Source organism: Mangifera indica, chromosome 3 (assembly GCF_011075055.1).
Source record: "Mangifera indica cultivar Alphonso chromosome 3, CATAS_Mindica_2.1, whole genome shotgun sequence".
Classification (NCBI taxonomy): Eukaryota; Viridiplantae; Streptophyta; class Magnoliopsida; order Sapindales; family Anacardiaceae; genus Mangifera; species Mangifera indica.
In genome coordinates, this window is record NC_058139.1 from 11,921,784 (window position 1) to 12,040,525 (window position 118,742).

At 33.1% G+C, this 118,742-nt stretch overlaps 9 protein-coding genes, 1 non-coding gene and 1 pseudogene across 16 annotated transcripts; 6 read left to right on the top strand and 5 right to left on the bottom strand.

Moving 5' to 3' along the window:
- Positions 1 to 6,246: 6,246 nt before the first annotated feature.
- LOC123211139 (UDP-glycosyltransferase 83A1-like) lies at positions 6,247 to 8,064 on the bottom strand. The gene is made up of 2 exons (XM_044629681.1): positions 7,444 to 8,064; positions 6,247 to 7,239 (listed from the first exon to the last, which is right to left on the bottom strand). The coding sequence occupies exons 1-2, from the start codon at positions 7,994 to 7,996 to the stop codon at positions 6,368 to 6,370; spliced, it is 1,425 nt and encodes a 474-aa protein (XP_044485616.1). The 5' UTR covers positions 7,997 to 8,064; the 3' UTR covers positions 6,247 to 6,367.
- Positions 8,065 to 11,977: 3,913 nt separating this feature from the next.
- On the top strand, positions 11,978 to 16,234 carry LOC123209958. Of its 2 annotated transcripts, XM_044628070.1 has the most exons (8): positions 11,979 to 12,301; positions 12,686 to 12,770; positions 13,044 to 13,085; positions 13,992 to 14,160; positions 14,494 to 14,546; positions 14,671 to 14,892; positions 15,560 to 15,606; positions 15,796 to 16,234. In XM_044628070.1, exons 1-8 carry the CDS (start codon positions 12,045 to 12,047, stop codon positions 15,848 to 15,850), a joined length of 930 nt encoding a protein of 309 aa, XP_044484005.1. In that variant the 5' UTR covers positions 11,979 to 12,044; the 3' UTR covers positions 15,851 to 16,234. The 2 variants fall into 2 exon arrangements, with proteins under 2 accessions (XP_044484006.1, XP_044484005.1); XM_044628071.1 differs by lacking the exon at positions 13,044 to 13,085 and having other exon boundaries at positions 11,978 to 12,301.
- A 2,804-nt stretch (positions 16,235 to 19,038) lies between these two features.
- Positions 19,039 to 31,581, bottom strand: LOC123210342. The gene is given in 10 exon segments (XM_044628638.1): positions 19,039 to 19,925; positions 21,645 to 21,752; positions 21,861 to 22,108; positions 22,210 to 22,258; positions 22,636 to 23,689; positions 23,692 to 24,569; positions 24,819 to 24,961; positions 25,114 to 27,737; positions 27,928 to 28,178; positions 28,271 to 31,581. Coding segments are annotated over 9 exon segments (5,526 nt in total). The 5' UTR covers positions 28,121 to 28,178; positions 28,271 to 31,581; the 3' UTR covers positions 19,039 to 19,696.
- A 9,738-nt stretch (positions 31,582 to 41,319) lies between these two features.
- LOC123211274 (protein LEO1 homolog) lies at positions 41,320 to 49,802 on the top strand. 3 transcript variants are annotated; one of them, XM_044629894.1, is made up of 12 exons: positions 41,320 to 41,534; positions 43,000 to 43,349; positions 43,801 to 43,936; positions 44,043 to 44,228; positions 44,710 to 44,886; positions 45,556 to 45,687; positions 46,926 to 47,105; positions 47,191 to 47,322; positions 47,474 to 47,578; positions 47,677 to 47,910; positions 48,355 to 48,509; positions 49,784 to 49,802. In XM_044629894.1, the coding sequence occupies exons 1-11, from the start codon at positions 41,415 to 41,417 to the stop codon at positions 48,475 to 48,477; spliced, it is 1,875 nt and encodes a 624-aa protein (XP_044485829.1). In that variant the 5' UTR covers positions 41,320 to 41,414; the 3' UTR covers positions 48,478 to 48,509; positions 49,784 to 49,802. The 3 variants fall into 3 exon arrangements, with proteins under 3 accessions (XP_044485829.1, XP_044485828.1, XP_044485830.1); XM_044629893.1 differs by lacking the exon at positions 49,784 to 49,802 and having other exon boundaries at positions 41,321 to 41,534; positions 48,355 to 48,705; XM_044629895.1 differs by lacking the exon at positions 49,784 to 49,802 and having other exon boundaries at positions 41,325 to 41,534; positions 43,804 to 43,936; positions 48,355 to 48,705.
- A 3,313-nt stretch (positions 49,803 to 53,115) lies between these two features.
- LOC123211276 lies at positions 53,116 to 59,245 on the top strand (annotated as a pseudogene).
- Positions 59,246 to 62,514: 3,269 nt separating this feature from the next.
- On the top strand, positions 62,515 to 89,991 carry LOC123211383 (DNA mismatch repair protein MSH1, mitochondrial). Of its 3 annotated transcripts, XM_044630073.1 has the most exons (22): positions 62,516 to 62,809; positions 63,227 to 63,368; positions 63,732 to 63,829; positions 66,099 to 66,174; positions 66,433 to 66,552; positions 67,283 to 67,330; positions 68,603 to 68,667; positions 68,926 to 69,011; positions 69,517 to 69,681; positions 76,536 to 76,645; positions 76,904 to 77,009; positions 77,103 to 77,178; positions 82,961 to 83,019; positions 83,134 to 83,201; positions 83,871 to 84,044; positions 85,298 to 85,504; positions 86,406 to 86,662; positions 86,766 to 86,909; positions 87,302 to 87,359; positions 87,764 to 88,063; positions 88,669 to 89,400; positions 89,553 to 89,991. In XM_044630073.1, the coding sequence occupies exons 1-22, from the start codon at positions 62,691 to 62,693 to the stop codon at positions 89,778 to 89,780; spliced, it is 3,438 nt and encodes a 1,145-aa protein (XP_044486008.1). In that variant the 5' UTR covers positions 62,516 to 62,690; the 3' UTR covers positions 89,781 to 89,991. The 3 variants fall into 3 exon arrangements, with proteins under 3 accessions (XP_044486006.1, XP_044486007.1, XP_044486008.1); XM_044630071.1 differs by having other exon boundaries at positions 62,515 to 62,809; positions 82,961 to 83,201; XM_044630072.1 differs by having other exon boundaries at positions 62,515 to 62,809; positions 63,230 to 63,368; positions 82,961 to 83,201.
- A 1,986-nt stretch (positions 89,992 to 91,977) lies between these two features.
- LOC123212600 lies at positions 91,978 to 93,080 on the bottom strand. Its single transcript, XM_044631779.1, has 2 exons — positions 92,422 to 93,080; positions 91,978 to 92,284 (listed from the first exon to the last, which is right to left on the bottom strand). Exons 1-2 carry the CDS (start codon positions 92,868 to 92,870, stop codon positions 92,074 to 92,076), a joined length of 660 nt encoding a protein of 219 aa, XP_044487714.1. The 5' UTR covers positions 92,871 to 93,080; the 3' UTR covers positions 91,978 to 92,073.
- A 686-nt stretch (positions 93,081 to 93,766) lies between these two features.
- On the bottom strand, positions 93,767 to 99,165 carry LOC123210034 (glutamyl-tRNA(Gln) amidotransferase subunit B, chloroplastic/mitochondrial). Its single transcript, XM_044628192.1, has 9 exons — positions 99,017 to 99,165; positions 98,199 to 98,895; positions 97,632 to 97,841; positions 96,563 to 96,703; positions 96,255 to 96,458; positions 95,679 to 95,876; positions 94,924 to 94,992; positions 94,441 to 94,557; positions 93,767 to 94,282 (listed from the first exon to the last, which is right to left on the bottom strand). Exons 2-9 carry the CDS (start codon positions 98,838 to 98,840, stop codon positions 94,202 to 94,204), a joined length of 1,662 nt encoding a protein of 553 aa, XP_044484127.1. The 5' UTR covers positions 98,841 to 98,895; positions 99,017 to 99,165; the 3' UTR covers positions 93,767 to 94,201.
- A 50-nt stretch (positions 99,166 to 99,215) lies between these two features.
- TRNAS-AGA lies at positions 99,216 to 99,297 on the top strand. Its single transcript has one exon. It is a non-coding gene; the product is annotated as a tRNA-Ser (tRNA).
- A 4,733-nt stretch (positions 99,298 to 104,030) lies between these two features.
- Positions 104,031 to 107,332, top strand: LOC123211199. Its single transcript, XM_044629770.1, has 4 exons — positions 104,031 to 104,348; positions 106,428 to 106,498; positions 106,775 to 106,910; positions 107,032 to 107,332. The coding sequence occupies exons 1-4, from the start codon at positions 104,201 to 104,203 to the stop codon at positions 107,115 to 107,117; spliced, it is 441 nt and encodes a 146-aa protein (XP_044485705.1). The 5' UTR covers positions 104,031 to 104,200; the 3' UTR covers positions 107,118 to 107,332.
- On the bottom strand, positions 107,322 to 115,179 carry LOC123211198 (histone-lysine N-methyltransferase family member SUVH9-like). Of its 2 annotated transcripts, none has more exons than XM_044629768.1 (2): positions 112,914 to 115,178; positions 107,322 to 108,249 (listed from the first exon to the last, which is right to left on the bottom strand). In XM_044629768.1, exon 1 carries the CDS (start codon positions 114,963 to 114,965, stop codon positions 112,980 to 112,982), a length of 1,986 nt encoding a protein of 661 aa, XP_044485703.1. In that variant the 5' UTR covers positions 114,966 to 115,178; the 3' UTR covers positions 107,322 to 108,249; positions 112,914 to 112,979. The 2 variants fall into 2 exon arrangements, with proteins under 2 accessions (XP_044485703.1, XP_044485704.1); XM_044629769.1 differs by lacking the exon at positions 107,322 to 108,249 and adding an exon at positions 108,948 to 109,911 and having other exon boundaries at positions 112,914 to 115,179.
- Between the last annotated feature and the right edge of the window lie 3,563 nt (positions 115,180 to 118,742).

A 118,742-nucleotide genomic window follows, 5' to 3' on the forward strand; every position in this document is an offset into this window, starting at 1 on the left:
ATCACCAAATAATCCTTAACCTTAAAGTTCAAATCAACTCTTATGTACAAGTGACTCATAAGCTCTCTATCAAACTAACAGTGTATAGATTCAGATTGAATCTGAATACAAACCAAGATTAACTTCTAGCAATGCATAATGATCACCGAACTAACAAAATGTCAATGTACAACTCTAAGCCTTGTTAACCACATGGTTACATACAATTTGACCCCCTTCATTAATTAGGTCAAACACTTGAACTAGGTTTTGACCTAATTCCATTGTGGTCATATATTCGAGTGGTTATGATATCTTTTAGTGTTTTCATGTGAAATATCATCTTTTGTGCTCAGTGACTAATGAATCTTCTAGTGATCCTCCATAGTTTCCATATAGATCTCAATATGGTCAATCATTATATTTATGGTTATCTAGTTACAATGGTACATTAAATAGTGTCAAACTATATCAATCTTTATACAAGACGATCTGGTGACCTCAAGTCTAAGGACCATAAATACCCGTGAGTTAGAAGATTTATTTCATAGATACAAGAACAACCATCCATTTGGAAATCCTCTTGTTGGGTTTATTTAGTGAACACAACTATATAATGCACCCATGTATTGTACCAAACTGTCAACTAACCACTCCAACACATGAGAATTATCATCACCTTTGTCTAGGGTAGCTCAACATTATAATAATCATATCACTATTACTAGTGCCTTTGATCATAATAATATCAAGATTACAAATGATCGGTCATCTAATCCTCTTATCACGATTCTTACATTCTAAAGACATATTATTCGTAGAAATATATTATGTTAAACATTAACATGCATAAATAACATAATACATTTTTATTAATAAATAAATAAATTACATCATTACAAATGTACAAGTCGATTGGCTCTAAAGTGTTACTCTAACAAGAAGATCACTACTTGCCTCTAATATGATGAAGAAGCAATTCCTTGGCCTTGATCTGCTCTCTAATTCATCCTTGGAAGGTTGTTATGAAGGTTAGGGTCGTTGGGTTTTAATGAAATCATGCTAACTCAATTGGATAATGCTTTCTTTTTATAGAATTCTTTTTCAGATAACATTGAAACAAGTGTTCCACACTTCAAAATGGTCCCTCAAATTACTTATTGACAGTCATTTCCTGAGTCATTAACCCATCCAATATTGAACAAGCATTCCAACCTCTAGAACAATTGTTCAACCCTTCTTTTCTCTCATATTTTAACTAAGACTTAATATTCAAACATATAATATTATTCATTTAATAAATAAATTATATAAATGACTCAAATAACCTTAATATGCACCTATGGGTATTACACGCAACCTAATTTCTTATGCTACTAAGAAGCAAGTTGTTGAGTCCAAAACTAGTGCATAGTTTGGGTATTGTCCCCTTGCTTCTATTGTTGTTGATATTTGGTAGTGTTGTTATCTTTTGCTTGAGCTTAACATTCCTTTCAACTCCTCTTTTTAACTACTTTGTGACAATTACTCCATTCTCCACATGATCGCCAATCATGTCTTCCATGGTCACACTAAGCAATATCGATATTGATCTTCACTTCATTCATGAGTTAGTTGCTAAAGGGGCTTTTTATCTTCAATATATTCCTACAATCTCTGAACTTGTAGATATTTTCACTAAGGGAATGTCTCATGAGTAATTTCATTCATTGTGTCTCCAATCGTAACTTTGTGAACTCTTATTATAATTGTGGGGAGTGTTAAATAATTATTCAATTCCTTATCTACTAATATTTGTTTTTCTGAATTGAAAATATATACTTTCCTTATTTGATTGTAATCCATGTATCCTTTTTTAATAGAATTGAGATTATGTATTGCATTGTATTGTATTTTATATAAATTGTACCATCTTGCATTAATAATTTATGCAATCTTTTTACCATTATTCAAATATTACTTTTTTGTAATCCAATTATTTTACAAATTCTATAGTTTTCAGCCATGTTATTTTTACAATAAAACTATATATATTGATTTTGAATACACAAATATATATAAACTTATATATGTCATTATATTATTTGATGATTTTAAATTAAAAATAAAGTAACACCTCATTATATAATAACACATATAAGTGTGTGCATAATTATATACCCAAAATAGGCACACATAGTATTGCTCTTATTTCTAATGATGTAATTGAACCTGGACTCTTCATAAATCTTATAGAAAGTACAACTTCGAAGACGTTTCGCTCACCAGGTTTTTCTTGACGAGTATTGATAATAACAATCATAAGATCCATTTTGCATATTAACAAAACACAAGAATGGCATAGTTTTGATCTTTACTAGTATTTGATTTAACAATTTTCACCCAGAAAACATTGACAATAACCAAACTAATCAGTTCATATTTAAAATGTTAGCTGCTTTATGAAGATCTCAAAATTCATTAAAGATCCACCTTCACTGCAACTGTTTTTGGCCATTTCTTTCAATTGTCACATTTGCTATTACACCACACAATGCAATTAAACCAACTTCCTTCTTATTTCATTCCTTGAAATGATACCATTTTTATCTGTATTCAATCCTAAATTCACTTTCCAAACATCACAAATGTAGCTCTTGATGAGGAACTGATCAGCAAAATAAGGCCGACACAGAAAGGGAACCCCATATTAATTCCATCCATTACGAAACAAGCAATCGAAGGATGGGCTAAAACCGTATCCTGTGGTGCCCATTCTGTTATTTTGCTGCAACACGTTTACTCCATTTAAAAACCTTTCAGGGTATTTTATGATAAAACCATCCATAAAATCTTATCTAACGACCCACAAGAATGGCTGACTGGCAAGTTCAAGCCCTGCGCCAATTCTTCAATTTTGTGTTGGTTGAAAATTGTTATGTTATTGGATTTAATAATAGGTTGTAATGTTAATAGAAGTTAAATACTACATTGAAATCAAAAGGGATGTTCTATGTATGAAGGATTAAAGTTTGAAATGGGCATTCCAATTTTGGAACAGGTCAATTTAGAGGGGAACGACTTGAAACCTTTTGAAACGGTTTAGTAGAACGAGTTTATACTCAAGTTTTTAAATATGAAACGGGTGTTACATATACGGAATAGGAATTCCATGAACTCTGCAACACTATATTCTAAAGAATTTCTTTAAGAAATATTTTGGTCAAGTGAATAATCATTGGCTAATCAAGCTTTGATTTATAGCACACTTGACAAACTCACTCAACATTATATTCTAAAGAATTTCTTTAGAATATAAATTTGTAGACTGCATAGCTCTAGAGCTTTGTTGATCCTAAAATAAATTTGCACTATCCCAAAAACTGCAAATAGGGAGCAAATATCGCTTTGAGAAAATTGTTTACACACCTCAAAGCCTATCCACTTTCTTCTTGTTTAGCCACCCACTCCCTATATTTCCCAACGTATGTTTATAAAGGCAATTTATGTAACTGATTGAGTAGGCTGCAAATAGGGAGTAAATATCACTTCAAGAAAATTGTTTACACACCTCAAAGCCTGTTCACTTTCTTCTTATTTCTCCAGTCACTCCCTATATTTCCCAGCATATATTACCAAAGGCAACATATATAATATAACTGATTGAGCAAGTTGTTCTTCAGGCCAATGTAAACAAGTTGAGTTCTGAGGCCAAAAGTTTCCAGTCAATTTTCTAGGATGACTTATCTAAAGTAGTGGACTGATAGGTAAGATTTGGAATCAAGTCACATATCAAATAGTCAATGTTAGGATTCCAATGGCAAGGCATAGGATTGGATCTCACATCAAAAAGCATAGGTTTCTAATATCGGGTTTATATAGCTTTGGACTCTATAATCTCAACGGATAATTTTTTTAGGTGTGATTCTCTCAAGATTTGTATCATATAGTATCCAAGTCATGACTCTAAAATGGCAATGTTGGTATTGCAGTGGTCGCCCGCCTCTAGCAGGGCATAGGTGTTTGAGATGACGTTGCCATTGTAAGATATAGGACTTGGATCCCACATAACAAAATATGGGCTTCTGGTCCCCAAGGTTCACATCAGTCTAGTTCATAAAATGAGTTACAAAGAAATATTGTGGAATATCCCACACCCTTATCGGCATATTTAAGTTATCCGAAAGTGATCTTTTGCCTGATTGGATGACTTGACGACTCCATAAAAATTTAGAAGGGATCATGGCTGGCAACTTGGGAGAAATCTGGATTATTTCATTTGCCAATGGAGTTCCTGCAGAAAAATTCAAAAATTCCCTACAGAACAAGCCATTTAGAGAATGTGGCAAAGAAGATTATGTTGTACCCCTATGATCAATAATTTTGGCTTCAGTAAACTCTTGAATACGAAGACTCAATGCAAATCCTCCCGCAGCGCTAGTGCTAAAACATTGCCCTCTTGATGCCATCTTCTCAGCAATATCTACTGCCCATGCAGTGGTAGCATCAGCAATGACACAACTGATTTATTCATCACTTGATAAATTTATCTTCTGAATAAGAATCTCCAAGTAGCCAGACATGACATCACCATACTTCACTAAGTTTAATCTTATCTTTTCGCCCATCCTGACTATCAATGCCATCCAGGATCACCACCATTTCAACCTTGCAATCTTCTTCTTTACCCTTTTCTGACAATGCCGCCAAGACTCCGAGCATCTACGAATTTATGTGTGGTCAGAAATTTGATGACAGAGATTCATCAACGCCCCTATATGGCCTTGTGCAGGATATGCAATTGCTAGCATATGTGATCGCTTGCCCATTATGACAATTACAAAGGATTAAGGTCTCAGTTGCTTCTTGCTAGTTGCTTTCGCGTGCATTTACGTAGGCAATCCGTTTGGTTTTTGGTGTCATTTTGATGGGCAAGTCTTGTTTTGCAGTGCTTCAGCATTTAATGCCATGAAATTTGTACAACTATTTGTCCGTCCGCATAATTTTCCTTTGTCTATTCCTCCCAATTTGGCTCAAGCTGTATCTGTTAGCCCATATATTTAGTTACAGAGGTAAAATTGTGTCCATTTCTTGTATATACTCTTGCTCAATATGAGGAGCTAAAAGTCCAAGTTATACTTTGCATTTGTCACATCCATGTACAGTTCCCTAGTGGGACTCAAAAAGTTATTTTCTAATGGCCAAATAACCATTTCCCACCCAAGGTGTGATGCAAATCCAACTTTTCACCTGATAACTATTAAAACTTTAAATATTCACCTATCTGTTAAATTCATTATTATTGTCAGAGGTAAAATTATCATTTATTAAAATATTTTAAACAACTAAAAATTCATCACATTTTCATCCCAGGTTTAAAAACTAACAAATTCTCTCCACCCAAAGTTTGAAAAACCTATATTTCCTCCCTAAGATTTTTCCAGCACACTTCTGGCAGCCGGAGACAACGAAAACAGCTGTGTTTTCCCTCTCCCTCCCGACTTCTTTGTCAATCCCATTTCATTCCCAACCAACCTTGACCAACAAAAGCTGGAGACGAATTTTTTTGTCTCCCACCAAAGATGACGAATTGTCGTCATCTTAGAGATGACGAAGACGTTTCATCTTCATCTGTAGACAAAGAATGGTCTTCATTGGTCAGTTTTTTTTTTATCAATGATGGTCTAAAATGGAGTGGGAGTGAGAGAGAAGTTGGGATGATGGGAGAACGCTATCGTCGTCACAGTCTCCAGCTGCCGATAGTGGTGGCTAGAAAAACCCTAAAAAAAAATGTTGATTTTTCACACCTTGGGTGGGAGAAAATTTGTTAAATTTTTAAACTTTTGGGGGGAGGGGGGGGGGGGAGAAGAAAATGTGATAAATTTTTACTTTTTTTTAATATTTTAATAAATAACAATTTTACCTTTGATAGTAACAGTAAAATTTAATAAACAGGTGGGTATTTGAATTTTCGATAATTAACGGATGAAAAGTTGGGTTTGCATCAAACATTGGTTGGGAAATGGTCATTTGGCCTTTTCCAATTATTTGTTCTATCCATATTTTGTGGTAGGGTTCAAATTTGAATCATACCTAAGGGTTTTTCAAAATTAAGTCTAAATATGGGAAAATTGAATATATATTTGGTGTTTCAATTTGTTTTATTTTTATTATGAAAATTATGTATTATTATTCACTTATAATTTTAGTTTCTAAAGACTAGAAAATAGAAAATTATGGAATCACATAATTCAGTATATAACTAAAAGATTGAAACTGCACTAAACGTAAAATAATTATTTTTCTTTTATTTACTTGTAGTATTGTTGCATTTTACCAAAGCAACTTTAGTTGTGTTCTTATTAATGCTTAAAGTTCTAAAATTAATGCCATAATGCACCTTCTTCCCTTAAACAATCTGTTTGACAAATTCTTCCAAATTTCTTGAAGAAGATCCTCCTGCTCTGCCACTCTTTTCAGCCAATTCCTTCATCTTCAAAACGTTTTCTCTTATAACAACACTGGAAAGCAATTCATCCACCTTCTTCTTCATCTCTTGCCTACTCACAATTCCTTTTTCATCACCCTTTAACCACAAACCAATCTTCCAACCTTCACATATGCAAGTCTTGTTGTAAAACTGATCACCAAAATAAGGCCAACATAACAAGGGTACCCCCATGCTTAATCCTTCCATCGTCGAGTTCCATCCACAATGTGTCAAGTAACAGGCCACTGAAGGATGAGCCAACACCTGTTCTTGCGGTGCCCATTCAACTATCTTTCCACGATTCGCTACTCTCTCTGTAAACCCTTCTGGGAACTCAGCAAAGTTGCCATCGATAAGATCTGGCCTAACAACCCATAAAAATGGTTTACCGGTAAGTTCCAGACCTAGCGCTAGCTCGTTGAGCTGGTGCTGGCTGAACATCGATGAGCTTCCAAAGGCTGCATAAATGACTGATTTAGGAGTTTGTCTGTCCAACCAGCTTAAGCAACTAAAGTCCTCCAACCAAAAGTTTCCACTGGGTTTCCCGTTTGCCAGAATGGGACCGATTGTTACAATATTTGGGAGTAAATCAGTGACTGAGGGTTCAAGTTCATTAAACCAGTTGCACAGCACCCACTTGCATGATTTCAAGATTTGGTAAATAGTAGGTACAAATGCAAACATCCTATTTTGTAAAGACGGGTTTCCAGGACAGTTCCAGAAAAGTTCAGCAGGGCTCAAAGGAGGAAGATTTGCTGACAGCTCAATATTCTCATTCCTTCTTGGAGTACCTGCAGATTTCACCAAATAATATGCAATTTTAACAGGTTATTTTTAGCATTTCTTTCATACAGAAAGAAGGAGCTTGTTGCTGTTGACAGAAGTTCTCAGTAAGAAGTAATTGCTCTATTTGCAATCTTTCATTAGTTCAGTTATGCTCCGATCATAAAGAGAAAACAATGTGAGGTGAATTTGAAAATTTTAGAAGACTTAACCATCGGTATTGATGATGCCAGACTCCAAAAATTTCGAAATTTGGAGTGTCATGGGCAGAATTCCTGGTGATGCTGTAAAGAAAACTGCTCCCTTTAGTCCCAACTTGGCAGCGATTTCCAGAGCCCATCCGCAACTTACATCAGCAACAACACAAGCGATCTTCTGATTACCCTCCTGTTGATTGACCGTCTTAATCAAGTCCTCCAGATAACCCGGCATGACTCTGTAGATACTCTGGCTCATCGCAGCTGCATCTCTGCGAACATCATCCGGTTCTAGTCCATCAGGGAAAGGGATTATTCTCACTAACTGCTGCTCTTCACCCATCTCTGGCAAAGTTTGCATGCCTGCAACAAATGTCGGTTTCATCGACTTCATCATTCGTGCATATATGAACTCTGTTGTCACTAATGTAACCTTGACTTGACAATCAGCAAGGCGATAAGCTAGTTTCATAAATGGTGCAACATGTCCTTGAGCTGGGTGTGGTACAAGAAGCAAATGACTAATGGCTTCACTTGACCTGGTAGGATCAGAGTATCCAGTTTCCATCTTTTCTTTTTAATCTCTCCTCTCCCTACTGTTCCAAAAGAAGTCTATGATTGTTCAGATTGGCCCTTGGTTCCAAGTTCTGTGATTGATAAACTAATAAATAAGCAGACCCGTCAATAAATTGCGGGAATGCTTTTGGGTTCATTTTTCTAGGACCGTATTCAATTTCCACATGTCATGCTTCATTCATCAAGCATTGCCATCTTTTTAGGAGGTATTATATTTTAATGAATCGTTTTACTTTCTTGCTACTCCTGAGACCAGTAACATTTTAGTCATTCAGAACTCATGCTTAAAGACCTTCATTGCTCACGCAACAAACTCGATAACAACCGCAATGCCATTTATCTTCATTTCTACCTCATCTTATTTCTTCTTAACTCCTATTTGAAATTGTTGATGAGATTTATCGTCACCAAATAGAGTACAGTAACAACTATGAAGATTCATCAATGAATTTTGATATCCAGTATTGGGATGTGGAATAAATGCAAATTAAGAGAGTTAAACACAGAGTATTTTTTAACGTGATTTGGTCCATTGTTCAAAAACTTACATCCACAGCTATCAATTACAAGAGAAGTATCCTGAAAGGGATTCAGTTTTGGACGAAAGTCTTAGAGAGAGTTACTGGTTTCCATGAGCAGATCAAGGCACAGTTTGTTGTTTCTACAGTAATAACACAAAGAGTATGGCTATTATACACTGGCATCAAGGAAGTGTTGGCAAGTTTTTGCAATGCACCATCTAATTACCTTTTGAACAACTTATTATTTACTTCACAAACATGTTAGGGCACATTTGGTTCGAAATAATTTTTGATTACACCGATAATCTATATTTTATTATACTGATGTTCGGTTTGTTAGATAATAAAATATTTAGATAATCTTAATGATGTACTTATCAAAAAAAAGTGTAGTTAACCTAATAAGTAATATAAGGAATAATATGATTATCACATCCATTGTAGGTATCAAAAGATTATCAAAATAATATTAATTTTGTTACAATTTTATTTTAATTAAATTTTAAGATAAAAATACCTTCGCTTTCGATTAAAATAATATGTAACATATAAAATATTTTTAAAAAAAATATATTGATAATAAAATGACAAGTTAAAAAAATAATATAATTTGACAAGGTGAGAAAATCCTAATATATTATTAACATTAAAAAAATATACAAAGTAAATATTTTAATTTTAATCAAATAAAATAACAATTTATAATTAATGATATTTTAAGGATAAATAAATAAAAATAATATTAGGTATACATTTATTTATATTTATATTTTATTAAACATAATAATAATTTATACCTAATAATTATTTAAATAATTTATAGTAATTTTTCATATAATTTAAAATAAAATATTAAATTATTTGGGCATCATCATCCAGACAATAATCTTCTAGATTTCTAGATGAAAAAATTCAATTCGTGGCCGAAGAGGAAAGGAAGAGAGACCAAGAGGGAGAGATAAGGCAGGAGGAAGGACGATCGATGGTCGGAGACAATGTATCATCGTTAGAGAAAAGAAGAAAAAAATCTTAAAGAGAAATTATCATTTTTCAAACTTTAGGTAGGGTGAAATTACAAGATTTTTAAACTGAAAAAGAAAAATGTGATAAAATTTTAATTTTTTAAATTTTTTTAGTAAATGATGTTTTTACTCTTAACCTAACTGAGATTTTTAATAGAAATTATCTTATAGGTGGGTATTTAGGTTTTTGAAAATTAGAGGATGAAATTTTGAGATTTCACTATACCTTGAGTGGGAATAAGTCTTTTGGCCTCAAATGAAAAAACAAAAGAGGGATAGGATCTTTTCATGAACAAGACAGGGGAGAACATAAAATTAAAAAAGTAGCATGTGGAGAAAAATGATAAATAAAAAATTAATTAAGATAAAAATATAATTTTGTTATAATATTACACACACACACACACACATATATATATATGTATGTATTGTTTAGAGCAATATTATGTATATTCACTTTAAGTATACAATAATGCATACACTTATACGTTTCATTATATGAGTGGGTGTTGTTTTATCTTTAATTTAAAATTACCCAATCACATAATGACATATATAAGTGTATAAATATTTGTGTATCTAAAATGGGTAAATATAGTTTTATTGTATTGTTTAAGGTCAAAGGACTATTTCCCACTCAAGTTTTGATGCGTTCTCAAAATTATATCTGCAGGATTTGAAAAACCCAAAGTCCCACTTATGAGCCAATTTTCTTTTAAAATCTTAGTTAGAGTTATGGTTAAAACTGTCATTTAATAAAAAAATATCATTACATTTGTCTCTTTCAATTTGAAAACTCACAATTCCCCCGCTCCCTGCAAGATTTGAAATATCAATATTTTCTTCCTATAGTTTGCAAACCGTCATCAAAGACGGTAAAGTTTATTGTCTCCAATCGCGTTAACTCTCCCTCCTAACTTATCTTTCCCTGTCGATTAAATCTCAACTATCGGTGAAACCAATTTTCTCTAGCGAAGACAAAACCATCCTTCATTAGAGTGTTTTCGTCCAAGACAAAGATGACCATTAGAGGTCTCAAACGATCAAGTCATCTTCGTCTAAGGCCTTCGACGGCCATCTCTGACGAAGACAATTTTCTCTTCATCAGAGAAAATCAGCTTCATAGGTGGTTAGGATTTAATCAATAGGGAGAGCCAATGCGACTGAAGAGAGCAAATTTCACTGTCTCCGACGATAATTTGCAAACCCTAAAGGAAAAATGTTGATTTTCAAACTTTAGATAGAGAGAATTATAAGATTTTCAAACTGAATGGAGCAAATATTACTAAACTTTAGTTTTTTAAATTTTATTGTTAAATAATAATTTTATCTCTAATTCTAATTAAGATTTTAAATAAAAATTAGCTTATAAATAGGATTTTAGATTTTTCAAATGCTACAATTGTGACTTTAAAAACTCATCAAAGAAATAGTACTTTGGCTCATTGTTTAAAGTGTCTTTTCACTATTAAATCGTATAAGGCGATAATTCATCTCTTTTATACATTTACCCAGCTTTAGGGATGAATTCGAGTCTAATCGAGCTCGGCTCGACTTAATAATAATATAGAGCTCGGGCTCGTTGAGCTCGTTATGCTTGAGCTCGAACTCGACTCGAGTTTGGTTTGGCTTGTTTCGAATTAGAGTATTCGTTATTAAAACAACGTCGTTTTGTATCAAAAATTTTAATTTACAAACTTTGATAATTAAGCTCGAGCTCGAGCTCACTCAAGCCAACTTAAGGCTGGCTCGTTTCGAGCTCGTTTGAGTCGAGCTCAAACTCGAACTCGAATGAGCTTAGCTCGAATCTAGCCCTACTCAACTTTTAGTATTTTATCCTGATTTTCCTGCTTAAATATGTACATTTTTATGAGACGAAGTGTATGTTTTTTTTTTTTTAAAAGATAATATAAAATTTAAGTTTTTCTGTTATTATATAAAAAATTTTAAAATAGAGTTTGAATAAGAAATCAAGATGTTTGATGATATAACACCCGAACTCTCGTTTAACTATGGAAAATTTTCTATCAATAAAATCGTACAGATATATTTTTTATATATAATTTAAGTATATAGATAATATATTATTATATAATTAGATAATTTTATTTATATAAATTAGATAAATTAATAGAATAATATATTATTTATATACTTAAATTATATACTAAAAATATATACATATAATATTATTTATTTATTATTTGGTCCTTTTTATTAAGAGTAATAATATATATACATAATTTATATATATAAATAATGTATCATTATATAATTTAATATTATTTTATTAATAATTTAAAATTATTTAATTATATAATAATATATTATCTATACCAAAATTATATATTGTTTTATTAATTTCCCTTACACTAAATGTAATTTTTTTAATTATTATATGAAAAATAATGAGCCTATTCTTATGCCGTTTATAAAATAACTCCACACGCCATTGTTGTTACATTGTTTTGTAGCCAACCAACTTCGATTTTCAAAAATGGAAACCCTAGAGCCTCGTTCTGTGTCGCAATCGACTTCAAATTCAAACTCTAATTTAGGAAACCTTAGCTCTAGCTCTGTTCCTTCGCCGCAGACACCGCCGTCATCGGTGTTGAGGCTGTGGAGACCAGCCGCTCAGCGAAACTTGAGGAACCAGTGGTCCAAAATGGCGTCGTATCGTCAACAGTGGCTCTCCGCTTCTTCTAGTGGCAGATTGCACGCTACTTCTCTCGTCAACTCTTATTTATCTCAAAGGTTTCTATCTTCATCACCTTCACTCGTAATTTTTCAGCTGCTTTTTTTATTTGTTGGTTCTGAGAAAATGTGGGAAAAGAAATAAAATTTGATTTTTTGGAGCGATTTTTATTTGGTTGATATCTATTAACAGAATGAAAGATTGAACATTAAAATAAACTGATTGAAATAAATCATTTCATGATAACACAATTGTGCCAAATTAGTATTGTAATACAGTTTGTGTACTTGGTGTTGTGGGGCTAAAACTTGGCCAGCAAAATAAAAAGCAAATTATTATTATCTGTTTTTGTCACAAAAATTAGAAGGATTACCAGTAGGGTTGTATTTTGTATTTACAGGTATTTGTTGTTTATATTTTGGTTATAAGGATATTTGATTTAGGTACATTCCTTCGATGGAATTAGGTGCTTTGAGTGATATGCCCGATATTCGAAAGAAGGCATCCTATAAATTGTTTAAGCAGCAGGTAATTTTCCTTTGGGTCAATCAATTTTCTTGTTTCAAATGACATGCCATTTAGTGTATGGAAACATTTTGCATGCTACATTGTAATACTTCTATGTTATTGTAGCATTTCTCTTCTCATGTATGATGTGACTTGGCTTGTTTTTGACATAGACATGCATTTTCTTTCACTAGATTATTTAATTCTGATGTAATACCTGGTAGACTAAAATATCTGTTGTACCTATAATCCACATTAATACATATAAATACTACTTACATAAACTTGTTTCAGGAGCACTATCGGAGCAAACTTTTATCATCTTATAAGGACATGGTATGTACCTTATCAGATGCTCTTTAATCCATGATAATTCCAAACATATCATTAACTAACAATCTCACATTGATGAAACCATCATGCACTGCCTATCAAGCTGCTGACCTAGAAATCCATGTTCTTCTTCATTTCATATATATCTGGACTCTGCCATATTTACCTGATGAAAAGGTGTTGTGAGATGTATATTTAAAAATGAGTTTATTTAGAATGCCTTTGGAGTTGGATCAGCTGTTTATGGAATACACATTAAATGATGTCGAGATTCAAGGGTGATCTTTAGTTTTGTCAGTGACATGAAACTGTAGTTAGTACAAGCTAAAAGTATGGCTGATATAGGTTTCAAATTTAGTTATGGTTTATAATATCTTCACCATACAAAGTGCGAGCTAAGAGAATAGATAGAGAAACTTAGAGAGGTAACCGCTGATAGTGGCCGACTCATCTCTGTATTTCCCCAATGTTATATGGATACTTGAAGAGAAAATAAAGATTACAGTATTACAAATTCTAATAACTATAATAAATTGATTGGGTGTCACAATCGAGCTACACTATGACTTTGTTTATGCACTCTCAATTTTTTAGGCATAGCATAAGAGGTTCAAATATAGGTACAGAGGACATGATGTCTCTGTTCCTATTATTATCTGATGCACTTTTGGTAGAATCTTCCATTTATCCAAGGATGGGATTTTTGTTGCTGATTCCATGTTTAAATAGATTATTTAGAGTATTTTAGATTCTACAGTTGTTGACAATTAAATCCAGAATGAAAATTTGCATTCAAAACTAGAAATTTGACAACCTTTATTATTTTTGCTGTCATATAATGACTGGAGAATTTATGTAATTAATTGGTAGAAATTTTATATTTTTGTTTGTTAATAATGTTTTTTTCAGGTGGCTATTACAAATTACATGATCAGCACTAGCAGATCCATGAGAAGTTTTCTCAAAGGTCCTAGTAGTAGTCCACTTGTGCAATTTTCTAGTTATTCTGAGGATACAAATGATACTGGTGATGGTGGTGGAACACCAGTCTTTGCGCTCTTATCAATTACTGTTTATGGTATTTCCCTATCTGGCATCTTCTATGCTTTGTCTACTGTTTTTGGAGTTTCTAAGGCATCAAATTGTAATATTTGGGGCTTCAATTTTGATTTGTTTATAAGTGAAAAAGTGTTTTAAATGTTCTTCCATGGCCCAATATTCCTATATTTGAAGCTTTAATGACTGCTGTTGTTCAGTTGTTTATCATTCTTTTAAGTGTAATTAGATATTTTTATAGATAAAACAACTTTATTAGCAGAAATAAAAGTAAGTTTGTACCTTTTTGTAAATCTTTTTATTCTTTAGGTTTTATATAATGTTAGTGATGATTCTTACTGTTGAATGATCTCAGAGAAATTAGCTATGGAACTTGTACAGATGTTCAAATTAGAACTGATTTTGAAGGTAGAAGGCCTTATTTTTTTTCTCACACATTGGAAGTTTTAAACAAATTCATTCTAGCTTTAGATCAGTTTCTTTTCTTGTGGCTCTTCTCTTTATTCTCCTTTGTCATGCTTGATCTGTGCAGCGATTGCTGGTGGTAGAGTTACTGTCTATTGGTTCTGAAACTAATCAAGTCAATGAGCTTTCCTGGTCAGATGAGCTTTATCTAGGGGAATTCGATGATTTGAGATTGTGTGATTTGTATTCAAATGAAACTTGTGAGCCAGTTAGCCCAAAATTGAAGGACTGGAACTCTGACAAAACTGCTGTACAATGTAACTGTCAGCCAAGCCAGGAGATATTGCAGGTGCTGGGTTCATTCTGTCAAGCAGTACAGGTTTAATCATATAAATTGAGTCTCATTCCTTGTGCGATAAAAAAAATGGACTACTTTATTGTTCCCAACCATGTGTCGCACAGTGGTCTTTTATGACTTATTTAGGATAGGACATGATCCGCCCACTAACATCAGTATGTATCGAAATGTAGATCCTATTCCCACTATCACTCAGTAATAGTTTGTGAGCTAAATCACTTACTGTAGCATAAAAAATGTTTCTGTTATCAGTTTATACCCAGTTGATGCTGAAACATGCCCCATTTGGACTTTACTTCATGAAATATTCGGAGTACACTGTATGCATAGGCCCAGACTAATTGAATGTCCCACCTGGTTTTATTCATAAGAAATGATGGAATTTTTACTATATTTTTGAATGGATTGGAAACTTTTTCATATGTGACTTTGAAATAACAATGGAGTGTTAGATTAAATCTGCTCCCTCAGGTTGAATTCTAATTTCCCCAAATCCCCATATCCGTCCGCACCGCCAGAGATGAAATGAATCTTTGCATATAGTTAGATGTTGCAATTCTAAATTAGTATATTTTAGTGCTTAGTTTTCGAACATTCTTTTTGTGTAAAACATTCTAGTACAAGACTTACCTAATTGGTTTGTTGTCTTATGTTGCAGGTTGCTTTAACAACTTGGCTTGCAGAGGTGAACATAGATACTCAGAGGTAAAAACAGAACCAGGAAAGATCAAAAACACATGGTTATAAATCTGTTTTAGATTAACCTTGCTATAATGGATACCCAGTCTCAGAAATGACTGAAATCTTTGCCATTAATTCAAATATTTAAAAAAACTGCACCTAGAGTGAAGTTAATCGATCAGAGATTCTGATAGCTGGTTGCTTTGTCTACAGAGTGAACGAAATATTCACAGTAGTTGGAGAGGAAATGCATGTGAACATTCTTTGAGCACATTTCCATTGTGGAGGCTATGTTGTTTACACCAATCATCCAGCAGAAGCCACTCTGCCTCAACAAGGACTATGACTTTTTAGGTTGACCTAAGCTTTATCAGGTTAGTATTTGGACTCAGATGTCAGAGGTAACCGAAGATTCAAACCTAGGTAGCAATGGCATCCATAGGTGAATGTTTGCAATTAAATTGATGTTTTACATCTATATGGCTTTGGTTCATTTAATTGCATAATGGTTAACTTGGTGTTTTGTTTATGTCGAATCCATTACAGCCCCGGTATTACTAGCTTTCATTCCGTACTCCTAGAACGAATCTTAACTATACTTGTTTGAATTTGATGTGTACTTTGTACAGATCATGAGGGCATTTTTATTGCACATCAATCTTGAATTTGTTAATTCGTATTTACATAGACAAAGAGATAATCTTCAAGTGTCTTTTGAGTCTGTTTAGCTGCAGGAATGGAATTGCCTTCTTAGACTAATATTAATAAACAAATTTTGAATATCAATTTTGTAATTTTTTGTGGTATTTATTGAGACAGCGCATACACTTTTTTTTCCATTTATAAAATAATTCCACATAATCGTAGCGATTCGGTGAAATGAAAATCCCCGTTTACTTCACAAGCCATAATTATATCGTTAATCCACCATGTGAGATTGCCAATGAACAGTTACAAAGACAAACATATCCTAATCATGTAGTTGCCGTCTGTGCTAACTTCTCATGCTTGAAGGAGATATAAATTGTATATACATATTTTTAATACATAAACAAATATACATAAATATATTATTATATGATTAAATGATTTTAAATTAATAATAAAATAATATTCAATTATATAATGATATTTATGTATACATATTTGTATACAAAAATGTATGTACATATAACATTGTTTATTTATTTTTATTTGTAGTTAATTACGCCTATGTAAACTATTGTGTTGGTTTACAGAAGTGAAGCACCAGTGAAACAACAATAATACCAAATATCAAATTGTAGATGCAGCTATCCTGTTTGCTTTCATATGGGTTTTAAATTAAATCCCTTCTAAACGAACACAAAATTCCAATTGCCTAATTGGAATGAAAACGACTAAAAGCATAGAAAAAGAACACAGGGCATAAAAAGGACATTACACCTACAGCGTTACTAGGCTTTTACGTCCCAAACCAAAAAAGAAAGAAAGAAAATAACACAAAATCAACTCAACATAAGTTATTTAGTTGACACAATACTGATCGATGAATGCTGATCATCAAGAAGTAAAACAAAACATGCAAAGTCTAATTTTCATTTAAGTGGTATGCATTATGTTGAGACAAAAGACAAAAGTCACTGTTTAGATTCAACTAAGAGGCCAAAGAAGCACATTTTCGTAAGTTACAGCCGAACAAAAATTTTTTAAAAAAAAGGTGAGAATGGAGAGGTTTACTAATGGCCAGTCCGAAGTAGGCAGAGGTCATTGCAACTTTGGAAGTATAACAAAAAATTAAACCATACAAAAACTTATCAACACATTTCAAGCCACATTAACTTCAGAGATTTTCTATTTATACGAATACTAAATGCTGCCTGCTTTATTTCAAACGGAGATAACAAAGAACCCCAGCAGTTTAAGAAAAGAGTTACAAAAGCCTTGCCTTACAATTAGCTGAATTCAATTTCATGCAAAAATATTTATATTGTATGCATAATGGTAGGAGTTAAACCAATATCTTCTTAAATTTGAGAACAAAAGCTGGTAGCACTGCAAATTTAATATGCAATTAGAAAATCTGCTCCTCCGAGAGCAAAAATGGATGTTTCAAAGTTCAGCCCACAATGAAGTCTAACTCAACCTCTAATTAATTGAGATATTGGAAAGAAATAAACAAAGCATACTAGGCCGACAATATTCAGAAAAATAAACTCATTAAACGTCCATTAACAAATATTTTCCAACAAAGGGGGAACAAAAATGAAAGGCCCATGGGAATAACAGCACTAAAAACAGCATGGCTCATATGAGCTCCTCTAATACTACAATGAAAAAGCTGTACCATAAGGGTTGCACCAGTTCCGGAATTATAACAAGGGTTGCCAAAAGACTCATACATAAACAGGCAGAATTTACGTCAGAAAGGTATCCAATTTAAGAGTTCAAAAGCATGTCATAATTATGGCAAATATAATTGTATTGAGACCTTTTCACTTCAATTTTTCACTTAAATATAGGTTAAATTTTCACCTATTCATTATCTTAATCTAAGGGTAATTGTCAACAATAACTGTGACTTTTTGACTAATGACTGAATGCATAACATTAGAATGAGACTGCAACCATGGCATCAGAAGCCTTAATAGTACATACATATTACAGTACCTCTAATAGAAAAAAGACTGTTTCAAACCCGGAATACTCACATTTTTCATCCACAAGCAAAACCCAGGTATGGAACAAAGGGCCAGACATAGGATGAAAAACCAAAATAGACCTGGTATAAATAATCATAACAATTTGCTCTACACATGGTAAGATATCTGCAAAACCCAGAAGAAGAAATTCTATACATCAATTAAAAAGAGGGACCTAAAGAATTAATGATTCTGGACCAATATAGAATATTAGGGGTTACTGAAACCTGAATTTAAGACTTTAAATAAAAAAAGAGAAAAATGAAGAATTGCCCACCTTGATCCACTCTGTACACTTAATGGAAATAATTATCAAATAAGCCAATGATCATGAAGAATACAGTTTCCAAACACCCTAGGTGTTTTCTAGAGCCAATTCATGTCCCAAGTGCATTGTTATCAAACTTGGGCAAATTTCAGTATCTCCAAAATATTGTCCACAGTATCTGAGTATCCAGCCTAAGCTAGCCACGTTTTTTTTTTTTCTCTCTCTCTCTGATGCCTAGGCTACACTCCCTTCGCTTAAACCCCACTGCAGTCCATGCCTATCATTCACTTGATATACCTCACTTTTTCAAGAAGGTATGCCACAAGTTCAAAAGGCAATTGGGTTTTAGTGACCATGAATTAAAAACCATTTATCTACACAGGGAAACGATGCATTGTTCAAAGGCCACCACATATCTCAGTCTATTGCATCCACTATGAAGAAAATGATTATCATTTTGTAAGGAGACTCTCAACAAAATCCAAAACAGATCAAGATAAAGGTACATAATTAGAAACAAGTTTGTGAACTATTAATTGAATTTTGTTAATTGATGTTTGTCTATTTCGGCTAAAATTCCGACCAAAATGGTTACAAGCTTTTGTAAGAGTTCAAACAAACAATGCCAAATAATAACATGAAAAGAATAGCCTAATTCTTGCTGTAAAATGGCAATACAAGTTTCCATGCCATCATTGCACCTCCCCCTCCATCCCGACCCCAAAAGGAGAAATCAATGAAAAAGGAAGAAACATGAAACCCTTAATCCATAAATTGAACCCCATGATTCAAAGCATCAATGATGAGAATACACATAATTTGCCCGGAACTTAAGCTATGTATGGACACCTTTGAAAAAAACAGAACAAGCTCCTATTCTCCCCATTTACTTAAGAAAAAATCATAGGGGCAGCATCTAGTTTCTCTCTAGACGTCCAAAGAAGTATACAAAGACCAATTTATAATTCTGAAGAATGACATCAATGGCCTAGACAAAATCTAACAGTCTCCGCAGAGTTTAAGGAGACTTTCTTCTACATTCCCATTTCTGTGGTTCAATTATGAGCAAGTGCTGAGTATATAATTTGGAAGAAGATAGATAAAAGAAGCATGAGGGATGTGACGAGAATTGGCCAAGAAAGGGAAAAAAACAATTAATTGAAGATCAAAGTGAAAGACATTGTACCCTATCAGGGAGATTCCTGGGCATTGGAAGTGCAGTAACATATCTCTGAGGGAATAATTTCTGAGCATTTGTACCGGAAGACAATGAGGTCTCAGCCCCCTCGGCTTGCAACCGGCCATGGAACTTTGCAAAGCGATTGATGATAGAGAATTTCTCTAGATCCTGGCATTCCACTATCAAGTCTAAGATGGACACTCTCTTGTCTAGTCTGCATGCAGTACCAAACGTGAGGAAGGTACACAATTTACAACACAATATGAAGCTAAGCCACTGCTAATTGTGTAACAAAAGTATAAACAGAATAAATCTAGAAAGAGGGCCAAAAAAAAAAAAAATGAAATGGTATATAATGTAATGGGTATTTAAGTAAGATAAGCTTAAGTCAATTTAACAATTGGAACCAAAAACATGTTAAAGCCCATAATTAATAAAGATGTTGAACCACACTCCAGGTTTAAAGAGCCCAATATATCTTACATGGTATCAGAGTCTCTTAATCCAAGACCAATTTATGTATGGTGAGATGAGTTGAAAGAAGTGAGACCCTTGGGTTAAAACCTAGGTGGACCCATGAGGTAGCCAAGAAGAGTCAGACCCAAGTTTAGATGGATCAGCCCATGTATGACAACTGCCAATAGGTAGCCCAGTTTCAATTGAGAGGGAGTGTTGGAATATATAAATCCCATATTGGGAAGATAAATAAAAGTAAAAAAGTATATAATGTAATGGGTATCCAAATTAGATAAGCTTGAGTCATTTTAACAATTGGAACTCAACATTTTAAAACACAGAATTCATAAAAATGTTAAACCACACTCCAAGTTTAAAAGGCCCAAGATATCTAACAAAGGGAAAAAAACAATGTTTATCTTCATGAGCCCAAATAAAATAAATTAGGGCTGAGCTGATTGGTACTATAAAAGGATAAATATATCTCTTTATCAGGGAGAAGGCATTTTCAGCACCCTAGAAAGTTTCAATGAAAAACCCACAAAAACCAATAGGAAAGTTCAAGATCCAAGATCTAAGAGCAATTTGGAGAAGATCTACTCTATCAAGCTTGAAGACCCAAGAGTTTCCTCTATCTTTTTCTTCTTGATAACTGTTTTCTTCTCTGATTTGAGCATTATGAATATTTGTTTAATTGATTTTTGTAGATTTATCATAATGGCTATAAGTAGCTAAATTTTCTATTTAGAATTTATGATAGATCTATGAATCTTGTGATTGTTAATGGATTTTTTATCTTTGATTTAATGATTGTGAGTTTATTTCTTGCTGAATGTGTTAAGCCCAACATCTAGCTTGTTTGTAGGTGGTTTTATGTTATTGAAAAATAGATAATCAATTAATTTATGCAATTACTAAACTTAGAATTTTGATTTAGAAATAGATCTAGGTTCCTTGTGGATTATATGATCATTATTGAGAAATTTAATGGGTTTTGATTAATAATTGACCACGAAAGTAGGTATTTTCTTAATCTTTACACACTTAATCAATCTCGAAAGAGGAGTTAAGTAATTTAGGATGATTACCCATCAAATTCTCATCAATTTATTACTTTAAATCTGATCCGTTATCAATTATGAGTGATTCATAGTGAAATCTTAAATTCTAGACAAATTTGTCTGATAACTAGTTTTCTAATTTTCTGTTTGGTTAATTACTTTGCTTAATTTTAATTAATTTGCTGCATTTTACTCATTTTTTTTGGATTAAATATTTGGTCTCTCTAGTTAATTTGAATTACAAAACGAACTAATACTTAATAACTAATTTCTATGAGACCGACATCATTCTATATTACTTAATTGACTCATGCACTTGCAAGTCATAGGCAATAATAGTATAGGCACAAAATTGAAAAGGAAGCAATAAAGAAAGAAAGAAACACATATTTAAAAGGAAAAAGAAAAAGGATTACCCTGACAAATCTTCTTCCACCTTCTTTGCTCTATCGATGAAGTCTTCCATGGCCTTTGTGATGTACTGATCACCAATTCTCTCAGATGTTTTGGGCCTCTCACAAAATCTAAAAGTAGAATTTAATGTTAGTTATATGTAAAGAATAGCATCCACTAACTACAAAATATTGACACAACAAAAGCATTCTTGAACAATTTCAGACAGGAATCCTTACAAATTTCCACTGTCAGGATGTGCAGCCGTATCAGTTCTAGATGAAGATATTGTACTGCATGCATCTCCTAATGTTGATCTGGCAAAAAAGTAGGTCACACTCTCATAGTACGAACTAGCATCTGAAGAGAGAAGTTTTCCTGGAGGAGGGGAAAAGACTTGCTGCATAAGCTGAGTTGTTAAAATAAGCCTTATTTTCGATCTAAGAGCAGGCGGCCCATCTTCAATCAATTCAGTCTCATCTTCCACCTATCATCAAAAATTAAATCAATAGAAAACATCAAGAACAATAGATACTATTGGAAAATAATAGTTTTTGTATATAGATACACAAGAAACTATGGGAAGACCTTTTCCATCAACCGATTTGCTGCTTGGGCCCACTCCATTTCTGCCATGCTGCAAATGACATTATTTCAAACCTTTAACCTTTTGTTTGCATATAGAAAAAGGCATAGCACTGATCAAGCAAAGAGCTTCACGGACAGAAAAAATGTAAAGAGACATTATATAGCTGTCCCATAAATAACATTGCACAATAATTTTTTACTGTCCATGTGATAAAAGAACCTACAGAAAAGGATGCACTGATCAAGCAAAGAGTTTCACAGAAGAAAAAATGTAAAGAGACATTATATAGCTGTCCCATAAATAACATTGCACAATAATTTTTTACTGTCCATGTGATAAAAGAACCTACAGAAAAGGATGCAGTATTAAAGAAATGGCAAAAAAATTTGAATGAACTTAATGTATGTACTATTCATCCTAATCACCTGATATTTTGAAGCCTTTGAGAACCCTGCATCACTTCTCTATGCCAAGGTAGAAGTTCAGATCTGGTAGTTTTACGCTTCTGAGGTCTCACAAGCACCAAACTTTGATCAGTGATAACAGGTGGCAAGGACTGACGGGAAGAAAGATGGTCACTTGCCTGTGACATCGGGCTGGAACTTTGCTGGGCATTTCTACGGTGACTGGCATCAGCAACAGCATTTGCTGGCATTGAATGGCCAACATGCAAACTATCAGAAGTCTTTCCAACAATGATGGATTGCTCCATAGTATTCAAAGCAGCTTTTTTCTGTCCATCATACATATGTAATATATGCCCATTTTTAAAGGCCCCATAATGATCAAACCAGGATGGAGCCATCTGTGGACTGATCTGAGATTGCTCACCTCTAACACTGATTGCATTGTTACTATTTGAATTACTTTGAGAATCATCACGATCAATTGCAACCATATCATCAGGGAATTCGTGTGTTGCATGACTATTGCCCATCTTTGGTGGAACGTTTAGCACCTTAGATTCTCCAGGTGGAAATGAGCCAATACGTATTGATGCATCTCTGATCATGTTATTAGAACCATATGGTAATTGCTGTCCTCCCAAATGAGCTCCCTGCTGAGCATCCATACCACAGTCTGAACCCTTAAATCTCTTCACACTCCTATTCTCTGGGTCAACATCTGTACCTTTCATGGACTGAATTTGATGCAGCAAGGAGTATTTTTGGGGCAATAGGTTATTTGGTTTCAAAGAACGACCAAAAGCTTCAATATCTCTCTGTGAAGTTGTAGAATTTGAAAAAGATGTATCAGAAAGATGGTCTAGAACAGATTCTTTCCCTTGCAAATGCGAAGCATCAACTGTCTTTAGGCCTGCACTGTTCTCACGTGACATGTGCTGCTCTTTCGCCAACTGCTCATCCCCAGAAAAACCTTGTGGCAGCACAGAATATCCTGCAAACCCAGGTGAACCACTGTTTCCTCTCTGGGCAATTTGATCATCCAGCTTCTGCTTTCCAGAAGAAGATATTTCTACACAATTAGTCGATTGAGGCTGGGGCTTAAACCAACTGGAGGAACCTGGGCAACTGATGAAAGTTGTTGGTTTGGAAAACTGGGCCTCGCATTAGGTAACATTTTTGAGAAAGCAAGATGCTGCGACATGCCAAGTGTAACAGAAGGTTGTGAAACTGGCATAGCCTCCAAGACAGGGAACTGTTGGGCCGAACCTCTTGCATTGTTTTCGTTGTTACTGCTCCGCTGAGATGTTTCTGCAGAGGAAGCAAGTTCACTGTGTGCAGAGCCTTTAGACATATCCGGTACTGATGCCATCGCTGACTGACTAGTTTGAGTTCTCTCCGACGAATTATCTATCTGCTTTGATTGGGATGCAAACCTGTCAAAAGATTGCTTGACAGATTGAGCTGGTGTTGCTTGTCCGCCAACACCACTCGTTTGCTGGTTATGAAGATGACTTTTCAGGTGAGGAAAACCTGCAGAATAATTTCCCTGGATATTATACTGTGAGGCTTTATTGCCGATTTGACCTGATCCACCAGAAATATTACCCCTAGAGTCACCTTGAGATGTTGCATAGGAAGGATGCAGTGATTGGCCGGAGGTAGAGGAAGACAACCATGCATGACCTTTTCTTCCCATAGCAGTACTAACTGTATGAGCAGAGCTATGCGAAGATGAGGCATGGTCTGGAATGGACAACCGTTGAGATGGTGGGGCCAGCTGCAAACCAAAGCCCTGTGAAGAAGTCTGATTTTGCTGAAGATGACCAACAGACCCATCAGAGCTTTCTGCTTCAGGCATCTCAGATTGATTGTGGTCAGAAGAGCTGATATGCACCGCAGCATTGTGCTCCTTTGGTTGCTCCACCTTATGAAGAAGCTCAAGCATATTTTCACTGCAATAAATCATAACATTTATACCACCCCAAAGATGAAAGATCAATTCATACTGAATGGAAAATTTAAAGAGTCAACTGAAAGCACTGGATAAGTTAATTATAAGCTTCTGGAAACTAATAACAATAAACATGGATACTAATTTTTAGTAGTAGGCAATTTTTTCACAAAAAAATTGAAACAGCAATCAAAACAATAAATTCGCATGCCATCAAGTAAAACTAAGAGAAACTTTAATATTCAATTACCTCAATGAAGCATTGTTGTTTGGTGCATAATTACCAATGGACTTGTCAAACGGAGATGTAACAGGTACATAACCTGGCTGCTTGCTTCTTGAAGGCACCTCATCTAAGTATTTTGTATCGCCTTGAAAACCAGACAGATGACCCTACAAATAAACACAGAAAGTTAAATATTGTCTTCTGGAATTCATAAGAATTTAAAAGAAAAGGAAATGCTAAATCACTGAACTTCAGAAAAGGGAAAGTAAAAAGTATTACTATCAATCTCAGTTATTGTGTAATAATGCTACTTAATCACCTTCTCACTTTCCATAGAATTTTTGGCAATTTGATTAATATATTTTGACTGCCCGAAATGATGTTGTTCATGACCTATTAATCCTCGAGAAACCTGCTGGGGCATGGAATGTGGTTGTGCAACATTTTTTATTCCATAAGAAGACTCTAAATTTATTTCCACATCCCCCATAGGATGATACTGAAATTTCCGAGTTGCAGAAGGTTTTCGGCTGACATGACCAGATGACTTATGTTTTCCTCCTGGTAAATTACGTGTATCACTTCCATCCAACAAAACATTTTCTCCCAAACTAGCAGTGGATGTATGTTGGGACATTCTAGAGTGAAAACTGTCACTTGACTTTTCTTTTACACTAGGATTCTCCGCCTCATGTTCCATTTCCCCATTATCTGAGCCCTTATTACCTGATGATTCAATATTTTGTGGGCTCTTATCATTATGCTGACTTTTTCCAGGAACCTCACTTCCTCTAATATTCACAGAAGAACCAGCATTTTTCCGGAAATTTATATTATGGGTATTTGATATCTGTTGGCCACTTTTCTGATTGACCCTTAAAGTACTTGAATCTGATATTGTTGCAGTATTATTCATATTAGAACCTTCCATGTTGACCTGTGGATGTCCTGAGGCAAATATGGCATTCTCTGTTACATTGGAACCTGAACCAGTCTTCCTTATACCAGAACCATGGACCATTTTCTCATGCAAGGTACTTTTATGATCATTACTCTGACTAAGCTGCAATAAGCTTTCATTAACCTGAGTTTTCGAAGTAGCACCCCCACTAGGAGAAACAGACTCAATGAAGTTCCAATCATTACGTCTATTGCACACTACACTGGCAGTATATGAGGACATGCTTCTTGGACTCATGCCCTTCACATATAATTCTGCATCTGAAGAATGAGTAACATTTCCATAAACTTGACCACCTTCAGCAATTGGTTTCCGTAGAGGGCCACAGTCCAACCATTTGCTTCCTTCCCCAGAAAACTGCTGAATGAATCGCTGAGAAGAATCGCCAGGCAACTTCTCAGGTCGTTCATGTGAAGTCTGCAATCCAGATTGCTGAACACCAGAAAGAACAGAATAATCAGCACTCATATTAGCATCAACAGACATGGAAAAGGGTCTAGAGTTTGGTGTAGAGGCAGCGTGTGAGTTATTATCAGCCCAAGGTGACGACCGCTTGCTGCCATCATTAACAAATGAGGTCTGATGGGTCACAGGCTCACTATTGCGAACACCCAAACCACTCCATCCTTCCTGCAGCCCTACATCATCACTAGAAGTTTCTGCAACAGCAGACTGCATAAGAGCACTCCAACTCCCACTTTGCAAAGAAGGAATTGCACCATGGAAATCAGTACCATCCAACATATTTGAGCATCCTGAGCCTAAGTTGGTGCCCCTGCCTAAGGCATCCCACAAATTATCATCTGAGCCAAACAAAATCTTCTCTTCCTCTGGATCTAGGGTAGCTGCACTCTGTGAATACGCAACCTGCATCACAGTTTTCTCCTGTGCTGTTTCTGATGGACTGACAAACTCTTGCCTCCCATGAAATTCCTGCATGGGTGCACTCCTTTGCTGGGCATTCAATTGCTGCATGTTCTCAAGATTAACTTCACTATGAAAACCTTGTCCAGCTTCAGGCCCAAATGTGTTCTTTCCCTGATGGCCCTGCCTAGAAACCATAGCTCCATCCTGCATGCTACCCTGATCCAGAAAAGAAGGATATTGGTTACCTGCAAAGGAATTACTGCTACCAGATGTATGTTGTGCTGTAGGCTTCTCCATCTGGATATATTGATTTGGATTAGATTTCAAGCTAGTGACAGGGACACCATACAAAGATTGATCGTTTTGTAGAGGAACCAAACCCATAACACGGGCCTGGCCTCGATCAGGCGAAAACATAAATCCACTTGAGGATACTTGCATCACCGGAGAGGCACTGCACTGCAACCAGTTTGTATTGCCTGCCACAAGTTCAGGCTGCCATGAATAATTAGATGCATCCTGAATGCGAATGCCATCGATAAGAGCTGATGTGTGACTAACAGCTCCCTGTTTAACAACAGAAGAAATCTGATCTATGGAACTCAGTTGCCTTGCTTCTTGTTGCTGAAATTGGGGATCAAGCAATTGTTGCTGCCTCTGAAATTCTTGCATATTCTTGAAAACAGTTTGTTGATGCAATAGCTGCATTTCACTAATTCCCGGCGGCTGCCTTGGTAACGATTGCAGCATGCCTGGATTTTGGCTACTCATTTGCTGCTGAGCTCCAAAGAAATCATAATTGACAGGAGATTCTGTAGATTCCAACCTTCCTGAATTTTTCTTGTTAAGTTCTGGGCCATTTCCTACATGTGAATCAAGAACTGGTAAACCTCTTGATGTCAAATTATGCCGATTATATTCTGCATCCACTCCCAGAAAATTTGATTCACTTGGACTCGTCTGCAATGTCTCATGCCTGTGCATATAGCCATTCAAAGTTGGTTGTTGGTTTTGAGAGTCACTTCTAGCAACTTCAGGCTTCAAAAGTGATTGTGTAAAGTTCAAGCCATGCTGCAGAGTTGAAGACAAACCACCATGTCCTCTCTCAGAATCAGCTAGTGCCAAAAGAAAACTAAAATATATTAATGGGAGTGACTTGATACCATACCATAAAGAAATATGCTTTCAAATCAATCTGATCAGTATCTAAGTGGAGGAGGGGAGCATACAAGAATATCCATCTATAACAAGATATCCATTCAGAAATGACATAACTTGAAACCAAAAGATGGGTATGATTGAAACCTGATTGCTGTACACTGTAATTCTTCAAATTGGAAATAAGTGGTGAACCTATCTGCCTCTCACCTCCAACCCAAAAATTGTTATTTAACCCAGGCCAGGTCCCGTCAATGACCTGTGAGTGATGTTGGCCCTGTGACAAATTCTCTTGGCCAAAGAAATTGTGGATTCTGTCTCCTACTTCGTTGCTAGGCATAGATAATCCACCCCACAAATATTTAGCAACAAAAATGGTGTGGACAGAAAGATGCTACCTAAAGATTTTTGAGAAAGATCAAATTTCCACAATTCCAAGATTCCATTAAACAGCATAGAAAGTTAAATCCAAGTATGCACAGAAACACACCTCCTTTATATACATTTAATCTTGTCTAACTGTCAAGCTCTTAGCACGCAAAAAGTTATCCTGTGCAAAACTAGCCCAGTATTCAATATATGTTAGACATTAAGTAATGTGATGACACAATGGCAAAACAAATGCAGCTATGCACAAAAATTATATCCTAAGTAGCATTCACAAATCACAATTAGAGAAATGACTTATCCTGCATCAGAATACATATGCAGTACTGAAACTTCTCCAGCTATCCTCTTAAATGACTTCAACATTTTTAAAATATGAAAATTAATAGAGCTAGAATACAATACTCTTATACACATATGGGGCAAACCTTCACCGTTGAATAAAACTAAACTGAGTGCAGAGGAACAGGTGCACTGGAGAACAACAGAAAAAGGCTTGTGAAATACATTTTGGCCATTTTAGTATGAAAGACAAGTATTGGACTCTTGTGTAATTAAAAACATCAAGTCATAGCTACAGCATTGCAGGATTGGTTGTTCACAGAAGGGGCTTCATCACTTATCAATATTTCAAAGTTTATTTCTTCCTTATCCACTTTGACAAGCTTGAGCTAAACCAAAGAGTTTCCATCTTAAAATTTTCTTCTCTATGATTCTGAACAACCCTACACCCATTACATCAATTTTATAACTATCAGGGTACAAAACAAGAAATCCCATTTTCTCTCTTAAAGAAACACAGGCAAGATATATCTCAAATACTTCATTCCAAGTTCTGCGATAAGTATGAAAAGCGTCCATTCCACAGCAAATTCTAATCCTACAACACAATTCCATAACAATCTTTGTTGAAACAACATAAAATAAAAAATAGAAAAACCATTCCAGGCAGCAGTAGCAGAAAGAAAATTCAAATAAGGTAAATCTCACACAATTTCCAAAACAAACAACAAATCATACTTATGTCACACAGAAAAACCATCTTGGATGTGCCTTCATGGTCTATACTTACAATTACCATTTAGAAAATATGCAAACAAAAGACATAATTGCACAACAAGTTCTGAACCTACTGCACAATTCCATGACAATCTTTGTTGAAACATAAGATTAAAAAAAAAAAAAAACCAACATTCTAGGCAGAAGTAACCGTAAGAAAATGCACATTAGGAAAATCTCACATAAGCTTCAAAAACCAACAACAAATCATACTTATGTTACAGAAAAACCATCTTGGCTGTACTCTTCATGGTCCATACATATAATTACCATATAGAAAATATGCAAACAAAAGACTTCACTCATCTTCACTTCACCACACAATGAATGCTTTATTAGCAAGGCAATCAATGAGAGCTACATATAACAATAAACTTTTGCACTATCATTTATCAAAGAGATAAAAGAACAGTGAAACTGACAAGTCTCAATTGCAAAAATACACTGTAAAAGTACAGTTTGCAAGTCACTCTACCCTATACAAACTATTTATCCACTTAGTGGCCCTATTATGCAACATGGTTAGCTTTGGATTGTTTTGATTTGATTCTGAATTTCTCTGGTTGGTTGGGATTACAATAGAGGGGGCAACTTCCACAAAGTTAACCTCGACACCAACAATACTCTTTATTCTCTTCTCTGGCTTGCTCCTACAATTCATAACTTCCTATATAAAAAAACCTGAAGAGAATGCTACAAGCAGTGTAGTCCAATCCAGCAAAGAGACAAATGTGAACTTAAAACACAGGAAAAAATGGAAGAAAGAATGCTTGAAATCCTTGTACTTAATAAAAACCTGCACAGCGTCTCTTAACAAAATAACAACTCTTGCTCAAGAAATCTAGGAAGCCAGAAAAGGCTGCAACAACCTCTGAAGAAATTAAGATCCCTCAATAACCACAAATAAACTCCAAAATACCAACCTTAATTTGAATATGAAAACCTTCTACAGCACAACCAAATTTCATCAGACCACAAGCTATAGTGGGTCAGCATACTGCCATGAGTAATGATATTTTACCACCTCAATGCCACTAACAGTTTTTATCACAATAAAGGATGCAAAATAACAAAACAAATTACATTAATTGCCTTATAATTTCCAGTAGCCCTTCTTCTAAGAATATTCCATGTGTCGAATCTCCCTAAAATAATGAATAGAATCTAATGACTAAGTTTAATAATAAAGTTGTCACTAACAGTTACTTTAGGTTTCAAAATCTCTTATTTTTATATCCTTCATCTCTAATTCCAGTAATATTTCCTAATAACAAAAGAGAGGAAGGGAGAAAGAGAGAGGCTATATTGGGTGCATTGACTTCACTTGATATGTATGCAAATGTAAATAAAACTTGCCCATTTTGGGCTTCAACTCCGCTTCAATACACTATCAACTTCACAAATCAAACAAAGAGCTAAAGCTTGATAATGATCACATCTTAAAGTATTTTCATTACTCCAAAAAAGTTGCTGAGCTTCCTACAGGTCATGGTGACACTAATGTAATATTCTCTTTATTCAAAAATTAAGATTAAAGGTGTCACAGGAACCAGCCCCAAAGAAAACTGAAATTAACCAAGCAATAACTTAAGTTCAGTATTTGATTCACTAAGAATCTGCATTGATCAAGAAAATTTAAGTTGAAAATAATCACGAAAATAAAAAGAAAGCATTCACACCAAGTTTAGCATCACTAAGCTAAGGAAGCATCGACCAAGTGAAATTATATCCTCTCCCCTTCTTGCAGAAGAAGACCTATGAGCAAATCAACAATGCCGCCAAATCTAGGTAATTAAACTCTACAAACCATACAAAGGAAAACATTTACAAGCGTTTCGTGTTTGGTACCCTGGCCAAAAATTTATAAAAACCGAAACTGAAGAAAAATCAATTTTAGATAGCAAAATTATTCCTATTGCATATAACACGGCTCAAAATCTCATTTCCTTCCTTTTCCTCTAATTTTCTCAGCAACCAAACAAAGTCTAAACTCTTAAATTCTCTCAGAATCTCACATTAATCCACACGAACTCATAAGATCGAAGGAAAAAAAAACGACAAGAACGCCACAGTTACAAAAAGAAAGCACGCTTAAACATGCTGGCAATACAAAGCAAAACACAATCAGCTGGTGCCCTAGCCTAGATTCGGTCTCTCAACGCCACTAGCTTATTGGAGGAGGAAATTAGGGTTTTTACAGAGAGAATTAGAGTCCGCGGCACTCACAGTGATGTGGAGAAGGCTCTGCTGATGTTCGAAACAAATACTTTAAGACAGTGAATCTATCAAGTTTAAGGGTTACAAAATTCAAGGCAGAGAAATTAGCTTCTCTTTGAGCACAGGGAGAGAGAGATAAAGTGATCGAAATAGTGCGAAATTTTCAACGAACAGAGGAGCAAAACTAAGGTTCGGATCCGAAGCTAAGTTATGGAAACGAAGCCAGAGGTTTGGATCCGAAGCTGTGGGGTAGCCCGAGTTTCGTACCGGGGAAAGATAGAGGGGCAATAATGAAGAGTTTAATATTAACAAGGGTATCAATATCTTACTATACAAATGAGAACGCATGCATATTTTAAGCCGAAAATTAAAATAATACAGAGCACATGTTATCTCATATGACTTATATACTTTTCAAAATTAATGGTACAGATTGATATATAATTTTTTAAAAATTAGGCATATAACTTAACGGTAGATATAAATCAGATTGAGTTTTATGGTTTAAGTTTAATTTAAATATAACATGATTTGATTTTGTTTAGGTTTAATTTATAATTCAATTTTGTTTTGGATTGATCGTTCAAAATTATGGTTCAGATTTATAGTTCGAATCATGATTTATTGATAAAATATTATTATTTTACTTAAATAATAGATAAAATCATCGATTTGAGCTATGAATTTGGGTTAAATTGTATCAAAAAATCGAGCCACCAATTTAACCCAAAGTTGAGAGCCAAACCAAATTAAACATCTCCTAGCTTGATTTGGGTTTGGTTTAAAAAATGAACAGAATCTTCCGATTCAAATTTGGTTTGAATTCGAATCAAACCAAATTGAGTCAAGTTATCTTCTGAGATTGAGCCGACTTAATTCGGATGTAACTCAAAACTGAATCACCCAATCGAATGTATTTTCTTTTGTAAAATAATAATAATTTTCTTATTGTTATTGGGTATATAATATATAATTGCATATTTCTATTTATTTTTTATTATATAATTTATTTTATACAATGAAATTTAATTATAATTATTAATTTGTACTCCTTCACTATTATACTAATAATAATTTGATAAGGGGATTTTAATCTTTTATTTATGCTTTGGAAATATCCATGGTATTAAATTGAAGTAAAAACTTAAAATATTATATATATTAAAAGTTTTAAAAAAATTTATTATTTTACTTAAAAAATTATATTATTTAAAATAGTATAATATATGATATAAAAAATTAGATTTTTGGTATAAGAAGGAATAATTTGACTGTTATATTTATGGAGATAAAATTAGCCTTAGGATACTGGTTGAAGGTAAAGGAGGAAATCAAGTGATCCTGCCTTTAAATTCTGCCACGTGGCAGAACATTGTTTGGCCCTACGTTTGGATCTGATTTTCTTGAATGATTGTGTGAATGCTTTATCAGCATGGTTTATTGGCAAACAATTTGACAAGAAAATTGCAGCTCAGAAATCCGTTTAAAATTGGGACTATTATCCGACCTTTGGAGGCTGTGGATTGATGATACTAATTTAACACATTTTAATTAAAAATAAACAGATTTTGATAGGGATATACATAAATGATCAACTTGGTTTTACACTAAATTTTTATGACCAAATGAATGCAAAAAAATGATAATATACTTATATAAACCAAATTATCCATTATTAATGACAATTTTTAAAAATCCAACCAATTGTTCATTCAAAATTTAGTAGTAAATTCGACAAAACCTCATCCATATTCTACCTCCAAACTTGAAAACTTGATCATCCTAAGGTTTTTTTTGTTCGTTTTTCGTCATCATTGGAGTCTGTCAAATTTATTATCTTATGTTATTGACGTTAAGTTTGAATTTATACTCTATAGTTACATATCAACAATGTAACGGAAGAAAAATGAAGATTTTATCATTTTGTGCAATAATATTAGGCCAAACGACTATTTCCCACCCAAGTTATATTTTTTCTACAAATTTCCCCCCGTTAACTTTAAAAAGCTCATTTACCTACCTATGAATTGTTAAAAAAAAGGTCAGGTTGACAGATTCAAGGGTAAAATCGTCATTTTACCTATAATATTAAAAATAAATTTAAATTTAAATTTAATTTCTTTTTTACCCCCAAACCCTAACAACTAACAATTTTTTCCCAACCCAAGTTTTCAAAAACAACATTTACCCCCCTAGGGCTTCCAAACTTTCGAATTGAATTTTTCAGCAAAGACTGACGATCTTCAGGCAACGTCTCCTCCTCTCATGCGTCTCCTCTTTCCGACCGTGCGACGTCTTCCCCTCCACGACGTCTTCGTCTCTAACGAAGACTCTTCTTTGACGAAGAGTCTTCATCGATGATGACATCGTACAGAGTCGAAAGTGTACGATCGGAAGGAGGGACCATCTGAGAAGGAGAGTAGGTGCTTTGAGATCATCAGTCATCGCCAAAAAAATTAGATCTGAAGGTTTGGAAATCCTAAGGGGGAAAATACAATTTTTAAAAACTTGGGTTAGGGGGAAACTTTAGTTTTTAAAGTTTAAGAGGGGCAAAAAGAGATAAAATTTCAAGGGGTTAGAGTTCCGTTAATTTTAACTATTCATGAGTAGGTATTTGGTATTATCAAAGTTAATGGGGGGAAATTTGAGAATGCAACATACTTTGGGTGGAAAATAGTCCTTTGGCCATAATATTATGCTAAACTTTATTATTGTCTATTAATGTTTAGGAATTTGAATTTTAGGGTTTTTAATTGAAAACTATGGTTTTTAGGGTTGTTAAGTTGATCAAGATTGATTTTTTTTTAATTTTGTGATAAATTAAATTTGGACTTTTATTTGAGTGGATTGAAAGAGTTTAGAGTTGATTATATCAAAAAATTAGTTGAAAGATTAAAACAACTCTATTTGCATATATACCCTTCGACAAAAATATGGATTATTGATTTTAAACGTTGCCTAAACAGTCAACAACAATATAAAGCCTCATACACACTTAACAATACTTTTGCATGTAAAAATGTGCATAAAATAAAGTCAACCACACAGTGTCTGAAATACAAATACATAACTAAATAGTGCAAAATCACAATATATAGTCTCTACTATATGTCAAATACAACACAAACATAAATACAAATAATTGAAATGTCCCTTCTCTTCATATAACTCCATTAGTTGGACTCATTTTGCTTACCTGCAAAACTATAAATAGAGAAACACGTAAGTGTTACAATACTCAGTAAATAGATAATCTTTTAACATCTTAAAAACACTAAGCTTAATTAGTGTTCTTAAGTTAAACTGAAAATTTATAAAATGTATGGTTTACTCACAGATATTTTTTGGCATCCCAAATACTCATTCCGACTAATTTTTAGTATACTCATGTCATAACTTTATAGGTATTGTCATCCTGAATGACTAGTCTTAAGCACACAGTATCAATTGAATACCATCTCCTTACCTTAACATCTTTGATAACAAGTAAAAGTATATTGAATCATAATAAATCTCATCAAAATGGATGTTTTGCAGGCAAGAATCCATTGCATAATAATTAAATTGGATGATAATAAATCTCATAAAATTTTATTAAATAATAGTAATTTAGTGTTAAAATGCATATTTGGGTAATTAGTCAACACTCCAAGGGTTGTAGGGATATAACCAGAAAAAAATTTCCTAATATATAAAGAATGTTTTGACCAAGGTGGGCTATATTCAATGTTACATCCCTCTTCAGACACATTCTCTCTAAAGAAAATACAAATCTAAAGAGGTTTGTTTACTTAAAGCTTAACTTTCACATACATTAATCCAACAAAAATAAAAACTTCAACAATAGATGAGCATGATAAACCTCTTAAAAAATTTATACAAAAAGTGTCAATTATATAATTATGATAAAGTCATAACATCCAACATCTAAAAACCATGTAATAATGATAAACAAGTACATAAATATCATGAACAAAAACTAAAATATGAAAGATAACTCCTCCTCATGCAATCCCAGCTCTCCTCTTGTAGCCCTATTGTCTCATCTCTTACATGTAAAACAGTAGTGTGAAAATACTATGTAAGTAGATGATTTATCGAGCATCACAATAAGCACACAATAATAACTTAATCTTAGTGATCAATAACTTATTCTTAGCATAACTTCTAGCATAAAGCTTCATTATCGGGGCTTTTTAACTATACCTTCTTTCAATGACATTAAGCTGTGACAATGTCTCATAACTACTCATTGACATCATACAAATGTCATGTGAACGTTCACAACTTTATTTCATCCTTAACGACTTCACATAGATGTTCATTCATCAAACTCTATGACATTACACCGATGCCTCTTGAAAGCATGATACTTCATTCTCATTCACTTTTACCAAATAAACATAGCAAATGTCTATTGGACTTAGGTTGCATAGGCATCAACACTCTAACTGCACAAGGAATCATTGATGTAGTCCTCACACAATTCTCAAAAGTGAACTGCCCTAAAAGCTATCCAGAGATCGTCCTTATTACAAATGTGTACATGAAGCATCTCATTGACCACATGAGGAATCTCTAGTGTAGTTCTCATTTCCATGCATACAATTCATTAATGAACTACTCTATTGACACTTTCGATTATGAACACCCTCATACGGACTTATGCAGAAAGGATCTTATAAGTATCACGTTATAACTCATGCTTTTACATTAGGTTCATGAGCCAAAGATCACACAAAAGTGACTTCGAACTTAATCCAAATATCACATAGTATTGACCCCCACAAATGCTAAAGATCGCACAACAGTAGCACACAATCCATAATGCCAAGATCACAACATGTATTTGAACTTCTCGAGGTATGTGTTTTAATCCACAAAGTTAAACACTCTTTATTCATCCATTTAAGGTTATACACGCTCATTCTCCTTTAATTGCATACAACTTAAGCATATTTTCATAATTTTTGGCACTATGAATAGGTATGAAAGATTCATGCATAATCGTTTACTATTTCACACATATGCATGGGCGTCACTATCCTAGTGATAACCGTGTACCCTTACATGTCATTACAATTGTGTATAACTTTATTCACATGCATGAGCATCACTATATTAGTCACGACTGCATCTCCTCACATGATTCTCAATCATTCAACCTATGTTTGATCACCGCTCATCTTCTTTTACATTGCATGTGAACGATTATGTGACCTAATTAGTTGTCACTTGTTCAAGGATCATGGATTATATTTTAATAAAGGCAAAATAATTATTCCCACACAAGGTAATGCAAACCCAAACTCATACATGTTAACTTTCAAAAATCTAAATACTCACTCATCTATTAAATTTTATTGTTATTGTCAAAGATAAAATTATTATTTAGAAAATGTATTTAAACTAATATTTTAGAAATACCCGTAAGTTTTAAAAAAAAAATTTCTACCCTCTAATCTTGTATTTTCTAAGTTTAAGAAATGGCTTACCCTCGCCCTCTATCTAAAGTCTAGGGTTTCAAACTCTTATATTTTTCTCATATACGCTATCCCCAGCCTTCTCAATTTGACCCCCATCTACTTTAGTTTCTATTAAAAAAAGGAAAGTTTCGGTAGTGATAGCACCGAATAATAGGAGTTTTTATTAGCTGTGGTTTTTTTTGTAAATAGATTGATTAGCTGTGATTTTTTCTGTAAATAGATTGATTAGTTAACTCTGTAATTAGTTAGGCTAGCTACCTTTTTTTAGTTTCCAGATTTTGTTCTTGTATTCTCTCTTATAAAGGGAACTCATGTAAACCATTAAAAAGTGCATCAATACAGAAAATTCTCTTTCTCTCTAGTCCTTTGCAAGCTTATATGGTATCAGAGCCACCCTAAAACCCTAGCTTTCTTTTCTGCACGTTTTTTCCTCTAGCTAATCAGCCATTTCTAAGGTTTCCTTTGAGTCAACTTCGTCTCTTACAACCCACCAAACCAACCTTGCAACTCAAAGCCCTAACACTGATTCGCACTCTGTTCAAATCACCATTATTCGTCTTAATGGTGATAATTATTTACAGTGGTCCCAGTCCATTCGGATGTACATCAGAGGGCGGGGAAAGATCGAGTACCTGATAGGAAACAAGAAGGAACCAATACTGAAGGATCCAACATATGCGACCTGGGACGTAGAAAATTATATGGTGATGACTTGGCTTATGAATTCAATAGACAAGGATATTAGCTCTAACTATATGTGCTACTTCACGACCAAAGAACTTTAGGACAACGTGAATCAGATGTACTCAGATTTGGGAAATCAGTCTCAAATTTATGATTTGACTATAAAGCTTGGTGAGATTCGACAGAGGGAAGACTCGGTCACTAAGTATTTCAACTTATTGAAGCGCTTGTGGCAAGACTTGGATCTATTCAACGATCATGAATGGAAATACACTGAAGATGCCAATCACAACAAATGAATCGTGGAGGCTCATCGCATTTACAAATTCCTTGTTGGACTCAACGTGGAATTTGATGAGATATGAGGACGGATCATTGGCAGGACTCCACTTCCTCCAATTGGTGAGGTGTTTGCTGAGGTTCGAAGAAAAGAGAGTTGTAGACATGTAATATTGGGAAAAAAGATTACCAACGTGGTTGTTGAGGGTTCTACCCTTGTTGTTGAGGCTACTACTAATAAAGCTATCAATTTTCAGCGCAAGACTGAAGAAAAGCCACGGGTCTGGTGTGACTATTGCAACAAACCACGTCATACTCGAGATACTTGTTGGAAAATTCATGGAAAACTAGCAAACTGGAAAAGTAGCAAGTCTGGAGATAAAAATAGTCGTGCGATTCCTACTGCCAATGAAGCTGGAACAAGTCCCTTTAACAAGGAGCAAATGAATCACCTTTTGAAGCTACTGAAATTCAATCTCTCATCTGGTATTCCTAGTGTTTCTATTGCACAAACAGGTAGCGTTTTTAATGCCCTTTATTGTTCAAATCTTGCTCTATGGATCATCGATTCTAGAGCCTCTGATCATATGACTAGCCTTTCCAATCTTTTTAGCACTTATTCACCATGTTCTGGCCTTGAAAAAATTAGAATTGCAGATGGTAGTTTCTCACCTATTGCAGGGAAATGTTTGATTAAATTATCTCAGAATATAGATCTTAAATATGTTTTTCATGTTCCCAAACTAGCCTATAATTTTTTGTCTATGAGTAAACTAGCCAAAGAATCTAATTGTCATGTTATTTTTTGTGATTCCTACTGTGAATTTCAGGACCGGAACTCAGGGAAGAAGATTGGTAGTGTTAAGATGATAGATGGACTTTTCTACTTTGATAAGGACTTCTCTAATAATAAAAAAGCTCAGAGCTTTAGTAGTGTTGTTCTAATTCTGTTTATGAACAAATAATGTTTTGGCATCTAAGACTAGGACATCTTAGCTTTCCATATCTTAAACATTTGTTTCCTACTTTATTTAAGAGTTTGGATTGTTCATCATTTTATTGTGAAAGTTGTTGCTTATCCAAGAGTCATCATACTGCTTATTTACCAAAACCTTATACTTTTTCAAAACCATTTTATTTAATACATAGTGATGTTTGGGAACCTTCAAGAGTCACTACTATCTCTAGAAAAAAATGTTTTGTTACCTTTATAGATGATCATACTCATTTATATTGGGTTTATCTAATGAATTTAAAGTTTGAGGTTGAAAAACTTTTTAAAGATTTTTACACAATGGTTGAAACACAATTTCAAACAAAAATTAGCATTCTTCACATTGATAATGGAACCGAGCATTTTAAAGGAATTTTGGAAAGTTTTTTGAAAGAAAAAGGTATACATCATCAGTCTACTTGTGTGGATACCCCTCAACAAAATGGGATTGCTAAAAGAAATAATAAACATTTACTTGAAGTAGCTCGTGCTATAATGTTTTCAATGAATGTTCCAAAGTATCTTTGGGGGGAAGTTGTTTTAACAACATCTTTTTTTATTAACAAGATGCCTACTAGAGTTCTAAAATTTAGCACACTATTAGAGTGTTTCAAAAAAAAATTTTCAGTGTCAGGAATGTACTCCGATTTGCCACTAAAAGGTTTGGTTGCATTGCTTTTGTCCATATACCTAATAATACTAGGTCTAAACTTGATCCTCGAGCTGAAAAATGTGTTTTAATAGGGTATGCATCTAATAAAAAAGGATATAAGTGTTATTAATAGACGGTCAACTTCTAGCTATTGCACGTTTGTTGGAGGCAACCTTGTTACTTGGCGAAGTAAGAAGTAGAATGTAGTCGCAAGAAGTAGTGCAAAGGCCGAGTTTAGATCAGTTTGTGAGGAGTTATGGATAAAAAAACTGTTGGAAGATTTGAAGATCTCTAGTTCATTACCCATGAAATTATACTATGACAATAAAGTTGTTATTTCAATAGCTCACAATCCAATACTTCATGACAGAAAAAAGCATGTAGAGGTTGACAAACACTTCATTAAGGAAAAACTTGAAAGCGGCGTGATCTGCATGTCGTACATTCATACTACCGAACAAGTTGCAGATGTATTCACAAAAGGACTTCCTACAAGACAGTTTGATAAAATTATTGGTAAGTTAGCTATAGAGGATATCTTTAAACTAGCTTGAGGGGGAGTGTTAAAAAAAGGAAAGTTTCGATAGTGATAGCACCAAATAATAGGAGTTTTATTAGCTGTGATTTTTTTTTGTAAATAGATTGATTAGTCAACCCTGTAATTAGTTAGGCCAGCTAGCTTTTTTTAGTTTCCAGATTTTGTTATTGTATTCTCTCCTATAAAGGGAACCCATGTAAACCATTCAAAAGTACATCAATACAGAAAATTCTCTCTCTCTCTAGTCCTTTACAAGCTTATAGTTTCCAAAACCTTATTCTTTAGCAACAAGTTGCTAAAGATGAGTAGACAAGAAGCAGAGAAGATCTTTAATGAGAAGACAAGGAGACGAACAACTGACGACTTCGACGAGGAGATCTTTGACCACTTTGGTGACGGTGAGACGAGAAGATGAGGAGATCTTTGACAAGAAGACAAGTAGATCTTCATGGCTTTGACGATGCTTCCTTTCTTTGCGATCTTTGACAAGAAGGCGAGAGAGATAGATTATCTGATGGTCACTGATAGGGAGAAGTTCTAGTATGTTGGAGATGGAGCAAAACTGAGAGAGAAGTCGAGAGGGAGGAAAAATGTCATTGTCGCTATCTTTAACTATTAACAGTGGCAACTAGAAAAACTCTAAAGAGAAATATTGATTTTTCAAATTTTGGGTAAAGAGAAATTTATTAAATTTTTAAACTTAAGGAGAGAAATGTGATAAATTTTTATTTTTTTAAATATTTTGATAAATGATAATTTTACTTCTGATAATAACAAATAAAATTTAATAGATAAATGAGTATTTGAATTTTCGATAATTAATAAATGAGAAATTGGGGTTGCATAATCCTTGGGTGGGGTATAGCCATTTGGCCTTTAATAAATTCTACACTTAATAAAGAAAAAATCTTGTTCAAAAAGAAATTTATAAATTATTTTAAATTGAATTTTCTTTCCAGTTCTCCAGTTCTGTCTACAAATTAACAAAACTAGCTTAACCGTACTTAAAATCTTGAAGTAATTTTTTTACCCATCCAAAATTTCACAAGGTAGTGTCTCCTCTTTATAATTACCAAGCGAATGACAAAAAAAAAAAAAAAAAAAAACTTTAATTTTACAGCAAATGCCGATTATTTATGTAAATTCACATTGTAAACTTTGAAAAGCGAAGGGTGCTGGTGGCCATTACTGAAGTCTGACCTGTCAAAGATTCTGAGCGATTTTGATTTGACAAACGTCACCAGCACGAGTGCAAAGACAAAATCCACACATTTCCACTGTAAATACACAATACCAGATATAACCCTGTATTTTCTCGCACTCTTCAACAACAGAGACATGGGGGAAGAGAAGAGGCACCAGATGATGCAGAATCTGTTCGGCGACGATCAGTCCGAAGAGGAAGAAGAAGAGATTGATTCCGAACACGAGTCCAATCCCCAGCCTAATTACGTTTCGGTAATTTTTCCTTTTTCTTATTTTTTTAACCTAAGTATGGGGATAACTGTTAGGTTGGCATGTGTTTGTAGAATTGTATTGTTTGTGCCCTAGAGTTGGCTTAATTTTTTTTGGTAAGTAGAGTTGGCTTAATTTATTCGAATATATGCGTGCATGTGTTGAATTTTTGTCGTGAGATTAATTTGGTTATGTATTTGTGAATTTATTGAATTATACGCTTTGAAATTTTCGAAAAAGAGTGGGAATGGGGTTGTGAGAGAGTGTAGGAAAGAAGGGTAGGGATAGTGTTGTTTGGTTTATGAGAAACAGAATGATGAGCTTTGGCAGAGACTAATTGTTTTAGTATGATAATCTCATTCTTCTTTTTAAGTTCTAGAGATGTTGTTATCTATTTTTTTTTTTTTTTAAATCAGCAACTAATTGGTGAGCAATTAAGAAAATCTATTGTGCTATGTCATTGTTTATGGTAAATTTTTTGGGTTATTTGGTTTGACAGAAATAGGAGAATTTTTGAGGATACAGTGCTATCTTTCTATTCAAGTGACAATATATTTTCTCCTAGAAAAAATATTAGTAGCGTTAAGTTTTTTCATTCTTCTTTTCATACAGAACACAGTTCCCCACTTGTATCTTTGCTTATATGAATGGAATCCATTATTGTATGGAAAGAAAACATGTTATTTATAGCTGGGCCGTATCTTCAGCTGTATCTTTTGAGGAGTGAATATGTGATCGTATGCATGAGAAACTTTTTGCTATATCAAAAGAAGAATAATAAAGTTCATTCCGATATAATTGTTCCTAGGAAGACACAGACTTATTGTTATTCTTGTCATACAACAAATGGTTTCCCATTTATATATTCCCTTGCACAAATAGTAATCCATTAATTCTACAGCTAGAAGAAGATCTGTAATAAAATCTATATAAACAACATACATACAAATATGATGTTAGATTAGGGGTACGTTATCATTGAATAGTTGTCGTCTTTTGGTTTGCCACATATGGTAAGGATTAATTCCTAGATCTCTCATCCCTAACAGTTTTTTTTTCCTTTTAAAGTTGATTATCTCTAATTTATGTCACTAAGGTTGCTTGATCACATTTACCATGTAAATGTAATGGGACAAAAACAATTACTTTTTTGTTGATTCTCCATGCCAAAAAAATAACTTAATTTTATAGAAACTGTAATTTATGATCTGACACTATTTATTATTTTTACTAAAACATGGGCATTTTGTATTATTTTATTTTAGGAATAATTCTATAGTAACGGTAATTCATACCTAATATTCCTGTTGATGCTTTAGCTGAATGCTTTCCATGGCTTTGAAGCACTCTTGATGAAGATTTTTTCTGTATTATTTGGCAGCGCAAATAGTGTCTCCACTGCTCATGACTAAAATAAAAATATATTTACTTATTTGTGGCATAATAATTATCGTTGTTGTTTGTTCAGGATGAAGCTGAGGGAGGTCTAGAGGTTGATGTTGAAGGTGATGGGGAAGCTGAATTACAGGAGGGGCATGGGGAGGTAGACGTGGAAAGTGAAGGAGAAATGCGTGGTGTAGAACCTGATCCTGGAGAAAGTGAGGGTGAAAGAGATCAAAGTTCCCAAGAGGTAGATGTTGTTGGTCAAAGGGAAGAAAGTGAAGCAAAATATACAGACAGTGATGAGAAGGAAGAATATGGTCAAAGAGTTGTGACAAGCAAGAGAAGGGAAGTAGTTGAAAGTGGATCAGAGCGATCTGAGGAAAACCATTACCCTGATAATGAAGATGAAGAGATTGACCATGTTAGAAGTCCAAGGTAGTTAGATCTCATTCTATTACATGCATTTTTACCGTACCTGTCTTAGGTTTGGATTGGGTTTCATGCCAAAGCCATGTTGAAGCTCCATGTTTATGTTCTTCTTTAACATGTGGATGTTGCTGTAAGTGTCATCAAAGTAAATGGGCAGGAGGAAATGAATTAGATGGAGCAACAGTCAAGTTGCTTTTAGCTTATTATGTGGAAGAGGATCTAGTGGAGTTCGTGATAGAATGTCTTTCTAGAGTTTCTCATTGATTTTGCAATGAAAGGTGTCCATAACATTTTTTTAGTGATAGCATTTCTGTGTATGACTTGTTTGCTAAACATTTTTGTTATATCATTAAATTGAAAGAAAGGTTCTTAAGATAATTTTTTGAGAAGAAGTCTTGCATCTAAACCTGTTTTTACAGTGATTTGTATTAACTGGTGTGGACATTTGACATTTTAGCAGTCGGTCACCTGGGGAGGAAAAGGATCAAACACATATTTTGCACTCTGCTGCTGAGATTCGTGATGTATTTGGTGACTCAGATGAAGATGTTGGAGAGTATGCAATTCAGAATGACATTGACCAATATTCAAATGTAAGTATTCTTGGCCGAAGGCAATAACTTATTTCTCTGCATTTGTTGGTTCTTTCATTCATTCCTGTACTCTTGGTAACAAGCAAAATATATTTTCAATTATTAGAGATCTCCTATGGAAGATGAAGGGAGCTATGGAAAAAGTTTAAGACCAGATGATTTGGTGCCTGATGAGGATATGCAGTATGAGTCAGAAGAGGAGCAAATTGAGCCCAAACCTAAAGAGAAGCCAGTTGGCCCCCCGTTAGAGCTAGAAATTCCATTGCGTCCACCTCCAGCTGATCCAACTTCGGTGCATCTTTTTTTTATATGCTGCTTTCATAATATCTGAAATTACTAGTTATCTTGATTTATGGGGTGGAATCTAGATTCAAGGGAAATTTTGTTTTGCATTGCATGAAGTGATGAAGCTATTTGCATTTACAGTGGTGTTTATGATTGTGTTTAATTGTTTAATGATTTCAGATATTAATATGAGACCCAGTTGCACATATTTCTGATTTATATATACTAATACTACGTGGAAAGTGAGTTTTTAGGTTACATGCTTGGAAAAGACTTCTTTTAGTTGAGAATCATTTGAAATTATACCTTAGGAAATTTTATTTTTTTATACTTTCTCTCTAGGAGTCTTTTGTGGTGTGTGCTAATGTATTTGATCATTTTCCTACTCATACTGTAGCTTAAAAGGTGTATTCCTGGAGAAATTTGGTGAAAATGTCAATGCCTTGACTTCTGGCAGGGTTTGATTTGGAACATTTATCTTGTTGCAGATGAATATGATCAAAGTTTCTAATATAATGGGCATTGACCCAAAGCCATTTGACCCTAAGACATATGTGGAAGAGGATACCTTTGTGACAGACGAGTCTGGATCAAAAAAGCGAATACGCTTGGAAAACAATATAGTGCGCTGGAGGGCTGTTACAAAACCAGATGGCTCAAAATCGGTGAATAAATTCCATTTACTTATGTTGGCATATGTGTGAATTCACACTTGCATATGTATTCATTACCATTTATGTGATGTAGTTATATGGATGCCATTGCTTTCTTGTTTTCTTAAATTAATCTTCTGTATTTTTTGTTCTTCAACTTTATTATTTCAAATAATTATACATGATATTGAGTTGGGTCACGCTGTTTGAAATTAATATTAAAAACTAACTACAGAAATGCATTGAACTTGCAAACTATAGATAAGTTTATAGTTTATTAGTTTTGCTCATGTTTCAGAGATTTGCATTTAACATGTCAACCTTATGTGGTCGTACTGCAATTAGTGAATATGATTGCATTTTATGAACGCACAAATTAGGATTAAGATTCTATTAGGGTGATGTGTCTTGAGCATGGTCAGCTTTACATGCATATTTTATTGTCTACTGGACTCATATTTCAATGTCTGTATTGTCACCTAAAATGTATGTATTACAGTTTTTTTTTTTAAAGAAAAAAGAGATATGAATTATCCATCTGCCTGTCAATTTTTGAATTCTGATGGTTGAATAGGGTTACTGCTGCTGCTGTCTAATAGAACAATATATTTTTGCTCTGCTGCAGTCTTTTTTTTTCTTTCAATTATGTTTTGTCTCTTACTCTTTCCCTTTTATTTGCAGTATGAAAGCAATGCACGCTTCGTGAGATGGTCAGATGGCAGTTTGCAGTTATTAATTGGGAATGAAGTTCTTGACATTTCCGTCCAAGATGCACAACATGATCATGCGCACCTTTTCCTTAGACATGGAAAGGTAGCTTTTCAAATCAGTTTGATATGCTATAGGAGAAAATAATATTTTTAATCTTTTACACTCTTCTGTGGCTTCTCAAATTCTAGTCTTATGAGAACCTTTGCAAACAGTCTATATGAATTTGATTTCTCCTGGAGTGTTGATTCATTTCTGTAACATTCATTTCATGCACTGATCTTCCTTGTTGGAGTCCTTAGACTTTAACAAAAACACTATTCGTTACAGGATAATAAATGCAACAGCTCTTTTCATTCTAAGTATGTCTCTGTACATTGACCCATCAAGATTTGATGGATTTTTTGTGTTTGATTGGTTCTTCCATCTGTGTATTTCTAGAAATTGTCTTATGTATATAGTTCCTTATTCTTCAGTCAGTTTAGTAGCATTTGGGGATGGGAATCAGCTATCAAAACCTTGGTTTTGGCTTTCTCCCAAATATACATTGTACACTTCTGGTTTTGGGTTCTGTTTCCAGCCCCTCATCCTTCCTTTCTGGTTTTTAATCTCATATGAGATATTGTTAGGTACCTGGATATTACTTTGCCAGAATTCACTCCTTCAGTCTCATGCCTGAGTCAGCCCTGCACTCCTCTTCAACTATGAGCCTCTCCACAGCAACTTAATTCTCAATCCAACACACACAACAATCAAACAGTGTATGAACAAAAGCTTATGGAAATATGACTTTTATTGGATATTGAATAAAGCAGTCTGTTACAATAGAATTCAAAATACAATTCTCTTAAAACCAGTAAGATTCCAGTGACAACTGTTTACGTCAACCTTCCTAACTTAAATTGTATGGTTGCTTGCCATTCGAGAGACTAGCACTCTTCTTCAGTCCCTCTCCACACTTTTCTGAATTTTCACTGTTTTCCACCCTTCGTAACACCCCCCCCCCCCCCCAAAACCTGTTCACTGCTTTTATGTTCCGTAACAGCCAAGCTCTCCCTTGAATTGCAACGTCCCCTTTCCAAATCTGGTGGTCCATGTGTCGTGAATTTGACATCTGCTCCATTGTCTTGCTGCCATGTGTCTTGGAGATAATACCCTGCCTTTGGTTCTTCTTCTCGTGGGAAAGAAATATGTGGGTTCTAACAGAATTGTTAGACCTTCTTTATATTTTTAGAGTCCAACCTTCGCTCTTTTACAAGTGAACAATACACAAATACTTTGTCTGATAGGTGAGCTGGATTTATGAAGAATTTTCCTTTTATTTTTGTATGCCATAATTGCAGGGAATCCTCCAATCCCAAGGAAGAATTTTAAAGAAGATGAGGTTTATGCCATCATCCCTATCATCAAATTCTCATAGACTATTGACTGCTCTTGTTGACTCACGACATAGGAAAGTTTATAAGGTTAAGAACTGTGTCACAGACATTGATCCTGAGAGAGAAAAGGAAGAGAAAGAAAAGGTAACTAATGACTTGAGGTTATTGGGAGGTGTGTTTAGTATTAATTCTTTAAGAATTTCAATTTTGTTGTCCTTATGGTTTGTAGGCTGAGAGTCAAACAATTAGAGCTAATGTACTTCTAAACCGGAAGAGGGAAAAGATAAATCGGAAGTACACGCAAACTGTAGACAGGAAGCGACAACTTTCAACTGGGTATTTGGAGGATGCTTTAGAAGAGGTCTGCACTTAATACAAGTTTGCCTTTCATATAGTTGTTATGCTTGTCTTATCACCTTTTGGGGAATATATATATATGATATTTAAATGTATTTTTTTACAAAATGCCTGAATAATCTGTCTGTTATCTGTTGATTGTCCAATTTTATCAGGATGATGAGACAGATTATCATGACTCTCGTCGTTCTCGCCGACGCTTTGAGGAAGAGCTGGAAGCTGAAGCTCGAGCAGAGAAACGCATTATTAACGCTAAAAAGGTATTGTATATTGTTCTCTGTGATTAGATTTCTTTTTCATTTACTTCAAAATATTTTTGTTTTGCTGACTCCTCCCTTCTCTGTGTTGTCAATCACAGGGATACAGGGACATCCCCCGGAAATCATCCTTACCAGCTGCTAAATCGTCAAGGCGGCCTGTGGATTTCTCTGATAGTGAGAGAGAGGAGTCTGAATATGAAACTGATGGAGAGGAAGATGAGAGTTCCCCTTTACGCAAGAGGGTTGGGGAACCAGAACAGGAATATGAGGAGGAAGAAGAGGAGCATGAAGAAGACCCAGATATTAACAGGGCATCTGAGGAGGAGGCTGAGGTATGCCAATGTTCTAGATCTTTCAATCTACATATTCCTCATGCGTCTGTGCTATGATAATTGGAATTTAAAATTTCCCCTGGGAGTTCACTGTACTCCTACACTTGTGTCACAATAAGTTTTTATACTCCCTTATTGTACTCTTCTTTTATCATGTGTAGGTTCTTTCGGTTAAACGACATTGAAATTTCAAATTGCCTTTAAACTCACTAACCCGTTAAATGATTTTCAGTTTTTTCAGGACATTTATTATTTCATCATGGTTTTAATAATGATATAATTTTTGTTGTATTGTTCTAGCTAGTGTGACATTGTTAGCTTTATTTTTTTAAGGAACGAGATGTTGCATGCATTGAAGTGATGCCTGTAGATAGGACATGCTTGAGTTCTTCAGATTCTCTTTTAACAAAAATATTTGTATCTATTTCTTGGTTATTTCACCAGGAACCTAGGCAAAAAGGAAGCAATCTGAAGCGCAGGGGAATGGAGTCAGACGAGGACTCACCACCAAGAAAGATGCCAACACATCGTCGAATGGCAGTTGTTTATGACAGTGATGAGGAATGAAAACAACAACTTTCTTCGGACAGTTTGACAAAGTAAGTATCTCATATTTCTTTATCAACATGGTTTGTCACTGATGATTTGAGGAATATTTTCTAAACTTGAAATATCTGGAAATATTTTATTGACTGTCAGCATTTGAAATATATTTGTTTTCTAATATTTTAGAAAGTTTGACATTAGCTCTAAGTATAAGATAAAATTATATAAAATAAAAAATTGTTGAAGGAAGTTGTTAGTTTCTCATACATACATCTATAATAAAAATATGTATATATATTTTTTAATATACAAATAAGTATACATGATGTGTCATTATATGATTGGATGAGTTTAAATTAAAAATAAATTAGTACTTAATTATATGATAACATATTATATATGTATTTATTTGTGTACTAAAAAATATGTACATATAAAACATGGGTTTTAAAAGTTGGAAATTGCCGGTTTAAATTATGGGTCAGAATATTGGTTTATATAGATATTAATGAGTAAAGTAATTGATAGAGCCAAGCCATCAAGAACAGAATTAAATTTTCATTTTAACAATAATAAACCTACCATGATTTAAACAAAGAATTTTTGGATAATTAGTGTAACATTATTTCATAATATTAATCATACTATTTGGTAATATTAAACACAATAGAATTAAATATACTTATTTTGAGTACATAAATAAGTACATATTTTATGTGTATTATTATGTAATTGGTTGATTTTAAATTAAGAATAAAGTAGTATTCAATCATATGATGATACATAAAAGTGTATATATATATATATATATATATATATATATATATATATATATATATATTTATAGTATTATTTTATTAAACATGATGTGAAGGTAGGTAGTGTTTTTTGTTTTTATAAGGGGATGTCCAAAATTCTTTCGAAATAAATAAATTACATTTTTTTCCCACCCAAAAACACTCTTTCGTGTTGTATATCGTCCATATTAAAACAGGCTATTTAAATTCAACTAGCGACAAACATAATCTTCTTTTAACATGATGGAGAACTCAAGGCGAGTGACTCATGGCATTGAATAACAAGTTTTGTGGCGCCCCCACTTTTATATATTTTTAAAGAATAAATGAAACTGTCCCAACTGGGTTTGGTCTAAAACTTTTTTCCACCATTAGATTGTATAAACAACTTTATTTTATTCAAAGCAAACATTGTTAATGACAAAAACTCTTTTGTCGAAGTGATTGTGTAACTTCAACTTAATAAAAAAATTAAAAATAAATTATTTAAATATTCAATTTGACTCTCACCCTTTCTTTTTCTCTTCTAGGTTTTAAGGTAAGAAGGATGGCAAGTGATAGTAATAATTATATTACTAGAAGTATTAATAGAGTTGTTAATGATGTATAATTATATGTTTGGAGGTGAATTGTAATTTTTTGAAAATATTATGTGTTAATAGAAACTTTTAGTCATTTTTTGGACATTCAAAAATATTAGGGGTGTTTTTAAATTTTAAAAATGTTATTATGTCATTCGATAGTTTAAAAAATAATAGTTACATCTCAGAGAACTAAACAAATACAACAAATTAGAGATGTAAATTTCATATTATAAATTACTATGGGTATAAAGTATTTTTAAAATATATAAGCTGAATATGATAATTTTCAAAGGAGCAGCATCTAGGTTAGTGGTTTCCAAAAGATGTTAAGTTTGATTTATAAGTTTTCAAATCTTTAAAAACGGTAAATTGTCATATTTAAAATTTTTGAGTTTGATTTATAAATGAGTTATTTTTAATTTTTTTACAAAATTTATAGGTAGTAAAATTACTATTTTGTTTTTACATTATTAGCTTTTTTTCAAATGGAGTTTTATTTTGAGTGAGAAAATGTTATTTATAGCATATAGTAGTGAAAATTGTTCATAAGCCAAATCCTGAGTGTGAAATATAATTAACTATTTTTTAATTAATAAAGAATATTTCTTTGTCAAATTATTAACTTTGAATCAAATTATGTTTCCTTTTTGATTTGTTAGAACAACTTCAACATGAATTAAAAATAACAAATATGGTGTTAAGGAGTAGATGTGAAAGTCAAATCAGTATCAGAAATGAGTCATCGAAAGTGAGAACGATAATTAGGGTTTGATAAACACATAGGATAACATTGGTAAAAGTGAAAAAAAAGGAAGAGAAAAAAAGGTCTAAGTAAACTTTATATATAAATGGATACTTTTAATTTTTATTAATTTGAGGTAGTAGATAATTTTAAAAAGTGAACTATTTATAGATAATATAATAATTTAATTTTCTAACAATGTCTCATAAAACCTTTTTAATTAAATAAAAAAAATATTATATGTGCTATCATAGAGAGAACAAATATTTTTAAGTTGAACCGTAGGTAGGAAATAATAATTTACTCTTCTAAAATAATATTTTATTTCTATTTTCAAAAAATCACTTACTCCACTTATAAGAATCATGAATTTAATAAAATTCATGTATATTTTTACTATTACTTATTGATCTTAAAACTCTAGAGTTGCAATGTGTTTCATATTTCAATTTATATGTTTATTAAAAAAATTGTGATACAATTATGAACATATGACATAATTTACATCATGAAGTAATATCCAGATTTTTCAATATATTAATTTGTATATAATTTGTTGATACATAAGTCTACACCATCGTAACGTCATAACTATATGGTGATGTCAAGTGTGAATGTGATAAAATTATAACAAAGCGTGTCCATGTTTGTAAGAAACACGAGGCAATCAAATAATAGCGTAAAATGAATTTTTTAAGTGGTTTGGTCACTTGGGTCTATCTATGTTTACTGTAATGTTATTATTCTTTTTGTTTAAAAATATGTTTATTGGAAAAAATTACAAAAGAGTGTTTTCCTAAAACAGTATCATAGGAATTCAAAAGGCAAAGCTTAAATTTTTTACTACATAAAGTTAATTATAAAAAAATATCATTAAAAATTGTCAAAGGATCAAAAAAGAAGGATCCTTAGATTTTTTACTTTTAGTAATATGCATGAGCCCTAGAAAGGGTTAATCTCCCTATCCGAGAGAGTTTTAGAGCTTCTATCTCTCAACTTCATCCATAGTGAAAATATTGACAACCTTTTTATTCATTGGGTAACCCTCTAGTTATAGAGTAAGGAGGGAAAGGAACTACCATTATTGTCAAGACATAAGAGATTCAGATCATGGATGACATGGGTAACACATGTATATTGAAGATTACAGTAAGCAATATTGTCACATTGTATTCAATGTGTTTTAGATCACAAGATTGTCATGGTGATTATTATTTCTTGATATGTGTTTTGATGGCGGTTTAAACACTTCATTCAAAAGGTTACGCGTGGCTTAGCTTGAGTAGCCAACTTTTCTCTTTTTTTCAAGCCAAATTTTTTCCTACCCACAACATTGAGGTTAGAGTTCATTCTATACGCTTTGGATTATTGCTTGTTTAGGCAACAAGTTCCTTCACTCCCACTTTACTAAATGTCTATAACACATGTTCAATTGGGATTAATATTTACAAAAATATCGTTTACTTATATCATAATCTTTAAATATGGTTGATTTATCCATATTTATAAATTGTTATTAGATTATTTAATCATCCAATTTTATATAATTAATAAAATTTCTAGCATACAACGCAATTCAAATAAATGATTTTAGAATTCGAGGAACATTTTTAAGCCTACGTAATTGAAAATAAGGATATGTCTTTTCTTTTAAATTTTTAAGTAATTTCGTCAATTTTAGCTGAAACTTATATGGACTAAATAATATTTTTAACCATCAATATGATTTCAATGTATATAAACATGCCACTTATGATAGTCAATTATGTGTTATATCGAGTAATAAAAATTTAATATTTTGTATTGTTGTGCATTATATATTGTAGGATACATTATTCTAAAAAAAATTTAATATTTTTATGAATTTTTTTTAAGAATGAAAATATCATTTAAATTTTCAATTAATATCTATAATATCATAATTATATAAAAATGAAAAACCTAATTTTTTTGGTATTCAAATCTCTAACCTCTCATAATATTTTTTTATAATGATTAAATCATGAATATATATTATATTATATTAGATTTAATAGTTAATTAGATATTTTATATTTAAATTGTTAACAAAAAAATCTATAAAAAGTGTTAAAATTATGATTTATATTGATATATTTTTAAAAATATAATATCAATAATGTGTCATATTAAATATGTATATACATATTTTATATATTTTTTGTATCTAAATTTTATAATTTTTTTTATAAACATATTTTTTACTATTTATCGTATTACTATTTATCTAATTTTTATATTTTTTTTATGTTCTCAAATTTATTAATTAGGCTCATCAACCGTTAAAATTATTTATTTTATCTTTTATTATTTATTTTCAAAAAAAAAAAAACCTTAACAACTAAAATGTCTATTTAACCCAATTAATATTTTAAAATTAGCACGAAAACAGAATCTCTGACATGGCAAGACAAGTGAGGCCCACCAGGGCTTATGTGGCGAGCGGTGGTTTTTTATTATTATTATTATTTTTTTTTTGGGTTAATTCCGGCAGACCACTCTCTTGCCACCTTTTTCTCACGCACACCAAATTTAAAAAAAAAAAAAAACAAAATTCCGAAGAGAGGAAATCCAACTCTCTCAAAGCACCTTAAAGAAAACAATCACCACAAAGAAAGGAAAGAAAGAAACGAAAGAAATCTAAACATTTCTTCTCTCTAACTAACCGCGCTCAGAAGAAATTTTTGCACTTTAGGTATGACGGGAATATCCCTCTTACTTCTCTCTTCTTTATTTTGTGAACGTTTTTGTTTTTGCTGTAGCTTGTTGTATGAGCATGCGATTAGGAGGTTAAAGATTTTGAGTGTCTCTGTTTCTTTTAATTTAGTGTTAATGTCTTTGCGTTAGAATTTATATGTTTTTGAAGTTTTCGATTCTTTTTTTCGTGATATTTGTTCAATGTTTGATTGTTCTTGAAGTTAGTGGGAGGATTTGTTTTTAAATATTGTTGTGGCTATGTTCAGTTGTTGAATGGCGGTCATTTATTGGTCGACAACTGCTGCATCTTTGTGTGAATTAAAAGACTGAAAATCTTTTTGTTCTGTTTCGGCTTTTGGGAAGTTTTCTTTTTCCATATACAAGATCTTTATTTTTCTTTTTGCCTTAGAACTTAAATAAGGTTGTTGGATAACTGGTTGATGTTTATGTTCATCTCTGCCATATTCTATTCTTTGAACTTGCTTTCGTCTGAAAATTATTCCGACTAAATCGGTTTGGGAAAACGTCAACCGTTTTTAAAAAAAGAAGCCGAAGATTTCAATCAAGAACTTATTTTATAATTTTATTTTTCTCTTTTCGAATACCGCTAAATTAGATTTCCATCTAACTTTGGTTCAAAGGTAATTTAATTTTTGACATTGTGGTTTCTTTGCAAAGGGGAATACAGTTTGATCTCGCTTGTAAAAATGGTCTTTTTTGAAAATATGATGCATTATTACTTGTTAAGAATATTGTCCTAACGGTCTATGAATTTTTGGAACAGATTTTGTAGATACTTCACAAAAAGAGCCAATGAATCCCAATAAGTTCACCCACAAAACAAATGAAGCCTTTGCTGGGGCACACGAACTGGCAATGAGTGCTGGTCATGCACAGTTCACTCCTCTCCACCTTGCTGTTGTTTTATTATCTGATCCCGGTGGCATTTTCTCTCATACGACTAGCAATGCTGGTGGTGAAAATGCCGCTCAGTTGCAGAAAGAGTGTCCAATCAAGCCATGAAGAAACTCCCTTCTCAAACACCACCACCTGATGAAATTCCAGCCAGTACTACTCTTATTAAAGCAATTAGACAAGCTCAAGCTGCACGAAAGTCTCGGGTAGACACCCCATCTTGCTGTTGATCAGTTAATTCTAGGACTCCTGGCGGATTCTTAGATTGGGGACTTATTAAAGCAAGCTGGGGTTGCCACGGCAAAAGTGAAATCTGAGGTGGAAAAACTCTGCGGGAAGGAACACAAGAAGGTGCAGAGCACTTTTGGTGATACTACATTTCAAGCTTTGAAGAATTATGGGAGAGACCTTGTTGAACAGGCAGGAAAGCTAGATCCAGTTATTGGTCGAGACAAAGAAATTAGGAGGGTTGTTAGAATTCTCTCAAGGACTAAGAATAATCCTGTTCTCATTGGAGAGCCAGGAATTGGTAAAGCTGCTGTGGTTGAAGGCTTAGCTCAGAGAATTGTAGGAGGAGACATTCCTAGTAATCTTGTTGATGTGAGGCTTATTGCATTGGATATGGGTGCCCTGGTTGCTGGTGCAAAGTACAGGGGAGAATTTGAGGAGCGGTTAAAGGTTGTTTTGAAAGAAGTTGAGGAAGCTGAGGGCAAATTGATTTTGTTTATTGATGAAATTCACCTTGTACTTGGAGCAGGCCGAACCGAAGGATCAATGGATGCTGCTAACCTCTTCAAGCCTATGCTTGCTACCATGCTTGAGGAGTATAGGAAGTACGTGGAGAAAGATGCTGCATTTGAAAGAAGGTTTCAACAACTTTATGTGGCTGAGCCTGTTGTACCTAATGCTATAAGCATCCTTCAAGGATCAAAAGAGAGGTATGAGGGTCACCATGGTGTCCAGATCCAGGATCGTGCCCTAGTTGTTGCCGCACAGCTATCAACTCATACATTACTGGTATGTCAAATTCTCTTTGATAGTTATTCAGTTTCCTTTTATGAAAAATTAATTTGAAGTGTTGGTTATGCTAACATATATTATCTTCTGAATCCAGGCCTGTGCAAATGTGAGGGTGCAGCTTGATAGTTAGCCTAAGGAAATAGACAATCTTGAGAGGAAGAGGATGCAATTGGAAGCTGAACTTCATGCTCTAGAAAAGGAGAAAGATAAAGTTAGCAATGCCCATCTTGTGGAAGTAAGTACTTGGATTGTAAAGGATGGATGAAAAAGAAGGAAGATGCAATTTTTGTTATTAATTAATCTTCTTTGATGTAGTATCTAATTACTTGTTACTTTTCAGGTTTGGAAAGAACTTGATGATTTGATGGACAGGCTTCAACTACTAATGTTGAAGTATAGAAAAGAGGAGGAAAGAATTGACGAGATTTGGCAGCTTAAACATAAGAGAGAAGAGCTCATCTTTGCATTACAAGAGGCTGAAAGAAGATATGATTTGGCCAGAGTTGCTGATTTGTGATATGGGGCAGTTCAAGAAGTGGAATCTGCCATAGCACAGCTTGAAGGAAATACTAATGGAAGTACTGATGAAAGCTTAATGTTGACAGAGACCGTTGGACCAGAACACATCGCTAAGGTGGTGAGTCACTGGACTGGTATACCTGTCACAAGGCTTGGCCAGAATGAGAAAGAGAGGTTAATTGGGCTAGCTGAGAGGTTGCATAAGAGAGTGGTCAGACAAGATTATGCAATTGATGCTGTAGCTGAGGTCATGTTGGCGTCAAGGGCTGGACTTGGTAGACCACAACAACCCACTAGCTCATTCCTCTTCTCAGGTCCAACTGGTGTCGGTAAAACTGAGCTTGCTAAGGTGCTTGCTGAGCAACTCTTTGATGATGAAAATCTTCTAGTGAGAATCGATATGTTGGAGTAAATGGAACACTCTGTATCACGGCTAATTGGTGCTCCACCTCGGTAAGTGATGCTTCGCATTTTGCTGTGCTGCTCATGTTTATAAATTTGGTGTAATAGGATATAAGCATCTGACATATTGTTGTATATCTTTCAGGTATGTTGGACATGAAGAAGGTGGACAACTTACTAAAGCTGTGAGGCGGAGGCCTTATAGTGGTGTGCTATTTGATGAAGTGGAGAAAGCACACAGCTGTTTTTTATGCTTTCCTTCAAGTTCTGGATGATGGAAGATTAACAGATGATCAGGGCCGCACTGTTGATTTTTCTATACGTCATCATTAGTGGTTGAAGCTTGTCCTTAAGATCATTAAGAGAAGGAAAGAATTGATGAGATTCGGCGGCTTAAACAAGAATTGATATACTTTGACTGGGATGAATGTATCAGATTCTAATCTATGTGAACTTCAACTCTTTTAATGTGAATCTACCTGATGTACAATAGTTTGCAACCCACATGAATTCTATTTAAGGCTTATTCCCGGATAAGTTATAGATGTCTCAACAAATAATTAGCGACATTCTTTGAGAAAAGGAATTTCTCTCTACGTAAAGATAACAACTATGCTCCTATTAATCGAAGAATCAATATAGAATCTTCTACAAATGTTTTCAGGGTATATATCCAGTAAGAAGATATTTTTTCCTTCTTAATTATCTAGCCTTTGATATGTGCAATTTTCATTTTTCTTTTAATGCAAAATGAAATAGAAATATAACCATTATGATCCCAAGAGCGTAGGAAATTGTAATCTTGCCAAGTTTAAATATATCTTTCTGTCTAAAGAATCCAATAAATACAAAGGAGATAGACATACAAACAACAAAAACGAAGCAAATACTGATTGTTAAGCTAGTTATTACTATTATGTAGTATTACACCTTAATCAATAATAATATCATAGATGTAGATATTTTGATCATATGATCAAATCATATGTCTCGCACACACACGCACATGCACATGCACACACACAACACGCACATGCACATGCACACGCGTGCGCGCGCGCACACACACACACACACTTTTACTTGTGGAAGATAAAGTTAGCAAAGCACGTCTTGTGGAAGTAAGTACTTGGCTTGTAAAAAATGGATGAACAAGAAGGAAGTTGCAATTTTTGTTATTAACGATTTTCTTTTGATGTAGTATCTAATTACTTGTTATTTTTACAGGTCTGGAAAGAACTTGATGATCTGAGGGACAAGCTTCAGCCCCTAATGATGAAGTATAGAAAAGAGAAGGAAAGAATTGACGAGATTAGGTGGCTTAAACAAAAGAGAGAAGAGCTCCTTTTTGCATTACAAGAGACTGAAAGAAGATATGATTTGGCCAGAGTTGCTGATTTGCGATATGGGGCAATTCAAGAAGTGGAATCTGCCATAGCACAGCTTGAAGGAAACACTAAGGGAAACACTGATGAAAACGTAATGTTGACAGAGACTGTTGGACCAGAACACATTGCCGAGGTGGTGAGCCGCTGGACTGGTATTCCTGTCACAAGGCTTGGCCAGAATGAGAAAGAGAGGTTAATCGGGCTAGCTGAGAGGTTGCATAAGAGAGTGGTCGGACAAGATGATGCAGTTAATGCTGTAGCTGAGGCTCTGTTGAGGTCAAGGACTGGACTTGGTAGACCACAACAGCCACTGGCTCATTCCTTTTCTTGGGTCCAACTGGTGTTGGTAAAACTGAGCTTGCTAAGGCACTTGCTGAGCAACTCTTTGATGACGAAAATCTTCTAGTGAGAATCGATATGTCAGAGTACATGGAACAGCACTCTGTATCACGGCTAATTGGTGCTCCACCTGGGTAAGTGATGCTTCACGTTTTGCTGTATTGCTTCTGTTTATAAATTTGGTGCAATAGGATAGCAGCATCTAACACATTGTTGTATATTTTTCAGGCATGTTGGACATGAAGAAGGTGGACAACTTACTGAAGCTGCGAGGCGAAGGCCTTATAGTGTTGTACTGTTTGATGAAGTGGAGAAAGCACACATAGCTGTTTTTAATACTCTCCTTCAAGTTCTGGATGATGGAAGATTAACAGATGGTCAGGGCCGCACTGTCGATTTCAGAAACACGGTGATCATCATGACTTCAAACCTGGGAGCTGAGCACCTCTTATCTAGTTTGATGGGCAAGGTGACAATGCAAGTTGCTCGCGAACGAGTAATGCAAGAGGTAAACCTAATGCCTCTCTTATTTACTTCTGCAAAATATAAATTCCTCTATTTTGTTTTCTGTTTTTTATTTCCTTGCAAAGGTTCAAGTACTGAAAAATCTTTACATGTTGTTCAACAGGTGAGGAAGCATTTCAGGCCAGAGCTTCTAAATCGGCTTGATGAGATATAGTTGTTTTCAATCCACTCTCACATGACCAACTGAGGAAAGTTGCTAGGTTGCAAATGAAAGATGTCGCCCTCCGCCTTGCTGACAGGGGTGTGGCTTTGGCAGTGACCGATGCTGCTCTTGATATTGTATTGGCAGAGAGCTATGATCCAGTAAGTATAGTTGACATTTCATTTTTTGGGTTTGGATCCGCCATTTATGTTACTTAGTTTTACGATAAACTTACAATGAAATTTCTTGTCTCAGGTTTATGGTGCTAGGCCTATCAGGAGATGGCTGGAGAAGAAGGTGGTAACTGAGCTATCAAGAATGCTGGTTAGGGAGGAGATCGATGAGAACTCAACAGTTTATATTGATGCAGGGCCAAATGGGTATGATTTGGTATACCGGGTGGATAGAAACGGAGGACTTGTCAATGCAACCACGGGACAAAAATCCGATGTACTGATTCAAATCCCGAATGGACCAAGAAATGATGCTGCTGAGGCAGTGAAGAAGATGAAAATTGAAATGGAAGATGAGGATGAGATTGTTGAGGACTCAAATGCCTTGATAAGGTCAATTTTTTATCAGCCCAACTAAAAGATTATAGGAAATAAAATCAGTTTCTGTGCAAATAAAGATGAATTGATATGTTATATGTGATCAAATTAATTGTATATAAAATTATATTAGATAAAATTGTGGAAGATTTATAAGCAAATCCACAAAATCGTAAAGCTTTGCACCCAAATTTTTTTAAGGAGTTACTGCTAGATTAATTGAACTCGATTTATGGATGGTTTACAAGGAGTTTTATTATTAATTTAAAATTAAATTATTTTTTAATTAAATTTGAGTTTTAATAGGATTATTTTTTTAACTAAACATTTATAGTGATATAGCAATTGTTAAATAAAAAAATAAAATTTATTAACTTAGGTGATAATTTATTATTAAGTGATGTAATTGTTTATTTATTTTTATAATTTAAAATTATTTAATTTTATATTATCATATTAATTTGTATAAACAAATTTATATAATTTATTTATAAATAGAATTATATTGAATTTAAAATTTAGTACGAAGCCAAAACGATAAAAATATTTTTAGTTTGAGTAATTTTTTATTAATAAAATAAATTATTTAATTTAAAAGATTATTAAACATAAATTATATTTAATATATTTAATGGTGTATAATATAGGCCGCATTTGTCCATTTCATTACAATAGACCATGGGTGGAACATTGTTATTCAACTTCCAAGATGTTGATGAGGAGCAAGGTTAAAGGGCTTTTGTGTGGACAATACTCATAGGCCTAAGCCCAACACAAACTATTTGTCCCCAAAAAAAACAATTGGGATGTGTTTGATTCAAACTATCTTTTATTGAAAAAATAAAATATTATCATAAATATATATTTTTTTAAATATTAATAACTATAAATAAATATAAATAATTATTATGTTTGATTGGATTTAATAAAAATATATTAAGATATTGTTTGAGTTTATAAACAAAATTTTTATTTAGAAACAAAATCCTGTTAAAAAATTTAGATAAAATTAAGAGTAAAATCATTATTTAATAAAATATTTAAAAAATATAAAATTTATTTATTTTTCTTTTAAATTTAAAAAATTAATAATTTTATCCATACATATAAAGTTTTCAAATTTGAAAAGTAGTATTCCGTCTTTTTCCAAAACTTAGAGTTTTCTTTCTCTCAACTTTGAGAACCATCTTTGGTCACCAACGACAACACTTTCAATCCTAACCAATAGAAAAAAAGTTTGACTATCTCTCTTTAAGCCACGTTACCTGGAAATTCAAACAAAAATTGTCTGATCATCATCTAAACGAAAATCGTTTAGATTTTTAGACGATTTTTATCTAGAAATTCAACTTTTAGTGGTCGAACAGTAAGAAGACTTCAATGATAATGGTTTAGGATAGATTTGAGGCCAAACGACTATTTCCCACCCAAGGGTTGATGTTTTCTCAAGTTTCCACCCTTAAACACCAAACACCTACCCATGACTGGTTAAATTTAATCAAACCCTAACGGTGGTAAGGGTAAAATCGTCATTTTCTCTATAATATTAAAAATAAACTAAAATAGAAACTAATTTTGCCCCCCTAAACTTTAAAAACTAAAATTTTTTTCCAGCCTAAGTTTTAAAAAATGGCAGTTTCACCCTTGGGAGACGAAGAACTTCGTCTTGACGAAGTTCTTTATCTCCCAAGGCGTCTCCAACGCTGATCGGACCTCCAAATGGGAGGAAAGGGATTACCGGAAGGAAAGGATGCTTCGGGAGGGAGACCCCGTCGGCAACAGAGCCGGAGATTTCAAAACCAAACCCTACGGTAAAACTGTCATTTTTTAAAACTTAGGCTGAGGAAAAATTTTAGTTTTTAAATTTTAGGGGGTAAAAAGAGATAAAATTTTCAGACGTTAGAGTTTGGTTAAATTTAACCAGTCATGGGTGGGTGTTTGGTGTTTCCATAGTTAAAGGGTGGAAACTTGAGAAAACATCAAACCTTGGGTGGGAAATAGTCGTTTGGCCTAGATTTGATGGTCATCGAAGATGGAGATAATAGCTAGAAAGTATACCTGGCCACGAGCCGGTTTGGCCCGTGAACCGGACTGAAACCGACCCAGATGAAACCGGAATCAGAACCGGTAAACCCGGAACTAGACTGAACCAGAACCAAAACCAGATTTTGGCGGTTCGATTCTGGTTTACCTAAATTGGAACCGTGAAACCGCCGGTTCACACCAGTTTATGAATCGATATATAAACCGACGGTTTACTGTGCTGAACCGAAAATTTTTGAATTTTTTTTGAATTTTTAGAATTTTTTTAAAATTTATTTAAATAACCAACGGTTCCCTGCGCAGGGAACCGTTGGCTTGCAGTAGAAGAAGAAATTGCAAGGACCCGATCCCTTGCAATTTTCAGCGAAATTGCAGGGGACCTCCCCTGCAAATTTTTTATAGAAATTGTCCCCTGCAATTTTTTAAATTACAATTTACCCCCCTATTTTTTAATTTTTTTCAAATTTTTTTTTCTATATATATACCAATTCAAATTTCATTCTCTCAAATTTCAATCTCTCAAATTTCAATCTCTCTACTACTCTCACTCTCAATCCTTCAAACTCTCATTCTCATTCTTTCAACTCTTAATACTCTCTTAATCTTTCAATTCAATCAAATTCTCTTAAATTTAATTAAATTCTTTCTTAATTTTTTATTAATTCTAATTTCTATTTATATTACACAATTCATAATTAATTATAGAATTTATTTCTATAATTAATTTTATTTATTATTTTTGTATTATCTTTCCTAATTAATTATATAATTTATTTATATAATTAATTTTATTTACTTTTTTATTATCTTTTATAGTTAATCAAATAATTTATTTATATAATTAATTTTATTTATTATCAAAAAATAATACTCAAGATAGTGGAAGTGAATGATAAGGTAAGAAGGTACTGCCAACTATTAGATATGCAAAGGAAAGAGAATTACGTAGGTTTTGATTCATCTAAACCCTCAGAAGATACGTAGGAAGCTTAATTGAAAAATTAAGTCCAAATCTTTCTTTTAATTTTCAATTATTGTAATTAATAATTTAAAAATTAAATCAAGATCATGTATTAGAATTAACGGTTCAATATCGATTTTGAATCGAAACCGTTGGTTCACGAACCTTGGTCAGGTCTACTAGAAAGGGTTTGGGGGGGGGGGGGGGGAAGCAATGTACTAAAAAAATAGTTTTTAAAACTTAAAAAGGAAAGTGAAATTAATTATATAATTTTTTAATATTATTATTAAAAAAATGACATTACTTTTAATTTTTATTGAGTTTTTTAATAAAATTTTGTTTAAAGGTAAATGTTTAAATTTTAAAAAATTGGAGATAGAAGATTTCACAATACCTGACGTGGAAGCAACCGTTTTGGCCTTGCTAAAAATCCTAAACCTTTTTATCTTCCGTTCTTTTCTGGCGGGAACAGAAGGAATGAACCAAACACAGCTCATCACCAAAACCCTAGTACCTTGAAATTACTCGTTTCCGTTTCCAGACCCAGAAAATCGAACAAGAAAAGAAAAAGAAAAACACCTATTTTCTACCATGTATTGGCTAGCTGCCAAAAACGCTGTCGTTTCATTCCCAAAGTTCCGCTCCATCTCCCTTCTGCTTCGTTCCCCTGTTCTCAATCACACTCCATTTCGCCCCTCCTCACTGCTTCTGTAATCTCCTTTCTCCCTATGATATATTTTGTTGTTTCTTCTTTTCATATTTTCTTACTAAAATACGACAGCGTATTGAGTTGGGTTCTGGTTGATGCCTGTACCACAATTTTAATTTTGTGTTCTTTAACAAGTAATGAATTTTTTAATACATAATTTATGAATTTATTTCTCTTTTGTCATTACTTTTAAGTCTATTCATAATGTTTAAAGGATAATTTCTGGATTTGAAGAGAGAAAAAGATAGAAGACGTGTGATTTTAAGCGTTGAACATGACATTGTTGTTGTGGGAACTTATGACTAGTACGATATTGCAGAAATTCATGTTTGGTATTGATGTCTACAACTATCTGAGAATGAACAATTGTTGTTCTGGTGTTAGCTTCTAATTATTGAACCGTGTTTAATTGTAACAGCAGAAGACAGTTTGGTCAGATATATTGTTTCAAAGACTGGAAGGCTTCGAGAGGGATCAAGAAAGCTTCAAAGCAAGTTAGAGTATCAAATGATAATGCACTCAATGATAAGGATCTTTCCCACTTGATGTGGTGGCAAGAGGTTAAAATCTAATTATTGTATCTCACTAAATTGGTTCTGCTTCATTTGTTAAAAGAATTTGATTTTGAAGTGTAGTTGCTTCAGTAAGATCTTGTTGGTGTACTGTAGTGAAATGTGATTATAATTGCTGATTGCATTGTTGTGCTTTAGCTGATGACCTTTATCTGATGTAATGGCAATCATTGCATACACATTGATGTGGTCTTTGCATTACACCAACAATTCATTTCCTTTACCAAAAAGTTAATGATAAATCTATGTTTTCCATTCCAGTCATTGATTTCTCCATTTCATTTATGATTCTATCAAATTCTATGAATAAACTTAACATGGCCTTATGTTAGTTTTTATCTGTTATTGTAGAGGCTACAATTGTGTCGGAAGCCTTCTACTCTTCATCTGGTTAAAAGGCTCAAATATTCCAATTTGCTTGGCTTGGATGTTAGCTTGAAAAATGGGAGGTCAGCTCTTATGATTTTTGAATTAATTTTGGGTTCAATGACTATTTCCCAGCCAAATGTTGATGAAATGACAATTTTCTACCCTTTAAGTTTGAAAAATCCATTTTTCCACCCTTCTGTCAAATTTAGATGTTAGGTCTAACAAAGGGTATTTTTATCACTTTGGACAATATATAGTAGGGTCAATATCACTTACACCCTAATAGTGCAAACAAATTACCTTTCAACCTAATTATTTTAGAAATTTCTTTTTCCAGCCCTTAGTTTTTTCTTTCTTCTCCTCTCTTAATTCTTGGTCGCTGCTGCCATAACCTTAGTCATCATTGTTATCAAACCAAGGATGATGAAGAGTTTGAAAAGCAGGATAAAAAAACTCTTCCATGCCATGAGCAATAACCTCTCACTCCACAAACTTAACCCCATTGATGGATGCCATGAAAGGGTGGCCACGGAGAAGTGTGTCGATCTTGGAACCGTGAGGAAGAGTTTTGTTGAAGGTTGATGAAGTTTCGTGATCTTAAGTGATGTTTCATGACTTCAAATGATGTCATGTAGCAGGAGCTACAGGACTAGGTTCAATGACAGAAGATTCAAACAAATATGTGTTTTGGAGCCCCGTGAGGAGGTTTTAATGATGCCAGGCTTAAGATCTTTTTTAATTTGATTTTACAGGTCTTTGGATTGAAGGTGAAGAGATTAGAGGAGTGAGAAGAGCTTGAAGGTGGAGGAAGCAGATTTGAAGAAGGAGGAAGGCCTTGTTGGAGATCGTTGTTGTTTTCAGAAAAGTGAAGACTATCTACAAAATACAATAATAAGCCTAAATGATGAACGCTATCAATTAATAAAACACATCTTTACATGAACCTTGTTGAAAAGTGAGTAAAAAAATGTGATTCTTACTTAAAAAGTGACTACAAACAACACAATTAACAAAGCTTTCTTGTTGCTTTTTACACAGATCATCAATATTTTTTCTTTAAAAGAATAGAAAGAAGAAAATATACAACCATCTTGAAATGATAAATAAGAATAGGCATGTATAAAGATGATATTGTAATGATAATGGTGATGATTTTTATACATGATATTGTTATGATAATGTTGTTGGAGGAGACTGGAGCATTTCTTTGTAACGCAAGAGAGAATCAAGTCTCTGCAACTTCAGTTGATGCCTGAATTTGGTGATAAAGTCATCTGCTTTCGCATCAATGGTCTTATAACTGTTGCCAATCATCATCATTCTGTCCAGCCTCATAGTTTGTGGCCTCATTTGTTCAGTCGTCTCATCATTCCCCGTTTCCACCTTTAGACTTTGCGCTTACCAATTTCTTCATGTTCTCTTGTACCTTTTGCGTAGAATTTTGTCTCCAAATTACTCCTCTTCAGCTTATGGCCTGGATTTGATGTCACCTGGTTTTAGAGTTGTGAATAACCTCAGTTTTTGTTTTTGGGTAGGGTTGTTGGGTTTTGTAAACATAGGAGAACTTGTAGGAGAAAAAGATTGGACAAAGGGTGGATAAAAATTTTATAAATTTATTGGGGACAAACCATTATTAAGCTTCAATAATGACAAACAACATTTTTGTCTTTTCACCAGCTTGAAAATATTAACAGATTTTGTGAACAAATTTAATAGATGGGTGGGCAAAGGGACTTTTCAAACTTAATGGGTGGTAAATATTGTTTCATTAAAGTATGGGTGGGAAATAGACATTTTGCCTTAATTTTGAATCATGTTTCTTTCTTCGTTGAAATAAATTAATACACCTCCATGAACTTGTAAGAAATATTTGTTGCTTTTGTTTAGGAGGTGAAAGACTTTTCATATATAAACTTTAGAAGTGTTAATCATAATGCAGTCTTAATCTACTTTTTTGAGCACGATAGGAGTTAAATTGGGGACAAGCTTCCATCAAATTTTGATGATTGGAACCGCAACAAGAATACATTGGCAATTGATCATAAGCATCTTGAGTTTGCAATGGAAGCTTGGGTAGCTGAGATATATTCTACTTGATCACTGTCTTGGTATGCATTAAACTGTAACGAGACAAGCCACAAAGATCTTCTATCCTAGTACCAGATAGACCATGATGGAGGATGGTTTAGTCATACGAATTTTGTTGAAAAGTTAGCATTACTTTTAGAACAATGTGAGAAGTAGCAAACCATTAAAGATTTGAATACTCCCAAGGATAGCTAATATTTTAGCTGTGACACACTTGATAAGTTTTTTCTCTATTATCACAGTGAATTCTATTCATTGCAGTCTAAAAGAAGGAACACTCAATTGGGAGATGCTGCAGTTCAAGTCAAAGTTTCCACGTGAAGTTTTGCTCTGCAGAGTATGTTAATCTTGTTTCCTACAAGTCTTTCTGCTGTTCGGTTGTATATTCTAGTTTAAAGACCAATGACATTGTTTTTGCTGTTGCATCTCTGAATGCTACCTTGGTTTTTTATATTATAAATTCATTTATAATGGATAAAGCCTGCTCTTCCACTTCTTTTTGGTTGGAAAGATATCTTTTATAGATGCTTGTATTAAGTGGTCTTTATGTTTAGTTGTATTCAATGATCAGTGCAGTTAGTGTCTTATGTATCAGGTTGGAGATTTTTATGAATCCATTGGAATAGATGCATGTATTCTTGTTGAGTTCGCTGGTTTGAATCCATTTGGTGGTTTGCGTCCGGAGAGCATACCAAAAGCGGGCTGCCCTGTCATGGTATTGTGTTTGTTCCCTCTGCATGTGAAGTTTTATTTCTCTGTGTTATGATTTTCTTGCCAATTATTGTGAATTGTTAATGTTCCTTCCTAATTTAAGGAGCAAAGACTTTTAGCTGACAAAAAGCTTTCAACACTGTTTGCATTTCTTGAACTAGTTTGCACTTTCAAGCATGATATTGAAGATTTTCTGGCAGCTAAGTTAGGAAATGGGAAAATGTTTCATCTTGTAAGCTCTATCAAAGCTGCTAAACTAGAAAGCAAGTTGCTCTGAGAGAGAATTTGTCACCTGGGAGAGTCATTGGTTGTACACTGGCCAAGTTGATTTTTTGATGTTTTCGACCTGAAGGGGTGCTGAAACTTTCTTATTAATTGATCAGGGCTGTCAGCAGTTGTATTGATCCTTAGAAAATGGAGCAACTTTTTGTCTGTTATCTTTTCTTTTCTTCTCTTATGATTGTACATGTTTACAGAAGACTCATTTTAGTTTATACTTTTGCCTCTGATAGATATATATGTTTTATTAATGATTATAATTCTAAAAAAACCTTCTCTTCTGAATGTAATCTTCTTAGACAACCTAAATTAGCTTCTTTGGACATAAGCTGTGCTGTATAAGTGTTTCTTCTATTTATATTATCATATTTTATGTGCTGCATTGCACTTATATTGTTTATTCTATTTGACAGTCAGAATGCTCATGATTATGTCTATCAAATATCTTCTTGCAGAATCTACGACAAACTTTGGATGATTTAACACGTAATGGCTATTCGGTGGTAAGTGTAATGATATTATGTTTTTGTAATTGCATGATTGGACATTTGCTTATTTATTTATTTATATTCTACTATGGCAATAAGCTCTATTGAGAAATTGAAACTTTTATGTGTTTATTTTCTATTAGTAATATTCTATTCCCATTCCATGTTCCTTGATTCAAGTATGTTTTTCACATGCTATTGTTATATACTTATGTACTACCTTTAGATGATAAATTCAATTTCAGAGATTGACTTCTTACTTATATTTGTCCCTAATAGTAAGTTGTTCTCAAGCCAAATTCCCTTGATCCATGTGTTCTTTGTTGGGACTGGTGAGGAAGTTCCCATTAGGTAGACTCAATGAGCTCTTGCTCTTGGTGTCCAATACATATTTTTGGGGCTAATAAAAACATATGATATGCCTACTCTTTCAAGCCTGAAGACCAAGGTTGACGTTGTTTGTCCTCACTAATAGGAAACATTAGTAAATCAACTTTGCTTTGGAATATAGAGTTATAACAGCGAATAGATCTTTCTATCCAGAACATGAAAAAGGAAGCAATAGAAGCTTTTGTTTGTGAGAACACTAAATGGCCTTTGGATATATTTTGCGGTAGAACAAATAATTACTATTGTGGCAACAATGGAACTTGTTAATTTACATATATCTACAGAAGTTAAAGCTGTAAATCAAGTCTCTATTTCTTTATAGCATTCATAATATTTAAATGCTGAGTCCTACTTGTCAGTAGCAGGGGTGGGAAGCTTATCATTTTGGCAATCAAGTTTCTGGTGTTTCAGTTGTAAGAGATGCCATTTCATATAAGAATGCTTAATATTAGGATATGTGGACCACCCTACTCAGGACCTCTCTTTAGCAGAATCTGAACCGGGTGATTGTTGTTTTAAAAGTACGTTGACTGTAAGCCTTGAATATCCTTAATGAAAAGCTGAAAATGTAGACCTCTCAAGGAAACTTCCCCTTAGGATCAAAGTTATAAGACTAATTGGTGCTTTTATGTACTGCAATTTTCTGCAAATCTTGTGAAATTATGCATTCAATGTAGGGTGAGATACTTTTACATATTTATTAATTCCTCAAATATTTTCAAAATATTTCATGTTAATCATGTGCATGCGTGTGTTTTTTAATCTACTTACTAAACATATTTCCTAAGTTAATAATAGACAGGTGTTTTATTCTTCCCCCTTCCACCTGTTTAATGTAGACATGTTAAAGCATGAATTCTGAGTAGTCATTCAGTGCTTGTCTTTTGGCCTTTTTAGTGCATAGTGGAGGAAGTTCAAGGTCCAACACAAGCTCGTTCCCGAAAAAGTCGTTTTATATCTGGGTAATCACTAGCTAACGACTAAGTACTTTGTAATTCTTTTTGTATGTCAATGCTTAATTAAAAAATCCAAACAAACTTGTTCTTCAGTTTTCACAATGAATTTCCAACTGTTCTTAAAAGTTTTTGGGACTCTTTTTTTTTTTTTGGTCATTTTAATGATTTTAAATGTTTTCACATATCACATATGTAGTTTTAATTATTTCCCTGAGAATTCTTGACCTACATATCTTGCTCTGACTTGGGTTTTTAAGTACTCAGGCATGCACATCCTGGCAATCCTTATGTATTTGGACTTGTGGGGATTGATCATGATCTTGACTTTCCAGAGCCGATGCCTGTTGTTGGTACAAACATAATGCATATTGCTATATTTAATTAATTGTGATCCTCTAAATATTATGTTTAACTTTTATTTATATGGTAATGATTTGAGTTTGTTCCCTTCTTTGTTCATCACCACATGTCCTTTATATGTGGTAGTTGATGCTTATGGTAACAAATTCTTGCACTGCATTTTAATCATGCATAGAAGCTGGATTAGGTGTAAGTTTAGTTAGATATTTTTGTCATCAGTTGCTTTTTATTTATTTAATATGAGAAAATCTTGGTAATATGAAGTTGTTTGGACTGCTTCTTCTGTTTACTGCACATTTTATGATCTGAAATTACTCACTATTCTCATCTGAAATTATTAAATCTTTTACTCGCAGATATCATTAATTCATTGTCTTCAAATTTTTAGTCTGTGTAGTTGATGTTGAATGCACAAAATTACTTTTTTATTCTGCATGCTTTTCTGTTAAGGATACTTTGAAGACTTCCTCCTTTAATTTTATCTGGAATTTTCAGGAATATCTCGTTCGGCAAGGGGGTATTGCATAATTTTAGTCCTGGAGACTATGAAGACATATTCTTCAGAGGATAGTCTAACTGAAGATGCTTTAGTTACCAAGCTACGTACCTGTAGATACCATCACCTATTTCTGCATACATCCTTGAGACAGAATAACTCAGGTTTACTTTTTCTTCTGTTTTGTCCTTAAAATTGTTGTGCTGTGCTTAATGAAGTTTTACAAGATATATCTTATTGCAATTACCTGTAGTCTGTTTTATGTGAGTATCCTAAAATTCTGTATGAATTGTCATATGACATTGATGCAAGTAGACATTCAAGAACATTTTGTCTTTTGGTTATGTTAAGACACCTTTTGCATTACTCTTGTACCATCCTGTGTTAGGAACGTGACCCTTATGCTTTTTTTTAAACTTTCGTGATAAATATTATCTATTAGAAAATATAAAGATTAAATACGGAGAGAGTGATGTTAAATTTGATTAACTATGCATACTAAGAAATTTCACAGTAACCTTGTTTGTTGTTTATCCTCAAGTAGTTGACTTTATGGCCTAAGGGACATATCTCCAGTTGTAACACTTATCATCATTGTAAATGATGTGATGGCCTTCTTTTGTAATTGTAGGAAACTAGGAGTAAATCCCTAAACTTTAGGGATTAAAATACCACTTTTGTTGCAATATATTCTTGTTTTCTCTTTTTTCTAGTTTAGGTTGATTTGGTTGTGATTGCTTTTCTGGTTTGTTGTTTTACTATGTGTAAATTCACTTATTTATTATTGAATGAAATCAAGCAAGAATTCATCAATCTCGTTCAGTTCTCGTTTGATGGTAATGGAGACTCTAATTTTTTTTAACACTAAAGGATGTAATCTGTTAGAATATTGTTGGAATTCTACTAGAAAATATTATAGACCTTAGATGCTCGTTGGAGTTCTTTTTTATCACAATAGTTGTTAAACGTCTACACTAGCTATCAGAAAAGTTTTGATGTCGTCAAAAACCTCATTTCTCATTGGAGAAGTATTCAAATCTTGCTGAAAAAGGTTGGAAGTTGTCAATCTACTTTTAGAATCTATCGATTTATTGTTAGAAGTCGTTGGAAGTTGTTGATTTGTAGAATGAGGTCTCAGATCTTATTGGATTTGTCGGAATATTTGACTTAATTATTTCACTAATTCTAGCAAATTTGAAAAAAAACCATTTTTGGCAAATTTCAAAAAACCTTTTATGGCAAATTTTAAAAAGCTCTTTTGTGGCGAATTTTAAAGAGCCCCCACAACAATTCTCTTCAAGAATAAACTTGAAAATTTTCACCATGGCAACGGGTTCCTAGGCTTGACAACCTCCACTGGTTCTTTTGTTCCTCCTTCACTCGCAGATGCTCATAAAGGTACTTTAAACTTTGCTTTTGATTCTCAAACCTTATCTTCAAATGTATGGATTGTTGACACTGGTGACTCAAGTCATGACTGGTTTTGTCTTTATGTTCATATCTTTTGTACCTGGTTCAATTGATTTTAATATTTCTGTGGTAGATGGTATCATCTGCCATATGTTTACCCAAGTGGTTGTCAAAGTATTAAATTTAGTGTTACTTAATCTTCTATGTTCCCAATTTATTGTAATATACTATTTGTCTAAATACCTTAATTATGTAGTGACATTTTCTAACTCTTATTGTGATTTACAAGACTAGTATTTGTGATGATGACTGGCAGTTTAAGGATTGCAATGACCTATATTATCTCAAGGGTGCTCTATCTTCTCAAGTGAAACGTCACATTGAGATCCTTCCATTTTCCTTTCCATTCCTCTCACTTTAGATGACAATAATGATTATTTTTCATTTACAACACCTTGTTTGGGGAAGAAAACTCATGACGAGATAGGCACCTAAAATTCAGAAGAGGTTTTTGTTTACTTCAGAAGGTCAGAAGCTCTTCTTCCCTGCGAACCATCAAATCCAAAGTCTGATCCTGTGGTGAAAACTTTCATTGATCATTGTTGAACAGCAAAACAACCTTGATATTCATGTTGCTATTTGAAAGGGAGTAAGATCTTATGAACAACATCCTATTGTGAACTATGTTACATACTCAAAATTGTCTAATTACTTCAGGAAATTTGTCTCAAGGATAGATAGTGTGAAACTCCTAAAGACATTCAGAGTGAATGTCTACACTTATGGAAGTAATGAAAGCATTAATGGGTAATGATACTTGAGAGATTATTGACTTACCAAAAAAAAACGAAGGTCGTTGGCTACAAGTGGGATTTTATTGTCAAGTATAAGTTTGATGGAATTATTGAAAGATGCAAGGTCAAGTTAGTTGCTCAAGGGTTTACTAAACTGATTATGAGGAGACATTTGCTTTTTTTGCAAAACTTAATTCAATAAGAGTATTACTTTCATTGTTTGTCAATCCTAAGTGAGAACTACAACAAATGGATATTAAAAATGCATTTTTGAATGGAGAGCTTGATGAAAAGATTTCTATGAAGATTCCACTTAGTTTTGACAATGAATTACAAATAGGTAAGGTATATAAATTGAAAAGTCATTGTATGGATTAAAACAATCTCTTAGGATATAGTTCAAAAGGTTTAGTTTTATTGTGAAGGGCTTTGGGTATAGTCAAGGGCAATGTGACCGTACATTATTTTCCAAGCATTCACATAATGGTAAAGTATCTATATTGATCATTTATGCTCATGATATTATCATAATAGGAGATGATTCTTAAGAGATTGTGAATTTGAAGAAATACTTGAAGACAAAATTTGAAGTCAAAAATTTAGAAAACCTTTTATACTTTTTTGGTATGAAGGTGGCATGGAGTAAAAAGGGGATTTATATCTTTAAGAGAAAATATAGCTTTGACTTATTGATAGAGATTGAGAAATTAGGGTGCAAACCAGTTGTTACACTTTTAAAATTGAATTGGAAACACAAGAGTACTTTAGAAGATTCTTTAGTGGATAAGGGAAGATTTCAATGGTTAATAGGTAAACTCATCAACTTATCACTCATTGGACCATATATTGCCTTTGTCGTAATGTTGTGAGTCAATTCATACATGCACCATCACAAAGACACCTTGATGCAATCAATCATATCTTAAAGTCTCTCAAATGGGCTCCAAAATAGAGGAATTGAGAGCAATATAGATGTTGATTGGGTAGGGTTTGTTAAAGATAAAGGTTTACTATTGATTATTGCACAAAGGTTTGGGGAAATATTGTCACTTGGAGGAGTAAAAAACGATTGGTTGTAATCCGTAGTTGTGCTGAAGTTGAGTTTAGAGCTTAGCATAGGAAGTTTGTGAGCTACTCTGACTGAAACTTAATGGCATACTTAAGGATCTCTTGGACAAGATTTATGAAGCTTTATAGTGATAGTTTATCTATAATCAACATAACACATAATCCAGTGCAACATAATCGAACTAAACATGTAGAAATTGATAGACACTTTACTAAGGAGATAGTGGAAGAAGGAAGAAGGAATTATCAACTTATCATATGTCTCAACAAAAATTCAAGAAACTAATAAACTCATCGAGGTTTTGCCTAAACTTGGGTTTGAATTTTTTGTAAGCATGTTGGAAATGATAGGCATCTATTCTCTAACTTGAGGAGGAGTTTAGAAAACCATAAATAAATCCTTAAAACTTTAGGGATGAAATTTCTAGTTTAGTCACTACATATTTCTTTTTTTTTTTCCCCCTAGTTTAGGCTAATTTGGTTCTAATTGTTGAGTTGCATATAGTTATTATTGAATTGTACACAATTATAATAGGATTAAAATCAAGCTATATTAGAATTAGAATCTGTATAATAGGAAATTAGTTTATTATCTTTTCAATTGTAGCTTATTGTAATAGTTTAATAGGATGTATTATATTTAGTATCAAATATACACAAATTATTCAAACCAATAATTCACATGGTATCAAAGCTAGAAAGTTAGAAGCCCAAATATTTTTTTTGGTGACCTTTTTTGATGAAACTCAGACTACCCTTTTCCTAGTGTCAGATCAAAAATCTGACAACACCACCCTGATCATCTCTCTTTCGTTGGCAAAGCCCTAGAAGCATGTCATCATTCGTTGTCGCATGCACCTCCATGCTTCCTTTACCGATCTGTCTTCAATGTGCGTGACACCTCACCGTCGGCACCAATGGACTCAGGCGATGCCGATGATCAAAACCCTAGAGCCCTAACGTTGTCCATTGTTGGGTGCATCGTTATCGTCATTGTCGTTGAAAAAGTCGTTCTTGTTGAATTTTCCTCATTGTTTAGATTTCGGTCTTCTCTAAGTCAATTAGATCATCTTTCAGACTTGTTTGGTCCTTGTTGATTCTTATTTTTCAAATTCATGTAATTTTGTGATTGAACCATGTCGTTTGAGGGATCTGACTTTAAATCAGGTTCTTTTCTTTTTTAATCTATTCTTGCAATCACAATCAATAAATTGATAGAGAGTGCCAATTATGCCTCATGGGCCACTTTTGTCGAATTGTGGTGTATGAGACAAGGCCTAGAGTATCAATTGACTATTAATGTTGAAGATGTAAAAATTGATAAAGTTACCTGAGTTAAGACTGATGTTTTGTTATGTAGTCTATTATGACAAACAATTGACTCTTAACTTCATCTTATTTATAAAACTTATAGAACCTTTATTGAGATATGGAGTCAGACAAAATTGCTTTATACTAATGACATTTAAAGACTGTATTCTATTGTGTCAACCCTAGTTAATCTAAAGTATCAGTGTATAAGCATGTTAAAATTCCTTGGTAGAATGACTTCTTTTAAGGCAAAATCTAACTTATTATTGCTCACTGGTAAGTTTGCAGCAGAAGATCTGATGCAATGAGACAAGTTCTTCATGATTCTAACCCTTGTTGTTGTAAGCTCTGATCTCACTCCAATACAAGATTAGATTCTGGTTAGTGCTATTATGCCTTCTCTTGATGAAATGTTCACTCGATTACTTTTTGTTTCCTCCCTTAGTGTTGTGACAGGATCTCCCATTGTTGGCTCTTTTGTTCTGACTTCGCAGTATCATAATACTGCTAGAGGACAGTAGGGAGATTGTGATGGTAAGGGGAGTCAACCCAAGTGTAGTCAATGTCATCAATAAGGGCATACTAGGGAGAAATGCTACAAACTGTTGGGACAACCTACTCAAGCTGTCAATGTTGTTCACGTTGATCACTTTGATATTCATTTTGAATCATTTGAAGGACACTATTAGCCATCCTTGACTCTTACTGATATTGATTATGAAAAATATCTCAAGTATTAGACAAAACTATCTTCCTCAGCTATTGCTTTCATTGCTCACTCGGGTAATTCAATTGCATACTTTACTCAGTCTTCTCCTTTAGGACCTTAGGTCTTTGATTCTAGTGTTTTTGATCATATTTCTAATAACCCTCGTTTACTATCTCATTTTACCTACGTTACTTTTTTGCCATCAGTTACTTTAGCCAATGGGTCCAAAATAGTTGTTAAAGTAGTGGGCCATACTTATCCACTTTCTTCATTGTTGTTAGATTTTGTTTTTTATATTTTCAATTGTTCTTTTAATCTGATGTCTATCAGTAAACTTACACGCTCTTTAAATTACTTTATCACTTTTGATAATGAATTTGTTGTTATATCGGACCGAGACACAGGACGGATGATCGGTGTAGGACATGAGTCACAGGGCCTCTATCGTCTCAATTTATCTTTTGCTTCTATAACATGAACTATCTTTGAGTCTCTAACTTTCCTTCATAATCGTTTGGGTCATCCCAATTTATAGAATTTCTAGAAGATAGTTCTAGGTCTATCTAATTTAGAGTCTTTAAATTGTGAGCCTTGTCAACTGGTAAAATATTCTCGTAGTTCATTTCCAAAGCATGTTAGTAAACGAGTTGCGTCCCCTTTTAAGCTAGTTCATTCAGATATGTGGAGTCCTTGTCGTATCTTTTCTATTTTGAGTTTTTAATACTTTGTCACATTTATTGACAATTATTCTCGTTGCACTTGGTTATTTTTAATTAAATCTTGTTCAGAGTTGTATTCTATATTTGAATCATTTTGTGCTAAAATTAAGACACAATTTAACACTGTCATTCGTGCGTTGCAAAGTGATAATGCTTGTGAATATTTTTCTATTCCTTTTACTAAATTCATGTTTTCCCGGGGAATCGTTCATCAATTCTCTTATACTTACACCCCACAACAAAATGGGGTTGTTGAGCGTAAGAATGGATATCTCATTGAAAGTGCTTGCACCCAACTTTTACATCTTTTACGGTTTTAGGCAGACACTATGTTGATTGCTTTTTTTTTGTAGCAAACTTAGTACATATGATCTATATGTTTCAGCTTGAGGGAGAGTGTTGAGTTGTATATAATTATTATTGAATTGTATACAACTATAATAAGATAAAAATCAAACTATATTAGGATTAGAATTTGTATAATCGGAAATTAGTTTATTATGCTTCAAATTATAGCATATTGTAACAGTATATTAGGATGTATTCTATTCATTATCAAATATACAAAAATTATTCAAACCAATATTTCACATTGCTTGTTTTTCTAGTTTGTTGTTGTAAACTATGTATAAATTCACCTATTCACTTTTGAATGAAATCAAGCAAGAATGTTTTAGTAATCTTTAAAATACCTTCATTTCATGTGGGCAACATGTTCACTATTTGTTTATCTTCTTTTGCAAGTCTTTATTTTGCATTATAATTAAAAAAAAAATGTCTTCCACTTCCCCCTCAAAGTTATGTATCATAAATTTGTAGTAAAGCTAATGCATTTTTGTTTCACATATGTTATATAAGAAGGTATCATGTTACTTGAATTAGAGAAAGAAAAATGTTGTTCTTATAATTACAATTAATGACCTTGTCATTCCTAGCTAGAAACGGTTTAATTACTTTTTCTAGATGCCCAATCACATATTAAGTTTCTTATTGAGGTGTCATTGCAGGAACTTGTCGTTGGGGAGAATACGGTGAGGGAGGCCTACTATGGGGAGAGTGTAATTCTAGACATTTTGAATGGTTTGAAGGCGATCCAATCCTTGAGCTGTTATTTAAGGTTCAAATATCTAATATATCTTTCATCATATCATAACCCTTTTTTTGTGATCTTGTATTTTTTAGAAAGCAGACCTGTGGTATATAAATATTTTTGTGATTCTTTTTATAAATCTTAATGTTTGCAAACAACTTGTAAACTCTTTTGCGGGTATTCTTTCAATAAATGATGCTATCGTAGTTTCTTCTCTCCATACATGCACACACATACACACACAATTCAACTTATCATGTAGTGTTATTCTATGTTTCTGTGCAGGTGAAGGAAATTTATGGCCTTGAAAATGAAGTTACATTCAGAAATGTTACTGTGCCTTATGAAAATAGGCCTCGCCCTTTATATCTAGGAACAGCCACGCAAATTGGTTAGTATAACTCTTCAAAATTTCTTATACTTAATGTTCATCTAATATTGAGTAACATAAAGTGGTATTGCTTTGTGTGCTGGATAAATGTAGGTGCTGTACCAACTGAGGGAATACCTTCTTTGTTAAACGTGTTGCTTCCATCAGACTGCACTGGATTACCTCGATTGTGAGTGCAATATTTTATTTGTGTTTTTAGTTTTATTTTTGTAATTTGAGAAGAAAGAATTTATAATTTAAAAAGAAATAAGTCTCAATTGTATTACTTGTTTTACACGCTTTCAGGAAGGCTGAATTTATACATACATATGATCCTTAAGGAAATCAAATAATTACATCAAGAGAAAAAATAATTACAATCAATTTAAAGTGATTTTTTCCTAAATTCATTCTTCCCACACAATCACCGATCCTTTCCACAAAATCTCTTATTCTTCCCACAAATTATCCTAATATAGCTCAATTGATCCCAATTTTGGATTATTCGAATAATTATTTCCAACATTGCCCCTCAATTGGTGCAATTATGTTGATTATTCCCAACTTGTTTATTAATTCTTTAAAACTTGATTTGGGAAGATTCTTTGTGTGGATATCCGCCACGTTTTGTTTTGTTGGAAGATATGTCACCTGTACACTCTTGTTTATCAATCATTTCTTTAATAAAGTGTTTGTTGATCTCTACATGCTTTGTTCTATACACTAAAATATGTGCAATGCTCACTATAACCTTACATATTGTGAGCAATTGCTCGAAACTCTACCTTAGCACTACTTAGTGCTACAACTGGTTTCTTCTTGCTTCTCCATGTTACTAAATTTACCCAAACATAAGAACAATACCTTGAGATTGAATGCCTATCTTTTATAGACCTTGCTTAATCTGCATCCATAAAGACTTCAATATATTTTTTCCCATTCCTTTTGAAGAATAAGCCTTTTCCTGACATTCCTTTCAAGTCCTTAGAATCTTATAGACAACCTCTATGTGTTTCTTTTTTGGAGAGTGCATAAATTAACTTACTATATTTATTGCAAATGCAATGTCTGGCTTGGTATGAGACAAATAAATTAATTTACCTTCTAGGCATTGATATCAGTCTTTGTAAATACTAATGACATCCTCTTCATGTCCTAGTTTTTGATTGGGTTCAATCAAAGTATTAACAGCTCTACTCCTTAACATTCCAGTTTGTTATTATAGGTCCAAAATGTATTTTCTTTGGGAAATAGAGATCCCAACTCGACTTGTTACTACTTCCATACCTTGATAGGTGTTTAGGTCTTAATCTCGTCCAAGTCATCCCTTGTCTCAATAGTGTCATTGACATAAACAATAAGTACAACAATCTTACCACTTCTTGAATGTTTTAGGAACAAGGTGTGATCAATTTGGGCTTGTATGTAGCTGTAGTATTTTATAGTTTTAGTGAACTTGTCAAACCAAGTTCAAGGAGATTGTTTTAGCCCATAGAGTTATTTTTTTGATACAACATACTTATTCTTACTTCCTACAAAACCTAGTAGGAAGTCCATATACACTTCCTCATGGAGATCATCATTGAGAAATGCTTTTTGTCATGTCAAGTTGTTGAAGAGGTCATTCTGAATTAGTTGCAAGAAAGAATAGTACTTGCATAGTATTAATTTCTTCCTCAAATTACTCCAATCTACTATTAGCCGAACACTTTGCTTTGTTTACAAATGACTCAAAAAATTACATATCAAGACTCTTTAAAACACGCTAATAATTTTAGTAAACAAGTCTCATTCTTATTACTCAAAAATAAAATAAATTTTTAAATAAAATCAAGAATAATCAAAGTAAGCACAATTATATGGAGTTACAACTATATGTAATATATAATGATTTCAATTGCTGCTGATATATTCTTTAACACTTATCTAATTCGCCTCTAACAGTTCTACTAGAATAACATTTTTCTAAATATTTGGATTAGTTCGGATTGATTTTGTGTTAATTTAAACAAGATCTGAATTAGTTTTCGGTCTTGTTGGTATGACTTGAAGTAAATTTTGTACAAAAAAACTCAACCTTAAAACCCTATATTTTTCTTGTATTGTGTTGGGTTAACAAATTATGTCGATTTCTAAGAGCGATTGAAAGATTCTCTTGAGTTAACCCAAGTTTGGATATTGATGCATCTTCATGTTGCTACAATCTTGGATTCTTAGAGTTGGAGCATATTTTTGGTTTAGACCCTTGACAATCTAAAGAATTAGATTCTTCTATTTTTTGGTGAAGATCATCTTCGAGAATAAACAATTAGCTTTGGATTAACAAGTAGAGATTTCACTTCCCTCATTTCCAATTTCTATTGAATCACAATTGGTATCGTAGGATCAAAATTAGGAATAATAGAGGAACGGTAGGAGTAGGATCAAGTTTTCGAGATAGAGTAGGAAGAGTGAGAAGGCCAGGATCAATTTCTAGTTATAAGACAAAGTATTAGTTCTAATCTTTACCTAAATTCTCCCGTTGAAGAGTAGGCCAAAAATAAGGTTTAGATTCAAAGAATGTAACATCTTTTGAAACATAAACCTTTTTAAAATTAGATGAATAGCACTCCACCCTTTTTGAGTTTGAGAGTAACCAATAAAAACACATTTGTGAGCTCTTAGAGCTAGTTCGAATTGACATAGGGTGTTAGAATGAACAAAGCCAGTGCAACTAAAGATCTTTAGAGGTAAGAAAGAAGAACAAGATAAGGGATAGGTTTTCTTTAGGATTGAGATTACGTAGGATGTAGTTAAAAGGGCTTCCCCTAAATATATTTAAGAACCTTCATTGTGAACATTAAAGATCGAGCAATTTCTAAAAGGTGATGATTTTTCATTTAAGATGCTTCATTTTGTTGCGAGGTGTTGGGACAAGAACTCAGATGAATAATCCCATGGATGGCCAAATAATTATCAAGAACAAAGTTAGTATTCTCTACCATTGTCATTTCTAAGTGTTTGAATTATGGTTTGGAATTGATTTTGTACCATGGAATAGAAAGTTTGAAAGGTTTTTTGAGTTTTAGAATTTTCTTTTAGAAGATGATCATCAATGAATGTGATTTACCAACGAGATCTAAAGATATTTTAAGATGTGATGCACCCTAATTATCACTATGAATGAGAGCAAAGGGATGTGATTATTTATATGGTTTCATTGGATAAGACAAATGGGTAGGCTTTGCTAATTGACAAATTCCATGAGACAAATAATTCAAATTCTTATTGAAAAACAAATTTGGAAACAAACGTTTAAGATAATCAAAATTAGGTTGACTTAGTCTACAATGTCGCATCATGATTACATCATTATTGGACACATTTAAAGTTGTACTGGAGTTAATTAACATACTCTCAGTTGATGCTTGTTTATTCCTGAAAATTTTTTCTGCGAAATAAAAGAGTTTACCCTCCACCATTGCTATTTGGAACATAAAACACTGTATGAAATGTAAGTAAATTGGATAACCATATGGAGTCAGTGCCAACCACAAATGAGAAGGATCCATCAATGATTTTCACATGAGGATGATTATAACATGGAGTACAAGAGTGGAACAGTGACAGGGTTACCTGTCATATGGTCTTATGCTCACGAACCCAAGATCCAAGGATGAAAATATTTGTTTCCCAAAATCGTGAAAATCAAGAGCAACACTATAAGCCGTTGTGTAGGTAGTTGTAGAGGAGTTTGGACTTGATGCTCGATTCAAGAGACTATGAAGAGCTCTTTGGAGTTTGCAATGGTCAATAGGCGATCAAAACTATTGCAGAAACTGATGTGACAACCCAACGCTTTGTCTCTGGAGATGGGTCCATCTTATTGGAGTATCGCATCCTTCACATCCTTGGCATTAAGCCAACATAACCATTGACTTTTGTAGCACCAATGCATGTGTGAAATATGTGCCTGTGTGATGTCTTTGTGAAGTCACAAGTATCACATTTTCTTGACTCAACTTTGAGTGGCTGGCTTGCAGAGTGTGTTTAGTCGCTGATGATTGTGTATTTGAGATTGGAGATGCCATTGAAGAGGCAGAGTTGGATATATATCTGCTGAAGTGAAAAATTTGGTAAGTTGGCGGAGTTAGAGGTTTCTAGTGGAGTTTTCGACAACTTTTGAAGGATTCTGGCAACGATGAAGGAAAATATGCAATTTTTGGCAACTTTTGAGTAGATCCCAACAAGTTTTGAGGATTTCTGATACCAACCAAAAGAAATCTACAGTTTTTGGTAGATTTAGAATAGATTCCAACAAGACTCAACGATGATTGACTATTTTTGATGAGGTTATGGACACGCTGGTGTTATGTGCAGTCTGAGGGAAATTTTCAGTGACTATTATGGCAAGGTGCTTAATACCACGGTGACGGAGTAAACTTAATTTTCCCAGAATTTTTGCTTTGATACCATGTAATTTGAGAAGGAATAATTCTCACTTGTATTACTTGTTTTACACCCTCTCAGTGGGGCTGAATTTATACACACATATGGTCCTTAGGAAGGAAATCAAATAATTACACAGAGAAAAAATAATTGCAATTAATTTAAAAGTGATTCTTTTCCTAAAATCACTGATTCTCCCCACACAATAACTGATCCTTTCCATGCAATCTTTGTTTTTTCTTTTTTACAAATTCTCAATTCTTTTCACAAATTCTCATAAAATCACTTGATCATTCCCAATTTTGGATTATTCAGATCATGATATTGATAGGTACCTGAGTAAGTTCCAGCAGCAGCTCCCCTTGAAAGCTGGTGAATCCCAATATGTGTGATGAAATTCCAGATCAACGCACACTATTTCCCTGCAATAAGAACCTGCTCTTATATGGGATATTCTGTGACAGGCTTGATTATTCCATTCACCTCAACTCATTTCAACATTCCAAGTCAGATACATAAGTGAATACAAGCACACATCAACAAAGGCTTCATTCCATTATCATAATTCCAAAAGTTACATGTGTATACATTTTGATCACTGAATCATTGAATATAGAGGCTTCAAAAGATTACAGTTGCACAGTAATTGTTTTTCAGAAGAATTTCAGATACACTGTTATATAACAAAATAACCTACAAAAGACTCCTAGGCACTTCGAGAGGCCCTTTCTCCCTCCTAACCTGCGCTATCTTTCTTTCTTACTTTTTCTCTGTCCCTTCAGTCTGTCTTTTCTCCCTTTTGTTGCTCCCAGCTACCAACACTCTCACAAAGGTGTCCTGCTCCTTCACTGTGATTGGCTGCACTGATTCCTGTAAACTTGCTCCCTGCTTGAGTTCCACATTATCAATTGTACTCATTTCCTTAGCTCCCTCTTTGTTGTTTATTTGGGCCTTCTTTTTACGTGGAATGTAAACCCGAGACCTAACAGATATCCAACAATTTATTATTAATGTATATACCTGAAGAGAACTTTTTTTTGTTTGGGTAAGTCTGAAGAGAACTTATTATTGGTTTCCTTTTCTGTTTTAGATGACTTGATAATATTTCATGATTCAAATTATGAACTATTGACTGTTGTCTCTATCATAGCTAATTTTATTGATTATTAGATAGAAAAATGGTGAAAGTCAAATGCACCTATGAACAAACTGACTATATAAAAGATTTTATGGCAGCTTAATTGGGATTTCAGTAATATCCTTGCATCATGATTCTGGGATATCAGTGGTCCTTTAAAGTGTGTTTTTTTCTAGTAAGCAAGGGTCAATTGAATTCTTGAATTTCTTTTCTTGGTCTACTTTTGGCTTGTGTTGAGGTTAAGAGATTCTGAGTTGAATAAATGACATGATACATTTACTTGATTTTGATCTTGCTATCTATGAAACCTGAATAGTTTGAAAGCATGATACAACAGATTTAAAATTTAAATTAAAACAGTACAATAGTACTTCGCTCCTCACTTTGTAAAATTTTGGTTTCTCAGATATGTCAGAGATCTTCTCCTCAATCCTCCTGCTTATGAAATTGCATCCACAATTCAAGGTGATTGTGATAAGCGAACATCATTTGATTATAGTGATTTAAACAAAAACATAGAAATTTCTTTTCCTCTTATATTGTTACTAAATTTTGTCCTAAACCGTGGTCTTTGTACAGCAATAAGCAAACTTATGAGCAATGTGACATGTTCAATTCCCGAGTTTACTTGCGTTTCATCTGCCAAGGTTAGGTTTAATTACAGTGAGTAGCTATGATGCAAGAATAACTTTGCATAGACAACATTCTTTCGGTATTTTTCTTAATTCCTTTCCTATTTGATTCTGGTTTTACCTTATAATGCATGCTTAATTATTTTTGGATCATAGATTGTATGACAATTTGTAGTAGATGGTAAATTCAAGAGTTGCTTATTTTAAAAAGAAGGTTTTTTAGTTGTCTGTAGACTCAAGAATGCATAAATGTATTTTTATTTAAGCATGCTATATAAAGCATATTGCTGCTTTCCTTCTGGTTATCTTAGAGTCACGGTTTCCAAAATTACATTCCTGATCCTCCATAATTGAAGAAGCTCTCCTTAGGTTAAAGAACCTTTGTCATTGTATATAGTGAATTTCTAAACAATTGCTACATGACAAACAACGGTGTATTAAATATTGGCTCTTGGCAACCATCAGAGTTACATGCATGACTTTTAATGTGCTAAATAAGAAGTTGTCTTTATACCATCTAGAAATGCTAAAGTTTTTATGTCTTAGTTCCTTATTAGAGTTGCATGCCTTGCTCTAACTTTGCATGTTACGGTATAACCTCTTCATATGTACATTATGGTTGTTATTTCTTTTTCGTTCACTCATGCTTTTGTATCTGATTCCTGTTATTTTTGTGCTGTACAGCTTGTGAAGCTACTTGAATTGAGGGAGGCCAATCATATTGAGTTTTGTAGAATAAAAAATGTGCTTGATGAAATCTTGCACATGTATGGAAACTGTGAGCTTAATGAAATCCTGAAATTGTTAATGGATCCAACCTGGATTTCGACAGGGTTGAAAATTGATTTTGAGACTTTTGTAAGTACTAATGTTTTGTCATGTTTGTCTTTCAGTATAATGGTGAAATATGACGTAAGTACATATAGGCCTAGATATGATCCGAGCCAGCTCGGTCTTGAAAGTCAATTCAGCTTGACTCAAATTCGTTTGATTCAAATTCGAACCAAATTCGAGCCAAAAGATTTGACTTGGGCCAAGGGGTGTTTGGCTCGAATTCGGACCTTGAATTAGTTGTTTAAATTCGTGGCTCGATTCTGCTCGAATCAGTAGTTTGAATTCGTGGCTCAAATCAGAAATTTTGAATATTATTTAAATAAAACAATGTCGTTTTGTTAATGAACCATGAATTCAAACCACGAATCCGAATCATACATTCAAACTGTGAATTTGAACCATTAATTTGAGTCGAACCGAGCTACGAATTCGAATCATTGATTTGAGCTACAAAATCGAACCAAACTCGAACTAAACCGAGCTAAGCCATTTTTCATCCAAGCCGAACTTAATTTTGACTCAACGAACTTGAGTCGAACCATTTTCTATTTGAGCCGAACTCGACCCAAGGGGTATTCGGGCTCGGCCCGACCTGAATCCACCCCTAAGTACATATATTTAGAGACTTGACTGAATTCAGATGGATTCTCGAATTATAAGTTGATCAGCTCTAGAAAGTTTGAGGCCCAACTAGGAGTTGGATTGAACTGTCTTCTATATAATTGAGGGTGCTAGAAACATTTTCAGCATATAACTATAGATATGTTTATTTTGTATCTTAACTGGATATCTAAATTTTGCTTAGCTTCAGTTGCTGCTAATTTTCATCTTTATCTGGTTAAAATTGAATTTTTAAGACGCAAATTATTGTTGAGTCAGGTTTTCTGTCTTGTACTCAGGTCTTTTTTAATTAGTTACACTTCAGATTTTTTTTTTAAGCAATAAAGTTGCGTGGCATGTGCATCTTGTTATTCCTTATCATGTTTAACTGTGAAGTCCACGGCATATTGGTAGCTCTTAATTGTTTTTGCCCTTTGAGATAAAATGATTTTTTGAGTGCTTACTTCTCTTGTTCTTTTGATCTAGTGTTTTGGAATTTACTGTAGATTTCTAGATTGTTGCAACAAAATTAATTTAAAAACTATTTACTTTGATGACGATTCTACTAAGACAAAGCTATGAAATTGTGCAATCAATATGTTTCTCTATTATATATACTGAATTTTTACATCTTGCATTGCAATGCATGTAATTTTAGCTGTCCTTTTTATCTTCAGGTTAAGGAATGCAAATGTGCTTCAATCAGAATTAGCGAAATGATCTCTCTTGATGGTGAAAGTGATCAAAAAATAAGTTCCTATAATGGCATTCCAAGTGATTTTTTTGAGGATATGGAGTGTGTGTGGAAAGGTCGTGTGAAGAGGATCCATATAGAATATGAAATTGCAGAAGTTGAAAAAGCTGCTGAGGCCTTGTCGTTAGCAGTAAGTCTGGGAACTATACTGTTTTTTTTTTTTAAGCTATGAATAGATATCTTCAGTTTTATTCTTCTTACTGATACTTCCGTGCTACATCAACACTGTTTTACCAAAAAAAAGAAAAAAGAAAGTTTCATTGTGACAACTTGAAGGATTAAGATGTTTTACATTATTTTTAAGTGACAAGGGAAATCTCAACTACAAACTGAGATACTGCCAGAACCAAACTTTGAAAACAAATTTGATGAATAAGCAATAACTGTTCATCCTTTATGAAGTCCGAATTTTATTATAAATAAGCATTAAACTTCATTGTATAGGTAAGTGTGTGCTGCATCAACACAACAATGTAGTCCACAAGCGTTGAGATGGGTAGGAACAGATGTGATGCTATATTATCATATAATTATGTGTTCTTTCCCATGATAAAATATGTTATTTTACAAGTTGGTTTTCTAGAAGAGTCTGCATATCACCGCTTCAGTGGTGTGGCAAAAAGAATTTTGCTTTCCCAATCTTGATCCATTTCCAAGTCTTCCAAATGTATTGTATTCTTCCTTGCATCATTTAGATTTAAATTTTATAAGTCTAAAAGACAGTTCTCTTACGAATTTAGATGATGCTAACAGCCATTGACAGAACATTTTTAGATAAATTGTGATGGAAGTTGTGAACCATAGATGAACACTCTTAGTGGTTGACATTTTATCTAATTTGTATCACTTCCAAAATCATTAATGGAGGCTTGATGTCAATCATCTACAGTGGCATCGACACAATGGTCTAAATAACATTTTTATGAAAAAAAAAAAAAAGAAAGTATGATCTCATTCAATATAGATTATGTGCTCTACAGTGTTCTCTTATGCAAATACTGAATGTATTCTCTTATTTCTTTGGGCATTAGGTTACTGAAGATTTTCTCCCAATTGTATCTAGAATAAAAGCTACTACAGCCCCACTTGGTGGTCCAAAGGGAGAAATTTTATATGCTAGAGAGCATGAAGCTGTATGGTTTAAGGGAAAGCGATTTAGACCAGCAGTATGGGCTGGTACCCCTGGGGAAGAACAAATTAAACAGCTTAAGCCTGCTATAGATTCTAAAGGTAGAAAGGTTGGAGAAGAATGGTTTAGCACAATGAAGGTTGAAGATGCCTTAATGAGGTTTTTTTTTTTTTTTGGATGCCAGAGAAGTTTGTTTTGTGATTCTCCCCCTTGGAACAGTTACTTTTTATATGTTGATAAATTACTATATTTTTTGTTGCAGGTACCATGAGGCAGGTGCCAAGGCAAAAGCAAAGGTCTTGGAATTGTTGCGAGGACTTTCTTCAGAGTTGCAAATTAAAATTAATATCCTTGTATTTGCTTCAATGCTTCTTGTTATTGCAAAGGCATTATTCGCTCATGTGAGGTTGGTACACATTTTTTAATACATTGTAAGATGTCTTAACTGTTCCACTTACATTGATATTGTGTAAAACTATATATGATGGAAATAGTAGATTAACAGCGTAATAGCTGAGTTTACAAACACATGCTGAAAATTCTTTAACATTTTGTAACTTGTGGAGAAAATATCTGATGCAGCATGGTGGTTTCTTTTATCAAGCTGGTGTAAGCTTCTATATCAATAGTAATGCAATTTTCAAGGATACTGTTATTTAATCAGCACTTTTATGTGTCTTTTTAGTGCATTCCTGCAGAATGGTTGGAAATATTGGAAGTACCACCATGTCAATCACGAATTTTCTTTGCTTTTCTTGAGAACTATTTTCTAACACCTGATTTGTTGATATTTTGCAGTGAAGGTAGAAGAAGGAAATGGGTTTTTCCTACTCTTGTCAGGTTCAACAATTCTGAGGTATTAAACTTTTTCGTTTCTCTTTATATTGATGGGACACTAAAAAAAAGTTTGTATTCATTGAGTCGTTTTTAGGGAAATGAACAAATTAATTTTGTTGAATTATCCATGAATGTGTATTTTCTCTCTCTTCTATTCCTGGCTATGTAATGTCTGGATATTTTTTTCTAACAGTGCACTTCTCTTTGTATTGATGGGGAATTAATAAAAGTTTGTATTCATTGAGTTGTTTACCGAGCAGTGAACAAACTAATTTTGTTGAATTATCCATGAATGTGTATTTTCTTTCTCTTCTATGCTTGGATATGTAATGTCTGGGTATTTTTATCTAATGATGCATTTTTTCAGCTGAATGTCTATGAAAAAACATTCTTGGTGTCTTAATTTTGATGTTTTGAATGCAGAGTATAAAATCATCTGATGGAGCAAATGGCTTGAAGATAATTGGTTTATCACCATATTGGTTTGATGTAGCTGAAGGCAGTACTATTCATAATACTGTCGACATGCAGTCATTGTTTCTTCTGACTGGGCCAAATGGAGGTGGTAAATCTAGCTTGCTGCGATCCATTTGTGCTGCTGCATTACTGGGAATATGTGGATTTATGGTGCCTGCAGAGTCAGCCTTGATTCCATACTTAGATGCGATTATGCTCCACATGAAATCTTATGATAGCCCTGCTGATGGGAAAAGTTCATTTCAGGTAATGGTGGGCCATTATTCTATATTTTAGTTTTTCATATGTAAATCTCATTCCATGATAGAGAAAATCTTTGCATAGTTGGTGAAAACCACAGAAATGGTGAATGTAATTGATGAGACTGGTAGTGGTGACTCTGTTGATAACAGCAGGAGTGTGAATCACCATATTTTTTTTTTAATCATATCTTACTGTTATTGTTTGAAAAGAGGTTCTGTGGCTTGCGGATTATTTTTAACCTTAAGATCATGTGGTTATATGTGTTCTTCCATGTATCTAGAGTTTCATTATGTATTTTCTTATTTTTATTATAGACCGAAATAATTTAAGTTATGTTGCCTCCAGATATCTGTCTTAATTGCCTACACTGTTACCTTGATTCTTGATGTTTAGAGAGTTCTGGAGAACTTGTTTCTTTTATTCATTTAGGTTGGGATGGGATTTTGGGTTTAGTTAAAGTTTTTTCTGGCAAAATATGTACATTTTCTAAATTGCAAAATAGTTTGCAAAATCATAAAGAATTCTTGTATTAATATGCTTGTTGCTTAATCCGCAACTTCTTTACAGATGTTATTGCCTTATCATCTTAACCAGTTTTGATGGCTCAGGTAGAAATGTCAGAGATTCGGTCTATTATTACTGGAGCAACTTCTAGAAGTCTTGTGCTTATTGATGAAATTTGTCGAGGAACAGAAACGGCAAAAGGAACCTGTATTGCTGGTGGTATAATTGAGGCTCTTGATAACATTGGTTGTCTAGGAATCGTATCCACTCACTTGCACGGAATCTTTGATTTGCCGCTTAATACCAAGAACACCACCTTCAAAGCAATGGGAACAGAATATGTTGATGGACAAACCAAACCAACTTGGAAGTTAATAGATGGGATATGTAGAGAAAGCCTTGCATTTGAAACAGCTAAAAAGGAAGGAGTTCCTGAGACAATAATTCTAAGAGCTGAAGTCCTTTATCAGTTGGCCTATGCAAAAAAGAATTCTTCAGAAAGAATTGACACAAAGGGAAGAAAATTTTGTTCAGGAACAAGGATTGGTTGTTCTGATGAAGCTGATCTCCATTTTAGTAACATTAGTGTGGAATCTGTCCATCATAAGATTGAATCAGTGATGTCAATGGAAGTTTTACAGAAGGAAATTGAAAGAATTGTAACTGTAATGTGTCAGAGGAAGTTCGTTAAGCTAACAAAGCTGAAAAACACCTCTGAAATTGCAGAGGTACAGTGTTTTGCCATTGCTGCTAGGGAGCAGCCGCCTCCATCAGTTATAGGTGCTTCATGCGTCTATGTGATGCTGAGACCTGACAATAAACTTTATGTTGGACAGGTTCTTCTCAGACTTATCTTGTGATTATGTGTTTTACTATTATACAATGGAATAAAAAGACTTAATCTCACTTTTTATCAGTATATTGAAAGGTTTATTGTTATTGAACTTGAATATATTTATATCTTGTTTTCTTCCTTTGGGGTTTTCAGACTGATGATCTTGCCGGGCGAATTCGAACTCATCGATCAAAAGAAGGAATGCAGACTGCCTCTTTCCTTTATTTCAAAGTTCCTGGGAAGAGCGTAGCTTGCCAAATTGAAACTCTTCTCATCAACCAGTTATGTAATCAAGGTTTCACTCTAGCCAGCATTGTTGATGGCAAGCATCGGAATTTTGGCCCACCAGATCTCTTTATGAAAACTGTGACTGTTCATTAATGAATCAGGAGCCTTGATCCTATATTTTGCCAGAAGGGGAAATTTTGGGCTCTTCAGACCTTGTGTGCAGTGGCTGCAACAATTTTGTATTTGATGTCTGTTGCAGTTTCAGCCGTCCGTCTCACTAGGCAAGAAAAAATTACTTTTCTTTCATTGCCAGTGTACTTAAATGTACCTTCTGACGCTTTATTAATTCATTTCATGGACTCTAGTCTTCTCTTTGTTGCCTTTTCTTATATCTGTTAAAACTCTAAAATTTGAAGTTTTTAAGAAATGTAATTAATAAAAAATTAAGGTGATTTCTATAACTGATACTAGAAATAAAACTCAAAATATTTAATTGTTAAACAAGAAATATTATTAATATGGAATTATTTTATTTACTAGGTGTTAAAAGACTAGAGGCTTAATTAATATTTTTAGTTTTTGGATATTTAGAAATTTAAGTAATAAAAATTCCTAATCTTTTAGACAAGTAACCTATAAATATTGACAAATAATAATTTAATTTTTAATATATACTTTAAATACTTTTTGACATTTAAAAGGAAACACATGATCCATAAGATTATGAAATCAATTTGAAAAATTAATTATTATATTAGATAATGATTTTATAAAATCAATTAAGAATTTAATTAATTTTTAGGTAATAATTTTATGAAATCAATTCGAATATTTAATTAATTTTTAGGTAATAAATTCATAAAATTAATTTGAAATTTTAATTATTTTTTAATAATAATTTTATAAAATCCATTTGTTTAATTATTTTTTAGGTAATAATTTCTTGAAATAAAATTAAACTAAAAACTTAATTATTTTAAAGATAATAATTTCATCAAATCAATTCAATAAATCAATTATTTGGAAAATTCTATCAATAAAATATCTTTTACCCCACTACAACGTGGAAGTATCAGAGGCCCCTTATTTAGGTTGATGAAGAAAAATTATGTAAGGTTAGCAGGTGTTAATCAATCTCTTATAGAGGTGTATATTGTCGGTTTGAGGTAGTTTGAAAATTTTTTCAAATTAAAATAAAAAATAGCTTAAATTTTTTTAAAATCAAACTAAATTAAATTAAAAAAATAAGATTTAGTACAGTTTGAATTATGATTTGAATTTATTAAAATTATTTATTTTTAAATATATATTATTCAGTAAAATTAATTAAATTATAATTTTATAGAACAAAATATAAACATGTAATATATATATATATAACTATATTTGACAGTTTTTTAAATAAGAAATTAGATGTACAACAATTTTCATATTTATTTTATTATTTTCTTTAAATATGAATATATATATATATATATATATATATATATATATATTATTAAAAAAATATGGTTTATAGTTCGGTTTAATTTAAAAATTGTAATTTAAACTAAAAACTATTTTTCTAAAATTTATCTACTCAAACCAAACCAAATTAAACCATAATTTTTAAATTATTCGATTTAATTTTAAAGTTTGAATCGAATTATGCACCTCTAATCTGTTAACTTTTATCCGGGTAAAATTTAGTAGCCAGAGGCCTATCCATTTGGCAAGACTGCTCTTTGGGATTCTAGTCTTTTGAAACTCCAGAACCAGTAGTGGCTGTTGCGTTACATCTATTTTACATATGGTATTTGACTAAACTTATTCTAAGCCTAATGGTAATCCTTCCATGCAATTGTAGAAGCTTGTAAGCAGAATAGAGTTTTTTATATGTAACCTTTCAGTATTGCAACTTGCCAAGTAAACAAAATAGTGCTGCAATACTGAACTTTGACTGAGGCATGTCCCCTAGAACAGTTTGGTTTGTAAAATATTTTTTTTAGGAACCCCGTAACTCAGTGACCATTTTTGCAATTGTTGTATGAAAGGGAATCTACTTGGTAGATACTTGTATTGGCCAGGGTGATACCTGTATTGGGATTTTTCTTGTTCTCATGTGCTGTTCTCTATGTTGTTTCAGAGCGTATTGGGATACTCAAGTTACAGAGACAGGTTACCGCAGCCATAAAGGCCGGCACAGGGCCAAGGGATCCTATTAATGAACTTTAAGGGTTGATAGATTCTTCTGAAAAACAATTACTAATCTACATCCCCCTGCCCTTATTTTATCACAGTTCATACAACTGAGTCAAAAAGTAAGTCGTCTTCTTATGAAATACATCAGTTTTTTCTTAATGGCGAAAAGTTATAATATTTATATTTTCAATAAAAAATCATGAACCACAGAAAGCAAACTCATTACAGAAGACATGATTCGTAGATTATGTGTAGTGATTAATGGCTATGCCAAGAGCCAGAAGTTTTTATGGGTTTTGGTGTTTAGAAGATAGCCTCCATTTTGGCCTTTTCTCTGAACTCCAACACAAATGCATTTACTGTTCTCTATTAAACACTCTGCTGTGTCCATTCCCCTTGCCCCTCCTCCTGCCCGCTTACATCTGTAAGGGAAGTTGCAAAAATGACAACGCTTCATTTCTATGCTCTCTGCAAAACTTTAGGGGAGTTGTTTGTCAGTATCATTCGGAAAAATATCATAAACATTTTTCTGAACATTACAGATGAGTTAATTCTAATCAATTTTACCAAGGAAAAATGAAATAAACCCAATTCAGAATTCTTTAAAACTCACTTTAAGATGGCACTGGAGAGACTTCGTCTCTGACCTATAACAAGAATATCGATTCCAAGCATATCTGAGAGCGAAAGAATAACAGCAGCCTTATTCTTTGCATCCATTTGCACCCTCAAAACACGAACCTGCAAATTGGGTTGAGCAACCTCAGATACATGCTTCATTTGATCAAGAAAATCCACCTTTCCGGCTGCTGCTGAACCTCCTCCGTAAGAGGAGGAGAACAAGGCAGAAGGCGTTTGATTGCTAGAAGAAGAGGTTGGTTTTCTGAGAAGAGTTGCAAAACGTTTTTTCCAGGAAAAATTATGCTCAACATGGAGCAAAATTAGCTCATCCTGCTCAGCCAAAACATGGGAAAGTGCATATTGAAGTGCACCGGCTGACTCTCTGGTAGGGTCTGCAACCACCATTACCTTTCGCAGATTTGGGTTCCCACCAGCTTCCATGTCTTGTGGAAGCTGGAGACTGACGGCCACTGCCACCACAGCCACCAATCCTGCAAACAGGGTTTAAGTTGGGGTGAAGAGATGGCTCACAATATCATACGTTCATTTGGTTTTCGGTTGTGATTGACAGACAAAGTTACGTAGATTCGGGGTTAAATTTGGGGGTGAAGAATCACATTTACATGCTAATTCTGGGAGTATGTGCTTGCAATTGCAGATTACAGAATATCAATAGACTTGGTCAATCCCATACTAATTTTAATTTCCTTTTTCGCAACAAAATTATGCAAATATATATATATATATATATATATATATATATATATATAACTAATTAGTATGAATTTTGGGATGAAGAAAATATGAATTCGTTTTTCAGTTGTTTTGTTTCATAATTGGAAACTGTTTTATATAGCTCCCTTGGTTGCCATTTTGGAGTTTTCACAGATCTTTAAATAATATACGTGTCCACCATATTTCTTCCCTCACCATACTTTATTCGGTGATATGAAAAGGTATGGTTAATAAAGTATGATATTAACTTATTACAATATACTCACCTTGTTTTTTCTACAGTTAAAAAATATACATCAACATCAAGTTATATGAACATTAGGAGTTAGAAAAATTGATAAAATATTAGAATTTTCAGAAAAAAAAAAAAAAGTCTAAATTCAAGTTTCTACTACGTTTGTAAAAAAAAAAAAAAAACAAAAAAGAAGGTAACAAAGAACAATTTATTCTTCTACCTACTCATCCATAAAACTAGATGTTATGTAGTGTATACACTATACCACCAAAAACTCAACCCCAGAAAGAAGGGTTTGTCCCAAATATTCAAAACAACCTTCTGCATTAAAAATACCAGTGAAAATTTGGCATGCCAGTCAAACAAATATAAGAACAAGATAAAATATCATATTTTTTTTAATTTTAAATTATTGTTGAATAATATTACAGCAGAAAAAGACATATTTATATGTCACTAACAGGTCAGCACAAAGGCAATTTATTTTTTTAAATACAATGCATGATACAATTTAATTAAGCTTACAAGATACTGTCAAGTATTATAAATATAAAGAATCAGAGTGGGGAGCTTGAACTAAAAAGTCTGGCTCAAAAATCCTTTTTTTTTTTTAAATATACACCGTAATACAGAACTCTTGAGATTGACCGCTGCCTGCTGAATCATGTCATATAGGCAGCGCTGGCTTCCACTTTTTGTGGGCAATTATCAATCTAGCATGTTGTAGACTCAATGAAAGATCAGACTTTGCAGTGGACATTACTGTAAGCTGTCATGTAATCAAACGAAACCCAACAAACTTTCAGCTTTTGGCGTTTAATTTCTCTAGCAGGATCTTGTTCAGTAGCCCAGGGCTTGCCTTGCCTTTTGATATTTTCATTACCTGCTTGTCAACGTAGTAAAAAGAACAAGTGCATATAAAAAATAGTTAGCTAATGAGTCTATGTTAAAATTTGTGGATGAAGAAGTAGCTGTGTGTTTATGTTGCACTCAATAATTATAAAGAAAATGGTCCATCAAAATTCGCAATGCTTATTATACCTGGCCAGCAAAAAATCCTTGTAGTTTTGTTTTGCCCCCTCGATATTGCTCCAGCTGCTTTGGATTCTCTGAGAGCACTTTATCCACCATTTTTTCAATTTCAGAAGGGTCTACTATCTGCACATTAGGAAATGTGAGTACTGTCCACCCAATTGCCTATCAGTCTAGCACTCTTTAACATGCTTATAACTTGATTGTCAGATAAAGGTCATTTTATATTCACTGCATAAATACACTCCCTTATATCACATCACTAAACAAAACAACTTGAATCACCGACTGAAGGTGTCAAATCCAGGGAACAAAATAAGTGAACGGCTTCAAATCATCCAGCCTTGTCAGTTGCTTAAATGACCCAAGCCCAATATTGAGCACACGGGACTTAACATGTTGAGCTCAGGTCAACAAATAGAATGAAAATTAAGGACATATATATAACCATTTCTGTGTAAACAAGCCCCAGTAACACAGTTTGAAACTTGCCTGAACCAGATCCTTCTCTTCAATAATTCCCTTGACAGTTCCACCTTTGGCCATTAGCTCAAAGAGAATCTGCAAATGTTGCAAGAGAAAATGATTATATATATATATATATATATATATATATATATATATATATATATATATATATATATATATATCAATGATAAAAATAAAATAAAAAATTAAGAACTAAAAAGTGAAGGTTTTTTAAGACAATCATTCCATGATACACAGAACCACTCACCCTAAAGAAACGCAACTCTTGACCAACCAAACTTCCCCTCCCAGAGACAATATTTGACCTAAGGCTATAACTTGTTGATTTACCACAAATCTAATTTTCTTTGTCAGTAGACAGGACAGATATTTTAACCTCAGCCTTTGCATACCTTTAAAAAAAATTTTGTCTGCTAAGTACTCTGAGAAAATCCAATTACATGCCTTATTAAAAACCAGTTGTCAATGCAACATGCTATTTTGCATGTAAGGCTTCCATAATCTAACAATGAGGGGGAAATAGAATACAGTAAAATCCTCGTTTTGAAGACACAGTTGAAAATGGGAAAAAGGCTAATTATATTTACTCTTTCAAAGATTATATAGTTAACACAGTTCAATCACAAAATCAAGGTTAAGATTCCAGTGTGCAAACAAATGGACCAAACATAGACCCCAGATTAAAGTGATCAGACAAAAATTAGATTATGAGAAAAATGGAATGAAAAGTAGATTTAACAATGAATGCAAACTTTTACCTCTTTTCCAATCTTCCCACTAATAGTCGCACTCTTTATTGAGGCAATAAGCTCAGCTAGCTCTTCTGAAGTGAGTTTGATCTCATTTATAGACAATTTTTCATTTTTCATATAGGCGGCAATATCACCCATGATCCAATTTGCCACCAATTTTACATCAGCACCCTTTGTAATAGTTGCATCAAAAAATTGGGCCACCTGAGACATGCATTCAAGAAATGGTTCAAAACAGCTTAGATGAATCCAACATGATGTGTCGTAAGGAATAATGTAACACCATAAGAGGATGTAAATGAAAAAGAATTTGAGGATCAAACCATTCTTTCTTTTCCTCGAGGCAGATTTGTAGGATGATACCCTCATTCTTAAATAATTTGGGGACTGACGTTAATTTGAGAGGTATTTAAAAGGCAAATGCTGATGCCTTGAAGTTTGCCACATTTAAATGATCAATTATAGGAGAAGAAAGAGTAGGATAATAATTGTACATTTAAAACAGGGAAAACAGATGCCTATTGCTGTAATACCATCCACATTATCCAATATAAATACACAAGAATAGAAACTAAAACTTACATTCATGTCATTTGCAAGGAAAAGGACATCCTGCATGCTTAGGCCCATCTTCTCGTACCTCCGGCGCTTCATTTCTGGAAGTTCTGGCAAAGAGCTGCTAATGCTATTAATATATTCTGCAGAGAGAATAACTTCCGGAAGGTCAGGCTCCGGGAAGTATCTATAATCAGAAAGTCCTTCCTTTTTCCTCATTGTAATTGTTTTCTGAACAGTGTAAGAGGTTTCCAGAGCATGTTAGTCTTGGAGCAGCAAATTAAATGGTATATTTCAGATTTTGCACCAAAATAGAATCTAGGTATGGCTACAACCTGAGAACCTTCTTCCCAAAGACGAGTTTCCTGAACAACTTGATCACCTTGGCCTTGACTATAGAGAAGTGCCTGTCGTGCTATCTCAAAATCAATGGCCCTATTAATTGAGGAAAATGAGTTCAAATTCTTTATCTCAACCTGCCAATACAAATTACAGTTAACTGTATCAGCTATCATAAACAAAAAAGAAAAAAAAAGACATAACTTGTTTGTAGGGAAATAGTTATAAACAATCATATTAGTTAAATAATAATTATAAGTCAAGTTGATGAAGTGGCTTATGTTTGAATCCACAATCATATTAGTTAAATAATTATAAATTATGAATGATAGTAAGGTTGTATTTGTGGTAGTGGTTGTTTTTGGTCCATTTGCAGTAGTATGAAGAGGCATCGTATATCTTGAATAAAATTGTTGACCATTAACTATCAGCTGAAGTTTTTAGTTGAAGAGGCAGCTTAACATCTGTCATTAACAGAATTTAAATTAAAAGCCGAAGCAATATCAAAAGTTTGTGCTCTCATCTATTCCTCTAACAGCTATGGATGGACATGACAACCTAAAAGTATTTTCACAGTTTATGCATGCAATTTTTGAGGCTTCATTGAGTTTGAAATATGATCGATAGATCATCTCAGGATATCCTTGAATGTATCATATGAGCAGGCAGATGACTTTGTTTCACATGATTAAACAGAGAACATTTAGAGATGGCTACTGTTGCATTGAAGTTTGAATTACTTTTTGTATTTTTCCCTATAGGATTGCCAAAAAAGGTTTATAGCTATTTGACAAAGGTTTGAACAATATTTGACTGAATGATTACGAGTACAACTTTAATTTTTTTTTAATCGTTATATGAACTAGATGTTTCAATACAATGAAAACAACCCAAGTATTAAAAAATCTAGTTTTAAAGTTTTCGGCAAGACTATCTCAGCTCTTTCTATCTCATATCAAATCTAGCCACCAAGAGATTTTGAACTCAAAATACCCACAACAACTCATTGTATCATAATGTTTCTTTTTGTAATAAACTGAATAAAGTAAAAAGGAACTTACTAACCTTTGTCCCGAATTCTAATTGCCCAATTGGTCTAATTGAGACATTCACATCGCATCGTAGTGAACCTTCTTGCATATTCCCATTGCTCACTCCCAAATACCGAACCAACCTCTGTAATTCTGCTGCATATTCAGCAGCATCTACTCCAGTTCGCATATCAGGTTCAGAAACAATCTCAAGCAAGGGCACCCCTGCTCTATTCAAATCAACCTGCAAAGCATAACCAACAGGGTCATCAAGGCTATGGCATACAACAGATGTCTATTGCTCCTCAATTTCAGAATAAAACAATGTAATATAACTACACACAACTTTTTAGTAAACACCAACCAACAAAAGCCTCCAAACATGACAACGAAGATTTATTGTTGAATCAATGCACTCATAATTTCACATACAATATCAATTTCTTAGTACTCAAGCTTTAGAAAACAAAAAAAATAGAATGCAATCAGCAGAAGAACTGAACCTTGTCAACAGAAGAAACAAATGATAAGGTGAATAGTGTAATGCACATAAAAAGAAACTGGATACTCCTAAAGTAAAGTATTAAGGAGAAGTAATTTCCTGAGAGTAATCCCCATCTTTCGAATGAAGTAGCTTGCCTGCATCCTCTTCCATATGAACTCTAGTAATGCCAAACCTCCTATGGCCTCCACCAAACTCAATAGGAAGATCCACATCCAAGTAACCACCAGTTGCAATTGGGATATCAAACTGAGATATTTGGTAACCCTTTGGAAGATCTGGATAAAAGTACTGTTTCCTATCAAACTTTGAGTTCAAAGCCAGCTTGCAATTCAAAGCAAGGCCTAGTTTTACCGCGGACTCAATCACTTTGGAGTTGAGAACTGGCAAGGCGCCGGGCAAACCCATGCAAATGGGACAAATACTAGTATTCGGTTGAGAGCCATAGTTGTAAGGGCAGCCACAAAAGGCCTTGGTGAGTGTCGAGAGCTGCACATGAGTTTCAATACCAATAATTGCCTCATAGTCTTTCGCAATTTTATCAAGCGCTTTGGCTCTGTTCTGTTGGTTTTGCGGTGTAACTCTGGTTTGCTGGGGTGGTTGCTGCTTCTCTTGTGTGGCTGTCTGGCCATGTGGGCTCTTCATTGTACAATAAAAGACACCATTGCTTCTTCTAAGTAATGTGGCTGGATAAAGCATAAAGGGATGAGTTTGAATGGCTCTTAACAATATGAAAGCCATAATTCTTTTGCTTATGAACTCCAAATTGGAAAATCAAACAGCACAAGCTAGGCCTCTGCATAACATCAAACAGGTTATCAGCAAGTTACAAAACATCAGTTAAACAAGACATCAAAATGAAAATGATAAATAAAAAAGAAATTAAAAGTAAATATTAGAAAAATAAGTGTATTTACAGTATGGAGGTAAAAGAAGTGAAGAGAAGACTGAAAATGTCTAACATCTCACGATTCTCATCTGGTTGAGTTGAGCGGCAAATAGACCGGGAGAAAAGAGAGGCTTTACAATTACAACCTTCCAATACTCATCTATTTGAACAAAATTAAAAAATAAATCTAATAAATTAATACTAAGGGGGTACGGCCTCCAAACTGGGTGGGCGTGCCGGAGTGGTTATCGGGCATGACTAGAAATCATGTGGGCTCTGCCCGCGCAGGTTCGAATCCTGCCGCTCACGTTCTTAGGGCTTGGCCCATACTTTCGTAAATTAAAAATTATAAGTATTTTTCGATTTTATTTTATTAATACTTTAACTTAAAATTTAAATATTAAAAAAATAATAATATGTATGCCTAGTCCTGGCCACGGTTTATTCGAAACCGACGGTTCACGGTTTGAAAAATTAAGGACCCTGAACCGAAACCATAATAGGACAGTTTGTTCACGGTTTGGAACCGATGGTTTCGGTTCGAAACAGATATTGAACCGTCATTTCTAATACATAATCTTGATTTAATTTTTAAATTATTATTTATAATAATTGAAAATTAAAAGAAATGTTTGAATTTAATTTTTCAATTAAGCTTCCTATGTATCTTCTTGAGGTTTAGAAGAATTAACGTCTACGTAGTTCTTTTACCTTTGCATAATAAAAAATAAATTATATGATTAATTATGAAAGATAATAAATAAAATTAATAAAATTAATTATAGGAATAAATTCTATAATTAATTATGAATTGTATAATAAAAATTGAAATTGAAATTAATAAAAAATAAAGAAAGAATTTAATTAAATTTGAGAGAATTTGATTGAAAGATTGAGAGAGTATTAAAAATTGAAAGAATAAGAATGAGAGTAAATGAGAGAGTTTAAAGGATTTAGTGTAGAAGAGTTGAGAGATTAAATGAATATATATAGAAAAAAATTTTATAAAAAATTTGAAAAAAAGAGGGTGTGAAACGAAATTTACAAAAAATTTAAATCTTTTGTAGAGGACCAACCCCCTGCAAAAGATTTTGAAATATCCAGGGACCGATCCCCTGAATATGCAGAAAACCATTGGTTTCTTTTTTTTAATTTAAAAAAATAAAAAATTCAAAAAAAATAAAATAAAATTACCTGTTCAGAAACCTTAAACCGCCGGTTCATAAACCGGGTGTGAACCGGCGGTTTACGGTTTCAAATTATATAAACCGGAACTGAACCGTCAAAATCTGGTTTCGGTTCCAATTTTGATTTCGGTTTTATACGGGCCGGTTTTAGTCCGGTTCACGGGCTAAATTGGCTCGTGACCAGGTCTATGTATGCGTATTATTTACATTGAGACAAGTGATTTACAATTAAATAAAATAGTAATTGAAATTGATACAAATTAAGTCTGATTTCAAATTTATGTTTTTAAAAAAATTAAATAGTTCAGGATCTTCGTACCAATATTATAGTCGTTAATTTTCAGATATTTAATCACATAAAAATATAAGAAACATCTTTATGTTATTAACAATGCGGCCACTAATTGAAAATGCTTGCTCAGACACACTCAGAGAAATTGTATAGGATAGAAGGCAATGTCTTTTGACCTATAATGGGAATTGACTTGCATATTGCTTCCACCATTGAATCATGTATCTCTTGCTTTCTCATTTTCCATTATCTATGATAAGTCTATTTGAAAATATCATTGTAGCTCAATTGGTTCATATATGTATATGCTAGAGTTTCATAAATGTTTAGATGCTAAATCTCACTTGATGCACATCTTCATCAATTTTCTTACAAATCTTTTTTGTCACACTTCAATTTGCTTTGTGAAGACAACTTTTTTCATTAAAAATGTGTTTACCATATCGTTAATTTAATTGTTAAAGTATGTTTAAAGTATAAAACTAGGTTATTGAACCAGTTAACTAGATTTACAAAGTGAATCGAATTTTTGGTTTAATGAAAATTACGAACGGAAATTTAACTAATTTTATATGGTGATCAAACCAAATATACAATTACCCTATTTTAATCCAAGTTTTTAAATTACTATTAAAATCATACCTCTTATATTCAATATTCATTTTAGTCATTCTCTCGTATTGCATCTTCGGTTAAAAGTGGAGAAAATGTAAATTTAGTTGATAAATTAAAAAGATGGGATTCCTATATAAGGAAATTGAAACTCTTCTATACAAGAAAGCAGATTACAAATTCAACCCCTTGGGTGACCTTTCCTGTAACTTCCTGACAAACTTTCTAGCAATATTTTCGCCCTTTGTTATTCTCAAATTCCCAGTATTCTCCGATGGCACTGGGTTTCCAAAGCCTGATGATATTTTCAACTGGCAGCATAAAAGTTCAAGATCAAATGGAAGCCCCACATCACTTACACGAGCTTGAGGTGTGTTGCTGTAAGCCTTTTTTTTAAGTCTGATGTGTGCATTTAGGAAAAGCAATTACTTTTCCTCTTTGACTATAAACAGTATATACAAATTACATAATGAAATGCAAGCACCATCTTACTTAGAAACATGATCACCATATAGTAAAAAAGAAACACCGGTTTATTTAATATCTTCTACTATCACTTTGTTCTTCGGCCATAATTAGAGGCATTAGTGGATTAGGTAAGACTGGGCCAAGCTAATCCACCAAAATATATAAGCCTATAAATATATAAGGTTGTGTCATATCGAAGCTTTAACGAGTTAACTCACGAGCCTTTATTGAGTTAATCCATTAATTTTAATAAAAATAATTTTTTATTTAATTTTTTTAAAGTATGTTTTCAAATAAAAGAAAATATGTTAGAAAATTAAATTACTATTAGAAAGAAGACAAACTTATTTATAATAAGTGAGTTGATTTCTCATGAATAATTTCACAAATGTGGAATTTAAAATTTGAGTTTAAATGAAAATTTTACTTAGTTTTTATTTATAATGGATCAAGGAAGTGAGTGATTGTAATATTTTAGATGTGGGACACTTTTGCATTTTGCACTCTTGCAAAAATATTTCACATATAAAAAAATATAATCATTAATTTCCTTTATCCACGGTAAATAAAGGTTTAATATCTTATTCCAACCAAACTTAAATTTTGGTTGTCTTTTATATGTGAAATTTAGTCAAAGAACTCAACCCATTTTTTTAAGTTTAAAATTTTCATTTCTTATAAAAATTTATATTTTTTTATATTTTAATTATTATTATATTTTTTAATATATTAGATACAATACTGTGATAGACTATGTAAACTCGTTACAGTAGTAGACTATGTCTGTCTAACCCCTTTGCCACCTCTGGCTATAATTAATATATAAAAATTTATCATATTTATTGTATTATTATTATTTTAATATGAAAACTAATTAGGTTTAGATAACGGTTCCCAAATTTTAATAAACCAAAAAACGAACTAAATATTTGGTTTGATAATATTTCAATTTGGTAACTGAGCCAATTTTCTAGATATCCTATTTTTCATTTGATTTTATATATATAAAGTATTTATTTATTTATATACTCAAAATATGTATATATAATTTTATTTTTAAAGAAAAAATATATTATTTAAAAGAGAAAGTCCTTTCTCTTATAAGTATGTTAATGTCACAAGAGATTTTTTTACTGCACAAATTAAATGTTTTTGGGTATTACACTTTTGTTGTCAAATTCAGGAGGCCCTTGATATATTGTAAAATTTTAAATTATTTGATGTTTGACTGTATGTAAAGCCTTGGCGATTCAAAATAAATTTTGGAAAGGGTAAACAAGTAAATGGTCATACTGAATTCTAAGTTGTGGTTTTATTGTCATTTTTTTTATTGTTTTACAAAATGCAATATTGTTTTGTTTGTTGTATATTTTGAGATTAATTAAATGAGAGAATTAAATAAATGTTTTAATTTTCATTATTTGATTATATACAAAGTTTCATATATATTATTAATATAAAAAAATATATTTTAAAATCAAGATTATATTGATAATCTTTTTATACCGAAGGTAAAATTGATAAACAAATTATCTTTTATAATATATATATCATATTATCATTGATAATAAAATATTATTATTTTATTTTATTACTTACAAATTAAATAAAATAATATCAATAATAAAAGATAAATTACCAAAATATTTTTTCATTATCATCAACCAAATAGATGATTAAAGCTTTAAGCGATGCATCCAAAATTAAGTTTATATAGGAACGATGTGAAAATCGTTAAGTAGGGTAATGAAAATTTTCATTTACCACCGAATATAAAAGTCTCAAGCTATTGAATTTTGGTTTGAAATTGTACCATCGATAGTGAGATTGATTTTTGTGGTATGTGAAGCGTTATTGAAATTTGAGTTTAAATGTGAATTTAAACTAATGGTTACATAGTTATAAAGGTAAGAGATGTGATCATTTTTTAGCCCCCCTAATTTTTGGCTATTTCTTTTATACACCCTTATTTTATTAAATGAACTTTTAAAGTTAAAAGAATTTTCCATATATATCCTTCTATACGGACTTAGCTACGTTATTACTATTAGGTATTCATCACGTAGGTGTTTTTAAATTTAGTTACCATTTCCCGTGTCCGTATTAAAATAAAAAGGTTTCCATATTATAATTTTCAAACTTTTGAGTTTAACTTAAAAGTATAGGAATGGTAAATTTGAAAACTCTAATTAAAGTAATGAATATATGATATTTTCTCTCATTACAAATCATTATTTATAAAATTAATAAAATTATATATATAGTTTAGATATAAAAATAATATATTATTATAAAATTAAATTATTTTAAATTAAAAATAAAATAATATTAATAACATAAAATATTATCTATATATTCAAATTTTATATATATATATATATATATATATATATATATATATATATATATATATATATATATATATATATATATATATATATATATATATTATATATATATATATATATATATATATGCTCGAAGCGTTGGGGTTGAAAGTGGGACAGAGCACCCTTCTGGTTATTGACTTATTTATTGGATAAAGAGTAGAGCCAATGCGAACAGTTTCTTCCGTCAACCGGATTTCACTTCTTCCACTTTGAGTTGTTTCTTTTTCCTGTAAACACACAGCCTCAAAAGGTCTATTGTTGCAATGGAGACACAGCTTTCATGGCGAGTGAGATTATCCTTCAAGAACGCTACTATTTTCATTACTGTTATGAATGTAATCGCTTCTCTTTTCATGCTTCACTTCTTTCTGTCGTCGCGTAACAACCTCTCCTCTAATCAACTCAGTTCAGGTCTCTCTTTTCCTTCATAAGTCCTCTACCTTTATCAACGTTTTGACTAAAATAACTAAATATGTCATCTGGCTGTTGGATAATTTTGCTGGTTGTTATTTGTTTTTGTTCATTTATTGGTGAATGGTTGATGGTTCGGTGTTTGGTGAGATGTGGTGATTTACTTTTTCGTTTAAGCTGGGATTTTTGGATTTTGGGTATTGGATATTTATGTTGGTTAGGGTGATTTTTTTCAAAATTTGTCTGCTTTTTCTTTTATTTATCTGGGGTTAGATTATGGGTATTGTATGAATTGATTCTGAACTGAACTTGATTATTGGTTTATGGTAGTATTGCTGGTGAAATGTGTGAGAACTTCTCTGTTGGGTTAGATGGGTTTTTTCTGTTGTTAATGCTATGCCGCCATAGGGGAGGGTTTGATTCATGGTGGTAGGTCTTGGAATATGGGTTGAAAATTTAGTGTTGATATATGCTTGATGAATTTCGTGATTTGAAAAAATGTCTTATTAATTAATATGGGGATTTTTAACCGCTCAGTACTCTGTTCTTGGATGTTTCCAGAAATTAGGTTCAGTTGTTCTCTATAGTTTAACTGGTTGTTATTGAATTCTTTTTAAGTATTTTCTTGTTAATCTTCAAACTGATATTTACTCCTATCCGTCATTTTATTTAAGTTTGTTTTTAAGAAATGACCAATCTTGAAAGTTTGGATTTTCCAAATTTATGCCATGCTGTGTTTGTGTTCCCAAATCTATTTACTAATTTATACCTTAATGAGGATTTTCTTGACTTGTTGGTCACTTACTTTCACTTTCTGTTCATCGCTGTTCACTAGATCTGTGTACGGTGAACATTATCACTAACAAGTAAAGTATACTTTTTTCTTTTTTGGATTTAAGATTTCTTATCTTTGATCCTTCTCACACAAGACCAAAGACTGAGAATGGCCTTATCTAAATTCCAAGGAGCCGTTACCTCCAAACTAAAAGTGATTTTCAGTAGTCTTAAATAGTTCATAATCAAGGATCTAGAAGACGCCTTTCCCTTTTCCAATTTGAAGTGCTAAAAATTGGTGATTTTAACACAAATATAAGTAAGGTATTTTATATGAATAAAATAAAATTTCAAATTTCTATTTGTACTCTCTTTACTAAAGGTGAAAGTACATAGAAACACCATTCTACTCAGTTATAGATGAAAACATTTATGTCAGTTAAATTCATTTATATCAGTTGCATAGCCCTAAAGGATTGTTGTTTATGTGAGTGGTTCCTAAATTTCTTTGTGGCGTTATCTCCCTTTTCATTGTTGGGATGATGTCCTAAAGTCAGCCTAGTTTTCTATACACGTGGGATTTAAAAGGGTAAGCTTGTTAATTACCAAATTTTTACTTGTATCCAATTTGTTTTTGTCAGGATTGAAATTTATGGGTTTTGTTGTAGTTGAATCTAACATGTAAGGTTTAATTTTAGGGTTATGTCATTAGTGAATCTATGCTGTGAGAGGTGTTATTGGTAATAAGTAGCAGGTGTAGAACTCAAAATTGTCATTTTTATTATATATATTCAATTTAATGAAATGTATCAATTGCCTTCCCCATTCTTGTCGCCCAAAGACCAGATACCATGATCAATTATGTGTTTTCTGTGAATGTTATACATCCTTTGTCTTTCCCATTCATGCAGTGCAAAGACTGAAAGTATGATTTGATTGCCTGTTTTTCTTGTCTAAATATTATATCTAGAAAATACATGTACAAATGCTACATCTTGACAAGTACAAACGAATGATGTGTAATCATGTGATTGAGTGATCAAATTGTTAACTTTATCTTTAATTTAAAATCTCTCAATCATATGATGACACGTTTGTTTGTTTATATCTGTTAGTACCAAAACGTTTGTATATGAAGTATTATTGTTAACACCTATATCTGAATATCTTATCGGTATTTCTACCTTTAACTGATTACCTTGTTGAAAGTTCCGTAGATTTTGTACATGTTTTTTTTATGCCATTGATTGGTTGTCAATGGCCTTGCTATTTCACTCAAAGTTGTATATAATTATTTGAATGCAGTTCAGCTCAAGTACATCAAAGAATCAGAAGAAATTCGCCTTGCTATGCAACCGCTGGAGCTTATAAAAAGAGTAAGCATTCTTTGGCTTCTTGATTTAAATGCAAATTTGTTGAACCTCCAATAAAAAAAATATAAATGTACAAAATATAAAACAAGTGATTCATAGTAGTTCAACATGTACGTGTGCTCAAGCTTTCTTTGCAAGTTTTCTTAGCTTCTTGATTATTTTTTGTTAGTGTCAAATATCTTTTCTCATTCAAGTTGGACTGCTTTTACTGGTAAAACCTATTGGAGATCATGATCATACATCTTTTAGTCAGTATCAATTCTTTTTCTATATTTTCAGGTGAGGGAAATTCAGCAAGAAGTAAACACAGAACCCAAAAATGCTCAACAGAAAGATGCAAAGCAGACAGCAGCAGTTGATCTTTCTAATAGGTTGAAGGATCTACATTCTGCCAATGATGCTGCCAACTTAAAAGGTGTCTTACTGTTATGTTGCCCTTAAGAATTTCTGCTTTTCCTTTCTTTTTTCTTATACTTTCATCTGGATTGAGAATGTGGTGAAAAGGTTATTTTACTAATACTTAGTACCTTAACCAGCTTTAGAAGAATGGCGGAAACGAAAAATGGAGCGAGCCAGGCAACGTCAGCTGGAAAAAAATGCTACTACCACCTCTCAAGCATGAGTCACATTCTGCCCCAGATAAGTGATGCTGTTAATAATTGTAGCATCAAAAGCTCGGAAGACTGCTTTGAGCATACTTTAAAATTTAAAGTTCTCATTCACATGTTTATGCAATATTTTAGGACGCTTTTTGCTTTTAGCCATAGAATATAACAGTTATCTTAATTACAGAACAGTAATAAAACCAAAACAAAACAGAACAAAATTAGGAGTCAATGGTTCTGCAATTTATAATTCACATTATGCTTCTTTGTTTACAAGGAACACTTTTTACCCAACGGCATCGGAAAGCCAAATAACAATGAAAACAAGTAGCTTGAAGAATAAAATATCTTGAACTTGAAATACAGTTTGTGTACATCTCATACATCACAGTTGCCATATTCTACAGCAGCATTATATCATGCCTAACAATTAATTACACAGCATCATCAACTCACGATGGCCTGTTGCTGCCTTTTTACATGTTTCTGGCCTCCAAGTGACTTGATAATCTGTCTTCTCCCATTCTCCAGGCTTTTTCCCCCTGTCAACCTCCTAAAACAGCAACTAAGAGAAAGAAATTTAAAAGAATAGTGATTGACTGGATTTGCTCCATCCATTTATACATGCACCGTGACAGTATGTACAAGTTCATCTGTGTTCAATCAAATATGTACAGAATATTAGTACAAGCTCATTACGATAAAAGTTGCAAAACCTTGGGATGGCTACAGCCAGTGGGAGAGCAAAAACAGACTTCCCTCCTTGCGGGATGACTACACCCAGTGGGATAGCAAAAACAGACTTCCTTAAGTCCATAATGGTTATAATATCGAACAGTCAGCAGAAGTCAGTGCAGCAGCACCCATTGCTTATTGGAGCAAATTCACACACCGAATTTTACAATTTTCTTCCTTCGTGATGACAGCACTCATTCTTCTTCTTGCGACGACAATGTCTAGGACAATGAACTCATTGCAAGAGAATGAAAAGATGCAGAAATATAGATGATGAGTCAAAGCTAAAGGACAACCAATACCACAGCTACATTTAAAGCACCACTTCCCGAGAAAAAAAACGAGGACCCAAAAATTCTGAGGGGATGCTTGTAAAAACTCCTGAATTTTGTATAATCTGATTCTGATTTTCATCTGCCAATGATAAGTGTGGTATGTCACATCAACACAATCATATTTGCAGATTCTCATTAATTTGTCATAATTTAAAAAAAAAGAAGAAGCGAATAAAACAAACAATAATAGCCCAATTCGCAATGAAATAATGGTCAATAACTATCATGTTTTCTAATTATATAAACAGTAAAAAGCAACATAATCTATATGCACATAGTAACCCAAAAACACCTAAGCCAATCAGAAAAATTCAGCGTCCAACTAAAACTCAGAAACAACTCTATCTGGTAGTCACAACCGAAAAATAAACTAAACAGACAAATCCAGAATCCAACCATGATCAAGAGATTAAAGCGTATAAATGATTACAAAATGTTACACAGAAACTTGAGAGTAGCAAAAGCAAGAATACAATAATATAAATGCGTCAATTTATACCTGAACTGACAGCAGAAGCAAAGTAATTACCAGCCAGGAAGTAGCTTTCAGATCCTACCTAAAATTATGCCTATAAAAAACTAAAAGCGCTGTAAATGTCTAAACTCTATTTGCTCAACTAGTGAAACAGACTGTTAGGATCCCAAGTGCAAGATATGGGACTTGGATCCCACATTGAAAAGTATGGACAACTAGTGTGGAGTTTATATGGTCTTGGGCTCTCCCATCTCAATAGCTAGCTTTTGAGGTGTGGTTCTTCTAAGGTTCATATCATTTGGTATCAGAGTCATCATCATGTCTCCTAGTTGCAATCGTGCGGCGCGGGTGGTGACGCCAGCATTGCAGTGTTCGCCCGGGGCTAACAGGGAGCTAGCGCACAACCAGCCCGCGTGGACGCCGGGGCTGCATAATATGGTGGTATGTTAGGATCCCAAGTGCAAAGTATGAGACTTGGATCCCACATTGGAAAGTATGGGCAACTAGTGTGAAGTTTATATGGCTTTGGGCTCTCCCATCTCAATAGCTAGCTTTTGAGGTGTGGTTCTCCTAAGGTTCGTATCACAGATTCAGTTAGATCTGCCCTTTCAGAAAAATTGAACTTCACACTTTTTGAACTACCAGTTCAGTTTCCTAAACCCAAAAACAGTGTAACTGGATTTAAGCATACAGGTGGTTCCTTGCAGTGCTACATTATTCAGGACAGCGGCCGTTAACCTGCAAGGCACTTTCACTGAGAAGAGAACTACATACAAATTCAGAAGTTGTTGAACATTAAAAGAAATCCAAAATGGCTTCAACAGAAAACCACCAAGAAATTCCGACAGTTTGCCCTTTCCATGGGTTTTGGACTCAAGCATTTATTTTGCTTTAAGCTATAAGAGCTTGAGGAACTGATCCTGATAAGGAAACACAATAAATAGAAAGAATAAAAACAGGATTTACCGTATCTAGTGAGGTTTCAGTGAGCTAATACACTTGCATCTAACCAAATGTCATACAATGTTACAACACAGATTCAAAGACAAAATCTAACTAAATTTTATTTTTCCACATGTATGATACAAAGGCCTAGTCTACAGTAAAAAGTAGGCATCAGATGCATGCCTTTTTTCTCTCACTTTCTCCCTGCACTTACAGTAAGTTTAAAATGTTCTTCCATATCTACAGAAACAATGGAGGAAACTAGGGCAGTTGACTGGAAACATAAAGGCGAATCAATATGTAAGCAATATAGCAAGCCTCCTATAAACATAAAAAAGAAACGGTCAGAAATTTGATTACTATATTGTCCCTTTCTCTTTCTCTATACAATTTTTGAGTTAGACGGAAAACTACAAGATTAGTATATAACAACTTATTATACTATTTCTTAATTATGTGGATGCTATACATCTTAATATTTGCTCATGTGACCTTTATACACAACATACAGAATTGAAGTCTTAACTGGAAGTTGAAGAACTTTTTTCTCTAGTTTAAAAGTAAATTAGCATCAACGCAATTGGTATTCTCACTTGTTTTTCCGCAATAAGCATTAATGTTCAGTTATAAAGGCAACTAGCATAGTTATCATTTACCATTTATCACTAAAACGATATTTGCAAAATTCAGTTATCCAACTTTCATATACCACATTAGCACACATGTGCAACCATCATTTGTTTCGGATGGTGATTTTCTCTTGAAAGAAAGAAATCTCTATTTAAAGACGCAATTCCATATTCATCTATTGGGACTCTCTAACAATGGCCAGTGAAACAGCTGAAATCTCAATCATGTATTCAATGTCCTACAATTATATAGCATATGAGTATTTAATTCTTCGGCATCACTTTTACCAAAGTACTTCTAATCGTTTTTTGCACTTTTCTAGCTTTAAATCCACCAAAGTTCCCTCTCACTGGCCATAAATTTGCATAGACTACTATTTATAAAATTATCCAATTCATTATCATTAAATACAACTAAGATGGGAACAGGTATCAAAATTGATGCAACTGCCTCTAGCATTACAGAATCCTACACCTTAAAAGCTTTAAAGACTTTCCATATTCACAACAATATATTTAACTACCATGTAAGATGAACTCTCTCATGACATTGATGCATTTTCTGCAAGCCAAAGCATGGTACTTAACGTGAAGCTTCAAATAAGTATATTAAATTATAGGGCAATTTGTTAATCAGTAATTTATGTTCCCAAAGTTTGCCAAAAACCCCGTCATTGGCCCGGGCTACAGCTGGCTGGCACTATCACAGGTACAACTCAGGCATAGCTCAGGATACCAACCTTAGAGGAAGCAAAGAATACCAGTGATGGATTAAGACTACAAAAAGGTTCAAAAGTAACATAATCAATGAATTAAGACTAAATAAAGGGATAGCAGAGTTTTTTGAATTGTTGACTCTCAACCATTGTCATAAAAGAATATGCCTCCCAACTCTTTTTGAATATATAAGCCTATATAAAGTGTAAAATGCAATTCAATAGCAGGAAACTTTCAAATTTTAGTAGTTGTTTAGTTGAATCCAAATATATCCCTTCTTGGAAATAGGTTTAAATTAATGGTTTTGCTTTCTACAATAATCATTCATAATGTATTGCTAGGTAATTTATGGGGATGAGTAAGTCCATGGGCCCATAACTCTTATGCCTAGCATTAGTTCCTCAAATGAAATCTAGGAATACAGATTCACCTTAGTCCACACAGCCACATGAATAATAAAGGACAATTGAGAAAATAGAAGCATAGTATTATGCCTACCAATGAAAAGTAATTGCAGATAAATAGAACTTTAAGCAGGCCAATTTTGAGGACTATGGTGGTGGGCTGTGTTGGAGCATGCCTAGGGGTTGTGTTAGGCCTAGGCCCGCTAGGATTGAAAGGCCCGTGGCACAGCCCAAGGGTCATGCCTTCGTGGGCTGGCCTGTGTGCTTTTGCAGGTCATCCCACCATATTACAATATTTCATTAATTTTTTTTATTTTTAATTATTTTTAATATTTAAATAATTTTTCGCAAACCATACCAGGCCAACCGTCGGCCTTACCCCAAGGCCTTGACATAGCCTACTACAATAGCGGGCCGTGCCGCCCCCCTTGACATGTCTAACTTAACCTTCGAATTATTTCACTCACAGATGTGAAAGAGATAAAGTTTAACCGTGGTCTCCTGCTCTTTCAAAAGCATGCATCATAGCGAGCCAATTTATGATGATTCGCAATGAACCAATACTGATAAAATTCAACCCAATCACAATTATTGGGACCAAACCCTGCCACACTGGTCATGCTAAAAATAGCATAAATGAAGCGTCTTAATAAAACTGAAACATGCATGTAATATTGAATTAAAAGAGCCACACAAAGTAACTTATGATGCTACACCAACATAAAAGAGAATAGACTTTAAGTGAAGAATATCTGCAAGAAGCAACAAGTGTAATGAAAAAAAATCATGAATGATATCTGTGAGGGGTCTAAAAGTCAAATAAAGAGGCATGAAAGTCCATTATCAGGTCAACATCAATCAAAGACAAATACTACAATCACAAATTTCATTGTAAACACTGATGGACACTTGTCTCAAGGGATTCACTGGACCTTAAATACGGATCTGTGTTTCTCGTGAGAGAATCTACTAGACCTAAATATTAATTCGGGGCATTTATAGTTTAACCTTTTATGTCAAATGGTCACAAAAAGTAACTTTAAATAAAAGCCCTGAAAACAGATTCCATTTGTGTTATATATATGCATCTGTTATTTTCTTTTGCCTGTATCTAGATTTAGTTTGGTCTAGTCCATGTTACATACAGGGTGCAATTTAAAGCTTAAAATTAATGTTGGATTCTTATATGTTAGTTTAAGCTTCTCAATAGTTGGTTTCTTAACTGGTCCAATGGCTGAAAATGTAAGTAGCAGTACTGGGTTTCCATCTAACTCACTTAAACAATGATCAATTCAAGTGCAAAAAATAACTATTAAATAGTTGACATCATTTATGAGCTTTTCTATCTCCTAAGGCTCAATCTTTCCAAAGTACTCAACTATTTGATGACTGTATATGAAGTTGCACAAGGAATAACAGACCTAGCACCTCATTATAGATGACAAAATTGACATTTAACTAAGGTTACAACAAAACTGAGAAAGACATCAATAAATGTTTAAACAAAATGAAATTTTGGTGCAAGCCTAAATATAAATACTGACAATTGCAGAGATTCAAAATTGAATTTTACCTCAATGCATCATGTCATCAATGCTGCGCTGTGACAAACAAAAATGATAACATCTCTATGAACTATTCAGTTGCAAATAGCAAGTTTCCCTGTCCACTCATCAGCCACCCCATAATCAAGACTTAGCTCTCTCAAAGGAGGGATGTTCTCCATTGCGAAAACCATAAGGTGGGGGAACATCAAGTTATTGTGATCATACAACACAAACTGAACCATCACATTTGGTGTTGGACTGTGACTAATATAACAAGCAACATTTCGCATTCTTGATACATCCATTGCAAAATCCAGAGGTGGTATAGAGGGATAAGACGGGCGCATGTAATCAGAAAATACCTGAGACAAATCCCCCCACTCTGTCCATCTTGAAGAAAAGCGATTTGGGTAAATCAAACTATCACCATTCATAGCAAAAATTTGTGCTTGCTCCATCGTTAGAACCACCCCAGTATATTCGCATATAAAAGAACCAGCATGTATCAAGCCCAAAGACCTAACTCCCCAACCTGTCTCCCTTGACCTAAACACTTCCAATCTATTTCTCAACCCTCTTTGACAAACACGGTTTCTACAATTTGGCGGACACTTACAAAACACCCCACATTCAAATATTACCGGCTTCCCTCTCACAAGACTACCATTACCATTATAAGCAAACTCACCCCCATTCTTCAAAGCACAAAAACAACCATCAGTACAACCCAAAACACAATCACATCCAGAACCATTACTCCCTTGATTCAGCACAAATGGAGGAAACACAGTCTTCACCAAGTAATCATAATACAAAGGATCATGATCCTTATCAATATCATTAAACAAAAGCACCGGCACATTCTCCTTCTTGTTCGATATGTCTAGACTAAGATAACCCATCGGCCTTAATGTTGTTGGCTTACTCCTAAGACTCTCAGCAAACCTCAAAATTGAACTACCCATTTCCGGTTGCCCATCAATTCTCACTAGTTTATACTTGTAGACACCAAAACCAGACTTACCCACATCAAACCAACAATCAATGATTTTATACAAACCATCATAAGCATACACTTTATTACTCAAACTACGTTCATATTTGATGCCTCTTATGACTCTTACTTCAATCCCATAATGCATACTCCTCTCCAAAGCAAGATTCCCTCCTTCCAACTTCTGATGTTCACATTGCTTATTAAATTTATCTTGCCCACCATGTCCAGTGTAAATTATAACATCCCCTGCATCTTCATCGTCTTCATAACCGCCGGAAACAATGACACTCGTCGCAATAGGCTCTCCATTCGAGCTTTGACTGCCAGGCAAGTAATCAATCCCTGCTTGAGCCTGACCATGTAATCCAACAACACACAACTCCATTCTAAAGAAGAACAAGTCACCAATTTGAACACCAGGGATCGATCCCACGATTCTTTTATCACGATTAAGCCACAAACCGCGATCTTTCATCACTGAAGAAGCGATTAAATCGCCACGTGCCCTCTTCACCTGACCTTCTCCCCTTCTTTTCTCGTCTTCATCTACGGCAAAAATGCGCAGAGAATCATAAACCATTCTTGTTCTTCTAACAACATCACGAAAGTACCTCTCATCTTCGAGGTTCAAATCCGTAACACGGACAAGCTCCGAGGATCGTTTTGAAGGTTTTGGACGCGGCGAAACAACAGGCTTTGATAGTTGGTTCTCTTGGTTTACAGGCACAATAGCGCGAGAATCAGGGTCCAAGACATCGACGTCGCCATATTGTTCCATTCTTTTAGCGAAAGCTGTGCGGAAGAGCTCGGAGATTCGGAAGAACTCGGAGTAGACGTTGTCTTGATCAGAAGACTGAGAGGCAGGGGTATTTTCGGAATTCTTGAAGAATGTAGGGGTAGAACTGGAAATGAGCGGCTCATGGTGGTTTTGTGGGCATTCAAGCTGAAGCGTCTCGATAGGTTCGTCCAATGGTTCGGACTTGGGTTCGATTTTAGGGACTAAGAGCGCAGTAGTGGCAGCGGAGGGAGTAACAGGCGACGGTAAGAGATTGAGGTCTTGAAATGGAACAATAGAACCCATTTTTAAGAATGATTGAAAGTTGAATGAGGGAGGGAAAATGGGTTCGGCTAGGGTTTTAGAGAGATTAAGGAACTCTCATGGTGGTTGTTCTCAAGAAGAAAGACAAAGAAGAGAGTTTTCAATGTCTGAAAGGTTTTTATTCTTTTTTAACCAAAAAAAACAGGTGCCAAATTTTGTTCATGGAAACAGCGTGAGCCTCACTCTCACAACTGAAGTTTATTCACTCAATTTTTTTTTTCTTTTTAAAGAAAAACTTTAACTCACCAACAACCCCTCCAACAAATTAATAAATGTGTAATAAAAACAGATGTAAATAAATTCACTTAAAATATTTTAAATAATTTAATTATTTATTTTATTTTTATTTTTAAAATAATTTAATTATATCTTAATACAATAATATCTTTAAATTTATTTATTTATTTAAATTAATTAATTTAAAATATAAATTATTAAATATTTAATTAACTTAGTTAATTATTTATTTTAGATTAATTTTTTAATCAAATTCTTAACATCTCATTTAATTTTAAATAGTTATTCAAAATAAAAGATAAAAGTTGGTTTAATACTTTTAATTTATTAAATAAATAATAGTATGATTTTGAATTAAAAATAAAAAATAAATTTACATTTCGTGTCGTTATATTCTAGACTCTTCTATCTAGGAAAAGTCAATTTTAGATTTTAAAAAAATTATAAAAAGTTTGCATCTATAATAAAATATATTAAAATATAAACTAATGTTATCATTGTGTTCTAGACTCTTCTTCTGAGAAAAAGTCAAAAAGACTTATATATCCAAAAATATATTCAAAATTTAAATCTTATTTGAGCTGTTGATTTGGAATCATTTTCAATAATTAATTTTTTAATATTAATATTATTTTATTTCGTTTGTCAATAATTAAATATTTTAATAATTTTTTATCATCAAAAAGATTACTAATGTATTCTTTATTTTAAAATAAATATATTAGCAATTTGATCAGATAAAAAAACTTCTAATTTATTATTAATGTGAAAATATTTTAGAATATATACAAAATAAATATTTATTATAAGACATGTTATTTTAACTAAACACACTACTAATTTATTTTATATAATCTTTGAAAGATATTATAAGTAAAATAATATTTTAATATTTTTTATTATTGACAAATAATCACAATAATTATTTATACATACTAAATATATTAATAATTTTTATTCATTAATATTCTAGTTAATATATTTTTACGGTAAATAAAAAATTATCCCCACAAAAAACACTCTAGATATTATATCCTCTTATTGAAATAGGGATTATATTTACAAATGAGCAATACTATATGTATTTACTTTAAAAGGAACTGAAAAAACTTTATGTTAAGGAGGTGTTTGGTTAAGAGAATATTTTATTACAAAAATTAAAAAATTACTTTGAAAATAAAATATCTTACAAATTATTAAGTATAAATTATTATTATATTTGATACAAAATTTTAAAAATATATAGGTATAAATAATTATTATGTTTGATTAGACGTAATAAAAATAAATTATCTTGAAGATTACTAAGTGTAAATTATTACTATATTTGATAAAATTTGATAAAAATATGTAGGTATAAATTATTATTATATTTGATTAAACGTAATAAAATTAAAGTATCTTGAATATTACTAAGTGTAAATTATTATTATATTTGGTAAAAATATGTAAGTATAAATAATTATTATGTTTAATTAGACGTAATAAAAAGATAGTAATATATTATTCCACCTAAATGTTTTTGGGTTTAATTATTGTAAAATATTTTTATGTTATTTATTATATTAATTGAGAATAAAATTATCATAAAAAATTAATAAATAAGAATATAATTATAATAAAATCAATATTATATTAATAATTTTTTAATACATAAAATAAATGTGATAATTAAAGTACTCTTTATATTATTTGTCATATTATTATTAGTAATATAATATTATTATAATATTTTATTATTTATAAACTAAACAAAATAAAATAAGTAATAAAAGATAGATTATCAGATTAATATTTATTGCCTTTAACCAAACAACTTTAAAAAAAATTATTTAAATAAACTCAAACTTGGAAGGACAATATAAATATAAACACTGTTTCAATTTTATACCTATATAACTAATTTAATTATATATATAATTTTGTATTCATTTCTAAAGTTTTAACAAAACCCTAAATACTCAAATATGTCGGTCTCTATCTTTTGTAGAATCTCACTTCGAAACACATGACATCAAGCAAAAAGGGTGTTAAATTTAGGTATTAAGTTCAATCTTCACTACAAATTCGTCAATCAATTTCTAAAACATTGATTTCATGAAGAATACTTGTGTTAATGCAATTATTCATAAATCTAAGGTTTGAGTTCACAATTAGGGAGATGAGAGTTTGGGTTTGAATTCGATTTTTGCCTAAGTGATTAAGTTGTGAATGTAGTTAAGATTGAAGATAGTAAAATCAAATTATATGATAACACATCATACATATATTTATTTATGTATTTAAAATGGTTACGCATAGTTTTGTTTTTTCTAAAACAATAAAATTATATGTACTCATTTTAAATACATAAATGAGTAGACATTTGATATGTGTCATTAATTGATTAAATAATTTTGAATTAAGAATAAAATAACATTTAATTACGTAAAAATATATTATATGTATATTTATTTGTGTACTTAAAAAGATGACACATAATATTACCCTTCGTGAAATATAGGCAAAATGCCAATGCATTTCTCCAGTTGGCAAAAGTTATCTAATTGGCGTGGCTCAATGCCGAATGGATAAACTTATGCCAACTGTGTATAGTAACCAATATATAACTAATTTCACATGTTAGGGGCTAAACATTTCATGCTAAAAGAGAGTAATAAAGGGGTTAATTGTCATGATTTCAAAACATAGAGGAAACGAAATTTACCATTTGGTTTATGGATACACAAACCACGTAAATTCTCAACTATAGACTTATTTGGCATCAAAGGGGTGGCAGTGGTAAACATTTTAGGGTTTGAGGGATGAATCGGAAAGTATAATAAACTTAGACTATTAAGGGGTAAAAATTTTACTGCCAAAATGTATGGTTTTTGCTTTTTTTTTTTTAAATTTTATTTGTATATATTTTTAGTATATAATTTGAATATACAAATAATATATCATCATATGATTGAGTATTATTTTATCTTTAATTCAAAATCATCTAATCACATGAATACACATTACTTATATATTTAGTATCAAAAAATATATGCATAATTTTATTTTATTTTATTTTTAAGATAAACTATTACTTATCCAATATTAAAAAAAATGGGCAAATGTGGTTATCTTAGTTTGGTATGGAAAGCAATAGACTACGATGGAAGATAACTCAATAAACTATATTGAATAATAAAATATAAAATGGTTAAAATTAAAATTCATTCTAACGTGATGTACGATGGGTTGGTGGTGAGTATAAGTTGGTGGAGTTGTTGAGTTGTCATCTTCATATGGACCATATACGTTAAAATTTGTATTGACCATCTTTGTACTAACCATCATCATCAATTCAAATTTTCTCATTACCAGCACAAGGAATAAAGGTTCTAGTACAAAAGAACGACATGTCATATGATATTCAATTCCAGAGTCAATGATCCAAGGAAGAGGCTTGGAAGAATAGGACGGTGTGTTAGCCAGACCTTCTGAACTATGGGGCCAGTCATAACCCACTGACGACTCTCCTCCATGAAT

Coding starts and splice junctions, on each gene's coding strand:
- LOC123211139 (XM_044629681.1), bottom strand. CDS start 7,996: ATGGAAACTGGATACTCTGATCCTACCAGGTCAAGTGAAGCCATTAGT. Junction 7,240..7,443: donor TGGCATCATCAATACCGATG/GTTAAGTCTTCT, acceptor TGAAATCTGCAG/GTACTCCAAGAAGGAATGAG.
- LOC123209958 (XM_044628070.1), top strand. CDS start 12,045: ATGGAAACCCTAGAGCCTCGTTCTGTGTCGCAATCGACTTCAAATTCA. Junction 12,771..13,043: donor ATAAATTGTTTAAGCAGCAG/GTAATTTTCCTT, acceptor AACTTGTTTCAG/GAGCACTATCGGAGCAAACT. Junction 14,893..15,559: donor CAAGCCAGGAGATATTGCAG/GTGCTGGGTTCA, acceptor CTTATGTTGCAG/GTTGCTTTAACAACTTGGCT.
- LOC123211274 (XM_044629894.1), top strand. CDS start 41,415: ATGGGGGAAGAGAAGAGGCACCAGATGATGCAGAATCTGTTCGGCGAC. Junction 45,688..46,925: donor TTTTCCTTAGACATGGAAAG/GTAGCTTTTCAA, acceptor CCATAATTGCAG/GGAATCCTCCAATCCCAAGG. Junction 47,106..47,190: donor AAAAGGAAGAGAAAGAAAAG/GTAACTAATGAC, acceptor TATGGTTTGTAG/GCTGAGAGTCAAACAATTAG.
- LOC123211383 (XM_044630071.1), top strand. CDS start 62,691: ATGTATTGGCTAGCTGCCAAAAACGCTGTCGTTTCATTCCCAAAGTTC. Junction 66,175..66,432: donor GTGAAGTTTTGCTCTGCAGA/GTATGTTAATCT, acceptor CTTATGTATCAG/GTTGGAGATTTTTATGAATC. Junction 85,505..86,405: donor CTGAGGCCTTGTCGTTAGCA/GTAAGTCTGGGA, acceptor TTTGGGCATTAG/GTTACTGAAGATTTTCTCCC.
- LOC123212600 (XM_044631779.1), bottom strand. CDS start 92,870: ATGGAAGCTGGTGGGAACCCAAATCTGCGAAAGGTAATGGTGGTTGCA. Junction 92,285..92,421: donor CTCTCCAGTGCCATCTTAAA/GTGAGTTTTAAA, acceptor ACTCCCCTAAAG/TTTTGCAGAGAGCATAGAAA.
- LOC123210034 (XM_044628192.1), bottom strand. CDS start 98,840: ATGGCTTTCATATTGTTAAGAGCCATTCAAACTCATCCCTTTATGCTT. Junction 95,877..96,254: donor TCCTTGCAAATGACATGAAT/GTAAGTTTTAGT, acceptor TGCATGTCTCAG/GTGGCCCAATTTTTTGATGC. Junction 94,993..95,678: donor GTGGGAAGATTGGAAAAGAG/GTAAAAGTTTGC, acceptor CAACATTTGCAG/ATTCTCTTTGAGCTAATGGC.
- LOC123211199 (XM_044629770.1), top strand. CDS start 104,201: ATGGAGACACAGCTTTCATGGCGAGTGAGATTATCCTTCAAGAACGCT. Junction 106,499..106,774: donor CGCTGGAGCTTATAAAAAGA/GTAAGCATTCTT, acceptor CTATATTTTCAG/GTGAGGGAAATTCAGCAAGA. Junction 106,911..107,031: donor TGATGCTGCCAACTTAAAAG/GTGTCTTACTGT, acceptor TACCTTAACCAG/CTTTAGAAGAATGGCGGAAA.
- LOC123211198 (XM_044629768.1), bottom strand. CDS start 114,965: ATGGGTTCTATTGTTCCATTTCAAGACCTCAATCTCTTACCGTCGCCT.